This window comes from Periplaneta americana, chromosome 1, assembly GCF_040183065.1.
Source record: "Periplaneta americana isolate PAMFEO1 chromosome 1, P.americana_PAMFEO1_priV1, whole genome shotgun sequence".
Taxonomy (NCBI): Eukaryota; Metazoa; Arthropoda; class Insecta; order Blattodea; family Blattidae; genus Periplaneta; species Periplaneta americana.
Genome location: NC_091117.1, coordinates 46,867,554 through 46,996,749, shown reverse-complemented (window position 1 = coordinate 46,996,749; position 129,196 = coordinate 46,867,554). Strand labels below are relative to the sequence as shown.

General features: G+C 36.2%; 1 protein-coding gene across 1 annotated transcript; it reads right to left on the bottom strand.

Moving 5' to 3' along the window:
• Positions 1-14,698: 14,698 nt before the first annotated feature.
• LOC138695093 (uncharacterized) lies at positions 14,699-87,106 on the bottom strand. Its single transcript, XM_069819484.1, has 5 exons — positions 87,005-87,106; positions 84,092-84,211; positions 38,994-39,143; positions 20,280-20,393; positions 14,699-16,431 (listed from the first exon to the last, which is right to left on the bottom strand). The coding sequence occupies exons 1-5, from the start codon at positions 87,091-87,093 to the stop codon at positions 16,260-16,262; spliced, it is 645 nt and encodes a 214-aa protein (XP_069675585.1). The 5' UTR covers positions 87,094-87,106; the 3' UTR covers positions 14,699-16,259.
• Positions 87,107-129,196: the final 42,090 nt, after the last annotated feature.

The following is a 129,196-nucleotide window of genomic DNA, read 5'->3' as shown; positions in this document are numbered from 1 at the left end:
TGGTTGGGGGTGCAGATGGGGGTGCTAAAGCTGCATTTACACAGTTAAATTTTTCATCGTGTAAGCAACCAATCTGGGAAGAACATTGAAAGAATCGTTTAAAACGCGCGTTCAATTAAGATGCATGAAGATTTTGTGTCTACATGATTCGCTGTTTTTGAACGTCATCTTCACTAAGTAAATATATTAATTTATATTAAATTTAAATCCTGTATTCATTGCTTGAATGCTTAAAGTTGAAAGAAAAGTTGATCCATGTATACTGTTTTTTTTTAAGATGGGACATGACAGTTAAGCGGCCAGAGCTTGGAACTACAGTCACAGTCTAATACATACAGTCACGAAACTTCAACACTTTTTCTGCCAACATTCGCGACACTAGCGCCCAAGCGGCAGGCAAGGCACTGGTCATAGTCTCGTTCAGCCAGCACGTGCTTTAAACATAGACTTACTAAATAACCGCTAGACCGCTCACTGGCGCTAGTGTTATGTTCCCAAATTGAACAGTCTACGAGCGGCCATTTGCTTGGAAGAGCTGAATAAGTATGGTTCTTTCGTGTGCTGCTTTTAATTGCAGTAATGCGCACGGATGTAACGATAAAGAAGGAAGGAATGTTATATTACACTGGTTAGATAATCCTTAATTTCTACGACGATTTTTCTCCATATTATGTTACAGAAGACAAACTATTGTACTTGCCATGTGACTCTTTATACTTCAAGTTCCCTCTGAGTAAAGATTCCCTTAACCGAAAGTGGATAGGTGCAATCCGCAGAGAGAATTTCTACCCTACATTGAATCATTCAGTGTGTTCAACTCATTTTGAAGATAGTGATTACCTTTCAAACTACGTTATTATACACTGTTATTGTCCTTCACTCACTCTATATCATTCATTTTCTTCAGACAGCTGTTTCAGTGCATACATGAATAATAAAATTATTTACCGAACTCAAACATACAGAAACTGCATAAATTATATATATATATATATATATATATATATATATATATATATATATTTATATAACTGATTGAAAGTAATTCCTGTCTTAGTTACGGATTAACGAAACATTTTCTTATGCTATTGCTGCTGCTACTGCTATTAAGTTATTACTACTACTATTCCTGCTACTACTTTTTTGACTTCATACATCAGTTTAACCTACAGATTTAATTAAAAAGTTGACATATTAATTCTTTTATTAACCGTGGTTATGAATGTTCACATTCAGAGTTCCCATGAAAATGATGAAAGTCTGAACACAGTACCTATGTCTGACAGCCAGGGTTGTCGGGTATCCCAATTTAGGCGGGATTCTCCCAATTTCCTGGTTGAGTCCCGATTAAAGGGAGTCGGGATTGACAAAAATCCCGATTTTACAGATATTAGCCTTGAACATACTTAAACAAATTAGTCTGTATTTCCTATTATCCGATATTTTTATTTATATATTGACTCAAATGGTAACATTGTAAACACAGAGATAACCTGCGGATATTTAGTAAGTCTATGAGGTAGCCCAGCTGATTGCCGTAAGGCAACTAAATTAGCAAAATAATACTTCTTCTAGTTCTACCGCATTGTTGATTATTCCGTTCCGGTCCCTAATCGCTGTTCTCGCAATTTGTAAACACTGTGTATTTCAAGTGCGTTCACTGGCAAGAAAGATAGGATTTTGATATCGTACTTTACACTAATAACAGAAACATACAATTTCTGCGTTTTGTAGTTTAGTGAACTATGTTTAAACATGGATTCATCGTCAGATAGTGAAACTGTTGCAGCACCGGTTCCAAAATTAATTTAGTAGCAAATTGTTAAAACATAGGCTATTCGCGGTTAGTAAAAGAAAAAATTATTGTAGTGTTCACTGTACTGTGTGTCCTTCGTATTTTAGTGTTTCTCACGGAGGCGAATAAGCCTATTATATTAAAAAGCACGCGAACACTGCAGAAAACTGCTATAAATCTTATGATAGGCTAACCTGTTGACAAGTCTAATGTCTTAGGTTAGCTTCTGATATCCCGACTTCCCTCGCAGAAAACCTAGCAACTCTGCTGACAGTAGAGACACGGTATTAAAGGTATCGCAAAAAAAGTATTGTTCCTTTAAACAAAACCATTTAGCTTTCGGATACGCAATACGACACGTATTCAAATAGCTGTTTCGAAATCCCGCGCGTTTTCTACCTACAAATGGCGGCTTTCTGCTGCTTCAATTTGGGAACATATTTCTCAGTTCTCCGCTACGGCGTGGTAGGGGCTCGGCTTTAAAGGGATGAGAGATGTTATAATAACGTTTTAATCATGCATCGGAATAAAGGCAATGTGTGCAATGACGCAAATTGCAGTAACAACTTTAAATCTCCGAATTTGTCGTTCTTCAGATTCCCTGAAGACCAAGAGAAAATCATAACTCAGTCATAACCAATAATCCACGTTGTTACTGTGTTCTATAAAACATTTATTCGTTATCAGTTACCTATTTGTATGTCAGGAAGGAGAGTTTAAATAAAAACCTGTTACAGTATATTATTTTTTTTGCAGAAATCATATGTGTAACCATTCCGATTTTGGATAATGTATCTACAGTTTTTATGCAAGTAATTCCATAAGTTTTGTATTCGTGTTCTTTTCTTTATTTTTTTTTTTCAAAAGTTGAACGTTATATTGCATTCAAGTAGGGATCATGGTGTTAATTTTTCAAGAGTTCATGGAGTATTGTAATCCTTTGGCAAAATATTCACTTCTTGAATAAATCCAGACTGTGTCGATAGATTTCTGATGTGTTGGTGTAGATTCATGTGGCAGACGTATTAAGTTCTCAAGAGCCTTTTTAAATTTAATATAAAAGCAATCATTTCTGTAATAATTTGCATGACTGTTATTGGTGTTGATTTTACATTCCCAGTGATTATTTGAGCCGTTCAGAGCAGAAGTGTTGTAAGTCAAAATTAGGTAATTAGGTTTAAAGTAAATATTCTGTAAAATACAGCGCAAAGTAGCAATTAATTAATTAATTAATTAATTAATTCAAAGATAATACTTCAATTTTGTAAGCAGAATTATGTATTTTTAATCTCCTTTAATATGTTCATCCTCTGCAATACCATATTACATTGTTCTTACCTGTTTTCATGTTCAATTTTTCTTTTTGATTTTCAATTTATCTGTTTCCTTGTACCTCGATGTTTTTCTTCTCCAACTATAACACTAGAACTTTGCATCAGATGATCCATTGTTCTGATAGAGAAAAGTACAGAAACTTCCACCAAACAACGTTACTTTACAATGAGAATGAAAAATATCGCGACAACGCATACAAATGAAAATAAAAATTATTAATTAAAGTCAACACTAACATTGTTGTATGATTCCGTTGATTGTTTGAATTTAAATTCTAGTCTAACATGGTCGCCACATTATTTCGTGTCTGAAGGAAAACATTAGTTTAAGGAGAAATTGACAAAATTCTATTCGATGCATTCACACTAGAGGACAAAATGCTATTCGGTCTGTCCACTAATTTCGAAGCTCTATTACAAGGTGTTAAAATGCGTTTTGTTGAAATCTGAATGCAGGAGCGTGTAGGGCATGTTAAAAATTATACGATTTCATATCAAACTCAATTTTGTCCGTGGGTGGACATTATGCGTTTTGAAGAGTTGCTCCTCATATAGGGTTCTAATGATTCATAAATATATTTAGGAATGAATTTAATTAACCATCCACGTACGAAAAATTATATTATTTCAAACTATGATATGTGAACAGGGCCATGATTCAGTTGTAAGGAGCAGAAAGAATAGCGTTTATTCCCAGCTTCTGAAACTTGTAGATTAACTGCGTGTGAAATTCTTCTAGGATTCTAAAATAAAATTAATAAAAATCATATACACTTACTGTATAGCATAAAAATATAAAACAAATTACGCAAAACCCATTTTCTGATGTGTTATCATATGTCGTGTGCACACTTTTAACTTGCCTCCGCTAGAGGGCTACTGTCGCGCCAGTTGTCAAATGTTGGCATATTTTATACGTATGAGTTGCGTGACTGTAAGTATTAGACTGTGCTACAGTCTTACGTTACCAATTTGGATTACCATCACAGTCTACTATATAAAGTCGCGAAGCTTGAGGTGTTTTTTTTTTTTTTTTTTGCAAATCTCGTGATAAAGCGCTGCAAACGGTTAGCAACTAGAAACAATAGACTGTCCATGGTTGACTTTGGACTGTGTCGTATTTCGATCGAGTGCTAGCTCGTTGCGTATTTCACATTGATGCTTGTGAAATGTTCGTTATTGGTTATAATGAAAATGTTAATGGCTAAAATATAATAATTGGAATAATAATATTGGACAAGGAGGAGACGTTTGTAGTGCTATAAATTGTAGCAACAGTATGAGAAAGAGGCCAGCGTTATCCTTTTTCCGATTTCCGAAAGATTCAGAAAGGTTCCTGGGTTTCCACAAGAATGCTGTGCAGAAACAAAACTGTTAATTTGAAGTTCTTTGTGACTGTTAGAATACATTATATGCTTAAATTTCACAATGAAATATTTCAGTCTAACCGAAAGGACATTAGATACCGGTTAAAGTTCTGTCACTTAGGCTACTAAATTTCCAGAGAAATAAAGGTTAGGTCTACTTTTTTTCTTTTCAGGGGATATATTTTTAATTGTAGCTATTAATTTTGTTATTATTTTTATGTGTTATTTTACTAAAGACGTAGAAAAATTAAGTTTGTTTTAATGAAATTTATTGATCACGTTTTATTTTCAATTCTGGTGGGATTATTATTACTTAGGCCTACTTTTTTCTTCAAAGGAAATGTTTTTAATTATAGCTGTTAGTTTTGTTGTTATTTTTATTTGTTGCTTTACTAGAAACGTAGAAAAGTCTGTTACAATACAATTTATTGATCACGTTTTATTTCCAATTCTGGTGTGATTATTATTGCTTAACCTCATCCCACTTTGTTAACTACGTAAGCCTACACTGCAAGTACCGGTACACGTAAGTTACTCCAATAATTCATATTTCCATTATTATTGTTGTAAAGAGAAATGCAAATTAATATTTATTGGTTTCATAGTTAATTATCGCTATAATCTTGAATGAGTGAAGCTATTATAGTAAATTTCAGTTCGTTTTGCACAAACAAAAGTTATATTAACTTATTTCTTGCAGGTATCTTCGAGTTTATGGTGGAATTTAATATTCTTCATTAAAATAATAAATTAACTTTATGCATTTAATATTTCAATAATGGAAGGAAGGTGTTAATTTTTCCCAAAAGAACACGACAACGAAAGTGTAATATATGTTGTCGTCTGCTAGGAGAGAGATCTGCGATGATGAGGCGATAGTAGCGATCCTAGTGGTGAGCAACTACCCATTTTTGCATTTTTACTACATATTGGGCTTCGCGACTGTATATAGTAGACTGTGCTACCATGCTGCCAGAACTATAAAACGTCTTTGGCCACCTTTCACCGCACAGATCACAACGTATAAAACGTCTTTGGCTGCCAGCTGATGGAAGCTATATACTGTATACGGTGAAACGTTGTGATCTGTGCGGTGAAGGTGCTAGAACGGAATGTGCCTTTCTGCTCTTTCTCTCTTGCACAAAAGAGGGATTGGAAGGTTTGCACTGCAGCCCGAGGCTTTAAAATGTGCCTTAATATTCTACATTCTTGAATTGACAAACAAAACAATAAGCAGCACCTTTCAATATGGTACACTATAATGTAGTCAAGCATAAGATTGTAGGCCTACTACTAATCTGTCCGAAAACACCTCTTTTCGTTATCGTATTCTCCTTTGGGCAACACTTGTAAGATAGGCAGTCGAATTGCAACTCAAACATTGCCACAATGTCACAAGGAAATACTAAATCATGAACATTCGCCTTTTTAACATCACTTTCCGCCAAATCATTCTCGAATTCTAAAACACTTTCAGATCCAGAGACCTCAAGCGATTTTTCTTTTTGTAGTAGCAGTTCTCTCAAAGAAGTCTGAAATACTGCGTTTCCCGCCTGGGCCTAACATTTCAAACAAGATTATTAAAGACTACCATTCTTTGACTTTTACATTCCATCATTCCTACATTCGTATATTACTCCTTTCGTTCATTCGTCAATTTGTATATCCATTTATTCGCACAATTGTACATTTGTTCTTTCGTTCATTCTTACATTCATATAGACTAATCGCACATTCGTTCGATCGTTCATGAGTACATTGTACATTCGTGCAATCGTACATTTGTTCATTCGCTCATTCCTACATTCGTCCATTGGCACATTTCCACATGTGTTTATTCGTACACTCCTTCATTCGAACACCAGTTCATTTTTACATTAGTCCATTCATAAATTCGTACATTCGCAAATTCATTCATTCTTACATTAGTCCATTATTTCATTCGTACATTTGTTCATTCTTACATTATTTCATTTGTTTATTCGTATATTAGTTCATTGGTACATTCGTTCATTCTTACATTCGTATTTTTATTCCTAAATTCGTATACATACGTACATTCATTCTTACATTCGTAAGTTCGTTGATTCGTACAATTGTATATTCGTACGTTCGTACATTCGTATACACATTAACACTAGGAGGAACAGAGTTACTATCTACCTATAAAGACCGGACCCGCCATTTTGACGGGTGCAGGTCTAATAAACCTAATAAGGTTTTCTTTTCAAATATTTAACACGTTTGAATAGGAATGTTTGTTTATATAATTTTTAAACACTTGTACAGAATATGTATGATTTTTATCTAGGATATGATCTTTAAATTTTAATAATTATTGAGTTCCTCTTTAATTGTCACATGATAGAACATGCTATGAATTAACACAAACGGCTGTTCAGAAAAAAAGAATCGGGATGTGGGATTCGTGAAAAGTGTATAAACGCTCTCACAAATATCTAGAAACAAAGGGACAAAGTTTCTTCAAAGCAATGCACAAGATACATAAACTATTAATTACTAATGAGTATATTTCTGTAATATGTAAAAAGTACAGGATATTTAATACTTCTATGGCTGCCATAGCACGAGCTCTGGCTTCCACGTGAATAATCAAAGTTCAACTGGTAAAATACTGCCTACAGACTACAACAGCAGAAGCAGAAATGGATTATGAAACCTACCTTACAGTAGAATATTGCAAGTATCGTCCTTCCGCTTGTATACAAGCTTGATATCGAGAGACTGTTGTCACTTACTGGTTATGAAGCAACTAGGCCAAGAGACAATGGGGTAGGGCGGCCAGTTTCTTTCCCCCCTCTGTTGCATACATCGCCAACTAGCTACATATTACACTAGTCAGACTTCAGATGCATACACATATTTTTTCTGCCTCTGACACACACCAAGTGAAATGTACTGACTGATAAATTAGATGTACATATCAGCCAGAACCTCAATCAGAGGATAATTAAGCGAGTAGGTATTCTAATTTTGACTTATAAGGTGTAGTGATCAATGTTCGTCCCTTTGCCTAAATTCGTCCCCCTCAGTTTTTCCCTCTACAACGTATCGCACCATGAAGGTGGTGAGTAGCAACCATCCCTCTTGATGCAATAGTAAGCGTGCGTTCAGTTGGCGCAAGTATTATTATTATCTGTTTCGCTGTTATTTAATTTTTAATATCTGTGAAGTTGGAAAACTATTCTTCTTATATATTCTCAGTAGTGCTTCACAGTCTAAGGTATGTATTTCTGTAATATTTTTTTCTTTTATATATAGGTTAAAGTGTCTAGTGTAAGATTATACAGCCAGCAGACTGGATATTGCAGTGTAGTTAGGACAAAATGCCGCCATACGTTTGTGGTGAATATGCCTATACAGTATTTCGTCCCCTAGGGTCTGTCTAAATTTTGTCCCCTGCCGGAACGAATTCGAAACGCTATTCCCATCTCGTGGTATTTTAATAATAATAGAATAAATGCGCACAAGTCGTGCATAAGGTTGTTAAGCTACATAAGATACAGATTGAACTTAGCACTCTGTTGCTCACATTATTTGTTCTCAATGTTCTACCGAGGATTTCCCTCTAACTGTTCACCTTGTTAATTTTTCACAGAATTCTACCAGGAATTTCATTCGTTTCTTGCACTTGGTTACGTGGTATCGGTCACACGGTTGCTCGCACAGTTCACACACACAGTTGTTCCCGGGTTCGTGGAAGCACTTGGTCTTGCATATTTTGTGGTGGTATCCATGCACCGCTATTGAGCTCACTAGGTGTCGGAGATCTTGATTTGCGTCGGTCCAGGATCTGTTTGTCATGGCTTCTGTTGTATAAAAATCCAACCATATGTCCCTTCTCTTTTTCTCCCTTTCATGTAGAAGTTTCTTTGAGCTGTCGTAGATGGGAGCCTCATATGTAGGTCTTCTATGAAGAAGGGTTCCCTGGCGAGTTCGTATGCTAGCCTCGACTTTTTGTATTTGGAGATATCCAAGGTGGCTTTCAGAAATCGTGACTTCACTGCTTCCAGAGTCATTAAGTCTTTTAGGCTCAGCTTTTCCCAGATGAGGTCTATTCCGTAGGTTGCGATGGGAACTATTTTTGCGTTGAACAAGGCCATGGCGGTTTTGAGTGATATTCTGGATATCGCCTGGATGTCATACATGGCTTTTGTGGCTGCTGCTGCTCGGGATTTTATGCGTATTCTAAATGACCTGGCGGTGGTTTGCAGAGTTAGACCCAGGTATTTGAAGCTGTTAATTGTCCTGAGAGGTTCTGATCCTATATATATATATTCTGTCCGCCTTAGCTTCTTTGCCTCCGTTGCGGAATGTCATCTGTACCGTTTTCTCCTTGTTAATTTCCATTTTGTTTTCCCGTGCCCACTTCTCAAGTTGGTTAGTTGCTCTTTACAAGGTGTGTGTGGAGTTCGATCCGATGACCATGTCATCTGCGTATATGTCGATTTTGACTTCCTCCGTCTCTTGTTTAATCATCTGAACAACATCGTATGTGGCAATGTTAAAGAGTAGGGGGCTTAATGGGTCCCCCTGCAATACACCGTTGGTTTGCGTTATTGTTTTCGATGTGGTTACGTCGTCTGTGATCTGGATGACGTTGGCTGTCAGCATATTATGGATCAGCACTGTGAGTTTATCTTTTCCTTTTATTTGTTCCAGCTTCCGTGGAATTTTAAGAAGGTTGAATTATTTAATCTCGGTTTAAACTGTGTATTTTTTTTCAAAGTGTTTAAAAATATCATATGAAAGAGGTATTTTTTTTTGCGAAATGTCTTTAAAATAATTTTCAGAATTCTGTTTTACATATTTTCAATGATCATTAGTTATTAATAAAGATGCTTTTGTTCTATTTCTTTTAATTTCACTGTATTATTAAAATAATTTCCACTGAATGTGTTGAAAAGCATAGGGGACGAAATTTAGACTGCTTCATTGAAATCTTAAAAAATGCACAAATTCATTCATGTTTTATATTCCATTTATTTCCGTATTTATAAATTTCGAATTTTGTACAATGCAGTTAAATGTTGAAGGGCCATAACCACATAATTTTCAAGACTTCAACTTTAATGACCTGTGAATGGAAAGAAAAATCAAACGGGGGACGATAAATGAACACCATGGATGAATATACAATAGGATACGAAAATGCGGTCAGCACCATCTGACGGAAGGGGGTTCAAATAAGATGATCAGCGCCCAACGTGTTGGGTAGATTATCCAGAGTTCTCTATTTATCCCTTCGTTCAAGACGAACAGACGATGCTCGAGGAGACAAGATGGCAGCCGGAAACTTGCTAATGAGTGCACATAAAGTGATACTAAGTGTGTGTATAAGCAGTGTATGTTAAACAGTGATTTTTATGAACGTTGTAAAAATAGTGTTGTGGAATGTATTGTAAAGTAATGGTAATATAATAAATTGAACTATCAAGTAGCTTTTGCAGACTTTTCCATTGCGCTGTACACTAAATATCCAAAGAATATAATCCCAATTATCTAATCTTTTACTTTAATTTCTGTCTCTGTTTGGTTATATTTTAATTGGGTAGTGTAAAATAGATCGCCTCTTTTATCTTCCTGTTGGCTTCGGTAAGATGGTGTGAGAAATAAAAATGTGTTTTATTTCAAATTGAGTTAGTAGAGAATATCGAGGAGGGTGGGAGGGAAGGAATATTTTCTGCATAGTTCAACATTTTCGTCACCAGGTGCGCTGCTAAATGCAAGGAATAATTAGTTTTTGTTTTCGCTACTTGGTGCGCTGCTAGATGTAATAAGTTCTCCACCGTCCAACAGATGGCAGAAAGATCAGTTTCTACATTAGCGCCTCTAGCATGTGTTACGGGAAACTCAGTAAGTTTCATACCCTATTTTATATATTCATCCATGTGAGCACCTTTATACAGAATCTATTGGAATGGTGCATAAGTTCGAAGCGTAAATAAATACTTGGTTGCTATGGAAACATGGACAGCAGATAATGAAAGTAGGACAGAAAAACGCTACGAACTTATGCACCAATCCAATATTATCATTTTCTTATTGAATTGTATAATTCATGGACAGCGTAGTAGTACACTGGGATGCAAAAGAAATGCCGAGTCGAAGTCGCTATCGATTTGAAATATTATCGTGTTACTAGGACTTCGCTTAGGAAACAATACAATATGAAACGTAACTGGCTCTGTAACTGGCCGTATATATCGATTGTAACAATGACAGCATCCATGGATAAGGAAAGCTGTGGAATAGGCCTACCATATAAACTGCAGTTTCACTATTTTCGTGTAGTATTCTCAATAATGTTGTAAAATAAAACTATATGAATAATTTAAAATCAAGTCATATTAAATAAAAACGTGAATATGTTATAAAAGTCGTATTTACATTTTTCAAAAAAACTAATTTCAGGAAAATAGCTTTCCACCTCGCCATGTTTGCCAAAGTCATCGGAAAACGACATCATTTCGTATCGGCATTTCTTTTGCAGCCAAGTGTACACCACAGTCTAGTATAAACAGTCACGAAGCTTGAGGTGATGAGAGTACTACGAACAATAGACTGTGTCCGTACTATTTCGCATTGTCTGTGATGAGACGATAGTACCGATCCTAGTGGTTAACAACTATCTATGGATGCATGTTCCCTACGTATTGAGCTCGTGACTGTATATATACTAGAACTCAACGAGTTAGAAAGAGAAAGATTCTTCTCTATCTCGTTGCTAGAACTGACTGTGGTATTACCACAGTCTACTATATACAGTTGCGAAGCTTGAGGTGTTTTTTTGCAAATCTCGTGATAAAGCGCTCCAAGCGGTTAGCAACTAGAAACAATAGACTGTCCATGGTCGACTTTGGACTGTGTCGTATTTCGATCGAGTGCTAGCTCGTTGCGTATTTCACATTGATGCTTGTGAAATGTTCGTTATTGGTTGTAATGAAAATGTTAATGGCTAAAATATAATAATTGGAATAATAATATGGGACAAGGAGGAGACGTTTGTAGTGCTATAAATAGTAGCAACAGTAAGAGAAAGAGGCCAGAGTTATCCTTTTTCCGATTTCCGAAAGATTCAGAAAGGTTCCTGGGTTTCCACAAGAATGCTGTGCAGAAACAAAACTCTTAATTTTGAAGTTCTTTGTGACTGTAAGAATACATTATATCCTTAAATTTCACAATGAAATGTTTCAGTCTAACCGAAAGGACATTAGGTACCGGTTAAAGTTCTGTCACTTAGGCTGCTAAATTTCCAGAGAAATAAAGGTTAGGTCTACTTTTTTTTCAGAGGATATATTTTTAATTGTAGCTATTAATTTTGTTATTATTTTTATGTGTTATTTTACTAAAGACGTAGAAAAATTAAGTTTGTTTTAATGAAATTTATTGATCACGTTTTATTTTCAATTCTGGTGGGATTATTATTGCTTAGGCCTACTTTTTTTTTCAAAGCACATGTTTTTAATTATAGCTGTTAATTTTGTTGTTATTTTTATTTGTTGCTTTACTAGAAACGTAGAAAAAGTCTGTTACAATAAAATTTATTGATCACGTTTTATTTCCAATTCTGGTGTGATTATTATTGTTTAACCTCATCCCACTTTGTTAACTACGTAAGCCTACACTGCAAGTACCGGTACACGTAAGTTACTCCATTAATTCATATTTCCATTATTATTGTTGTAAAGGGAAATGCAAATTAATATTTATTGGTTTCATAGTTAATTATCGCTATAATCTTGAATGAGTGAAGCTATTATAGTAAATTTCAGTTCGTTTTGCACAAACAAAAATTATATTAACTTATTTCTTGGAGGTATCTTCGAGTTTATGGTGGAATTTAATATACTTCATTAAAATAATAAATTAACTTTATGCATTTAATATTGCAATAATGGAAGGAAGGTGTTAATTTTTCCCAAAAGAACACGACAACGAAAGTGTAACATATGTTGTCGTCTGCTAGGAGAGAGATCTGCGATATGAGGCGGTAGTAGCGATCCTAGTGGTGAGCAACTACCCATGTTTGCATTTTTACTACATATTGAGCTTCGCGACTCTATATAGTAGACTGTGATATTACCAACTCCGACACTTTTTTTTTTTTTGCCAACACTCTACAGCTAATGCGACGGTAGCGCTCCAGTGGCAGGCAAGTTAAATATGTGTAGAGTCCATACGATAACACAGCAGAGAAATGATACTGTGTAGTTTATTTGATATTTTTATGCCATACAATAACTGATTATGGTTCTTATTAATTTTATTTTAGAAACCTACAAAACTTTTACACTCATTTAATTTGAAAATAGTTATAAGTTCGAGAAATTGAGAATAAACTTAAATCCTTCTGCTTCTTACTTTCAAGTGAATCATAGTGTGAGATGTCGTTTCTAGGTAAAAGTGACCAAGTCACATTCCAAGGCTTCCAAGCATTATGAATATTTAAGACATAATTTAATATTAAAAACTAATAATATAGCACATTTATCTTCAAAATAACTTATTACTAATCTAAAGAAGTACAGTTATCTTTGGATGGGTCATTAAACCTTTAAATGCCTTTTCTCAACAATTTTGCATTTAGGACTTGGTCACTTTCACCAAGAAACCGACATAATATCATTTTTTGAACCTGGATGGCAAATTCAGTTTATTTCTAAATATATTTACTCATCATTTGAACTCTGTAAGTATTTCCTGTGGAAAAATCAATATTAGTAGCCTCAAAAACAAGGACGTCATTTCAGTCTTAGCGTGGGGGGGGGGGGTGGAGAATATTTTTTATGGCAGATCTTATCGAGTGGCGTACTTCACACTATTTCCTCAGAAATTAACTATTTTCCATGCCATAAATTGGGGTGAACACGACAGCTGATGTAAACTTGATAATACAAGAGGAGATTTAACCCATACGAGATGCAATGAATATATTTTGAAGTCCACATTTTTATTTTCTTAAGTACCGGCATTTTTTATTATTTTATCCGGTATGCATAGTTGCGCCCCGCGGTCAATTGGGAGGCCAAGGCATGGCATAGTTGCGCCCCGAAGAAATCAGGTAACAGAATGAACATGGCATAGTTGCGCCCCGATGAGCATAGTACACACGAAAGTGATTGTCATAAAATAGATTACTAAAAATTAATATAGTGGTAGCTGCACTGAAATCACGTAGCATATGATCAATTTCACTATTTAAAATAACACTTTTTTATCGATCATACACAATAAATGAACTGCATTTTTTGTTTGTACACCGATATCTTAATCCTACGGTACACGGTTTCGCAAATAGAAACTTAGAATCATAGTGAATTATTAACACTTTACCCTTTTCACTAAACTTAACATTCATTTTAAATTAACCTCACTATACGCCACAGACTGTGTGAAAATCACTAATAAAAGGTCAAGATTGCTAAGGCCCCATATTCCAACGACTCACTCATTTGAATATTTATGTCAGCTAATAAAGTACTGCCAACTTCATGGCGTTCATTTTAACGGTAACGATAATGAATATTAAATCGGGTAAGAAATCAATAAGATTGGTTGATTATGAGTCTTGAGTTTCCGTAATGTCTTTTTCTATACCTGTTTCATCGGGGCGCAACTATGCCATGCCCCTTTTCTCTACCTGATGGGATCGGGGCGCAACTATGCCCACAAAACAGGGACCCTTTTTATCTGCTGCATCTTACCTGACCGTGGGGCGTAACCATGCCCTGCCCATTTTATCACACATCAAACAAATGACGATCGTTTACGTGCTTAACGTATTGAAATCGTTTTGAATACAATACCCGTTTTCATGGAACAGAATCCGTATTGAATACGATCCGATCCCACTTTTTAGGTGTATCGACTCAAATCGTTTTGAATCTCCGTTTTCATCGAAGTTTCGATACGGTAAGCGCAGGGTGTGAATTAATGGGGGGGGATGGGGGATTTCCCCCTGTTGGAAAGTTATCCCCCTCTCATAAATTTATATCAACATTCCTAGCAAGGATAACTTCTATCCCCCCTCACAAAATGTAATTGTTTTAATAGGAGTAAACTTTATAATATTGATGTATTATCACCGGCAAGCTGACAGCAATAGATAACTTAGGAATTACACATCTTATCTCAAACATGCTCATGGATATAATAATAATTATTATTATAATCAAGATGCAAGACAAACTCTGTGCGACCAAGCATTGAGCCGTCTCGAATGAGGATAAGAGTAATTTTATGTGTGGTATTTTCTATCTAGGATTCTATCCCCCCTTTCATCAGAAATCTTAATTTGCGCCCTGGGTAAACGTATTCAAATCAATTTGAACACTCCATATTTGTTAACAGCCTTACGTTTCAATGATGTGTCCTCACAGCACAGAAGTTCGCAGAAAAGATTATTTTAATTCAATACTATCTCATTCACTTACACGGTTCTCTTACCTGTCTCAGATATACCATAAGTGATACTCGGTTTTAATTCTCTTTGGAAGGATGCTGCGATGTTCGGATCTCATTGAGAACATGGTAATCACTACAGCTGCGGGGACGGAAATTAATGGACTCACAAATTTTTACTGATTGCAGATACGAAGATAAATTGACACAGATGTACCGGACTCTCTTGCAATGTACCGAGTGTTAAGAGTGCTTTCAGGAATGTTTGTCCAAACATTTTCGTCCAAATTTCTATGACCAACACATTTAAGTCCAGTGGAATAAGTCCATAGCTTTTTTGTCCAAGAGTAAATTTCGTCCAGAAATTTTTTAGTCCACAAAAATTTAGTCCAATATACCTACATATTATCCAATCGTGATTGATTTTTGATATTCAGATACTAGAAGCACATTTTAAACAGACGCCAACAATATAATATAAAATAATGGAGAACTAAAAAATGGACAGGTGTTGTTAGGGAAATGCATGGATTAGTTTTACTTAAAATTATCAGGTATGGATCCCAAAGTAATAACTTCAAAAAGGAACAAACCACTGCTCAAAATAGATGGCTACTGTTATTAACACCACTCTTATGATATGGATCGAACCAGGATATATTGGCGATGTGAGAATCGGTCAACCTGTAATGAAATTACACAGCAACCCGCAGAACTTCGAAGATGAAAATTAAAGAAGGAAATTATACTTTCTAAGAAATAGCTGCAAAGAATGCATGATCTTATTCTTTTTTATGTTATTTTATTAGATTATTTTACGACGCTTTATCAACATCTCAGGTTATTTAGCGTCTGAATGATATGAAGGTGATAATGCCGGTGAAATGAGTCCGGGGTCCAATACCGAAAGTTACCCAGCATTTGCTCATATTAGGTTGAGGGAAAACCCCGGAAAAACATCAACCAGGTAACTTGCCCCGATCGAGAATCGAACCCGGGCCACCTGGTTTCGCGGCTAGATGCTCTAACCGTTACTCCACGGGTGTGGATTCTTAGTTCTTTGAAATAACTGAAAATAAATCTCATGTTTTATTTCAGTGATTATTTTTTTGTAATAAACACAGCTACGAAAATTTCAAGTAAATAAATTTGGACTAAATCATGTAAGGACAAATATATATATATATATAGGACGAAATTTCACATAATACTGAAATGACATGGACGAAACATTTGTGGACAACATTTAATGCAGGACAAACATATAACTGGCCAAACGTAAAATTAGGACCAAATTACGAATGGACGAAAACGTAATGGACTACATTCTGCTAACCGTTAGAGTTCACATCTGAAAAGAACACAAAGCGCTACAGCTAGCATAACCAGAACTATGCTGCATGCAGACATCTCCAGTATCTCATCTCCTGTCTCAAAGTGGTCCACAATCTTGAAGATGTTCAGCCACGCCCACTCCGACATTTCTGGGGCAGTCATCAGCTCCCAGAATCTGAAAGCACGAAATGTAAATAATTTACATTACATCGAGTGTTCTAACAATATTTTTTATATTAATTAAAGCTCCTTTCATAGTACTTATTTGTTTTAAGTAAAATTCCTCCTGCAAAACTTATTTGTACTGTACAGAAACATTACCGTAGGCGAGAAAATGGCGGGGGATTCGTGGTCCACTGCTAGCGTGGTTTCCGGCGAGCGCGTAAACATTTATCCGGCACTTCTACAATACATAACAGTACTAACAACAAAATTTTCAATAATTTGGACTTACCATGCTCACAGTCGTTGCTGAAAATTACCCCCATTTGCCGCCACACACAACTGACATCTTCTGATAAACGAATGAACAACGCACTGAAGTTCTACATTATTAACAGCCTCGATTTCTTCTCGTATATAATCTATTAGTTCATCTATAGAATGAGGATTTCTCCTATAAACCGTACCTTTTAGTGTTCCTCATAAATAAAAATCATGTGCTTAATTTGTAATCTTAAGTCATTTTTCTACCATTCCTTTACTGTAATGTTTACATTTATTTTTAAATCTTTTGTATTGCCAAGAATTTCGGTATTCGTTAGTTTTTTTTTAATTGGGTTATTTTACGACGCTGTATCAACATCTAGGTTATTTAGCGTCTGAATGAAATGAAGGTGATAATGCCGGTGAAATGAGTCCGGGGTCCAGCACCGAAAGTTACCCAGCATTTGCTCGTATTGGGTTGAGAGAAAACCCCGGAAAAAACCTCAACCAGGTAACTTGCCCCGACCGCGATTTGAACCCGGACCACCTGGTTTCGCGGCCAGACGCGCTGACCGTTACTCTATAGGTGTGGACTTCGTTAGTTGTAAGTCATTACTTGTGTTACTCGTATATTTTAATTATTGTAATTGTTCCTGAATCACGTATGTAACTTGTAACCGTAAATCTTTGCTTGTAATATCTCTTTATTACTCTTAACTGTTTCATTGTTCATGAATTAAATATTAAAGTGAAAGTGAAACTTTGTTTTATTAATTTACTATTGATTATCTTTTTAAGATTGTGATTTACTCTGAAGCGGGTAGACATTCTTGTATACCTTTTATATTGATTATTCCTCAAACATCTCATTAATCTTTAACAGGAGCCATTCTTTCACTAATGTGCATGCTTGTACATAATTCATGTCAATTGTAACTGTGACCACTATTTTATATTATCACTTTACTATTGTTTATTGGTTATAAAATATGTATTTTGATGCCAACTATAACCCTAATATACCTCAGGTTGAAATAGGGTTTATTAAATTGGATAATAAAAAAAATCACAGGATGTTAGGTATGTTTGGAAACTTTATTAGAAATTTACGTCTTGTCTTTGTACACGACCTTCTGCCTTTTATGTACGTATTGTACATATACACACGTTTACGCAATGAGAATTTGTTGGTAGGCATTATCTAAATACACAATAATCACTAAAATTTATATACCAACTTTGTACATTTGAAGAATCAAGACTTTTGTAACACGACTTGTGACTACAGCGAATGCCATATGGCGACTGAGGATCTCCTACACCTCACCTCTAACAGTCCGTGCATCGCAGACAGCACAGGGAGCGGGCCGTCAGTAACCCGCCGTTTTCTCGCCTCACGTCATAATAATGTCTCTGTATAAAGCAAAGTTTCTACAGTAGTACTTGTATTAATCAAGTTCTTTAAATAGAATAAAGTTCCTTCAACAGTATTTATTGTAGAGTGTCCACCACTATGGAGTAATAGTTAGTATGCCTGACCGTGAACGAGCGGGCACGGGTTCAAATCCTGGTTGGGACACGTTACCTGGTTAAGGTTTTTTTCCGGGGTTTTCCCTCAGCCCATTAAGAGCAAATGCAGGGTAATTTTCGGCGCTGGACTCTGGCTCATTTCGTTTGCATTATCACCTTCATTTCACTCAGACGCTAGATAGCCACAGCAGTTAATAAGGCGTCGTAAAATAACCAATTAAAATTATTGTAGTGACAGTCCATGAGAAAAGATACCTTAACTTCCCAGACTTAATTTTGCAGGAGAGACATTCATGTGGAAATTAGCTTATTACAATTATTCTAAAACCAGGTCTGGATTCAGCAAAATGTATCCTGCAGAATGGTACACTAGAAATGTACCCTGAAAGTAAGTAGTATCTGTACACTAAACTTTAACAGTTAAACTTTATATTTGTTTTTCTCAAAATGAGGATTTTCGAAATTTCTTCTTCTTCTTCTTCTTCTTCTTATTTTTGCAATGCCCGTTCTGCGACTACAAAATCTGATCTGTCCATCGGCGAAATGATCTTCCTATGTTTCGGGTTCCTTTTGGTTTATAATTTAATATTTTTCTAAGTAAGCAGTTAACAGGCATCCTCTGAACGTGATGACTCCATTTGGACTGGAATTTCTTTTATTTCTGTCACCATTTCTTCGACATACCATTTTTCTCTTATTTCCTTTACTTCTTAAAGTCACTCCACTTAACGAGAGTAGAAATCTCATCTGTGAAATTTTCGTAATTTAAAATTTAAAATTCTATAACTTTTACACCATTCTGAATTTTCAGAATAAGTAAAAATCCTTTAGTTCAGTATTTTCTCCTCTTTAAGTTGTTAACAACTCAATTTGGTCAAAGTGAAAGCAGAGATTCCAATTCCCATAGACTATCACAATTTGGTAATCATGAGATTTTTTCGAGAATAATTATTTTGTATTAAGTATTCTTTCAAAAATACTTAATTTTATTAAGTAAAACCGCGGGAGCTCAATGCGCACGCGCAAGCTATTCTTGGCTCTAACAATTCTTTTGTCTCTCGCTCTTAACAGTCGTCAGATATCTTGCTTAAGGGGAGAGGACGACATTTTTTTTGGTAAAAAAAAAGAGTAAAGTAAAAAAAAATCTTTAAAAGACCCTGTGGTATGTGTGGAATAGATTGCACAACATTTTGTGGGTATCTGTACCCTTATCGAATGTTGAGACAGCATTTTTATAGTTCCTGCGCTCTAGGTTTTTAAATCACACGCCCCTTTGATGTTTCCGGTAACTTCATTTTTTTGCTACACAGTCAGACAAAAATGGAAATAATTTCTGAACTATTAAATATACATGCATGAAATATAGAACACACATTCTCTAGACTATTACGAAACGTTTCTCTGTAACAGAATTTTGCTAATTGATTTCATTAAAAAAATTGTCTGTTTGTTTGCAAAAAAAAAAAAATGTGTTCTTCAATTTTAATTGTTTATTTTACAAATGTAGGGACTAATATCAAAATTATGTTACAGGCAGTTTGTAGAGCATGCGTTTACAAGTAAAATGTAAAAAGCTGTTTGAATTTATCTTAAAAATGCCTTAGATATATGGGATTTAGTTTTTTTTTAATTTTATTGGGTTATTTTACGACGCTGTATCAACATTTAGTTTATTTAGCGTCTGAATGAAATGAAGGTGATAATGCCGGTGAAATGAGTCCGGGGTCCAGCACCGAAAGTTACCCAGCATTTGCTCGTATTGGGTTGTGGGAAAAGCCCGGAAAAAACCTCAACCAGGTAACTTGCCCCGACCGGGATCCGACGCGCTGACCGTTACTCCACAGGTGTGGACTGGGATTTAGTAAAACCCTGCATTGGGTACATTTTTTTTTTCAAATCTGGGCCCCCAAATAATTTTTTTCGAAATATTTATATTTGGTTGAGTTGCTATAGCCATGAGCTCTCTACATACAAAAAAAAAAAAAATTAAAATTTTACACAAAATAGGAAAAAAGTTAAAGAAAAACCGTCCTCTCCCCTTAAAGTCTACGTAGCTAAGTTACTCACCTAGTTTTCGGTGCTTCATCTACCAATGGTACGCGGATGAAAGTGACCACAGAGAAGAGAAAGAAGACCTGAACCGGTGCAGAAACATCGGCAGTCCAGTTTTCGGCCTCCTGTCTGAAAAAAAAAAAATATATATATATAAGTTACATATAGGCAGTGTATCAAATTTTTATAGACAGACAGATGGATGGATGGATGGGTGGGTGGGTGGATGGATGGATGGATGGATCGGTGGGTGGGTGGGTGGGTGGGAGGGTGGGTGGGTGGGTGGGTGGGTGGGTGGATGGATGGATGGATGGATGGATGGATGGATAGATAGATAGATAGATAGATAGATAGATAGATAGATAGATAGATAGATAGATAGATAGATAGATAGATAGATAGATAGATAGATAGATAGATAGATAGATAGGTAAATAAATAAATAAATAAATAAATAAATAAATAAATAAATAAATAAATAAAGTCATTTTTATGTAATTTACAATTCTACAAAGTTTCCTATTTGATTTAAATTTAATTTTAAGTTTTGTATTTGTTATACAATTTTCTTCGAGGTTTTTCTTTACAATAATAAAATAATAACCCTCTTGTATACGCTGTGTGTACAGATAGTTGGTACGTCAAAAATTACCGAAAGCATTGTTTACAGTAGTTGTACTCAATTTATTTTTCCAACAGACTGTACCTGCATATAGGCTTACTGCATTATACAGAAAAGTACCTAGACGGACCGTCCCTTCTTTTTCACAGCCTTGGGCATATAGTCACTACTTACCTAACTTGTGTTAAATTTGACCAAATACTGGGCTCTACTAATAAATGATCAGCATATCATCTGACCACTGCATGTTAATAATTCAAATACGCAATAATAATAATAATAATAATAATAATAATAATAATAATAATAATAATAATAATGTGCAGATAGTGATTGGTATCAAAGCCAGTAATTCTCTTTAAGATCAATTCAGATCAAAAATAAGACCGAAGGTTACAACGTCACGCAGCTTGTGAATGGCTGTCAGGCTCCAGGCCGCTCCATAGGATTTGGCTGCATCGTTGTTTCTCATTATTTGGGCCATAAGCTCTCCTCGAGCTCGTACATACAGATCAGAGTGTCCCTTTAATCGGCACGTTCACCTGCTCTCTGGGCTTTATTAACTCTAATATGCTCAGACTTACTTAACGAGGATTTAGCACAAGATGTTATCCAGGGGCTTCGCTAATGCTCTGCGACTTAATGGCTGTATGCATACTTAACCTAGAATATGCAAGGAGGGACGAGGTCACTGACTTCTTAATGTTCATGTGAGTTCAGGGTGTGATGACAACGTTTGTGAAGTAAGTAACATACCACAGTAAATTTATCAATGAGATAACAATACAATAGCATGGACAATTCGAATGTTTGTAATGTAACACAAATACATACAATATAAAAAGCATCATACATTTAAGAATGCAGACAACATTTAAAACAATACAATATAGATTACACAAATAATATACTTACTTACAAATGACTTTTAAGGAACCCGAAGGTTCACTGCTGCCCTCACATAAGCCCGCCATCGGTCCCTATCCTGTGCAAGATTAATCCAGTCTCTATCATCATATCCCACCTCCCTCAAATCCATTTTAATATTATCCTCCCATCTACGTCTCGGCCTCCCCAAAGGTCTTTTTCCCTCCGGTCTCCCAACTAACACTCTATATGCATTTCTGGATTCGCCCATACGTGCTACATGCCCTGCCCATCTCAAACGTCTGGATTTAATGTTCCTAATTATGTCAGGTGAAGAATACAATGCGTGCAGTTCTGCGTTGTGTAACTTTCTCCATTCTCCTGTAACTTCATCCCCTTAGCCCCAAATATTTTCCTAAGCACCTTATCCTCAAACACCCTTAATCTATGTTCCTCTCTCAGAGTGAGAGTCTAAGTTTCACAACCATACAGAACAACCGATAATATAACTGTTTTATAAATTCTAACTTTCAGATTTTTTGACAGCAGATTAGATGATAAAAGTTTCTCAACCTAATAATAACACGCATTTCCCATATTTATTCAGCGTTTAATATCCTCCCGAGTGTCATTTAGATTTGTTACTGTTGCTCCAAGATATTTGAATTTTTCCACCCCTTCGAAGGATAAATCTCCAATTTTTATATTTCCATTTCGTACAATATTCTGGTCACGAGACATAATCATATACTTTGTCTTTTCGGGATTTACTTCCAAACCGATCGCTTTACTTGCTTCAAGTAAAATTTCCGTGTTTTCCCTAATCGTTTATGGATTTTCTCCTAACATATTCACGTCATACACAAATAATATACAGAATACAAATTACAAAACAATACAAGTGAAAATATAACACATAGGGTAAACTAGGGTCTGTTGGACAGTCGGGCATGTTGGACACTTTGTACTTTAACGTGTTACCTCGCCACTTGTGGGCACCACATTCTGCCAGAAGTCAATGACGGAAGTAGCCCCACACTTTCATTGGTAAAAAGTAGTATGATGTACAGCACGATTATTTAGTCCTGACAGTCGGCGGCAATGTGCGCCTGGGTCGGGGGAGTCCATTTAGTTACGCCAAGGGGTGTTTGGGTTAGTCAGTCGCTTGCCTTCAGAGTGATCAGATGTCATGCGTGCGGTAGAGCGGTATGTTTCCAGTACAGTTAAGCTGTACTGCATTCCTTTACCGACAGCTCGCCCTTATCTCTAGTCCGGAGCTCTCCATACTACTCCTATTACTTCCCATCTTTCTCGTCGTCGAGCTGTCAGGACTAAATAATCGGTCTGTAGTAAAAGTGTAATACAAATAAAAATCCAAGGCATAACCGAGATTCGAACCCGGACCGCCTGTGTGACAGGTTGAAGGCTGATCACTCAGCCACTGCAGGGGACATCGGGAGTATAATATTATTGCTTTTATGAGCAAAGGAAGTCAGATTGTCACTTGCAACTAATGAATAGGCACGGAAACTAGCGAAAGTGTGTTGTAGTTTGCAAAATCTCAAAGTGCAACGTCAGTTGAACATAGTTTAAACCATTAGTATAATGTTCGGAAAGCTTCGAATTACAATTCGATAAGGTTATGGTACCGCAAGTCTGAAGATGTGCTGTTAACATGCCAAACACTGGAGGCCATAGGCGTGTTCTGGAAACCGAAGCCGTTATTAGGGCTGGTATGATAGCACAACCCAAGAAAAGAGTCTTTTGACCACACATTGCGAAACTCCTTGGCCGTGGGGTCATCATGGCACAAGGTCACCGCTGAGACATCACAGGACAATCACAAGACAACAAACAAACATCCAATCCCGTGGACGGAAGATAAATCTTCTCCATTGTCCACACAGGGAATCGAACACGAACCGCTTGGACGAAAGCACATGTTTTATCCACAGAGCGAAGGCGGTGGACTTCAGGAACGTACAGTACATCACGCAGATATGATCGCACATTTCCTTCTCTGCCAGGCCAAGTGGAAATGAAACTCCGTTTGGTGTTTATTGCATAGTGTAAATATGCATGCGTGCAGCGAGAGAATTTAAATTGCGTAATATGTAAGCTACAAGGGCAGAAAATGGGTCAGACTCTGTTCCGTTTTGTTCAGTTACTCCGAAACACAAATAACTGAAGTATTGATTATAATCCGCTGAACCTTCTTCTTTTTTGTTAAATCGAGGATTATTATATTGGAGACGGCAGTAGGACACGCATCTGTCAGTCACAGAAATCCCACTCTAATTCCCAGATCCTAATAATTACCATTATGTAATATTTTTCTATAGATCAGATTTATAAAAGATCGCAATTTATTGGTTTCACCTCACTTAACTAAACTTAACGTTCTAAGTTTCCAATACCAAAAAAAGTGTACCTTATCTTTATAAGTTACAATAGGCCTGATAAGAGCAATTTACAATTCATTTTTAATAATCAGATAAACCGATCTTATTGTTACACAATATCAATACATTAAAGCTTTTTTTAATCTTTATGGCTTAACACATTAAACAAAACCAAGTTACATATCAATTCAGGAATCCGCCCCTGAGCACGAGTTCAGGCTGATTCACAATAAAGCGGAAACGAGAACCAGAACGAAAACGAGAACGGAAAAATTGTTAAAATGTATACATTTAAATGTGAGCATTCACAATTAACGAGAAGCTTGCCTGAGCCCGAGAATGGGAACGTGAGGTTGCCCAAGTTTCAACTCTGTCATACTCGTTTTCGATCACAGCCTCCTAGATTCATTCTGTTGCCATGATAAAGTTATTTGATCATCGGTATTTTATGGAGGCCTTGACAATTCCTTCTTCACTCGTTGTTTCTAAGTCGAAAATTCAGTAGAGAGAACGTCATTGGTCAATTAAACACACACACACACACACACACACACACACATATATATATATATATATATATATATATATATAATCAGATTGCGTAATATCGACTTTACATATCGTTATTGTCATACATATCGAGATGCATAGTCGTTTCTGTTCTTGGTTCATTGTGAATCAGAAATCTTGACTTTCACGTCCTCCGTTTCCAATTGTCGTTCCCGGTTTATTGTGAATCAGCCTTTCTACTCTTCCAGGGGCGAGCTAAAGTTTTCCTATTTATATTATATTTTGTTACAATTATTAGAAAAATAAATAAATAAATAAATAGATAAATAAATAAATAAGTAAATAAATAATCAAATAAATAAATAAGTAAATAAATAAAGAAATAAGTAAATAAGTAAATAAATAAGTAAATAAGTGCATAAATAAGTAAATAAATAAGTAAATAAGTAAATAAATAAGTAAATAAGTACATAAATAAATAAATAAATACATAAATAAATAAATAAATAAATAAATAAATAAATAAATAAATAAATAAATAAATAAGTAGGCCTAATCACTTTTTTTTGCATATTTACATTTGTACGAACGTTTTCACCCTACAAGGGGCATCACAAGGTAAAAATATATTAAAATATCATATGTCTAAAATCAAATAGAGGTGTATAAAAATGTGCAAGACTGTTTATCATGATACATAACATATTAAGAAAGTCTCATATTATAGTGTGCACAAATGAACATGTTAAAATGGACTTGAACAAATGTATATTAAAACGTACCGTGAAGAATCAATATTAACATGCCTGAATGACTGTATCTTGTACGTTATGTACGATATCAAGAAAATGCATTAGTTAATGCTTAATATACTTTGCGTACGTAGATTACATTGCTGCTAAGTAATACTAAATTGTTGCATATTTGTTAATATTTAATGTAAATGACATTGTCATAGAAGATTAATAAATGTCCCATTTAATGGGTACATGATGATAACGATAGAATGATACAGATTGTCAATATTCAGTTTTCAAACTTTTGTGAACTTTCTATTTCATAAGTACTAAACATGTAAGTTGCAAAATAATGATAGTTTGCTATATAATGTTTTGTGTACACGACGCAGAAGTATCACCAAATGTTGAATCAAGATTGTTCAACTGTGATCAAATGTTGTTCGATTTAACGATGGGTTGGATAAGTTGTTTTGCAACGGTCATATAATTACCATCGTATACTCTTTACTTAGTATAACATCAAATATTTGTTTTCAGATTACGATTTTGAGCATACGAAATGGTGTTAATAGTAATAGTGTTAACATTTGGGGGGGAGGAACTATTTTTTTCTAAGAAATATATTCATTTGGGACTAATATGGTATTAGAATTTTTTGTTGTAACTCTACCCAAGAAATAAGCTGTTAAAATCTTCAGTTATATTATTTCCACTTTTATAGCTAGGTAGGTACTTAGACAGCTAAGCACAAAGATAGGTAAGGCACGTAGATAAGTAGAGAGGTATAAAGGTTGGTAGATCACTGGATGGATAATTCTATAGATAGACAGACAGACAGACAGACAGGCAGGCAGATAGGCAGATAGGTAGATAGGCAGATAGGTAGATAGGCAGATAGGCAGATAGATAGATAGATAGATAGATAGATAGATAGATAGATAGATAGATAGATAGATAGATAGATAGATAGATAGATAGGTAGGTAGGTAGGTAGGTAGGTAGGTAGATAGATAGATAGATAGATAGATAGATAGATAGATAGATAGATAGATAGATAGATAGATAGATAGATAGATAGATAGATAGATAGATAGATAGATAGGTGGGTAGGTGCGTAGCTGGGTAGATGGCTGGACGGACTGATAGGAAACAGGTATAATGGAAACGACTTTATATCCGTAGAAATCTTAAACTCGATTTAGTGTATATCTTGTATTTAGAATAATGTATTATGCTCTGAAATATTACAGTATTCGTAATATGTTAACTTCATTCGATATGAAGACCTCTGATTAAAACAATTACACAATTTTGTGGTTTATTACAATTCGCTTTCAGAGAATTTATTCTGATTAATTTTACAATGTACATTATAATACCCTAAAGTTCCTAAAATCCTCTGATTGAGGTTCTGGCTGATATGTACATTTACTATAAGGCAGTACATCTCTCTTGACGATATGTGTCAGAGGAAGAACAATTGTTTGTATACATCTGAATTATGATTAATGTAATATGTAACTAATCGGCGATGTATGCAAAGGAGAGGGCAAAAGAAACTGGCCACCCTACCCCATTATCTCCTGGCCTAGTTGGTTCATAAGTGCTGCCTTGTCGGTATCACTTGTGGGGTTCAGACCTATCTTCGGACAGTTGACTGAACAACAATGTTTTTAAGATATCCGAGTTGCAACAGGCTTTCTTTCCGCACGATGTCTTAAACAAAAATATCTTAAAAAATATATATATATATATGCAGAACACATCACAAATGCTAACCACACTCACAGCGACATCAACACAGACTTGGAAATACTACACATCCAACCAAAAAGCCAAAAACTAAACACATTAGAACAATATGAAATAATACAGACACACGAAAACACACCACAACGAAATTCTCAACACACAACTCAATTTCAGAACACACACACTCTTTGACTCTACATTACACCACACGAACACACCCTCACAGGAAACAAAACAAGAGGCGCCAAGACCAACAACGACCAGTTCTGAGGATGACCCATAAAAGGTCGAAACATGTAAACAAGGTACGTTAGAATTTAACACAAGAAAATCTTATAATACATATTCCGAAGTGATAGAGTTTTAGAAGTTGTGTAAACAAGATGTATAAATATATTTGGGCTCAGAAAGATAGGCTACGCATGCATGATTTGCAATAATTAGTTTAAAGTTAGGCGTCTACGATATACGAGCCATATTTTTGTTACAAATCAAACCACTATAACGTCAAAGAGTGATTACACCGTTCTGCATGGATTCTGTTGTTTTGAAATAAATGAGCGTTTCTGAATCAAAATTTTTCACTGTTTGCAAAAATGAAATCCGTTTTCGCGTACCACGTCAGAATTTTTTACAATTAAAAATTTTATGTTTTCAATATTTTTCGTAATACAGTAATATTACCAGTGTGCTTGTCGTTTGTTAAAAAGGCACGACAGCTTATAATTTAAAATTTATTACTTAAAATGTATCATAATATATTTTATTATGTTTGTGTTTGATATTTATTAAAATCTATTAATTATATCCACCCTTTGGGGCTGTACAAAATTGTATCCTCCTCCTCAAAATGAACCGAGGTTAAGACAGCCGTTGTTTATTCTGAGAGATTTTTATCTGTCTGCACCCAATGTTATCTATAAACACGAAGTTGAAATGTTTAGTGTCTCAGGTCATAAAAAATTATGAAGGAAATATTTACTCTTAGAGATTACAAAAACCATCTATGGTCTATCTATGGAGATTTCAAGATTGTTGGACTATTAATTGGTCAACATACTGGTTTCACGAAATAGGTATAATTGTTTCTTATGTGAATGGGATAGCAGAGCTAGGTCAGAACATGGGAAAGGGAACAGTGGCCACGTAGGACTAATTTAACACCGGGTGAAAAAAAAATAAAATGTGAGCCTCTTATTGATCCCTCAAAAGTATTGTTGCCACCTCTCCATGTGAAATTCGGTTTAATGAAACAGTTTGTGAAAACTCTAGATAAAGACAGTGAGTGCTTTAAATACCTTTGTGTTACATTTCGTTCATTATCCTATGAAAAAATTAAAGCTGGTGTATTCGTTGGCCCACAAATTCGAAAATTGATAATGGACAGTCAGTGCGAGAATATGAGTCGAGATGTAGGGCCTAAAGGATGCCTGGAATGCTTTCAGAAATGTTGTTTTTATTTTCCTTGGAAATAAAAAAAGACCCAAATTATGTTAACATAGTGAAAGTGATGCTATAAAGTTTCAAACAGATTGGCTGCAACTTGAGTGTGAAAGTACATTTTCTTCAATCCCATCTAAATTATTTCCCTAATAACAACATGCGAGGAGGTCAAAGAGAAGAAAATTTGAAGTGCAATATTGAGGTAAGGTTATGAATGTGCTTATAATTATTAATTAATATTAATTAATGATTAATTGGTGGCAAATAGCAAATTGTGGCCTAGTTTTTCTCACAAAATTCTTGTTGAAAATAATTTTTATGACGTTTCACAAAGCTATAATTTCATTTCTAGTTATTCATGAATTGTCTGAAAACCTGACGTGATGGGGAAAAAATGGAGATTATTTTCGAATTCAGCACAAAAAATCCATTTAGAATCGCCTATCAGATTGAAAACAACAGAAAATAAGTTTTGAAATGCAGAACGGTGTTATTCATTTACTGCATATTATATGCATTGAGAAAGTATGTCATATGCACGAGACTGTTTATTTATTCGATGTCACTAAGGTGGCATGTGAAAGACTATTTCTTTCACTACATGTAGGAATGTACGGACGGATCCGTTTTTCCACATAGCCTAGCAGGTCTCTAAGGGGATGTGTTGATATGGAGTTATAGTGAAGTGTCACCAGTCTTCAATGTCAGTCTTACACAACAAAATTCTGAGACGACAAGTTTATTATTGTAAGGGAAGCTAGAGATCGAGATCAAGCCCCTAGGGGAGGTTATACTTTAGAGACAGATGTCACCCTTGACTGCTTTCAACCTCCCTGTTGTGGAAAGCAAATTGTAAGAGTCGCAACACCTTAAAAAATCCTTCTCGGAGGTCTAATCCTTGCCTCTGAGCCCTAGTGTTACAGGGTCAAACTCGACAGAAGATGGTGGATTTCTCGGACAAAGAAATAGGAAGTTTTATTTTCCTTCAGGAGAACGTTAAGTTGGAAGATTGTTACATCACACTAACTTAATCGTGTATAATAGTAATATGCGTTACAAGAGCGATATGTTGAAGTTTTCATGTTCGAGGAAAAGTTTGAAAAAGCGAAACGTAATTGAGCTTTTTTTAATTTCCGAGAATTGAAAGAAAACATACCGCTCGTGTATCGTACATTATTTTGTGCGAAGATCGTTTATTACATACCTGCAAGAGGAATTTCTAATTAGTTGCAATGAAATCTCCATCTTGGTTTCTGTTCAATGACGGCAAATTTGCAAAACAAAAATATCTATCTTCAACATTGTTGCTTTAAAATGTTTTCTGTGTTTACTATACTCCAGCAGGCCGTGATATACGTCTGTCTTTTTTTTCCCCCAGTCTATAAATGCGCACTTAAAACAAACGGTAAGGTTATGTAATGATTTATTTTTCATTTTAATATTTTAACAATATTATTTATATAACATATTGTAGCAATAACATCGGCAAGTTTAATTTTGCCGGTCAAGGAGATGTTTAGAAATGGAAAATATCTTTGACATCTAATTCTGCACATTGAAATTAATTGTTACATTTGTGCAGTTATTCAGAGTCACTGGAGCATCACTGCAGTAACTTCAGTGGAGTTGTAGAGTTTACTTAATTTTTGCAAATATTCAAAAACAATAATTAACAGTGCAATTTAGGTGAAATTACAGTGGTAAGTTTCCAATTTATAATTATTACTATATTGAACGTCTCTAAAAAATAATATGTTAAAAGCCTAAAGCAGTAAAATCAATATGTTACTTAAGCGGTAAGAAGAGGGAAATTGTTATGTGTGTTAGGTTGGGAATACTGAATGTGGAATTTTAGACTTTCCGCGGATTGGTTTTGTGCGGAAACCAAGCAAATACGCACGATCTCGCACAAAATAATTTTACGTTATTCAAAGCTTAATGTCAGAAATAAAATTATCATTAGTAATATCACGCATGAGTTTCATCTCATAATTTCAGAAGAGCGGAGCGAAAGCAAAGCTCGAGGGAAATTATCTGAAAAGATGAATTCACTATTCTCAAGCATAGTAGCGCTGAGGATCCCCTTTCCATAGACAGCTATTCTAATTGATCACAATTAATTTATTAAAAAATGCTTATCAGCAATGATAAAATACACATATTTGGTCAATAACACAGTGTTCATGAAGTCGATAAGATATATTAAAGGAGATATGTCACAGTTATATGAACACTTTACAAGCAAAGAGAGCAGATGGGGTACGTTATCAGTGGACACAAGTTTACTATACCGAGAGCTTTGATTACGTCACGAGGTGGGGGAAGGGGTCTTACCTACAAGGTACAGTCCTTGTACGCGCAGAGCTCTATGATGTTACACGTGCTGTCTTAGATAGTTTTCAATACCTGTGCATTTCCTGGCGTATTTGAATTTCCTGTTTTCTGCATATTCTACTTTATTGTTCCTTCTACACTATTCCCTGCATTCACTTTTTTCCTATCGCAGTCCTAATTAGTTCTATTTGTGTTTACCGTAAGTGCAAAGCATTTGTTTGCTTTTACATTACAACATAGTTTACGATATGCCGAAAGAAAAGAAGCCTCGCCATGTACAATTGCAACTATTTGTTGAAGAATTCGGATCGCAGCACTTTCCTACAGGTGGTGAAAAACTTACATGCATGGTATGTAAAATCGATCTATTGGGGAACAAGAGACACCATGTACAAAAACATTACAACTCTAAAAGACACAAGGAATGCTTTAAGTTGTTAAATTCGAAAAAAGTCGAAGCTATTCCCACGAGTTCAAATGTGGAATGTGATTTTTACCAAGACTTGTGCCACATGTTCGTTAGGGCAAATATTCAATTTAAAAAACTGGAACACCCATGTGTCAGATCATTTTTGCAAAAATATACAGGTAGAACACTATCCCAACAATCTACTCTGCGTACGGGTTACTTAGCAAAATGTTATGAAGATGTCTTATGTGAAATTAGAGAAACCTTAAAAGATGAAAAATTGTGGATATCTTCAGACGAAACGACAAATATTACAAATAGATCTTTTGCTAATGTTATTGTTGAGGCACTTCAAACTGAAGATGTGGTCAAAATGTTTCTATTGACATCCGAAGAGCTAGAAAAAGTAAATCATGTTACCATTGCAGCTCTGTTTGAAAAATCAACGCGATTATTGTGGTCTGACGAAATGAAAGCAGAAAATCTTAATGAAGTATGTATATTGTCGTGCACTGTAACAAATGCAGTCATGAAGAAGAGCAAAGTAGTACAAAGTAAAATACTATGTTTTCTATGTTGTTGTATTTATATACAATATGTTGTTCTTATGTAGCTACATTAATATCATGTAACACAGAACTATGTAGGCCTATGTTGTAATTAAATATACAATATAAACAATTGGTTATTTAATATTATAAAGTGAAATTACTGAATAGTAAAGATAATTTGCTGCAGGAACTGTACTCTAGTAGTCGTTATTGTAGCGACACGATGACATTCCCCCCCCCCCTCCCTTCCTTGCTCCCTAATACATTGCGATATAGTGCATGTAACAGTTAACTCAACGGTTTACGTACACCAAATGCTCTCTCTGTTTATAAGTTTATTGAAGATATTCAGACATGTTTCGGAGAATGCTTCTCCATCTTCAGTGATAAGTTACATCGACGAAGTGGTTCAGATGTTCGAACTGTGTTCTTGCTTGGCTTAAAGTAGCCAGGCCGTGTATCTTGAATTTAATGAAAATGCACATTTACGCTTATTTTCATTCGTTAAGGAAAGTGGTGATAGTCGTTCGTTTCGCTTTTTCCTCGTTTACGAAATATAATGACTTAAAAATCGATGCTACTTATGCCGCTTCTTGCGCGCACTCGGATCTTCATAGTTCCAGGTGAATAGAAAACCTATATAACGTTTTGTGATTAAATGCACGGTTAATTGAAAAATTAAGTTGGATGTTTCAGCAGTCTGGCAACATCGACGCTAACACACCCCTCTTAATTCTTTCTGTAATACAGATGTAAGAGATCAACGAACTGAGGTCTGTTTCCCTAGGTCAGGCATGTTAAAGTGAGACATAGATGGCATTTTCCACAGCCGTGATTCGTCCAAATGATTGACAGGTCAGCTGAGAGTAAAACAGAAAATATCACTGGTTAACTTTTGGTCATTATTTTAATTTTCATTGAAAAATGCTGTTATATCGACGGCCCAGTTCAAAAGGGAATTAGCCTAACTCAAAATTTAAAGTTTTGCGAAACCTGTATTTTAAAGCTTCATGTTGCTGTGAAAAATCAAAGGATAGTTGAAATTACTCCAAATTCTGTTAATGATGTTTTATATATACTGTAAGTTTCAAATTAGAGTGTGTTAATTGGATTTTTCACAGCAACATGAAGCTTTAAAATTCAGGTTTCTCAAAGCTTAAAATTGTGAGTTGTTTCCCCTTTGAACTGGACCGTCGATATTATTGTTATGCCCCAGGGCTAAGGAACGCCCTGTAGCATGATTTCCTGTGGAGTATTAAATTTGAAACAGGAACAGTGTCAGCGGAATACACGGTCTTACGATGTTTAGACAGCGTTATAGTCTTGTCGGGCGTGTGGTTAATCATTGCCTACAATGAAAGTATTCTTACGCCACAGATCATCGCTGGACTAATCGCATTGGTCCAGTAGAACAAAGCATGCATTTTAATTGGTTAAAATTATATCACGCATTGTTCGAACTCTTTTCTTGCGCGTAGTCTCATTATAGCGACTTACCACTATAATGCACTGAATCAAATTAAATGTAAGAGATGTTTGATTAAGACGACATCTGTATGTACGTGAAATCAAAAGTGCTTTTAAGCCCATCTCACCTGGTGGATGGCGTGGTACCCGGGCGGGAAACGGATAACGAAACATAAAAAGTGTTGGTGAGGAGATGCGGCAGTTAGTTGAGATTGACGAAGGGTGTTAATCCGATCTTTTGGTAAAGAAGAGACGGTAGCGTGATGACGTCGGCGGCAGCAAACGAAATATCTTGTAAGTAGCTTTGTTTGTACATTTTGTAAATATATAATAAATCAAGTATAGTTTACAATATTGCAATCATTTCAGACTAAGTTTAGTAATCATGTAGCTATCCTATAGTATCCTGAGAGCTCCAGCTCTTCCAGCAAGATTGTTTTCCATTGTTGAGTAAAATGGTGGTGTTAGAAATCCTGATAAGTAGGAGCAGAAGTCGAAGGCAGTAGCCATCCAGAATGCAAACAGTGCGACCTAAGTGACGGTCGCACAACATTATATTTCAAATGTTTAATAATAATTGCCACTCACACACAATCAAACTAATATTTATCACCAGTATGATCTCGTAACTTAAGTAATATTTGAATCTGTTTCTTGGAACGTTCGAAACTCAACTGAAAAACACGTCGGAGCAGGCATGGTCGCAGAAGAAAATTCAATGGAGATCTACACCGAGGCACGTAGACTGGACAACGAATGCTCGGTATTCCAAACAGAACTTCTAGGCATCCAAATGGCAGTAGACTGGATTCAACAGCAAAGTAAAGATAAAATCTCACATGCAATACATGTAGACTCGCAAGCAGCACTCTTTGGCATCGGTAACAAAACAACTACACAACCGATAGCAGTCTACATTAGAAAGAAAATTATCACTCTCAAGAAGTCAACTCATATCTCATTAAACTGGGTCAGAGGACATACAGGAATCAGAGGTAATGAACGAGCCGACTACCTAGCAAAGATAGCTGCCAGTTATAAAAGTACTATAGCCTACAACTCCATCCCTATGTCTCGAGCCAAGCAAATTCTGGAAAATTACTACACAAACATTTGGAATGCAACTTACATCAACTCCGAGCTAGCACATCACACCAAACAGTTCATCCCCTCTATCCACCACAGGCTCTCTCTATCCCTATGGCCTAATTACATTATCACCAAATTCCTGACCAACCACGGTTGTTTCCGTACATATCTTCACAGGATCAACAGGGCACCATCGCCCCTATGTAACTGCCCAGAAAAGTCACCTCAGACAGCAAGACACCTTCTGACAGAATGCTCCTTGTACTCAAGAGACCGGCCTCGTGTTCTAACAACCCAAACGCTGCCCCAGATACTGAAGTTCCACATCAACACTGTCGCTGTGACAAACTTCATCAACAACATCTTCCGCACACTTCAAGAATAGACTCTAAACAATCAAATTGTAGTCACTACTAATGTAAATATTTTGTGATATGCCTATGGCAAAACACAGGTTGTAAAATAGCACGTAAATAAAAAAAAAATCAGCCAGTTTCTTGTGACATTTTAGATAAAGGACCAATTAGAGAAAAAGTTTGGCTGAAAATTCTGGGATGTCGAGTAACTTCAAAGTGACTTCTGATATTTCTTTGTTAAGCACATTATCAAAAAAGAAAGGGCTTTCCTGTGTAAATATGAAGACTAGGGTTAAAACATAGAATATGACGAGAATCGCGATACTTATGTAAGTGGATGTGCCAACAAAGGTTAAGAAGGGAAAAGTCGTTTTTTAAGCCTTTTTGTTTCCTGTTATACATAATAACAATAACCATCACAAAAACCATGTTTTCTTTTAATTATTTTATTTTTTTTTATAGATTTTTACGTACTTCACTTTTATACGTATTTACGCGTAGATTACATGTCATGTAGAAAAAAATACACCTAAGTGCACAACTTCAATTATTGTCTTACTCATCTTTCTGACCGCGAATAGTCTGTAAATTAAGAGGGGGAGGTCTAACCCTTCTAATAATGCTGTCTCTAAGTTTATCTTATCATGAACTTCTAGTCACTAGTGTCACAATGTAGTTTTGCGTGAGTTTCCCGGCTCTATAGCAATCGTTACGCTTTGAGATCAAATGTGTTTCAATTCTGTTTGCCTGTAGGAAGAGCACAGCTATCGCAGTTTGGGCGATGTTCGGGTCGAAGAGCAAATTAGCCAGAGCTTAATAAGGTTTCGCAGTGTTGTTGTAAGACTTCTATGGTATTCTCAACAGCTTCTCTTTCTTGTTTGACGTTGTATCTCGTAACTAGAGCTCGGATGTGCATGCAAGAAATATACTGAAGCGTGCGTGTAAAAATATATCGTCTGTGATATAATGGTTGCCATATCTGGCATCAGATCCCATGTTTCCGGGTTCAAACACAGCGGAAGACGATAAAAATTACCAGGATGGCTGCTTTCGGAAGAAAATAAAGGCTGTGATATTAGTTCGTAGATTAAAAGAGCGCAATTTTTTTTAGTAGGTCATTTTACGACGCTTTATCAACAGCTTAGGTTATTTAGCGTCTGAATGAGATGAAGGTGATAATGCCGGTGAAATGAGTCCGGGGTCCAGCACCGAAAGTTACCCAGCATTTGCTCGTATTGGGTTGAGGGAAAACCCCGGAAAAAACCTCAACCAGGTAACTTGTCCCGACCGAGAATCGAACCCGGGCCACCTGATTTCGCGGCTAGACGTGCTAACAAAAGAGCGTAAAACAAGAAATCATAACGTAAAATGACCCCAGATAACATTCAACGTATATTTATCGTTCTAGTAAAAAAATCGACAATTATTATCTTTACGCATAACTACGTATGACAGCGATCACCTGACGAACAGCGTATTCCGAATCTCACCGGACCGGTGAACAACAATGACGTCACGCTGCAGCGAAATAGGAACAAAACTGCTGGAAGGTTCGATGGCTTTCATGGCGGCTGTACAAGTTGTTGTCTGTGCTACGTTAGCAAGATTTTGCGAAATTTCCGTACTGCCATCTCGTTCAAAGAAAAGAGAGCATAATCAATTTATTTCCTGAACTAGCAGTAATAACTGGTACGTTGACATGTTCGCTCATAAGTCATTAACATTTTGCTTTTATGTTGTGCTCATGACAAACAAGATAGCTGGAGACTGCCATCATCTCTGCAAGTTGATGGAACCGGTGCGACACAGGTGGAGCATCAGTCACGTCATCGTTGAAATTCGGAACACCGTGATGCCATCAGATTGCTCAACGCTGAGATTCGGAATAAGCTCGAAAGGCGCATAGCCTTACCACAGTCTAGTATATATAGTCACGAAGCTCAATACGTAGTAAATATGCATCCATAGATAGTTGCTAACCACTAGGATCGCTAATATCGCCTCATTACAGACAATGCAAAATAGTACCGGCACAGTCTATTGTTCCTAGCACCCTCACAACTCAAACTTCGTGACTGTATATTCTAAGACTGTGGCCTTACTATGCAATGTTTCTTTACATAAAAGTTCACTGGGTGGTGCAGAAATGAATCAGGAGGAATATAAGGATTATGGGAAGTCAATGAGAAGAAGAGAATGTAAGAAAACAAGGGGAAGTCATGAAGGACAAGGGGAACAAAGCGAAGATGAGGATAACAAGACGAAGACCAGAAGAGCAAGGGGCATGAATGAACACAAGGAGAACAAAGAGAAAAAAAAAGAAAAAGGGGAATACTTGAGAACAAGGGATATATAAAGGGAACAAGGGAAAAAGGAAAAGAGAAAACCAAGGAGAACAAGAGGAAGAAAGGAGAACAAAGGAAAGACGAAGAGAACAAGGAGATGTCAAGGAGAACAAGGGGAGGACATTGAAAACTAGGGAAATACAAGAAGAACAATGGGAATAGAAGAAGAACAAGAGAGGTTCAATGACGGAAAGGGGAAGACAGAGAATAAGGAGAAGAAAGGAAACGCAAGGAGAACAAGGCGAAGAAAAGGAGAACAAGCAGAAGACAATGAGAATAAGTGGAAGACGAGGATAACAGGGAGAAGACAAAGGAAACAACAGGAAAACAAGCATAACTAGTGAAATACAGAAAGTACAATGGGGATAGAAGGAGAACAAGTGGAATACAAGGAGACGACAAGCACAAGAGGAGAGATAAGGAAAACAAGGGAAACATAAACAGAATGAGGGGAATGCAAGGAAAACAAGGGAAATACAAGGGAAGAACAAGAGTAAAACAAGAATAACAAGGAAAATAGAAGGAAAAGAAGTGGAACACGAGAACAACGAGGAGAAGACAAAAAGAACAACGGGAAGACAAGAAGTACAATGGGGATAGGAGAACAACGGGAATACAAGGAGAACATGAGGAAGACAGGGAGAAGAGGAGAGATAAGGAGAACAAGGGAAACCTAAACAGAATGAGGAGAATGCAAGAAGAACAAGGGGAATAAAAGAACAAGGGTAAGACATGAACAAGAAGAATAGAAGGAGAACAAGGGGTTGCAATGACAAGGGGAAGATAAGGATAGCAAGGGGAATACAAGAAGAACTAGGAGTACACAAGGAGAACAAGGAGGATAGAAGGAGAAGTAGTATACGAGAAGAACAAGGAAATACAAGAAGAATAAGGGGAAGACAAAAATACAAGGAGAATAGAAGGAGCATTAGAGGGATACAAAGGAAACAAGGGAAAGTCATGAAGGACAAGGGCAAGGTAAAGATAACAATGGGAATAGGATAACAAGAGGGACACAAGGAGAACAAGAGGAATACATGTAGAACGAAGAGAATGCAAGGAGAAAAGGAAAGACAAGGAGAACACGGGGAATATAAGGAGAATAAGGAACTGCAAGAAGAAGGATGCAACGAGAACAATGAGATGTCATGGAGAACATAGGAAAGACAAGGAGGATAATGCAAAGAGAACAAGGGAAACACATGGAGAACAAGGGGGTGCAAGAGGAAAACAAAACAAGTAGAACCAGGAGAACAAGGGGACATAAAGAGAAGGAGACGAATACAAAGGAAACAAGAGGAATACAAGAGCGCGGGAAAGAAAAGAAGTACAAGGGAAATAGAAGGAGAACTAGGCTGACGCAAGAGGAACAAAGGAAAGTCATGGAGAACAAGAGGAAGACAAGGAGCAGAATGGAATTCAAGGAGATCATCAAGACCTTCATGTATCATCATCGAAAACCTGTTCTACCACAAAACTTCACTGCAACCTATTTTTAACTATTATAGATGATTAACGAAATGAGGAGAGGTAGAGTGTTGGTGGAATGGTAGAGGGAAACAGGAGTACTCAGAGAAAACTATCTGCAACGTCTGTTTTGCCCACCGCAAATTCCATCACTACCTGACCGAGAATCGAACTCGAGCCGGCCGGATGGAGACCAGGGCGCAAGCGCTAAGCTACAAACGCGGCTTGTAACCTGACTGATCTGTGAGTCCAGGTGTGAGCTACTTGAATAGGGCAGTAACGAATAAACAAACTACAGCTCTGTGTATTGAGCAGAAACACTGAACTCGGCATCTCTTTTCCTACGATGCTTGTTATTAGGGTAGCAATACTCACCGGACCCTAACGCCGACGATGCGATGTATAGGCCGTCCCCAGGGACCCGGGTCTGGCACCGTCGTGTAAAGAATGTCAACGAGATGTCTGGCCGGGATGTTGGTGCACCTTACCCCATCCTCCAGTTCGCTCTCATTGATGAAAGGCGTCCTGTAATAGAAGGAACACAAGTGCACTCAGCGGAGCCAATTCGCATAGCAGATACTAAGTAAACAGTGAAAAGACAGAGGAGGATTGTCAACGCCTCTACCGGCCCCAGACTACAAAGACTTAACTACCTGCGTGTTCACACGTGAAAATTACCTCTGTATTAACTGCCTTCTCAACTGTTATCTCTCATTGGTGTGTACAGTTCGCGGAGGCTAGCACTAAAATAATGTTCTACAGGGTGATTTTTAAACCGTCCAGCTGCTTATTTGGAATACAACGTTTTTGCGAGAATATAATTACGAATAATCATTTTAATCGTTTGAAGAGGAAACACAATGGCATTATGGTGCATCCCAGGAATTTCTGTGGAGAAGAAAGACAAAACAAGATCTCTGCGCAAGTGATATGTGGGACGGTTAGGGCCAATGACTGCTCTGGGGGAGGCACTGCTTGAACCCTAGATCATATATGTAACAGATAACTCCTCGCTACGTTAAAATCGGCAGCACTTTGAAGAGAACAACCGCCAGGATCGCCACCCGTCCGCCGTAAACGAACACGAGATGGTAGCACAGTCGCTAATGCAATTCAAATGGGAATTACGACGTGACTCCTTATGTAATAACTAGATGGCAACGTAGTAAACCTGACAAAAGTTGTTAACCTCAAAGCCTATAAGCCCGACATATCTGTTACATATATGATCTAGGCTTGAACGAAGCGAGCAATCGCTTGCAGGAGGGGATAATTCCAACGAGTTAGAAAGAGAAGACTATAGAGTGGCCATGTTGTCCTGTACAGCGCTCTTTGCGGTGCCACCGCGAAACACGGCAGATCTGAGCTAAGCGCCCACCTTTGTAAAAATTCGTCTGCTTACAATGTTGTATAACGGAGGTAAGAAGTACAAAAAAAACGAAGAAAAAACATGCCTGTTGTGTGTGCTGCATATAACTGCAATGTCAAAAGGAAAAAGACAACTGATATATCATATTTCATGTAAATTTTATGAAGTTAAGTCCATAGTTTTGTTAATTAGCAGCATTATTTTTTCATGCAGAAATGTGTAACAACGCCCGGCATAAACAAAATAAATGGTTCACTGGTAATGTACTTAAACTAAATACGGATAAAACCAATACAATTCCGTTTCAGACCCAGTGAAAAACAAATAGCAATACAATATTAAAACTGTATTTCGACACCGGCATCCTTTATTTCTGCTTCTTCCGTCCTTACTGCTTATACAAGAAGACGATGAGCTGTAGCTTATAAGAAGTAGGCCTATTTCGAAGACAAACGATTAATCAAATAAATGGTTCACTAGTAATAAAGTTAAACTAAATACGGATAAAACCGCTACAATTCCGTTTCAAACCTAGTAATAGCAATCAAATATTAAAACTGTATTTCGACACTCGCATCCAAAATAACGCAAAACTCTGGGGTAGGTCGTATTGTTGTTAGTATTTTGACTGGAAGGACATGAAAGAACATAATTGAGCACCCAGGTGCAATAATGGGGTAAGTATGAATATATTTCGTAACTACTTACCCCATTATTGTACGTGGGTGCTCAATTATACACTAATAATTATCTGTGGTGCCACAGCCCTTGAAAGGCTCAGACAGACCAGCCGGCTGTTGGCCTCACGTTCACATTTCGATAATAATTATACTTTACTGTAACAAAAAAAACTGAAAGCGTGTTTTGTCATGTTTCACCCACGTTACAAGCTTGGAGGTAAAGGTTGTTTACTACAGATAGGGCCTACTTTCATTCTATATCTTATGGGATAGTAAATAGTTTTGCAACGTGTAGAGACTGGGAAAACAATTTAATAAAATCATCCGAATCATACTCGTTCATTTTATAGGCAATCTTGCAGGTCGCATTTAAAAGAACCTAGGAATATTAACATTCTCTTCAGTATATTTGCTAGGACTTCTTGTCATACTACATGACAATTTTGCTTAGGTTATTCTTTTAAGCATTCCTACTAGGAATAGCTCAAGTGTTTTAAATTTACCGTACATAAGTTTAGATTAAGTTCCTAGCACGTATTTGACGAAATACTAGGTTTTTCCACTTCAGTTTAACTGATTTATGCAAACGAAATTAAGACAGCTGACGATTCTAATGTCAGTTATCACCACGCCCAATTTGTTTTGGGCGCATAAGTTCATTACCGACAGTCGTTCAATTTTCTTCAAACATGGCGGCGCAATGACCACTCTATATCTTTCTCTTTCTAACTCGTTGGATAATTCTATCTGAACTCTACTCTACCTTCTACCACGAGCATCTTACCCCTTAGCGGACTCGAGCCGATGCTGCCCGCAATACACTCCGGCACAGATAGACTCCGCCTCCATATGAGCGAAGTCTCCACAGATTCATGGGACGAACCATAGTTGTTTTTAATTTAGCGGAAGTTATCAAGGTCATTTTAAGGTCAACTTGTTAGTCTTTAATGGTGTCCCAAACGTTTTTCATCAGATTCTGATTTCATGGTAAAAAGAAGCAAACAATTTTGTCTGAGATTTTCTTAACAAACTTTTCTTTTTATAAAATACTCAATAAAAATTAAATTAATTAATAGATAGTAATACACAGTGTCCACAGAAACATGGTCATTAAACTAGGGATGGACAAAAATAACCGGTTATTTTCCTCAATAACCGAACGACCGGTTATTTTTTTAAAATAAACACTGAATCAAATATATTTTAAGCTTACCTGAAATTTAACATCAGTCGAACATCGTTTATTTTTACTATTCTGTACTCTTGTATGCAATATACTTTGCATAAAAATTGTCCCGTAGGCCATTCCTAGATAGGATGAGAGTTAATGCCTTACTTACTTCATCTGTCCATAGATGGCAAATTGAAATTCGCCTTCGATTTAATGTCAATAACCTATGCCTATCTTAATCGCCGATTTTATATTATTGGCTTATTATAATATCTGCGGGTATTGGAGCATTTGAAACTGCGATAAATTTTGACTTCAATATTTATTGGTTATACTCGTAGGAGAATAGATTGCCAGTCGGAATGAGTCTTAATCAATATTATTATTGTAACAATTATGTATTTATCTTACCTACGACACTAATGTGAGTGAAATAATTAACTAAATGCAATTTCATTAGCCTCTTATTATTATTATTATTATTATTTTTTTGTATTTTGTTTAAGGACTTCATTGATGATCTTGCACTTAATGATGTTCTTTCAACTACATTCTGGTTAGTTTACAGTTGATTGCTAATTGTTATATGATTTCTATTGTAAACAGGATCTCATTTTGTTTTCCAGACTAATTTGCTGACTTTAAAATGTTAAAAAAATAATAACAGGAAAATAACCGGTTATTTTTCCTTCAGGTTAAATTAATTTTAAAATAACCGGTTAACCGATAACCGGTTATATTCGAATAACCTCCCAGCCCTAGATTAAACTGCTATAAGTTTGTAACTATGCTTATTACGAAATTCATACCGGTGCTATTAGAAAGAACGGCTCAAAGAACTTCAGGGGATGTGTAATTATAATTGTTGGCGGAAAACAATAAATATTGAGGGGTTCACAACCAGAGTGGACCAAGTCCATCTGGAATAGTTCTGAGATAATGAGTCTTGTTGTGAGCCCCTCAATATGCATATAAAAACGACGCTGTTCCCGCTCTTTTTCTTTTTCTTGTTATTGTGGCATTGTTGGATAGATACAAACGTACGAATGAAACAGTTTAAAACGTTCTTACTGAAATAAAAAATGAGTGTGTAGTCTCTACGCTCTGAAGAATTTAAACTTTCTTTAAGACGTAAATGTGCAGGAATCCATTCTGGTTGAATGATCGTCCACCTCTGCTTCGACATGTGGGCGTGAGGCCAGCAGCCGGCTGGTCGATCTAGGCCCTTCACGGGCTGTAGCGCCACGGATTATTATTATTATTATTATATTAAATGTGCAGACATCTTTTTAAATGTTCGTGCAATGAGAGACGGTTTAAGGATAAATGTATCCTTTTTATATACCATACCGTTCAGAATTTAAAAAATGAAACGATTTATGACAATTAAAATTAGATGTGAAAACTCTACTCTATAATCGTTCCAAGTACCTGAAGAGCACTGTCACTTTCTTTTGAAGTCTTGATATGGCGACATAATCCTAAATCACTGACATTGACACCGGATGATTTAGGCTCGAACTCGTTATTGATTGTTGGCGATGTAGGAACATTCACTAAATCGTTGACATTTTGTAAGTGGACTGCAGCAGAAAATTCAGAAAATTTCTTTTCCCTGCCCTGCATTCTCGCACTCGTTCCGGTCTACTTTCTTTTTTTTCTTTCTTGGTACAAATTTCGTCGGTTCATTTGCACGCTTTCTTTCATGCCACGCTCTCGTTCGTTCAGCATCTTATTTCAGCATATTTTCCAGCAAGAAGCTTCTCAGCTTACTCACTGATTGCAACTGTATAACGTCACAACACTACAAAGAAGACGCACTGTCCGACAGCAGCCCCATTCCCACTTACTTACTTACTGGCTTTTAAGAAACTCGGAGGTTCATTGCCGCCCTCACATAAGCCCGCCATCGGTCCCTATCCTGAGCAAGATTAATCCAGTCTCTACCATCATATCCCACCTCCCTCAAATCCATTTTAATATTATCCTCCCATCTACGTCTCAACCTCTCCAAAGGTCTTTTCCCCTCTGGCCTCCCAACTAACACTCTATATGCATTTCTGGATTCGCCCATACGTGCTACATGCCCTGCCCATCTCAAACGTCTGGATTTAATGTTCCTAATTATGTCAGGTGAAGGATGCAATGCGTCCCATTCCCACTACTTACGTAAATTACAGTGGAAAACTGCAGTTATCAACAACTTACTTTTTTTTAAACGTACGTTACAGAATTTTGTTCCACAGCGTTCGACCAGTATCATGCCTAACGAAGTTACACTTGAAAAGGAGCAAATCTTTTATTTTTTCCTGCTTTACCTAGGATCAGGGTGCGAATTAACGGAGGGGATGGGAGGATTATCCCCCTCTCATAAATTCATATTAACATCCCTGCCAGAGATAACTTCTATCCCCCTCACAAAATATAATTGTTTTAATATGAGTATATTTTATAAAATATAAAGGAAGCAAATAAAATAATATTAATCTATTATTATCATCACCGGCAAGCTGACAACAATCAATAACTTAGGAATTACACATCTTATTTTAAGCTGCCCATGAATATGACCAAGATGCAAGACAAGTAACTCAGTGCGACCAAGCGTTGAGCCGTATCGAATGAGAATAATAATTTTATGTATGGTATTCTCTATTTAGGATTCTACCCCCCCCCCTCATCAAACAGACGCGATATGGAATGCGTTACGATAGCGTTACGATTTCGCGATAACGCAATATCGCACTATCGCGAAGAGGTACCCAAACTGGCGCGTCCGCGATATACGATATCGTAACGTCCCCAGCCAATCAGATTGCCATAGAGGGTGACACATCCGCGGATTGTTGTTTTCCAGCCACAGCCGCAGAGAACAGTTATCTTTAGCAGGCGTACATCACTTGTGCTTACAGATTGATTTCTTTTGCTTGAAAATGAACGTGGAACTTCTGATTGATTTCATAAAGGAAAATCCGTGCCTTTATGATTATCGGTATGCTGCTTCGTTATGTCTCCCCTTACTTTACCCAGAATCTCGTCAAAGCACTGAATTGTCATCCGGAAGTATATATAAAAACGTTTTTCATCTCTAATTAATTGTGGAATTAAGGTATAAAATTCGCCTTGTTCTTCCCTTGTGGTATTTATGTTGTGAATCCACAACCTCCTGCAATGAAATGAGCAAATTAGAAAAAAAAGTTTATAATGAACTAATTTTTTTCAAGTTCTTGGCAAAAAAAGCTCAAATCATCACTTTATACTTTTTATATCGTTTATCTTAACCATACATGACTACCATGGACTTACTGCGTCTGCCACGATTTTCTTCCTCGTCCTCAGCTAGCGCGACTAGAAGCAGAAGCTCCTCCTCCCCTGAAGATGAATCAATGACAGACACACTTCAACCCAGCATCAAAATAAACGCGTGGCGTTCGCGCGATCTACATCCCCGGGAGAATAGATCGCAAAATCGTCGCGTTCTACTTGCTGCGATAATAACGCATATTGCGATAATCGCGTGTGTGTGAACACAAACACTGAACGCAATGAAAACATTTATCGCAAAATCGTAACGCTGTCGTAACGCATTCCGTATCGCGTCTGTTTGGGGAGGCCTTAAATCTTAATTCGCACCCTGACTAGGACGTTAAATAACTTTAAAAAAGTTTATCTGTTCATTTATCGAATCAATAGATTAGAGTAGGTAGTAAACTAGTAATCATTGAATCATTTTTAAATTATCTAAACTCTTCAGGAAAATTTCAGTTTTGAATATGTGACTACGTCAGGAAAAGGGCGGCATGTGCATTATAGACCAGAGTAGTCAAAACTTCGAATTCACACCAGGCTGTATGCTTCTTTGTTACGTACCTGCTGTTATTGCTTGGACTGTCTGTTATCGAACAGCAGTTGCAATTAATTGTATGTTTCGTATATTATAAAACTGTGATAACATATCGTAAATTGTAAGGCTCTGACAGTACGTTTAAAATCAATTCTACTCCTATTAATAAACATTTCTTACAAAATATTGTATAATAATATGTATTAGAGCAGCGGTTTCCAATCTTTTTTGTCTTTCGTATCCCTTAACTAGGCTTCTATTGAAACTGTATCTTTAAGTCTGCCATTATACTGGTGGCAGACTACAGTACTAATCGCGATTAGCACTTATCGCGATCAGGTCCGATCGCGATTACCGAATATGTGGTGACACACTTGGTCCCGTCTGATCAACAGCTGAATTACCATAGAGGAAACAATTTTCTCTATGTACATACGTATATGTTTGTTTCCCTCCTGGACAACATCTAAGTTCATACTTTCTTTTGATGTTTGTTCATTGTTTTTTTTCCCCCTTTTTTGTTGTTTCTTGCAGCTTGATATGGGAATTTATTGGTTGAAATAATTATATGCTTTATAATGTAAACTGATACAATTTATATCATCACTATTTATATTATTTTGAAAAGAGATTTTATAACCCATAAAATTTATATCATCATGCCAAAAATTTATATTATTTTGTAATAAAACATATTTTAAAAATCAACCCTAACCTCAACGATAGCTTCGTAATGGAGACTGAAATTGAAAATCTGAAAAAGAAACCAGTTTCAGTTTGTAATCCATTATTTATTGAATGAAACAGCTTTCAGCAGCCTTCCATTGCTCTCTCTCTCTCTCTCTCTCTCTCTCTCTATATATATATATATATATATATATATATATATATATATATATATATATATATATGAAATATGAATAGTTCGTCTGTCATTTGTTAATATATTTCTTTTTACTTTTCTCACATCTGCATTCATTTTCTCCACTACTACGTCTAATAGTAGCCAATTTCATTTTTTAGCCATTCATTTTCGCTTCTATTTCATATAACACAATGGAAGCGGTAACAAAATTCCACAGCAGAAGTTATCACGACTTCTAAACAATATAAATCAAGGTGATTCAAAACCAAAGATTACTAAAATGTTACTTTCGTCCACTGGGCCGTGCCTCAGCGCGATTATCTTATTCTGGAAACAGGATTTAGCTCCTGATCGCGATCGGGACGGTGACACACTTCAAACCCGATCGCGATTAGGTCGATAATCGCGATTAGTGACTGTATACTTGTTTTTTTGAAAGATGGGACATGACAGGAGCGTTGCGATCGGAAAAACAACTGAATGTCACATAGCGTGGTAGGCCTGTTGCTATGGTAACAACGGTTGAGTTGCCAAACTCACTATTCTCATGTGGCGAGTGCTTAATAGCTCTCTTGGCGACATTTATTGTGCACACAATGTTAGCATTGGCACGTTTCGTCTTTGATTCTCTGTCGATTTTTGTATTGTTTTCTTACTTTCGCGTCAATTGTCAATGAATGTTTTAACGTCAGCCATCTTAACGACAATTGCTAGCTTCCATCAGCTGGCAGTGTGGTAGTCTATATTGGCAACATGGCACTGTAGTTCCAAGCTGGGCCGCTTAACTGCCATGTCCCATCTTTAAAAAAAAAAAACAAGTATAGTCTGTCACCAGTATTAGACCTCTACCAATTATCTTTGGCGTGCCCCTGAGTGACTAGAAGCGGGGTACACGGATTCCAGGTTGGTAACCAAGATTATTACATTCGGGTTGGTAACCACTGTATTAGAGAATGAAACCTCGAAGCATAAACGTTCGGCTTAGTAGTTCTCTTTCCTCACAACAGATGGCAGATGAATGATGTAAGGTTCCGCGACCCTTTGTAAATGTTGAAAAAGAGCGTCTTCTCTAGTTTCCGACGTACGAGGACAAGGCAGATGAAGGGACCATTCTTCATACTCAAGATAACTTCGATCATCGGGTTTATCGGTTGACGGGAGTTTTGTAAATGTTGATTCAGGGGAATCTCCGCGTTAAAATAATAAAAAAAAAAAAAAATTGTGACAAAATTATTGTTCATTCTAGGCTGCACGTACAGTAGGTGAAGCTTAAGGCGTATTCAGCGAGGGAATTTCTAGCTTTTAAACGAGGTGTAAGAGTGACGTAGAATGTCAGGATTGAATGCTGGCACGCGCTTAAAAGATATTCTACGTCAGTGTTGCACCTCGTTAGGCTAGAATTACCCGCGCCGAACATTCTTCCCGGTAGCTTAAGGGGGATCGAGCATACAAGCGGTGTTGCCGATTGTAAACTTTCACAAAATTTTAAATATCTTAGAGATAAATCAGTGGATTTTTCTCATTTTTTGTACACAAATAAGTGGTATTTGGGCCTCATTTGGCATCAACAAATTTATAATTATCAAATTAGTTTGTTATTTTTATTTGCACAATTTAAAGGAAATAATTTGCTGCTACATAAGAGGAAAAACTTAATATCTCCCCAACCACTTGTCAGATTCCAAGTTTTTTTTATTTATTTCTGACTCCAGAAATGCAGTATTAGAGGATGGGCTACAGGGATCTTCCTGAGTTATAGTATTTTTTTTTATTTTGTCATAAGGAAAAAAGTCATTTTTATTTTACATTTACCTACTTAAAATTTATAAAATTATGCTTATATCTCCATGAAAATAGTTCACCCTCTACAGTTTTGAATGGCTACAGATTTCCTGAAAGTTTGGAAGAATTTGGACAATTAGTTCTAGACATATCATGTTTTTAGTTTGAAAAATAGTAGCAAATTATTTCCTTTAAATTGTGAATATAAAAATAATAAACTAATATGACAATTATAAATTTGTTGATGCGAAATGAGACGCCCAAATATCACTTATTTGTGTACAAAAAATGAGAAAGATCCACTAAATTATCTCTGAGATATTTAAAATTTTGTAGAAGGTTTACAATTTGCAGCACGGCTACTGTATGATCTCCCTTAAGTAACAGGATAAATGGCTACAAACCAAAAATGTGTTGCACCGGTTGTAATCTTTTAATTTAATATTTTCTTTAGAAATCGGAGTAGTTAATCCATATTTGGTCCTTTGTAACATTTTAATGTGCAACATCTATATTCGACCTATTCTACACCAATAAAAAAATTGAAGGATTTTGTGGAACAGAAATTCGACTGAGTTTGCCATGGGTATCCCTATGTCATATTTGTTAAATGGCGATTATTATAAACCGTGAGGGTTATAATGTATTTTAAAGACTTAGGGTGACCAGATTCACATCGATAAAAAAGAGGACACAAAGCTTCAAAATGAAGGACATTGTTCGAAAAAAGAGGACAGAAAATATTGTAATTAGACTTAGGCTTAGGCCTATATTATACTTTAAATTACGTCAATATCTGTTTTCTTATAACATACAGGGACATCATTTTATTTTTACTAACATTTTTAATATTAACCTGTCTATACCTTTAGAGAACCGGAAACACCGCTTGCTCCCCCCCTCCAAGACTGGAGTTCGATGATACTGGCGTAAAACACAAATCACTCTACTAGGTATAGGAAGGAAGAAAAGTAGTTCATCCATTTACGTAAACTAGGAAATATCGCGATTTTGAGTTTGATAATTTTCATTAGGTTTTTCTTTAATCAAAGTACAGTACTGTATTAAGAATAAGTGTTTTTACTCACGAAGTGACTTATCCATGCGAACGTATTCATTATGCAGTGTATATTATATTGTCTACAGCACATTAGCGTACAATATAGAGAAAGAAGTTAAATTGAAAAATAATCATAATATGAATATTTAAACACAATTTTGAAAATGGTGGCCGTTCATTTCGATACAGGCTTCAGTTCTTTTGTGCATATTATCGCACTATAGACTATTGCATCTAATTCCAATTGCCAGTTTCGTCCTTCGTACTAGTAACTCATGTTGAAATAATTCTGTACCTACTCTATAAAAGAGTGCCTTACGTACTGTAAATTCAATCTCCACTTCTGCCCGATCCGAAAAGATAAAATTACTCAGACATGCTATCTACTGTCCGTCCAAGTGGTTATGCCGCAGGATTGTAGAAAGGGAGGAAATCACGTGACAGTTAATTACTTAACGAGGCCCTTTTATTTAAGTTAAATTAAACAGCTGTATAATATTACGTAAACTTCCAATTCCTAAGAGAAATTAATGTTTTCAGAAAAGAGCTAAGACAGCCCAGCTATTACAGAGGGGCGAGCAGAAGCAGTTGGGGGAAATCGGGATGCGACGTAGGCAAACGGACAGTACCTGTGCGAAAATATGATTCAATCTTGAAAGCTCTTTCGTCACTGGAAAACGCGAACATATTTCTGGAACGTACTATACTCAGTAACTCAGTACTGCTTACTATCTGCGGTCTTGGTTCTGTGTGGAGTTGGAACTTCCTTAGTAGAAGGGGTGGAAGTGAAGTACATTCAAAAACTCAGGTACAATAAAAATTGAAGTAAAAATAAAATGATGTCCCTGTATTTATTGTACAGAATTAGGCTTATATCATACTTAAAAGTACGGTATATGAATATATATTTTATTAGAAAATAATTATGAAAAATCTTAATAATAATGATTTTACAGTTAGCTACATATGAAAGTCAAGGGAACTATAATTATTAAAGAGGATAGAAAATATTTACATGGATGAATATATAATAGGATGCGAAACTTACTGAGTTTCCCGTAACATATACTAGAGGCGCTGTTGTGGAAATTGACCTTGCTGCCACCTGTTGGGGGGAGGGGCGTTATTACATCTAGCAGCGCACCAAGTAGCGAAAAGAGTAATTACTCCATGCATTTAGCAGCGCATCTGGTGACGAAAATGTTAAACTGTGCAGAAAATATTCCCTCCCACCCTCATCGATATTCAAAACTAACCCAATTTAAAATAAAACATTTACATTTTTATTCCTCACAGCATCTTCTACTGAAAATTCTTACCGGAGCCAACAGGAAGATAAAAGAGACGATCTATTTTACACTACCTGATTAAAATATAACCAGATAGAGACAAAAAATAAAGCAAAAGGTTAGATAATTGGGATTGTATTCTTTGGGTATTTATTGTACAGCGCAATGGAAAATTCTGCAAGAACTACTTAGATAGTTCAATTTATTATATTACTATTACTTTACAATACATTCAACAACACTATTTTTACAACGTCCATAAACATCACTATTTAACATACACTGCTTATACACACACGTATCACTTTATGTTCACTTATTAGCAAGTTTCTGTCTGCCATCTCGTCTCCTCGACTCTCGAGCAATATCCCGAACGGATAAATAGAGAACTCTGGGTAATGTACCCAACACGTAGTTCTAATGTTCACCACCTACGACGTTGGGCGCTGATCATCTTATTTCAGCCCCCCGCCGCCAGATGGTGATGACCGCAGTTTCGCATCCTTTTATATATTTATCCATGATATTTATTTAGATTTACATTCGCACCTCGATCTCTCGATTTAATAGCTACCTGTGAACAACGACCATAACAAGGAGGAGCAAAGAGAGTTATTATGATCGCTGGCAAGGAGTATATTCCGTCCATGCTGCTGCCATCTACAGGCAAGTTACATGAAAATGGCTTCAAATCAGTTAATTTCAAAATATCAGGCATACAAGTTACAAAAAGGAGGACATTTCTTGATTTTTTTTTTAAATCAGCCCGGACCCCGGACAAAGGCCTAGAAAGGAGGACATGTCCGGACAAAAGAGGACGTCTGGTCACCCTATGAATAATTATATTTAGTTGTGCTTTGATACGGACGCAAAACAGAAGCGTGTACGAATATGGATAACCATAGAAAGTTATCAAAAGGTTGGCAATACTCACATAGATGGATAAATAACTAGAAAAACCTTTACAGTGTACCAGCTAATTGTTAATTGTCTGTGGCACAAAAACAATTCCTTACTTGTCCTCTTTGTAGTACATTCTGTTTTAATGCAATACTATTATTTGGCGATTCACTGTTATTCACGTATTTTATTATTAATGAGGAGTTCGGGAGTGAAACATGGTGACGTTTCAGTGTTTTGAAGTTATTATACAGGTAAACATTTATACATGCAAGAGTTTGTGTAGTTACCAGGAAAGTAAAATCTGTATATTTCTGCCATCTGCTGAGATGTTGGGAAACTAACTACCCCATTAGACGTAGAATGTAAGATACCATATTATACGCTACATATCTCTTTTTTTTGGGTGTGGGGACAGAACGCTTCAAATCGCCCAACTTCAAATCAAGCGTGGAATGAGATCTCTGGCATTGGTTAAATAGCAATTATACTGCTCTCCTCCTCTGGCGGCAATGTTTACATCTCCTGTACGTTACGGAACGAAGTATAATAAAACATTTCACTCCCAGGGAGCGAATACAGTTAAATCCCAACAACCTGTTACGTCATACAGTTTTATAGAAAATATCCATAGACGAGACAGAAGTGTAAATGTTGTAGTTCACGTTGTGTTTGTCAAGTCAAAACGACACTTCGCAACGGTTGGGCACCAGATGTTCCAGTGAAGTGCAATACGTGGAAATATGTGTGAGTTTGTGCGTACCAATTTCTTGGTTTTGTAACTGGTAACGTCGTTTGTACTTTTCATTAATACAGAGACCCCCACCCAACTACACTGTAGAGAATTTAGAGAGGGTTGTCAAAGATGTGAAAAATAGTGCTATCGTGCTGAGGTACTGAGTTCCTATACCATCATATATCATAGGTTAAAGGGACCAAAATTGGAGTTGGAAGGAGTACAGCTCTTTCTTCTGAAACAGAACAAAAAAATGTTCAGTGCCTTATAGCCCGTGCGAAAATTGGTGTTTACAATTACCCCTCTCAAAGGGGTAAATGTAAACAGGTGGGGTAAATGTAAACTAGCAATTAAAAGAAGGAAAAAAGTCAACCTTATTATTTTAAACCCATTTTCAGAGAAAAGAAAGATCTAAAAGTAACACAATGTTTCTTTGTCATGCTTACCGTTGCTGAAGGTTGTGTAATGTTGAAATATATTTGAAATCAGTGAAAAATGTTTGCAATTACCTTGGTCTACCCTACCAGAATTTTTTTTGGCAGTTTATATCGTTTGTACCGCGTATATGTATTCGCATAAGCAAGTACTCTTACATGCGTTTCAGTACGTATGTCGTAAAAGTCTACATATTATATTTCTGTATCCAATTATGCCTACAAGCGTGCTTGTATAGAATTATGTCTGTAAGAAGGTACAGCACAGTAATATCCGTATATGCATGCCAGTGTAGCATTGAGAAAAGAAAGTGGATATCCTGTGGTTTCAATGCACTGAATGCTTTGTCATAAGTAAGAGGACTGAGTTAAAATTTACGAGTTGTTGTTACACAGGTTCTCCGGTCCATATTATCTGCGGATGTTAAATATTCTGAAGATGTGCATACAGAGGCTGCTCTTAATAATGCAGACTCTGCTCGCCCGTGAGAATGACGCACATTAAAAGTGTCTGAATTATAAATGAGCGCTTCGCGACCAATCTCCTTCTTCATTGAGTGCGTTACTCGGGGCTATTATGAAAGCGGGCACCAAATTCACACTGCAATTATATTAAGTGCGCTATTAAGTGGGAGCTTGTTCAACGCTTTAAGTAAAACAAGGTAACGCTTCAACACCTGATTTGAATTTTACAAACACTGATCATCACTACTAAGGATTAGTAGGCCTTATATGTTTCAAGGAATTTATGGCTGTGAAAATACGTATTACAGCTAATAATTTCAATACACTTAGTAGAGAGAGAAGGATGGTAAGGCGGAAGAAAGCAACTAAGTAACGAAAATATAGGTGAAAATGGAAGGAAAGATGTAAAGAAAGAAGGAAGGAACAAGGAACAAGACATGAAAGGAGGAAGAATAAAAAGAAAGGGGAAAAGAAGAAGAGAAAGAAAGAAGGAAAATGAAGAAGAGAAAGAAAGGAACAAGGGGATGAAAGAAGCAAAGAAGGAAGGGGAGAAAGAAAGGAAGAAGAGAAAGGGAAAGAAGAGAGAAAGAAAGTTGGAAGGAGAGAAGGGAAAGAGAGAAGGACAGGAGGAAGAAGGGAAGGAAGCAGAGATGAAAAGTAAAAAGAGAAGGGGAAGAAGAGAAGCAAAGGAGGAAGAAAAGAAAGAAGAAGAGAAAGCATGGGGAAGAAGAGCAGGAAAGGGAAAAAAGAAGGAAAGAGGAAAATAAAGAAAAGGAAAGAAGATAGAACATATTGCTGATTTGGAGTTGCGCTCGGGCACGGGTTCGATTCCCGCTTGGGCTCATTTTATCTGCTTGGGTATTTTTCGAGTTTTTCCCTAACCGTAAGGGAAAAGTCAGGTAATCTATGGTGAATCCTCGGCCTCATCTCGTCAAATATAATCTCGCTATCACCAATCCCATCGACGCTAAAATATAAGCTCGTAGTTGATACAGCGTCGTTAAATAACGAAGTAACAAAAAAAAGAAGGCATAAGAAAAGAAAAGAAGGAAGAAGGGAAGGAAAGAAGAAAGGAAAGAAGGAAATGAAGAAAAGGGAAGAAAGAAGAAGAGAAGGGGAAATTGAAAATGAAAGAAGAAAGAAGAGAAGTAAAGGTGAAAAAAGAAGAAAAATAGGAAGAAGAGTAAAGAGGGGAAAATGAAGAAAATGAAAGAAGGAAGAAGAGAAGAAAAAAGAAGAGAAGGAAAGGAAGAAGAGAAGAAAAGAAAAAGGAAGAGAAGGCAAGAAGGAAGACGAGAAGTAAAGGAGGAAAATGAAGAAAATGAAAGGAAGGAAAGAAGGAAGAGACGAAAAGGAAGAAGAGAAAAAAATAAGGAAGAAGGGGAGTAAAAGCGGGAAATGAAAGAAGAAAGAATAATAAAGGGGGAAAATGAAAAAAAATGAAAGAAGGAGGATGAGAAGGGAAGAAAAAAGAAGAGAAGAAAAGAAGGAAGATCGGAAGTAACGGAGGAAAATGAAGAAAATGAAAGAAGGAAAGAAAGAAGAGAAAGAAAGAAGAAGAGACGAAAAGAAGGAAGAAGAGAAGAAAAGAAGAGACGAAAATAAGGAAGAAGTGGAGTAAAAGGGGAAAATGAAAGAAGGAAAAAGAGAAGGAAAGAAGGAAGAAGAGAAGTAAAGGGCAAAATCAAGAATATGAAAGAAGGAAGAAGAGAAGGAAAGAAGGAAGAAGAGAAGTAGAGAGCAAAATGAAGAAAATGAAAGAAGGAAGAAGAGACGGAAAGAAGAAAGAAGAGAAGTAAAGGGCAAAATGAAAGAAGGAAGAAGAGAAGGAAAGAAGGAAGACGAGAAGTAGAGGAGGAAAAGGAAGAAAATGAAAGAAGGAAGGAGAGAAGGAAAGAATAAAGAAGAGAAGTGAAGGGCAAAATGAAGTAAATGAAAGAAGGAAGAAGAGACGGAAGGAAGGAAGACGAGAAGTAAAGGAGGAAAATGAAGAAAATGAAAGAAGGAAGAAGAGAAGTAAAGGGCAAAATGAAGAAAATGAAAGAAGGAAGAAGAGACGGAAAGAAGGAAAACGAGAAGTAAAGGAGGAAAATGAAGAAAATGAAAGAAGGAAGAAGAGAAGGAAAGAAGGAAGAAGAGAAGTAAAGGGCAAAATGAAGATAATGAAAGAAGGAAGAAGAGACGGAAAGAAGGAAGACGAGAAGTAAAGGAGGAAAAGGAGGAAAATGAAGAAAATGAGAGAAGGATGAAGAGAAGGAAAGAAGAAAGAAGAGAAGTAAAGGGCAAAATGAAGATAATGAAAGAAAGAAGAAGAGACGGAAAGAAGGAAGACGAGAAGTAAAGGAGGATAATGAAGAAAGTGAAAGAACGAAAGAAAGAAAAGGAAAAAAGGAAGAAGAGACGAAAAGAAGAAAGAAGAGAAGAAAATAAGGAAGAATGGGAGTAAAGGGGAAAATGAAGAAAATAAAAAAGGAAGAAGAGAAGTAAAGGACAAATTGAAGGAAATGAAAGAAGGAAGAAGAGAAGTAAAGAGGGAAAATGAATAATATGAAAGATGGAAGAGAAGGAAAGAAGATGAGAAGTAAAGAGAGAAAATGAAAAAGGAAGAAGAGAAGGAAAGAAGGAAGAAGAGAAATAAAGGGAAAAATGAAGAAAAGGAAAGAAGGAAGAAAAGAAGGAAAGAAAAGAGAAGGAAGGAAGAAGACAAGTATAGGGAGAAAATGAAAAAAATGATAGAAGGTAAGAAGGGAAGAAAGAAAAGGAGAAAAAAGGAACAGAAGTAAAGGGGAAAGATGGAGAAAATGAAAGAAGGAAGAAGAGGAGAGAAGAAGAAAAAAGAGAAGTAAAGGGAGAAAATGGAAATGAAACAAGGAAAGAAGGAATAAGAGAAGGAAGGAAAGATGGAAAAAAGTAAGAAGAGAAGTAAAGAGAGAGGAAAAAAAAGGAAGAAAGGGAGAAGAGAAGGAAAGGAGAGATGACAAGGAGAGAAATAAAGGAGGTAAATGAAGAGAAGGACAGAAGGAAGAAGATAAGGAAAGAAGGAAGAAGAGATGGAGAAAAGGAAGAGACGGAAAGAAGGAAAAAGGGAAGGAAAGAAGGAAGAAGAGAAGAACATAAGGAAGGAATGAGATTAATAAAAGGGGAAGAAGAAAAAGAAAAAGAAATAAGGATAGGAAAAAATAAGAAAGTAAAGGAAAGCTAAAGAAAAAAAGCGAGGAAGAAGGAAAGGAGAGAAAAAAAGAATGGCGGAGAGAGGAGAAATGAGAGAAGAAAAGAAAAGTAATAAAAGAAACGGAGGCAAAGACGAAATAAAATATTAAAAGGAAAAGAAAAGGAAACAGGGAAACAAGAGACCAGATGATAGAAGGGAGTAAGACGTAATATTAAGTTGGAAGAAAAGAAGGGAGAAGTTAGAGTTAGGAATAAAATTTGTCACGAAGGCAACACATACTTCCTTATACATTTTACGCTATTCGCAACAGTTCAGTTCCTTAACCAGTTTACTAATAATTAATAATATTGTTAGCAATATTTATTTTGTTCTGCTATTACATAAACAACGTACTCTTGCATTACAATATGCACCCTTACGCATACACGTATTTACATAAAAAATCATTAAAAGGGGGTGGGGGGGGGAAGGAATCAAAAGGGAAAAGCGAGGAAAAAATAAAGAAAGGACGTTAGTTGTGCTAACAGTGTGGCGAGATAAACATTGCGCGTTATAAATGTTTTATGAATTCCCGAACATGTTGATCACAAGATGCGATTCTGGATTATACAACGCAAGCTGTGAAGTTGTCGTCGTCTTGGGACTCAGCTGGATATGAGCTGCGGGATGTCAGTTCAGAGACGCGCGGCTGTTACGAGCTGAAGTTATGCTGGGTTGTTCCTGCAGGAAAGAATACAAATAATACGACCCTGCTACGTTATGAATCCCATATGAAACATTGAGTATGATTTATCGGGACCGTTACTTCTACAGCGTGTGTCATCGCATAAATATCGAGAGAACGAGCGGGAATGGTGTAGGGACGCCTGCCTCAATGGCACAGCTGTGTGGCAAGATTCTCGGGCCCTCCAACCTTGTTTACAGTACACTGACCCAGTTACATTGCGCAGATTAAACAATACAACTGATATAACATGGAAGGAAATTTAATAATAAAGCTTTAGGCCCGGTTGCAGAAACACAGATCAAAATATGATTGGCAATCAAGGAGGGTTTGATTGGCCATCAGTTCTATTTCTGTTGCAGAAAGAACAATCAGTGTTTGATCGGAGATCAGTCTTCCATCACATTTGATCAACAGATTTTTGCTGGTTAAGTCACTGATCATCGATCAAGTAGGCTATTTATGTTGTTCTCTTTATAGTGCAGTTACTGTAATTTATATAGTAAATAGTTATAGCGTAACAATATTGTTTTCGACATAATGGATTCTTCTAATGAAGAAATTTTAGAATGAAAAAAATATTATTAAGAAGAAGGCGTTTCCGTGATAGACATGAATTGTCTTTATGTATATTGACAGAGAATTTGAGCAAAGATTTAGGTTAAGTAAGGATTTGTGTGTTTTGTTACTTTAATAAATTGAAACAAATATATGCAGACAGACAAATCGAAACCTTCCACTTTCTCCTATGAACCAAGTTCTAATAATGCTGAGATTTATGCTGTTGGAATTTTTCAAGCGGTCTGGGTTATCTTGTTAGGGTCCACAAATCAACTATTTGCCGAGTAGTTAGGAATGTTACGTATGAAATTGCTTTGTTATGGCAGGGTCTCATAAATCCCCAAACTTCAAACAGAGAACGATTTGAAATCCAGAGAGAATTTTCAGACATGTCAGGATTTCCAAGAGTAGCCTAGTATTGGTTGTATAGACTGCTCACATCCCCATCCAGTCACCTGGTTGAAATGATGCCGAACTTTATCGAAATAGAAAAGGTTTCTTTTCTGTGAATATACAGGAAATATGTGGTCTACACCATCATTGAAATTCTGGAATGTTGTAGTCCGTTGGCAGGGTTCTACACATGACAACACAATATTTTTAATGAGTAGGTTACGAGCTCCATTTGTAAACAGAGAGATGGGAAATGGAATTATTTTGGGTTATGGAGGCTATGCATATTCCAGTTTCTTGTCGACTCCCCTAGCAAATCCCACAGCAGAAGCCCCCTCACGTTTTTTTTTTACTTCATTTTTTTCACTATATTGTAGTCTATATACAAATAGAATCCGCCTGTTTCTTTTCTACAAAAAGCAACAAAACAGCAAAACATTCACTTGAACATTCACTTGTTTTCCTAGTCACCGCTCACTTGATGCATTAGTTTCGCGACTTTTAAAGAGCATCAAATTGGCTGTGGTTGCTAAATAGCGCTGTTGTCAAATGTATTTCTTTCTCAAATCAGCAATTAGTAAATTGAGACAAGTTGATTGGAGATTCACGTTTGTGCAACGCAATGAACAATGAAATAAATCAGACATCAACTGATTGGCGATCAGGGACTGATTTGATTTGCGTTTCTGCAACCGGGCCTATAGTATATTATTTATGAGAAATCAGGCTGTCCACTCAAATCTGTTTTAAAAATTACCTTTCATTTCCCTGTTTTCAAAAGTTATTTTTCCCCTGACGTTATAATTTCCAAAATGAAGCTGCAAATAAAGTAGATATTAAACAAATATATTTTTTAAATTTAATATTAAAAATTATGACCAATTACATGATTATCACTAGGGATCATATTCTGTTCCAGGGCGTACGGAGATATATTCTAATGACAATACTAAGGAGAAGAGTTCGGCCGGCACTGTAGATAGAGTCTCGGCATAGCTCAGATGGTAAGAGCACTCAAAGCGTCAAGCTGAGGGTCCTGGGTTCGATGTTTTAATGTTATGTTTTATTTAACGACGCTCGCAACTGTAGAGGTTATATCAGCGTCGCCGGATGTGCCGGAATTTTGTCCCGCAGGAGTTCTTTTACATGCCAGTAAATCTACTGACATGAGCCTGTCGCATTTAACCACACTTAAATGCCATCGACCTGGCTCGGGATCGAACCCGCAACCTTGGACATAGAAGGCCAGCGCTATACCAACTCGCCAACCAGGTCGACCCTGGGTTCTATTCCCGGTGCCTTTTAATAAGGACCTAGTAATTAAATAAAGATTGGGGAACGGATTATTATACACTGAAAGGTAGAGATGATGTTTCAAATAGGTTATTTCATTGTTTATACATACAGGCCTATAACAGTTAGTAGATACAAGTTCAGTCTGGTATAAACAACTATGGCGATTCAAGGCTGCTTGACGTTCGAGAGTTGATCACTCCCGAAGTCCCGATGTCTTGAAACACTCACAAGCAGTCTTTACGTTAATGTCGCGACCTATGCAATATCGTCGTGCAGGTTTTCGGCTTTGCGGGCGCTGTTAGTCTTGCTTTCTCGATCGTGGTTCAACTCTAGATTTGACTGATGATTCCATTTCGTATCCTCAGAAGTAGTTTCGTTCTTTACCGATAGAGTGCAGTACCCGCCAGTTTCTTGGCCATCTGTTATTGGTAAGAGCATTGCTTTGTTTTTTGTGTCTCCATGGTGTCTCCACAAAAACAAATTCAGGTCAGAAAGTTTTAATTTATCAATTAGTCCACTGAATCTATGTCTATTTATTATTTAGCTGTTCTCAATCGTTATTTAAACTAAAATACAAGCGCTGCAAGTTAGAGAATACCAATGACGAAAAGTATTGTGTGTCCAACCCTAGTCGTGTTGTGCGTGATGCCTAAAACAATTTATGAACGACTTGAAGTACAATCACAGTCTACTATATACAGTCGCGAAGCTTGGGATGATTTTTTGCATTTCTCGCGATAGTTGCTAGCCGCTTGGAGCGCTGTGAGTACTAGGAACAATAGACTGTGTCACTGCCATAGTGAACTAATACAGGCCAAAAGGCAGACCATGTGACTCGCTTAATCCGATCACGAAGGGCGGCGTTTCAACCATATAAATAATTGGAATGCATAAAGAGTAACATATATTTCTATAAAATGTAGTGTAATTGCATTAATAAAATTTAAAACAATGATTAGGAGACACTTCAGACATGATTCCTTGCGAGTTAAGGTGTAATATTATTTTAGGTGTGAAAATTACGTTGCTCGTATGTATAATACCTGCCTTTATTTCGATTAAATATTGCGAAATTATTGTAGATTGATTTATGCACGATTCAATAATTTTCAGTTGCACCGCACGAATATTTAGATATGTTGAAATTATAGGTTATGTTTACTGTACCAGTTGCCCCTTTCTGTCTAATTTTAGTGGCCTACAATACCCTGCCACTACATATGTATATTATGTCATAAGGAAATTATAGGTTATGTTTACTATAATTAACTTACATTCCTATATTCGCAATTATACATTATAATTAAACATAATGTCATGTATGTCACCCGTCACATTCTATTTGTATGTATTTTAATACTACAATTGAGTACTGAATTATTGTATTTATCTATTACCTAAGAGACGAAGTAACACAATCGTACGTACACTAATTTCATAGGAGTGGTATGGTAAATTTTCTGTCTACAATTAAGGAAGGTAGATGTGCTAAATTAAAATCACAATATAAATTCGTTTTTATTGAGCCTCAAAATAGCTTCCATTCTAAACTTAAAATGTTGATGCGAACAGATTATGTTAACACGTAAAATTCTCTTCACATTAAAATAACACAGTTTTGTAATCATTTCTCCAACATATTATGCAACAAGAAATAAACGGAACTTTGGACACATTACACTAAATAATGATACGCAATAAAGTTATAATATAATATTTCACTGAGCTACATACACTGAAATAGAAAACCCGAACATACATTACGGCCTGGTCTAGATCGAAAAGGCATTGACTGTGCCGTATTTCGCTTTGTTGTGAAAAGTTGTGTAAACTGTGAAATGTTCGTTATCGGTTGTAATAACTGTAAATGGCTAAAATACAATAATTTGAATAATAATATGGGACAAGGAGACGTTTGTGGTAGTATAAATATTGTAAGAAAAAGAGATCCTTCTTCCGAAAGATGCAGGAAGGTGAGTTTATAATAGTACATTATGCAACGAGCCTATAATGATAGTAATTAAGAAGCGAGTATGGATGTTTATGAAACTCGCTTGCGCTCGTTTCATAAACATCCATACTCGCTTCTTAATTACCATTATAGGCGAGTTTCATACGACTTTTTATGCTCGACCATATTTCTAACTTGAAATTATTCAGATGTATACATTTTATGTGTATCTGACAAGATCGGAAGTGACCTTGTTCTAGGTCGTGAATTGTGAGATGTGCGCAGACGCGAAAGTATTGATTTTTTTTCCGAACAATAATGTCATTGACCTTGTGTAATCTAGTTAAACTTGGTATAACCTTGATTATTGAATTCGACATTGAAAAACGAGATGACAAATTGAATTTATTTGAATATTATTTACAATTAACGCTAATTATTATAGTAACAGAACATAACCTTCTGCGACAGTATTGGATTTCCAGCCTCCATGACGTTTCGCTAATTCTCTTTCGATTGCATATCCGAGAATAATCGATACTTGCGGTTTTATAACGGTACAAAGCTGACTTGTTATTGCTGAACACCTGTAAGCTGAGTTGTCATTGGCTGAAAACACCTGTACTTTAATGAGTCGGTGTACTTTAAAGACATGCATTAAAGGACTGCTACCAGGTGTATAATTACTACATTTCGGCATGGTCGAGCATAAAATATAATATATACTTTATGAAAATAATATATAAACCTTATGTATTTCATATTTCAGTAGTGGAAGGAAGGTGTTAATTTTTTCAAAAGAATACGATATCGAAAGTACAATACATTTTATCGTCTGCTAGGGAAAGGGTCTGTGATGAGGCGATAGTAGCTAGCAACTATCTATGGATGCATATTTCAACTGTCTATGTATGCATATTTAGTAAGTACTGAGCTTCGTGACTGTATATACTAGACTGTGGTACAATTTCAATGCTTATTAATCTGTGAAATAATTATAGTTAATACCTGTTGAATTTATTTGCACAAGCTGTTGAATAAACCATTTGAATATACAGGCTTAGAATTATGACAAACTGACGACTATCAACACCACAGAAGTGGAAAGTTTTTTATTAGCACAAGCGTAATCTACTCCATACTGACTTAAAAAAACCTTCAACATAAATTCGCATTACCATTTAGAAGATGACTGTAACCGAGCTGCTGTGAGCCCTTAAAATGTGGGCAATTTACATGATGGACGGGGTGGCTGCTCTATTTTCGGGCGCAAGGGATGAGCTTTAATCCATTAACTAATTTTCTCATGCACTGGAATAGGAACTGTTAATATAATGGAATGCAGAGTTGTCTGAAAATTGTGTGTACTAATAGCTCTGATATTACCCGCACATTGCAATTTGAAGCTTAACAGTAGCAGATCTCTCCCATGAGAACGAGAAGCCCGAAATTACACGACAAAACTGCCAGAGTATTGTACAAGAGAACAATTTTTATTTTCTACTGTAGCTACTTATAATATGAAGTGCAAAAAGAGGCTATTCTGAAGATGCAAAAACCAAATTAGAGATTTCAATGAACATAAAGGTTGGAAGTGAAATAATCCTGTAGATTGAAAGGGATGATAGGATACACTTAAATGAACAGGAAACCTATATTACATTTGTGATTAAATACACGGTTAGTTAGAACAATGATTCTTTATTACATTTTCTATCGATATGGACAAAAATCACGATCCTACTCGCAATAGTCACCGAATATTGTTTTTATTTCACTTATGATAGTATGAAGAGAAGGCCTCATAAACTTAACTCTACTAGAATAGACAGACAGACAGATAAATAGATATAAAATAAAAAAACAAATGAATAAAATAAATAAATAAATAAATGAATAAGTAAATAAATAAGTGAATAAATAAATAAATAAATAAATAAATAAATAAATAAATAAATAAGTGAATAAATAATTAAATAATTAATTAAATAAATAAATAGACAGGAAGGCCGGCAGGCAGGCAGGCAGATAGAAAGACAAATAAATAAATAAATAAATAAATATATATATATATATAAATCAATAAATGAATTAATAAATGAATAAATAAATAAATAATTAAATAAATAAATAAATAAAATAAATAAATAAATAAATAAATAAGAGGGTGTTAAACATCTAAAAAAATAACTATTTTTTTCTGAGAAAACTATGAAATTTCCAATAATATGGCATTGCACTTTTTTGTCACATAAAACTTAAGCTATTCGCTCTGAAAATCTGCAGTGTTATTTAATTACCACTCTGTATATTAGAGTGTTGGCGATTTTATGGTATGTACAACATTCTATAGGTGGCAACTGGAACTACAAAGCTGTGTCAATCACAAACAACTTAAAAGTAGAAATGTCCGTGTATGGTAAAGTTAAACATTTGGTATACTAGTTAAAAACCATGAATTTTCAGGCATTAAAATTTGTTTTTCTCGACAATTATGCTTTGTGACATTCCCTGTTTCCTCTCGACAGTCTTCTTATGTTAACTATATCCAGAATATTGAAGTATGGCTAAATGGTATGTAATTTGCGGTTGCGATTCATTGAGGTTAAGAAAATACGACTTGTTTGACAAAATAAATCTAGGGGAAAATACCAAGAAAAAGAAGATGTGATGGACAATGCATTGTAATTTACCGAAACAAAAACATAGAATGGCGTTTTATAATCCAAATTCCAAGAGTAGTCTCAAAGAATTGCAAGAAAAGAACGCCTCGCGTATAATCTATTAAGGCTATGGACCTGTGAAATATCTTACTTCTACATTTTTACACTAACTAATCTGAAACTTTTTACCATATTATATTTCTTACAATATGAACATTAAATATACAAATTTTCACTTTGATATTCCAAATAGTTTACTTATAATTAATCTTTGTTCTTTTTCTAATACTGAATTATTATTGTCCCAATTTTCAAAGTTTACACAAATTATCTTTAAATTTATATTCAATTTATTCCTGACAGATGTACGTAAAATATGACACATGCTTTTCATATTTTTCCAATTATTTCTTGAGAAAAAAATATTTACGGGTTTAGTTGTTAATTTTTCAATTTTTTTTTTTAAACATCACAATCTCAACACTTCCTGATTTGAATACTTTCAACCTCAGATGAAAACACATGAGTCAGCTTACTTCATTTGTTTTTGTCGATTTCTGTGCAAAATTTCAATGAGATTGGAGAAAAACTGCATTCATTAGAGCATTTTGAATGTTAAAAAATGTTGAACATTTGAAAATCGATGAAACGAGTATCAAAGTACAGCATGTAAATAATGTATACTATCCATATCCTTCCTTCCTAAACAGGTCTATCACAAACATTTTCCTGCTACATAAAAGCGCGAAATATGAACTGAATGAAAAATAAAATTAGTTAGAATGAAAAATAATGTCTGCCAGAATGGCAGCTGGGTGTCAGTTTAAAGGGCTGCAGCTCCACGCACGCACTTGTCTCTTTAATTTCGTTATGAGTGGCTTTAAATTGTCATAGGGCCAAAATTAATTAATTAATTAATTAATTTATTTATTTAACCTGGTAGAGATAAGGCCATCAGGCCTTCTCTTCCCCTCTACCAGGGGATTACAACTGCAATATTAAAAATACAATTACAATTATAATTAATTAATATTAAATTTACAAATACAATAAAAATCAAAGTACTAAAAGATTAACTGATTACTAAAAGCTAGACAGAATAAGCACATCTTTAGAAAACTGAGACATTACTTTATTTTTTAAAGTTGAAAACAAAATTGCCATTTTACAATGTTCCTTTTTCTCTATTTTCACCGATCCATAGCCTCAATATGATTCAATAATATTTAGAAGATGACAATTATTTGATATCATAAATCAGTGACACTTCATACCATCACAAATAACTACTCTGTTGGTTTAACTGACGAGGGAAAGAAAATGTAAATATGAAATGTTGTGTATTCCACACAAAAGCTATTAAATTTGAATGCACATCTTTATTAAACTTGGTACGTGGCTGTAGGGATGAGTGATCCCGCGACCGACCCGTTCCTCGTGCTCAGATATTATCACACAAAGTTATTTTCAGTGTGAATATTTCCGTCTTGAAGATAAAAATCATGACTAAGAATAGAGTAACCCGGTTCAGATTTCGGTGGTTTTAACCTTGGCATGAACGATTACATGCATAAATAGTTTTCTTCTAAAGTCTTCCTGTAAAAGGAATGAAAACTTCCCGCTGTAATTCAGTATTTTATATCCATATATAAAATTTTACGACGTCAGTAAAAGTGAAAATTCGTTCATTAATCATTTGGAACAATATAATCCTCATTTCGTTTATACATATAAAATGCCAAAATCATTTATTTTGTAAACAACAGGAAACATACTGGTATCTACATAATATTGCAATTGTAAATTTGTGATAGTAATTAATGTATCACAGTCTGGTGGATGCTGACTACCAGACTTTTTATATCAATTATTGTATAATTTTTATGCCTCTCGATAATGTAAGTTAAAACGCAAAATTTATTTATGTGTTTATTTATTATTTTGCTAATAATTGTAACATAAAGTATAATATATACAGAAAAACTTTAGCTCGCCCCTGAAAGAGTAGAACATGTGCTCAGGGGCGGATTCCTGAATTGAAATTAATAATTATACAATACAATTTGTCTTATGTCTATTGTGCAATTATAGTATATAAATTTAAATTTACAATTTTTCAATTTTTATAAAATCCATACATAACTTTTTAAATTTAATACTAGAACTATTAGAATTGACAAGATTAGGATATTTAAATATAAATTTGTTATATATTCTTGGGCCTAAATTACTACTATGATTAAATACTGTAACAGTGTTGCATTTTGGTTCAAACAATCTTAAAGGATTCATACCTTTTGTTTCATAACTATGAGAATACAATTCAAATTATTTTGATTTTTATGTATGAATTTTATTAATACAATATAATAAATTTGTTTTACGTTAAGTACATTAAAGTCTAGAAACAAATTTTGAGATGGAAAATCAATATAGGTCTATGAAGACATATTTTAATTATTTTCTTCTGTAATAAATAAAGTGGATTAAAATTGGATTTAAATGAGCTACCCCATCCTATAATTCCATACATAATTACCGATTGAAATAAAGTTAAATATATTGTACGTAATAAACTTATTGACAAGTAATTCCTCAATAAAAGAAAATAATATACTATTTACGTAATTTATTACAAAGGTAATTAATGTGTTGGTTCCACACACACTTAACTTCAGAGGACTCTTTAATAATCGGACATTTACACTGTATAAGACAACAATCAGAATTATGTAATTTAATACTTAATATAGATGTAGGAGGTTTGTTACATTTTTCAGATAATGAGAATGGAATAATTATGGTTTTATTTTCGTTGATAGAAAGATAATTTATGTCAAACCATTTTTTTATTAATTTAAGTCCATTATTTGAATTATTATATGCATCATACCAGGTTTTTCCACCAAAAAGTAAAACTGTGTCATCTGCATAAGAATAGTGAACACCATTGTATTGTTGTAAGTCAATTTTTAATAAATCATTAATATATATTAAAAATAGAATAGGGCCTAGAACTGTGCCTTGGGGAACACCTATATTAATAATTAAAGGTTCGCTTGAATAATTGTCAATTTTCGTTATTTGAATTCTGTCGTTAAGATACGATTTTATTAAGTTTAAAGTATTACCTTTGATTCCTAATAAGTCTAATTTCTCAATTAAGCTATCATGTTTCACTCTATCAAATGCTTTTCTTATGTCCAGGAAAATACCAATACATTTGTTACCTTGATCAAATTCTCTAACATTTTTTTTTAGTAACTTGATATATTGCATTATCTGTACTGAATTTTTTTCGAAAACCAAATTGATTATCACTTAATATATTATTTTTATCAAGATAAATACATAAAAATATATTTACTGTTTTGATAATTTTTCAGTGAAGTGAAGCATATGAAAAATAAAATTAATAACAGGAGTAACATCCGACGCCTTGTCTTACACTTTATTTTTGGACAGAAATGTACGCAGACTTCGAATTGAAATAAAAATCTCTCAAATATTTAATAGAAATTAATGATACGCACTTTTTCCGCATAATCTGCCGTAGTTCGGACATTCTTATTTGTCAAAAGCCTTTATGTAATCAATAAATAACAAATAATCGTCGCAGGTAAGATCTCTTCCACTGCTTTCATAAATATCTCTCTCGTTACACACAGCCATCTCTAGGGTGCCATATTCAATCCAGATCAATCATTGAACATTTACTCTATGATTCATGGTGTGTTCCAATTTGCGTTTTTCAAATTCTGATAGTCTGATCTGTCAAATTTGTTTTGATTTCAATCAACGATGGGACCATATTTCAAATCGCCACGACAAAATCCCGCCCACAAAGAGGGTGGTTTGTTTCTTTTTTATGTTGCTTTTGGGAACAACTTAGATTTAAAACCATTCTCTGCTTCCAGTAATAATATAACTGTATGATTATAGGCTACTATGTTAACAACGATTAAATTCTCTTAATTAAAAGTAAATTAGAGAACAAGTCTTTTGGAGGAATGAATGAAATATTTCTAAATTAGTTTCGAATTAAAGCGAGCAATTAAAAAAATCACCGTCATTTTATTGCAATAATTATTTTGATGTAGGTAAAAAACAGACACAGACCTAAAGATTGGTTTGATGAGGTCATTATAATTATGAAATTATGAACAGAGCAAACAAATATTAAAGGAATAATAATAAAAAAGAGAATTGACTTGGACGAAAAATCTCACAATTGATTAAATGACATTATATTCATAATATGCATTTATATATATATACACACACACACACACACACACTTAGATATTAAGATACTGAGGGAGAAGTCTGAAACCAGGCTTAATTGAATTTTAGATTTCACCCCCCCCCCACCCCAGCCACCCCCACTTTGAAATTTCAAATGGCACCCCTAATATTTTTATACTTAAATATGAAAGAGCATTCAATTGTTTATACACCTCATTCATTTTTTTTTCGAATCTTTTGTTTTCTATCGTCGCCTGGCAAATAGCCTCTGAAAATGGATACGAAAACCAACTAATTAACAACTTAATACAAAAGAGAAAAACAAAACTACATAAAAAAGAATTCACAACATTACAGCCTGAGAAAACACAAAACAAAAAACAATGGCATAGTCTAACATATTACGGCAAGATTTCAAACAAACTTAGCAACTTTTTTAAAAAACAAACTATTAACATAGCCCCTCGTACCAACAACAAACTAAACAATATAATTCCCAATAATACCAACCACAATGAACCCCTCCTAAACAGTGGCATATACCAGTTAAACTGCAAAAACTGCACCAAAACATATATAGGACAGACCCGGCGCAACTTTAAAATAAGATTTCGGGAACATACCTCTGATTTCGTTTATAATAGAAACAGATCTAAATTTGCACAACACCTTATAGATGAAAACCACGAACTCGCAAATATTAATGACACTCTGAAAATACTAAAAATCACAAACGACCCCACAATAGAAACGGCGGAACAATTTCATATTATAAAAGAACACAACTCAGGAAAACCCCTACTAAATGAACAAATAGCCAACATAAATAACCCACTTTTCAATTTATTCAAACTATTCCCGCCCAAACAATCACACACACAGATTTCACCGACACCCCCTCTACTTCCGGAAACAGACAATATAACTAACTAAAAAAATACTGTGAGCAAGTCCATCGCTCTAGTATCAGCCTAGCATCAAGCACGAGCAGATCAACACACGTTAAAACTGTAAGTTACTTTTCTTACATAATAGGCATTACCCAAGCAGTTAACCATACCAATACCAGTAAAAGGAATTTCCAATTTTAATTACAAACATTCCCAATTTCAAATTCATAAATTAATACTTAATCATATTGTTACAGACACGCCAGGCGATACTAAAGCCACGGACCTGACAACCTTCATTCTGTTATAATATTACATATGCCATCATCTTAACAGAAGTGTTTCAACATCACTTTTAGAAAACATAGCCATGTTACGATATTGCGTCCAGCTCAACGCTAAACAAGATCACCACAAGTGCCTCATTTAACTTCAAACCGGCAAACACCACACAATAAGTGATCACATACTTCACATAGTTAAAGTGATGTAAAAACTATGTGCTTTTAAATAGTTTTAAACAGTGTTTTTAAATAGTTTTTAAATAGTGTTTTTTAAATAACGACTGAAACATTCTAATTTAAGTCTGATAAAGTGTTGTACCAGCAAATAGTATATAAGAGTTAAGGTGATCATTTGTGTAATCATGACAACACTTCACCGACATCGCACAGCATGCACAAAAACACTGACCATTTAAGTCCAGATACATGCACCCACAGGCTTGGTTAATAATTAGCATCATATACAAACATCTGAAGATGGTACAATTTACGTACCGAAAACGTTAATGAGAAAATATGACTAATTAATTCATTCATATTGTTGATAAGCAAAGGCGGAATATATACACATAATTATAGTCAAAACAGCTTATTTTGTGTAATTTCCTAAATGTAATCAATAAGGAAGATTTATGTTCCTTCTTGAAGGGTAGACACCATTTTAAAACAATTTAATATACAAAAAGAACAATTACATGAAATGCTCAATAAGTTTTTGTAGCTTTATTCTCTTCAGCTCTAATCAACAATAACAACAATTCAGGCTTAAACCTTCCGCCATTTCTTTCTCCGTCCTGCAGTCAGCTTTTCGAGCGCACCCCCTCCCCCTCCCAAAATGGTACCTAAGAGTTACGTCCATTTTCGGCTTTTTCCTTTCAAAATTTTCTAGAGCTCCTTCAGTAGAACGGCGTAAACCAGAGTAAGACAAATGGCCAACAGGCTTGGAGCTCCCATACTCCGTTTCACTCAGTCCCGAACTCCCCCTTTGCAAGGACGCGTTTTCGCGTACCTTTTAAATTTTTCTTCCCATTTTCCCTCCCTTTCAATTCAATTCAATTCAATTCAATTCAATTCAATTCAGAATAGGAAAGCAATTGGATGGTAGGGGAAGATTATTTGTAGATAAATTTAAGGGTTCAGAGCCATAGTGGGCCAAGCGCCATATATTAAAAACGGAGAAAAGAAGCGTTAAAATCAAGTCAATACAATAATTCAATTAAACATATACCAAGTAATGTAAAGTATGCACATTGGAAATTATGTCAATCTTCATTAAATTATGGTATTCACTTAACTTTAACCCTTGCGGAAAAAACGTAATACGGCGAACGCAAAGCTCCGCCCACGTCCCCTTTCCACTTTTCCCCTACAAGCTCACCACACACCCTAGTGGGAAAGAGTGGAAATAGGGGTTTAGGGTGGGGTGACATCTAGTGTAGGAAAGTGGAACAAAAAGAGTAACGACATCTAGGAAGCAAAAGAGGAACTTCGTCCTGTCAGTCTCTCTCTCTCTCTCTCTCTCTCTCTCTCTCTCTCTCTCCAGCTCTCATTCTCTCTTCCTTCCTTCATGTCTCTCTCTTTTTTTTTTCTTACGACTTCGGAGGAGGGGAGATTCGATCCGAGAAAGTTCGTAACTAAACCTAAACGCACGCTTTTTGTTCACGCTTTAGACCTCTCGGCTACAGAGGCGAGTTGGGGGTAGAAGGGAAAATGAATCTATTTATGTTTAAGGGAACTGCCATAACGTATTGTACAGGGACATCATTTTATTTTTACTTCAATTTTTATTGTACCTGAGTTTTTGAATGTACTTCACTCCCACCCCTTCAACCGTCTTCCACACAGATCCAAGACCGCATATACTGTACACTCATAGTAGCCACAGTACGTTCCAAAATATGTTCGCATTTTCCAGTGACGAAAGAGCTTTCAATACTGAATCATTTTCGCACAAGTACTGTCGTCCATTTGCCTACGTCGTATCCCGTTTTCTCCAACCAGCTTTTATTCGCCAGCTAGTGGCTGGGCTGTCTTAGCTCTTTTCTGAGAACATTAATTTCTGTTAGGAATTGGACGTCTACGTAGGCCTAATATTATACAATAATATAAAATAACTTAAACAAAAGGGCCTCGTTAAGTAATTAACTGTCACGTGATTTCCCTCCTTTCTACGACCCTACGACATAACCACTTGGACGGACAGTAGATAGTATGTCTGAGTAATTTTATCTTTTCCTTTTCTGGCAGAAGTGAAGATTGAACTTATAGTACGTAAGGTACTCTTTTATAGAGTAGATAGAGAATTATTTCAACATGAGTTACTAGTACGAAAAACTGTTTTTTTTATTTTTTATTTGATTATTTAACGACGCTGTATCAACTACGAGGTTATTTAGCGTCGATGGAATTGGTGATAGCGAGATGATATTTGGCGAGATGAGGTCGAGGATTACGTAGAACTGGTGATTGGAATTAAGTACAATATGCTATAGTGCGATAATATGCACATTAGAACTGAAGCCTGTATCGAAATGTGTTTAAATATCCATATTGTGATTATTTTTCAATTTAACTTCATTCTCTATATTGTATGCTAATGTGCTGTAGACAGTACAATATACACTGCATAATGAATACGTCCACATGGATGGCTCAGTTCGTGAGTAAAAACACTCATTGTTAATACTGTACTGTATTTTGATTAAACAAAAATCTAATGAAAATGATTAAACTCAAAAGCGCAATATTTCCTAGTTTACGTAAATGGATGAACTACTTTTCTTCCCTCCTATACCTAGTAAAGTGATTTGTTTGTATATTACGTCAGAATCATCGAACTCCAGTCGTGGAAGGGGATAGCAAACGGCGTTGATCCAGAGGTATAGGCAAGTTAATATTAAAAATGTTAGTAAAAATAAAATGATGTCCCTGTAGAAGGGGACAATGACCGAATAGCGTGGGTAGATACTGGTGGGCTTGTGAATGTCGCTTGGTAGGGGTTGACTACGGGGGTGGCATACGTGTTAACGCGCGGAGCTTCATTGTGTCCGTGTCCAACTTCGTGTACAGAAGTAACCACGTGTAGTGATGATCCGTACCGAAGACGTGTACTTCTTCTTGAAAATGTCCAGGGAGAATTTGAAGGCGGATACGGTAAGGTACTGTGAGGAGCATAGACTACTTGCTAGTCATTACGAGTGTCCAACCTGTGGGGGGAAAAAAAAACTATTGTGTTACTTCGAGGATGTGCAAAGTTAACAGGTGAGTGTTGTATAATGAAAACCACATTACATTGTGTTGTGTCAGTACATGTTGTGGACAGTTGTCTAATGCGTATCGTCTAATGCGTATTGCATTGTGGTTGTGAACAGTTGTCTAATGCGTATTACAATGTGGTAGGCAAACCACATTACATTGTGTTGTGTCAGTACATGTTGTGGACAGTTGTCTAATGCGTATTGTCTAATGCGTATTGCATTGTGGTTGTGGACAGTTGTCTAATGCGTATTACAATGTGGTAGGCAAACCACATTACATTGTGTTGTGTCAGTACATGTTGTGGACAGTTGTCTAATGCGTATTGTCTAATGCGTATTGCATTGTGGTTGTGGACAGTTGTCTAATGCGTATTACAATGTGGTAGGCAAACCACATTACATTGTATTGTGTCAGTACATGTTGTGGACAGTTGTCTAATGCGTATTGTCTAATGCGTATTGCATTGTGGTTGTGGACAGTTGTCTAATGCGTATTGCATTGTGGTTGTGGACAGTTGTCTAATGCGTATTACAATGTGGTAGGCAAACCACATTACATTGTGTTGTGTCAGTACATGTTGTGGACAGTTGTCTAATGCGTATTGCATTGTGGTTGTGGACAGTTGTCTAATGCGTATTACAATGTGGTAGGCAAACCACATTACATTGTGTTGTGTCAGTACATGTTGTGGACAGTTGTCTAATGCGTATTGCATTGTGGTTGTGGACAGTTGTCTAATGCGTATTACATTGTGTTGTGTTGTGTTGTGTCAGTATATGTTGTGGACAGTTGTCTAATGCGTATTGCATTGTGGTTGTGGACAGTTGTCTAATGCGTATTGTCTAATGCGTATTACAATGTGGTAGGCAGTGATCCATCGAAGCGGGACGGATAGTAGAGAGAGACAGTAGAGAGAGAGAGAGAGAGCATGCGAGCGAGGTGCCAAGCGGCGCGGGTGGGGATAACTTCCCCTACTGGCGTTTGCCGTAATACGTTTTTGCCACCCTTGCTTTCTCCGTTTTTAATAAATGGCGCTTGGCCCACTATGGTTCTGAACCCTTCAATTAATGCTTTGCATTGAAAGTAAAGAAATTATAAATATAAAATTTTCCAATGGATTACGTGACGTACTTCGACTGTCTTCCCCAAAGGATTACAAAGCAAGATGAATCGCTTTAATATCATGATTATTTTAACATTTTAAAGACAAAGTTCGAATGATATAAGCGGATACAGCCTGCAAAGTATAATGGTCGTGTAGAATCAGCTGACTTTAACTGCATATATTAGTTGGCAGCATGTTTGAAATACGTCTTTTAAGGCGTGAAGATTGTCTTTTAAACACGCCCTCAGACCTGTCTGTGACTCAGCTACACCCAGGCAGCCCGGGTTTGTTACCCGGCCTGGTTGTGATGGAGTATGTGGTGTACAAAGCTAATGTTGCAGAGGGTTTCGTCGAGGTGCTCCTGGTTCCAACTTTAATTCCACCAACACATTCTACTTCCTCCTCATATCTTCTATATATACACAATAGTTTAAAATTGTCTGGGGTAAAGTATTGGAGATAGTACGAATCCCCGATGCTGATATAAGATCTAACCTAAGGGCTTGGGGTTCAATCCTCGCGCACGCCCAACAGGTCAAACGTTGCCGGAGACTCCCATGCATCGCAGAATGTAATATTATAGATTTCATACAATGTTAAAATTGAAATATACCGTCTATACTTATCTAGTATTATACGATTAATTATAACATAAACGTTTTCGGCACTAATGTGCCATTTTCAAATGTATGAAAGTTTGCCTAATTACATATTCAAATAGATGCACATGAACTGTGTGAATGAAACATATAATGTGTACCCTGGTGATCTCATGTCACATATAAAACAATCTGTTTGTAGATAATTAATGATTAAAAATTAGAAACACACACTTATTGCTAACATTTAAAAATATTTAAAATTTGTTTTACTGCTGCAATTATCCATCAATTTGTGGAACACTGGGGTTATCTTGACGTATTATGTGGTCAAATGCAGTTATTCATTTACTTGAAATGTTGTAACCTTACACTAAGATATTAACTATTAAAATATTAAAATTGATTCGTTATTATTGCACCAAGGTTCCTTGTTTTTTGTTCACTTTCACATATTGGAGCACTTTACCATGATCGTATGTGGTGCGTAATATAAGTTACATTGATACCTGGTTATTGTTTTCCTTTGGTTTGCTGTGGTTGGATTATTACATATTCATGGTTGTCACCGTCCGATTATCAGTCAAGCCTTTACAAATGGCTGGACATGTTGCGTGCTCGACGTTGGCCAGGCTATAGATTTCACCATATTTTAGGATGCTCTTTCGAATAGTGTATAAATCGTTTGGAAGTTTGCTTAACATTGAATGATGCTTCCATGTCAAAATAATCCAATTTCACCCTTAACATATTTAATATTCCTCCCTAATCAACTTGTATATGATATGTGTGTAGATGAATAATTATTATCATCTTATTGTGCCACATATAGCCGATTATTCAGATTTAAACTTCAACTACAGAGTCGCGTAACTAATTGGTTCGTAAAAACTTCAACATAGATTCCCCTGGGTTTAATTCCCATGGGGAAATGATACAGTGGAGTAATTCTCCGATATTACTACACCGGCAGTATGGAGAATTGCAAATTACGAGAAGATGGCAGAGTCCTGATAGGGGAAACATAAATTTGTTGAGAAAATGTGCTCAAACAAACTATTTATGCAGCACATATTTTCGTTTGTCCTAGGAATTTCTCCAGCACGAAAGCGATGCTCTACCCGTTAGTCTCACGGATGAGAATTACGACTCGGGTCACAATATGCAAGTTTTCAAGAGATCAATACGCACAGTGTGAGGGAAGTGAAGTTTTCTCCTGCTGATTACTTTACATGTCTCGAACAAACAATGCTTCAAAGTACGTAGCGCTATTTATATGCTAATTGGACTTGTAGATATGTATTGCGAAAATGCAACTTTGAATGTTCCAACGCTACGAAGTATGAATGTATGCAATGCGGAGTTGTGGAAATACCAACAACTCTGTTTACACTGCGGGACTACGCCGAGACGGCAGCACCACCTGCGATTAAAAACTGCATAAACGAGATCAAATACCATTAAGATTTAAAGGACAAGAAAATAACTTTTGAATATTTGCGACAATACCGAGATCAGAAAACATTCACAGTACATGCAGAATAGGAGACATTTGCACCCCAAAATCCAAATTAACTTGAAACTAATCCTCAACAAAGGTATCGGAAGAAAGAACTTGATTGAGAATATCTAGAGGCACGTCGAAACAGGCAGATGACCATAATTTGAATACTAAGAAAGAGACATGTCAAAGAAGAGAGGGAAAAGGGGATAAATGAGGCTGGGAGTGAAAGAGGAGAAGGTTAGAAGAATGAGACGGCGAAGGAAGGGAGGGAGATGAAACATGAGAAAGTAAAGGAGATGACGGAAGATGAGGAGAAAGTTAAAATGAAGGGGGAGGAGGAGAAAGTGAAGAAAGAGGAGAAAGTAAAGGAGAGGTTGAAGGAAGAGGGAAAAGAGAAGATGAAGGGGAGATTGACAACGTGAAGGAAACGGGAGAGAAAGTTAAGGGAGAGGTGGAGAAAGAGAATAAGACGAAGTGGAAAAGAAGAGAAATTAAAGGGAAAGATGAAGGGAGAGGAGAAAGTGAAGAAGATAAAGGGAGAGGGGAAAGTGAAGAAGATGAAGGGAGAGGAGAAAGTGAAGAAGATAAAGGGAGAGGAGAAAGTGAAGATGAAGGGAGAGGAGAAAGTGAAGAAGTTGAAGGGAGAGGAGAACGTGAGGAAAGTTAAGGGAGAGGAGAAAGTAAAGAAGATGAAGGGCGAGGAGTAGAAAGTGAAGAAGATGAAGGGAGAGGAGAAAGTGAAGAAGTTGAAGGGAGAGGAGAACGTGAAGAAGATAGAGGGACAAGAGATAAAAAAGAAGGAGAAGGGAGGAGGACGTGAGAAAGGTAAAGGGAGAGAAGGAAGTAAAGAAGGTAAAAGGAGAGGAGAAAGTAAATAAGATGAATGGAGAGGAGAACGTGAGGAAGGCGAAGGGAGAGGAGAACGTGAGGAAGGTGAAGGGAGAGGAGAAAGCAGAAGAGGAAATGTGAAGAAGATGAAGGGAAAGGAGAACGTGAGGAAGGTGAATCGAGAGGAGTAAGTGAAGGATAAGTTGAAGCCAGTGGTGGAGAGAGTGATGAAAATGGATGAGAAAGTGAGAAGAGAAAGATCAAGGAAGAGTAGGAGAAAGCAACAAAGACAAAGAGAAGGGAGGAAAATGTGAAGATGAAGGAAGAATTATGAAATCATTAGTCCAGTATAATGTACTAAGTGCAAACTATAGTAATCTTACAGTGCAACTTGGTTCAGGACGATGGTACTCCTGAAGAACCTCACAACCATATCAGTAGATGCGAAATTTCTTTTTCGGCATAATTTTATCGAAGAAACATAAAAAGTTGAGAACTCTAATTTTTAAAAGAAGCTAGTAATATGTTGTAGTTCGAATTATTGTAAACTTAAAGATGAAGTGTGGTTCTAGAACAAAAACATATTGTCTGTGCATTTCGAACTGGCGGATCAAGGTCACGTACAAACGTGCAAAAGTAAAAACCACGCACGAGTCACTGAATTGAAAACTGTAAACTGAAACGCTGGTAATTCCGGCTGTCTCAGCTGACTTTAGTTGAGGAGAATGGTCCAGGGATGGGGTAAGCACACGCGGCAAATGCAGTCCGTTGCTTGACCTTGAACCGCCAGTTCGAAATGCACAGATAACAGTTTTACATGCTGTGCTAACAGTTACAGCTACAACGCGAAGTAGAGGAGGCAAGACCTGTCCTGCGATCTTATCATGTATCGTGCCTATATCACAATTGAGTAGGAAGGGAAAAGATAGATTTCACTCTAAGATGAACTTCTGTATCGGTAGATTTGTGTAATGTTAACCACCATTAAACATTCTTATTCTTTCCCCTCTCGCACAGCTCAAATGCCAGGTCTCGCCTCCTCATCTTATATAACAACTACGTTTGCAAGAAAACTTATTATAAGAAAACATTTAGACATACCTTAATACAGACGTGGACAGATTATTAGACTAAATTAATTATACGTGCAACAAAGCTGTATTTATCGGCAGAAATAATGAACAAAAATGTATTTTGTACAGATATAATGAACAGAAAATTGAGTCTGGAGGTTACTAATATTTTGTGAACATTCCCTTATTCTTTATTAACACGTTGATTTTGTCAGGGATGCTGGAAACCAAAGATTGACACTTTCTTTGAATATCACCATCATTTGGCCAGATATCAGACAAAGCTTAAATGATCTTAGCATGCAGGCTTTCACGGCCGGTGTCTAGTTGAAACAGAGCTTCCGGGCTAAGATGCCGTGGTCTACTGGTGCTGACGTTACCAGACGTTTCGTCTACTTCTACGGCAGACATCTTCAGTGGTTAGGTATCCTCGGTCGAAGTCTTCTGCTCGGGATACCTGTAGCAACTGATGACCTGACTGGTTGCTCGTCCTTATTTATAGCGCCGAGACTTGGTGTTCCGTTGTCGCGGCGGTCCGCGCCCGTCAGATCGTGACCTTGGACTGGCCGTGGCGTTGATTGGTCGCGGCGGCTCGCACCTGCTCGGTCCCGGTGGCCTTGGGCTGGTCGTGGCGCACAGTTGTTGCGGCGGTCCGCGCTCGCTAGAATGCGGTGGCCTTGGGCTGGTTGTTGTGTTCCAATATCGTGGCGGACAGCACTCGCAGGATTTCGGTTTCCATCCGTCGTACCGTCGCTGTGCACAGGTTTTGTACGAGTCCGTTTCAGGACAGGATGCCAGCAGTTGTTAAGTTTCAGACCCTCTTCTTTACGGTTGAAATTGTTTGGATGTTTATGGATTTCAATCGCTTCCCTGAATAGGCGGGGGAAGTAATTGGACGTGTTGCTGAGGATGTCTGTTTCTCGGAACTGTATGTCGTGCCTCCCATCCTGAAACGCATGTTCCGCCACTGCAGATTTATCCAGCTGTCCCAATCTGCAGTTCCGTTCGTGTTCCACTAGTCTAGTTTTGACGCTACGTTGTGTAGTGCCTATGTATACGGCACCGCAGGAGCACGGAATCCTGTATACACCTGCGGCAACCAACTTGTCTCTCTTGTCCTTTACCGATCTCAGCATGTTACGGACTTGTTGGGTCGGCAGGAAAACCGTGTCTACATCGTGCCGTTTTAATATCTTGCCGATCCGGTCCGTGACATTCTGATGATACGGGAGGAAGACCGTGCCCTTCTTCTTCTGCTGGACTAGAGTGTGGCTTTGGGATGGCCCGTTCAGATCTCTCCTGGGATGCATGGCCCTCCTAATCTCCGGAGCTGAGTACCCGTTACTGCTTAGCGCAGCTCTTAAGTGAGCCATTTCTTGTCGGAGATGTTGTGGTTCTGAGATTTTCTGCGCTCGCTCAATCAGAGTCTTCATCATGGCTCGTTTTTGACCAGGATGATGGTTTGAGCTCTTGTGTAGGTATCTATCGGTGTGGGTGGGTTTCCGATAGACGCTGTGTCCTAGGGTACCGTCCGGTTTCCTGTGGACCAACACATCCAGGAACGGTAACCTTCCGTCTGATTCTAATTCCATCGTAAACTGGATCTGTTTGTGGACCCCATTTAGATGGTTGAGAAAATCCCTTAGTGCTGGTTCTCCATGTCTCCACACCACAAATGTGTCGTCCACGTATCTGAACCAGCATTCAGGTCTTCGTGTCGTGGCGTTGAGTGTAGTATCTTCAAAGGACTCCATGTAGAAGTTGGCAACCATCGGGCTAAGAGGGCTGCCCATGGCTACTCCGTCTGTCTGTTCATAGAAGTCCCCATTCCATTGAAAATACGTAGTAGTGAGCACCAGTTGGAATAGCGCTACAATGTCCTCTGGGAAGATGTTCTTCAATAGTTCTATGGTTTCTATAATTGGGACTCTGGTAAACAGAGACACCACATCAAAGCTGACCATAATGTCACCAGGTCGGGTTTTCAGCGTTTGAATCTTCTCAATGAAGTGGCTGGAATCTCTGATGTATGAGGATGTCTTGCCTACTAAGGGTTTCAGTAGATTGCTCAGGTATTTGGCTAATGCGTACGTTGGTGACCCGATAGCATTGACAATCGGCCTGAGCGGCACATCCTGTTTGTGTATCTTAGGTAGTCCATACAGTCTCGGCGGTAGTGCTTCCGACTTCTTAATCGTACGTTGTATTTCTGTTGGAATCGACGAATTCTTGATTAGAAGGTTGGTCTTCCTTAAGATGACTGAGGTTGGGTCCCGCGCCAGTTTTTTGTATGTAACTGGATCTAACAAGTCTCTTACTTTCTGCATATAATCCTCCGTGTTCAGGACTACCGTTGCATTTCCTTTGTCCGCAGCAAGGATTACGATGTTGTCTTTCTCGTTCAAGGTCTTTATAGCTTTCCTTTCTTCCCCGGACAGGTTGCTTTTCGGTGGTGCTACGTGTTGTAGTACCCTTGCCGTCTCACGTCGGATCTCTTCTGTAGCGTCAGAGCTCAGGTTTCTGATTCCCGACTCTATGTTCGCAATGATGTCTTCAATTGGAACCATCCGTGGCGTTACCGCGTCTGAGTAACAGCCTGAAAATAGAAGACTGGGTCGTTATAGACAGAATGACTTATGCTACAATGGAGTCCAATCTGCATAGAGTCTCCGAGCGTCTGAAGAAGAAATACAACAACCTCACTACAACCAAGGCGGGTAAAGATACCACGGACACCAGACGCACGGTAGTGAACCTATCAGACGAAACGCTTTCACCGGAGGAAATCACAGTCCTGGCGAAGGGAGGGAATTATGCGGTAACGCCACGGATGGTTCCAATTGAAGACATCATTGCGAACATAGAGTCGGGAATCAGAAACCTGAGCTCTGACGCTACAGAAGAGATCCGACGTGAGACGGCAAGGGTACTACAACACGTAGCACCACCGAAAAGCAACCTGTCCGGGGAAGAAAGGAAAGCTATAAAGACCTTGAACGAGAAAGACAACATCGTAATCCTTGCTGCGGACAAAGGAAATGCAACGGTAGTCCTGAACACGGAGGATTATATGCAGAAAGTAAGAGACTTGTTAGATCCAGTTACATACAAAAAACTGGCGCGGGACCCAACCTCAGTCATCTTAAGGAAGACCAACCTTCTAATCAAGAATTCGTCGATTCCAACAGAAATACAACGTACGATTAAGAAGTCGGAAGCACTACCGCCGAGACTGTATGGACTACCTAAGATACACAAACAGGATGTGCCGCTCAGGCCGATTGTCAATGCTATCGGGTCACCAACGTACGCATTAGCCAAATACCTGAGCAATCTACTGAAACCCTTAGTAGGCAAGACATCCTCATACATTAGAGATTCCAGCCACTTCATTGAGAAGATTCAAACGCTGAAAACCCGACCTGGTGACATTATGGTCAGCTTTGATGTGGTGTCTCTGTTTACCAGAGTCCCAATTATAGAAACCATAGAACTATTGAAGAACATCTTCCCAGAGGACATTGTAGCGCTATTCCAACTGGTGCTCACTACTACGTATTTTCAATGGAATGGGGACTTCTATGAACAGACAGACGGAGTAGCCATGGGCAGCCCTCTTAGCCCGATGGTTGCCAACTTCTACATGGAGTCCTTTGAAGATACTACACTCAACGCCACGACACGAAGACCTGAATGCTGGTTCAGATACGTGGACGACACATTTGTGGTGTGGAGACATGGAGAACCAGCACTAAGGGATTTTCTCAACCATCTAAATGGGGTCCACAAACAGATCCAGTTTACGATGGAATTAGAATCAGACGGAAGGTTACCGTTCCTGGATGTGTTGGTCCACAGGAAACCGGACGGTACCCTAGGACACAGCGTCTATCGGAAACCCACCCACACCGATAGATACCTACACAAGAGCTCAAACCATCATCCTGGTCAAAAACGAGCCATGATGAAGACTCTGATTGAGCGAGCGCAGAAAATCTCAGAACCACAACATCTCCGACAAGAAATGGCTCACTTAAGAGCTGCGCTAAGCAGTAACGGGTACTCAGCTCCGGAGATTAGGAGGGCCATGCATCCCAGGAGAGATCTGAACGGGCCATCCCAAAGCCACACTCTAGTCCAGCAGAAGAAGAAGGGCACGGTCTTCCTCCCGTATCATCAGAATGTCACGGACCGGATCGGCAAGATATTAAAACGGCACGATGTAGACACGGTTTTCCTGCCGACCCAACAAGTCCGTAACATGCTGAGATCGGTAAAGGACAAGAGAGACAAGTTGGTTGCCGCAGGTGTATACAGGATTCCGTGCTCCTGCGGTGCCGTATACATAGGCACTACACAACGTAGCGTCAAAACTAGACTAGTGGAACACGAACGGAACTGCAGATTGGGACAGCTGGATAAATCTGCAGTGGCGGAACATGCGTTTCAGGATGGGAGGCACGACATACAGTTCCGAGAAACAGACATCCTCAGCAACACGTCCAATTACTTCCCCCGCCTATTCAGGGAAGCGATTGAAATCCATAAACATCCAAACAATTTCAACCGTAAAGAAGAGGGTCTGAAACTTAACAACTGCTGGCATCCTGTCCTGAAACGGACTCGTACAAAACCTGTGCACAGCGACGGTACGACGGATGGAAACCGAAATCCTGCGAGTGCTGTCCGCCACGATATTGGAACACAACAACCAGCCCAAGGCCACCGCATTCTAGCGAGCGCGGACCGCCGCAACAACTGTGCGCCACGACCAGCCCAAGGCCACCGGGACCGAGCAGGTGCGAGCCGCCGCGACCAATCAACGCCACGGCCAGTCCAAGGTCACGATCTGACGGGCGCGGACCGCCGCGACAACGGAACACCAAGTCTCGGCGCTATAAATAAGGACGAGCAACCAGTCAAATGGGCCACGGACCTGCACTCATATCCCCATGAATCCCCCTAATTAACAATCACATCTCTCCCCCCTCTTCGCAATTGAGCCATCATATAGCCAAATGGCTGGTCTCGAAATTGAGACAAATCAACAAGGCTCATGACCTCCAACATAATAGCCAAATTGGCTAGTCTCTAATATGAGACAACTCATCCTGCCTAAGGTATTCCGTGGTTTTCCTCAGGCGTAAGACAAATGTGGGGATGAGCCCTATAAGAAATGGGCCACGGACCTATATGCCCTTCCCCATATATATTCCACCTTTCTTATAAATTATGTATGCCCTATTTCAGATAATATTAATAGTATATTAAACATACGAGGTCACTCAATAAGTCGCAAATTGAAAGGACAGGGACCTCTCAAATTGCAGTTTAGATTTCACGGCGCTTCTTCCGACGGCCTTCACCTGCTTTGTCATCGAACAACAGATGACGGCGTCTTGCCATCCTAACGGCACACACCAGCCAACTCCTCCTCGCCCCGTTCCGTGATCAATTGATCAGTCTCAGCCCCCCTCGCGTATGTGGTACCTAAGAGGTTACGTCCAATTTCGGCTTCCCCTTCAAAATTTTCTAGAGCTCCTTCAGGGGAGCAGCGTAACCCGGAGTGAGACTAGTGGCCAACAGGCTTGGAGCTCACATATTTAATTTTGTACAGCCCCCAACCCCTTGCAAGGACGCGTTTTGCGTACCTTTTAAATTTTCCTCCCAATTCTCCTTCGATTTTTCGATTTTTCGATTTTTCGAGTCAGGTCATCAGTTGCTACAGGTATCCCGAGCAGAAGACTTCGACCGAGGATACCTAACCACTGAAGATGTCTGCCGTAGAAGTAGACGAAACATCTGGTAACGTCAGCACCAGTAGACCACGGCATCTTAGCCCGGAAGCTCTGTTTCAACAAAGCTTAAATGAGTTCATGTTTTGTTGTAAGCCTCTTTTTGCTCACTTTTTTCTTCAGTATAGATCACAGACTTTCAATTTCGTTCATGTCCGGTCTTCTTGCAGGCCATGGGAGAATATATTCTGTAGTATATAATTAAAACACCAGTAGTACCAACATAGCCAGAAAAAATATACTTAACCATTGGAAAAATATACCAGAAGATGTAAACAATCATATTTACAACAATAGAGACTCTGTGAATTATACTGATAGTTTACATGACGAATTATATTATGTTTTCAAGAAAAATGTTTCAGTCTAATAATTTGTCCACGTCTGTACAAATTTTAAATTACTGATAATTTTGACAAATATAATATTTTCTCTCCTTCCAAGGAAATGAAAAAAAAAACCTAGAAGTAGGAAAGAAAAAGCTACATTGGCATTATTGGTCAAAAGAGGAACTGTGTTACAGATAGAATAACTCACCTCAGTATTGGAACTACTTCTCCCGAAGCACTGGCGTTCAACCCAGTCTTCCAGATGGCGCCCCCTCGACTGACGACGTCTCCTGTTACAAGACTCTCCTGAAGCTGAAGGACTTGGTTCCTGTAACAATCAATATAGGCTGCAATATGTTCTGTGCCTGATGGCAGACGATAACATTGAATACTGCTGCATGCGCTAGTGTGTTAAGTGGAATTTTGCATTCTGCATTGTGAATGTGGAACTTTTCAAGCAAAAATGTCATTTGTCCAAAGGATTTTTTTTGCTCTAATTATCCAAATATTATGCGTCATGTGTAAATAACATACTCCAGATAATCCAATCACTAAGAAGTGTGTTCATACAAATTACCAGCGTGAAATGCCAACAGACTAATATTGTTGATGCTGTGAAGTTTTTCAAAATTCCCACAAAAATATGATTTTGGACAACTGACGTTTTTGCTAAACACGTCTCATATATGGATCATATAAGGAGATAAAGAGGAAGATAGAAAATAGGAAGGATTGGAGAATGCTGGGTTTGCAGTGAAAAACCTGCTCTTGGGTAGAACACAAAATGAATGAATGAATTATATACTTATTATTTTTTCATGTTTATTACTTGGATTCGTGGATGGCCCTAGCTATAGCGAACGTCTTCATTTTCTAGTTAGAATTATTTTGAAGTGATAGTGTTTTGTTTCAAGCGAAGTAAACATGTACTTTAAAAAATGAACAAATGAAATAAATACAGCATTAACTGCCATGTAGGCTATGAGTAAAATATTGTAGGTTCAAGAGTAATTATTTGTACTTGTAAAACTGGCTTCTTGTTCTTTTTACTGCAGCAGGTGATGAGACTAAAACTCGTAATTACTTATATGAACATAATAATTACCACTTGATGCAATACCAATTCCCTTTTTGTGTTTTATTTCAAGGAAAGTGAATGTGTTCTCTGATAATTGAACAAATAAAAATACAGATACTGAATAAATAGTCTGCCATTAAACTAATTAATTCATGCATTGTTTAAACATAGTGAGTAAATCTAGATGAAATAAAAACTTTCAATTTGCATAAGCTATAAAATATCCTAATTATTAACAAATATTCCTGGGGTAAAAAATGACTCCAGATAAGTAGCATGAAATTTTAGAGCAGCTAAGTTGCGAAGGTTAATTGCAAAAAGTAATTTTGGCAGCCCATCCGATACATTTGATCTGAAACTATGATAATAAACAAACATTCATTTTAAAATTACAGGGTTGGAGGAATAAGTAAATTAACAACGCTGTGGCCTAGTAATCCGTCAAAAAATCAAATGAAATTGCAGAAAGATACTGCGTGGCGATAGTCTCTCCGCAGTGAACTCAGAGGCGCGTAAGAACGCTTAAGTTGGCAGCTTTAAGATAAGGCGAGGGAGCAGCGGTGCGACCTTGACCTAGAGCAGGTAGTAGCTGAATAGCATTCTATGTATGTATAGCTGAGTGTGGACGTTATGCTTGTAAGCGGAATTCGTTGCCAACGTATAACTGAGCGTGCTAGCGCATCGCCCTTGCTGCGGAGAGACTTATGCTACGCAGTGTACAATAGGGAGTTCTCCAAGTACCCAAAAATTCTGGTAATTCACGGCGAATATTCGGCGTCAAATCATCAAATACCATTTCGAAATGATCACTCCATTGACGCTAAATAACCTAGTTCACACAGCATCGTTAAATATTCAACTAAAAATGATGGTCCTTATAACAACACTAACAAGGGAAGGGTTTCGGCTAGAACAGGAATTTTTGGTTAAAAATTTGTACAGAGACTTACCTCGCAATGGTGATGAAGACCGTAAAAGCATTCATTTGTGTAACTCTCCGTTTGGTTGGTATTAGTCAATACACTTCTTTAAAAATGTACATGAGGATTCTCCATAAAATGCATGAAACAGCATGGAGCAGAGAAATAAGCACAACACGCAGAAGCAACACCTGAACAATCTTCTGAACCACACTCCAGTGCTGAAGAATCAAATGCCACCTGAATTACATTTTTGAAGCCCGAGACTTGTTCAGGATTCACGTAACAAGCTGCCAGGAATATTGAAGCATAGGGCGGTACACTGGAGCAGACAACTGGTTATGAATAACAGAGTGCATTTTCATTACAAACACTCGATTTCCCAAGTTAAGTTCTGGATTCTCAGCAAGAGTTCTTATGCAATCTGTTATCCTCCGAGCATAATATTGTCTAAGGAAATAGATATTCAGAGGCTGGATATATTTAGTTTTTTTAGGTGGCATGATCATACATTCCATGTCCTAGTCTTGGAATGATTCATTTATTAAGGTCGTGTTCTTGTGCGCATTCAATGGCTCACACAACAGTATACATTTTAGATTAGCTGCAATATTTTCGGATAGAACGTTGGAGAGAAATGTTCTTAAATGGGCTCTAGACACTTTACCACTCGCACTAGCTTCTACGCTAGGCTAGGGTTACGCGTAAAGTGTCCCATCCTCTTAACTTGTGCAGTGCTCTCTCCAGTCCTCAACTTGTCCAGTGCTCTAACAGACAAACAACACATTATACAAACGAATGCTTTTGGGAGCTTTACAGAGATGTAAAGATGGGCCCGTATACAAATTTTGGATACGAAATTCCTGTTCGAGCCGAAACCCTTCCCTTGTAAGACGCACACTCAGTTTCTCCTATAAAAAGGAGAAAATCTATCGCTGTTTTGCTGGAAACCGAACCCGGCTCCGCTAGGTGTTGAGCTAGAAACACAACGCGATGGAGATAGGATGTGGAATTTTAAATATTCAGAGACGGAGACAGCGTCATTGATCCGCCCACGCAAGTCTCTCCAGTGCTCCTATCACACGGTCCTTCCCTTTATTCAATAAAGCGTTTGCAGGCTTACCTTATACCGTCACAATCCTCAAAGTCTTCGGTTTCTATTTCCAGACTGCAAGTAGTTATGATGTCATATCCGAACTCTATGGGCTTCATCTCCTCACAAGTCGCATCTGAAAGATGGAGAAAAAGAAGTCGTAAATATAGGGAACATGCTGAAGGAAAGGAAAAATCAATGACTGAAAAGATGTAATATAATACGCAATACGAAAGCAATAATTCATACACTTAGAGGTAAGATCTATGGATCCAAAGTCAGGTAAAAAGATGGCGTGGTCTTTCAAAACGTAATTCTGGTACATATTTTCTTTTCGAGAAAAACACAAAGAACTGCTGCGTCTAAAGTATCAGAGCTAATCTGAAATTGTTTTCACTAAAAATTGGAGAAAAAAATAATTTAATCTATAGCCAAAATGAGAAAAATCGCATTTTGTAAATGTGGAAATTGTAGCGGGAAATGTAATGGACAAACTGCGTTTTGACTGGGAAAATAGGACAAACAGCATTTTGAATATCTATGTGGAAATAAATGTAATATTTTTATTTACCGTTTATTACTATCAATGTAATATTTATTATTATTACTTCACTCTGAAATATAAGTATAGGAAAGTGAAACTAAAGGACAAAAAATGATATTTTTATGAGTCTTTTCCATCTACACTTATCAACTGAAGCTCCGCTCGCGAGCACGAACGCTCCTGAGATTCCTTGTTCAAATCAAACTCTATTGTATGAGCAGAAACAAATAGTGTTCCCACATCTGGCAACTTGTCACCATTCTGGCGCCTTTTATGTTCCTTGTGGCGACGAAAATTTCCACTTGGCGACCAGGCCACTTTTCTGGCGTCTTTCATGTTAAAATTATAAAAATAATTTAATTAAAACATTTTTTTTCACAAGACTGACTGTGATCCCTTGTACGTAATATTCTTCAGAACGTAAATATTCGTCAGTTATTTTATTCCCCTTAATTTTCAAAAGATGGCAGACTAACGTTCAAGGTTGCGCAGAAAACTTCCCCAGGCAATAACACGGGGATCTGTGATTTACAACGATATCTTTAGTGACATAATTAAGTGGAATTGATGCTTATAAATATATTATATTATTGGATTAAATAAGCGGATTTTATTACCAATTAAACTTTTAGTTTAAAATACATGTAATCCATTTCTATGCCTTATTTCTAAACTTTGATAATTAATAGAAACAATGTTGAGCAGTAAGCCGTTAATTAATAATAGCGGGAAATCAGCGATTTACCAGACCTTTTAGCTGATTCTTTTACTTGATTGCGTTCTTTAACTGTGATAAAGTTTATGTAGAAGATGCCGGAATATAAGAGGTGCAGAAAATACAAGGAGTGGGAGAAGCGACCCTGGGTTAAAGATAATTGTAATTTAATTAAAATTATATATTCAAGCCTCAAAATTCGGTACCGGTATTTAGTCATAATTCAAAATCACTATCATTTAAAAAAATACACCATTAGACTATAGTCACACCTAATGCAGGAAATTAATACGTATTTTCAGGCTGGCTTCAAGAAGCTACAGATTTTAAGAAAAATTCGAATGATGCAATTTGTAAAGTATCTACGAGTAATACCTGTAAACAAACAGCAAAATGCAAGTATTATAGCTGAATAATGCCACTTAATGATTCTGAATCTTTGTATTAAATAATATTAACAATACAATTATTAAAAATTTATTAATGCATATGAATGGCTACCGTATGTTCATAATTACACCACAGTCTAGTATAATACAGTCACGAAGCTTGAGTTGTGAGGGTGCTAGGAACAACAGACTGCGCCGGTACTATTTCGCATTGTCTGTAATGAGGCGATATTAGCGATCCTAGTGGTTAGCAACTATCTATGGATGCATATTTACTACGTGTTGAGCTTCGTGACTACATATACTAGACTGTGATTACACTGTAGGTTTTTTTAAGTTTATTACTCCTATCACTATCAACTTAAGAGATAATTGGCTACTTTTTGGCGTCTTGTAGGTGTATAGTTGGCGACATTGGTCTGGAATCATCTGGCAACCCTGGTTCCCGTCCATCCATTATAATATCTTAGAGAGAACAAAGTATGCAGTTTCAAAGTACACCAGAGAACTTCGTTTTTATCAACAGTAATCTCACTAGAGGTTTTGATTTATCTAGAGAAAATCAAAACTCGAGTGGGATTTAATTGACTACTACACGATTAGAAGAAAGCATATAAAGATTAGAAGTAACGAAGTACTCCAATACAATAAAATATTAGTTGATTTACGAAAATACAAAACTGTCTTCAAATTTGTACCATCTCAACATTATAAATATTACGCTAGTAGATGGCAGTAGTGTGTTATGAATAGCTGTTTTCTTATCAGTTGTGCCAATTATGGAATCTTCATTGAACTCCGTGGACAGTTACTGGTCAAGAAGGCTTTGTTGATTCAGTTTCATTTTTATTAAAACAGTTGCATTCCACTTCAATTATCCCGATCCCAGTAATCAACGTCACTTGACAGATGATTTTCAATAAATCTTGGTATTAAACAATTTCTGATACGTGACTATTCATAATATCATATAGCAGAAGCTATAACATAACCTAAATAATATAAACGAGTGTTAGAAAAGTTTTAATTAGGGATGATGAAATAAACAAGAAACATTTTAATTAACAATGATGAAATAAAAAATAAACATGAATAATTTTAAAAGAAACAATTATTGAAAGTAGTGGTTGGTGGTTCAGTGATGTTATATTGGACGTGTGCGTAAAAGAAGTGAACTCGGTGATGTACATGGTGTATCCTTTAACTTATTCAGGATTTCCGAATGGTGCTCTTCATTTATTTGTAAATAGGGTTTCAGGGAAGATGCATAGCTATGACTAGTGATCTTTATTAATTCTTGTTCTTGAATGCCAATGCGAGTCATATTTGAAACTGCTGTGCATCGACTGGAGTGGTTTGTAATTGTCTGTTTTTTGCCGTCCAGACCAGTGCAGTTTGATATATTGGCAAAGAAACAAATGCTAGGGTAGTGATAAAAATAAACAAATGCTAGGGACGCGATAAAATTAAACAAATGCTAGAGACGCGATAAAATTGTGCGATAAGCAGCCATGATTGGTTGAAAGACGTCCTTTCGTACCGTTTTATTGGTCAAAAGTAGTGTGACGTAGTAAAAGTGTAATAGTCACTGATATACATCAATCTCAAACTTCTGAACAATTCGTTAGTATAAACATCTGTTATCCACTTATAACGTTTTTAAACCTGATCATCACGGCAGCTAGGTTCAGAAATCAGAAACAAACAATTGCCGGCTTAATTGAGCCTGCACACAACCACCGCAGTAAATTGAGTGGCACTGTTTGCTATCTGACATCTATTGTGTTTGTGTACACAACCTGAGGGCCAGCAAGAAGCAACAGTACACATAAGCAAACAGAAAATAACATTTTAAGCCTGTTAACCTATACGTACATCTTTGTTGCAATGGTTGGTGGAACGAAGAAACAACCGTATAAATGTGAAAAGATATGAATAATCTAAACATGTAACAGTTTCCGAAACCGTTTTTCTCAACAGTAATCTCACTAGAGGTTTTGATTTATCTAGACAAAATCAAAACTCGAGTGGAATTTAATTGACTATTACACGATTAGAAGGAAGTATATAAAGATTAGAAGTAACAAAGTACTCCAATACAATAAAATATTGACTTGAAAATACACCTGTCTTCAAATATATTATTGTACCATCTCAACATTACGCTAGATGACAGTAGTGTGTTATTTGTCTATGGTAGTGTGTTATGATTAGATGTTTTCTCGTTATCAGTTGTGCCAACTATGGAATCTTCATTGAACTCTGTGGACGGTTACTAGTCAAGAAGGCTTTGTTGATTCAGTTTCATTTTTATTAAAACATTTGCATTCCACTTCAATCATCCGGATCCCAGTAATCAACGTCACTTGACAGATGATTTTCAATAAATCTTAGTATTAAACAATCTCTGATACGTGACTATCCATAATATCATATAGCAAAAGCTATAACAAACATAACCTAAATAATATAAACGAGTGTTAGAAAAGTTTTAATTAGGGATGATGAAATAAACAAGAAACGTTTTAATTAACGATGATGAAATAAAAAATAAACATGAATAATAAAAAAACAATAATTATTGAAAGTACAATTTTCAAATTTGGATGTTTTAGTGGTTGGTGGTTCAGTTGATGTTATATTGGACGTGTGCGTAAAAGAAGTGAACTCGTTGATGTACATGGTGTATCCCTCAACTTATTCAGGATTTCCGAATGGTGCTCTTCATTTATTTGTAATTAGGGATTGAGAGAAGATGTATAGCTATGACCAGTGATCTTTATTAATTCTTGTTCTTGAATGCCAATGCGAGTCAGATTTGAAAGTGCTGTGCATCGACTGGAGTGGTTTGTAATTTTTTTTTTTTTTTTTTACGTCCAGATGAATGCAGTTTGAAATGTTGGCAAACAAAGAAACAAATGCTAGGGTAGTGATAAAAATAAACAAATGCTAGGGACGCGATAAAATTAAACAAATGCTAGGGACGCGATAAAATTAAACAAATGCTAGGGACGCGATAAAATTAAACAAATGCTAAGGACGCGATAAAATTGTGCAATAAGCAGCCATGACTGGTTGAAAGACGTCATTTCGTACCGTTTTATCAGTCAAAAGTAGTGTGACGTAGTAAAAGTGTAATAGTCAAGGTAACAAATGTTCATGAAAGCTTAGAAGCTAGTGCAGATCAGCAGTATTGCCCGCAATTAAAATCTTTCGATATATAGACATTTTCTGGGTAGGCTTACGTTTGTCGAAAAAGGAAGACATTTATCAAATACATAAGGAAATTTTACGTGTATTTTCAAGAGTCACAGATGACTTTCTCAGATTGTACAAGTATTACAAAAATTTGAGTAAGTATATTACTATGCAACAAAGAACTCTAAATGCTAATTTACGGACTTCAAAAAATAAGATACTTACAGGACCATAATTATTCCACTGCATATCGTGTTCGTTACATGCAAGTCTTCCATTTTAGTACATAAGTAGCTAGTTAGTTTCCGCGTTTAGCATGGATAGAATTTTAACATTAAATAACGATCATCAATAAGCCTGCGCCAGACAAAATGTAAGCCATGCTGACTTTTGAGATCATTAAATCCCAGTAAAGTTTGCTATAAACCTTAGATATGTTATGTTACATTCCATCTTTTTCGTATTAAACTTTCAATGTTATGATCCATTCCATCTTCTTCGTACCAAACTTTCAATATCTTACATCTCAGCTTACATCTCAGTCCAGCTTCTCATATCCAACTTTCAGCAGTGGCGACTCGTGATATTTTTGTTTGTAGGATATGAGATTGACGACTGATGACCAAGACAGAGCACGCGCAATTAATTTCTTGCTACAGTTAAATTCTTCTAAATGATCAAATACAACTTCAGATATTCTTTCGGCTGTTTTGTCATCTGAAAGTCCTGTTAATTCTTGTATTTATTAGGTCTATAGCTTATTTTATTTATTTATTTTATGTAATTTTGGTTTTTATTCATTTTATTTTTATATCATATCATTTTAAATTATTTATTATTTCGTTTATTCTATTCTTTTAAAATGACCAATGAACTGCATTTAAGGAGACTACAAGGATACTTGAAAATTCGTATTGTAGTCTCTGACAGGTTGAGAAGCTTTTGTCATCTAGTCTGCTGTCAAAAAATCTGAAAGTTAGAATTTATAAAACAGTTATATTACAGGTTGTTCTGTATGGTTGTGAAATTTGGACTCTTACTTTGAGAGAGGAACAGAGATTAAGGGTGTTAGAGAATAAGGTTCTTAGGAAAATATTTGGGGCTAAGAGGGATGAAGTTACAGGGGAATGGAGAAAGTTACACAACGCAGAACTTCACGCATTGTATTCTTCACCTGACATAATTAGGAACATTAAATCCAGACGTTTGAGATGGGCAGGGCATGTAGCACGTATGTGCGAATCCAGAAATGCATATAGAGTGTTAGTTGGGAGGCCGGAGGAAAAAAGATCTTTGGGGAGGCAGAGACATAGATGGGAGGATAATATTAAAATGGATTTGAGGGAGATGGGATATGATGATAGAGAGTGAATTAATCTTGCATAGGATAGGGACCTATGGAAGGGTAGTAGTATTAGGATATACGGTCATATCCTCAAGCAAGGTTTAAGTCAAGCCGTATCCCGCCCTCCGCACTCATCCCTGTCCGTAACTTCACTGCTAGAAAAAACCGTTTGCTGTAAGATATTTGGATGGTTCCTCGGAAAGTATTCCTAAGGTCTGAGATGTGTAGTGGCGACAACTCACGACAGAAAGTGGACGTTTGAAGAAAAGTATTACGACGGGACGTATTAAAAATAAAATCTGTAATTAAAATGTTTTCTATTCTCAGAGGCACGAAATTAAACTGTAGGATCATCCCCATATCCTTCATGGAGGAATCGTCACTGACTTTCAGTAGCTTACATCTCATTCCATCTCCCTTGTATCAAACTTAATATGTTACGTATCGATCCATCTTCTTCGTATCGAACTTTTAATATGTTATCTTTCATTTCATCTTCTTCATATCCAACTTTCAATATCTTACATCTCTTTCCATATTCTTCGTACTCAGCTTTCAAAATGTTATAATTCATTCCATCTTCCTCGTATCAAACTTTCAATATGTTACCTTCCATTCCATGGAATGGGATATTTGTTGTTGTTGTTTTCTAATGCCAGGCGTTTGACAATAAAGTCATTTGACCTCTTGCACTCCAATATTTTTCAAAGATATTATCATGGTCAGCCACTGAAGCACAGATTTTGAGGTGTTTCGAATCCATTTCTTGGCTTGAGTTGCACAATGGGCAGTTAGGGGACTGATATATTCTAATTCTATGCAGTTGTTTGACCAAACAATCACGGCCTGTTGCCAATCTAAATGCAGCTAAAGACGATTTTCGTGGTAAATCGGGAATTAACTGTGGATTATGATGCAGAGAGTTCCATTTTTTCCCTTGAGATTGTGTTATCAAATTATGTTTGTTGAAGTCTAAGTACGTAGATTTAATAAATCTTTTCACAGAGTAATACGTAGATTTAGTAACAGGTCTGTAAATAGCAGTGCTGCCCTTCTTTGGTAATGCATCCGCATTCTCGTTTCTCAGGATTCCACAATGGGAAGGTATCCATTGGAATACAATTCTTTTATTGAGTGATATTAATTGAGAGAGCATTTTTGTTATTTCTGCTGTTTGAGATGAAGGATATTTGAAAATACTACCATCGCACAGTGGTTCCAAACTCAAATCTGACTGGACAAAAGGTATAAAAGTTTGAACTTCAAAACAATATAAATACTGCAGTTCTATAATCCTAAATAGTCTTGTACCTATGATTCGTATTCAGTTTTCCATAAAAATTATTGTGCTCTGCGCAGGAACAGGTAGAAGTCAAGTGTTCAGCACAGACATTCTATTCTCGTTAGCATCGCCCGGCAAGTTACCTTCGGAACATCAATGTGTGAAGATATAATATATTGCCAATCCCCTTTGAGTTTCGATGAATAAAACTACAAGTATTTCCCTACATTTTTAGTGCATTTTCGAACTATAACATTGTGTTATTTAGTTATAATACTCATTAATACACAGAGAAGTGTTCCATGAAAATTTTTCAAATTGTATTTGCTGTAGTAGACCCGCAAAAGCAAAGGCCACAAAAGGCCACTGTCAAAGCTGGTTCAGCATTTACATTAGTCATTTAGGTATGTAATTATAAAGGTTTTGTATCCAACTTCAACCACCTTCTCCTTTTATTTATATTTTAGTGATGGTAGACGGAATTCCAAGAAGAGAACTAGTTGACATTTCGTGAAAAGACAGTAATATTTTAAGAAGATTAGCCTGTGTGTGTGAGTATGTATTAATGAAAATGGTTTAGGAGATTCTGAGGGACATGATCGTAAATTAGTGCAGAAAAAAGTGCTGAATTCTGAATGAAACAAAGAGCAATGGACTAATAGCCTCTACGTATTAAAAAAATTTCTTAAGGAAATACTAGGATTGGTTAAGTGTTAAAATAACTTTTTTTAAAAAATAGACTGTGTCTAGCAAAGAAAAAACAAAAATCGTCCACAAAAGCCGTTTCACGAATGTGCTGAGAAAAGTCAGAAGAGGAAGCTGAAGCCTTTGCTGGAAACACACTCGGTTGAAGAGATTGCTCTTGTCGCAGAAATGGATTTGAGATCAAGATACAGGCTTGATGCAGTACAAATGGTAAAGCAAGTGTTAAGATTTTACTCAGAAAGGGTCACGAAAATGAATGAAAGAAAAGAAAACAAGATCGCTTACGTAAAGAAATGGGACTTTATGTCGACATTCCCAAACCATAATTTAGTACGACTAATGTCGGGATTAGCGCGCGGAGGTTCTTTGAAGATCCAGGTTTGGCCTCAGAAACTACTGGCATAGATGATGACTTGATTCGGTGATTTGGAACCATCTTTAAAACCAGTGGTCGTCATTTCGTAACTCGCGAATATACAAGCAGGGGGGAGGGGTAAGGCATGATTTACATCTCCTTAGCCAACACTTGTTCATTCAACGTTAAGCAATCTGGATATCCTTCTCTCCTACATTCCCTTTTGCTGTGTATTACGGGCTGCATTTTATATGACGTAATCTTTGCCGACCACTGCTTAAAAGAATCGCCAGTGGGTACAGTATTAATATTGGAGAGTTTGAAAAAATACTGCTTGGGCACTGTAGAATTATACACCAGAAATATAAGTGGCATTACATGCGGCAAAGTGTGCATAAAATACTTACCCATAGTGCGCATTTGATAAAGGAAGCCGTACTTCAGTTGGGATGATGTCCGAGGAACCCCAAGAAGTCCGAAATAAAGATTACAAGAATTTCAGGGAACAAGCTTATCACGCGCGCAAATTTTGTAGAGCCGATACGACGATGGATTTGATGGAATTTCCTCTGGCCCGATGGTAAGCAGTCTTCGTATCTAACGCCAAAAGATTAGAAAAAGTGTATCTTCTGATGTACACCTATTGAGACTGCTCCAGGATCACGATGGTGATGATGATGATGATGATGATGATGATGATGATGACGATGATGATGATGATGATGACGATGATGATGATGATCATCAAGATGATGATGTTTGAAAATTAATAGAGTTACAACTCTCTCAAATATCTGTAAATATTTCAAATGTAGGTTTATTTAACCAGAGTTAGCGGTTTTGTTAAAAATGTATTAATATGTAGGCTCTTTTATTAAAAAAATTAAACGATATTTGACTCAGTATGTACAACTGTTGTGTATTTTTAGCATCTTTCACACATTAAAATCTAGTAGAAAGTATATAATGCATTTGTGATTTCGTTCCAATCCCTGCGAAAAGCAATTTTGTAAAATTATTATAATTTTTTTAAAATTCAACCCCTGTAAAAGGGTGGTTTATTTTATCCAATCGTAATCAGAGTTTACACGCAAATGCAAAATGCCATTTGTAACCTGTATACAAAATTTTATGAAAATCTGTTAGAAACGAGGAGAGTTATTAATTTTGTCCTGCTAGATTTGTATTTGGAACCACTGTGCATCGTCTTGGAAAATGGCTGTTTTCAGAAAGAAGAGTTTGGACTATGGTTGTTTTATGGAAACGACTGAAAAAAATGTTATGTTTTATTTAACGACGCTCGCAACTGCAGAGGTTGTATCAGCGTCGCCGGATGTGCCGGAATTTTGTCCGGAAGGAGTTCTTTTACATGCCAGTAAATCTATTGACATGATCCTGTCACATTTAAGCACACTTAAATGCCATCGACCTGACCCGGGGAAACCACCGAAAATTTACAGTCATATAACATAGGTCTATAGTGTTTTTTTTACCCGTAACAACTAATTCAGTAGATGATCGCTACAGTACTCTCACCATATGCTTAATATCTCAAATTTGAATTTTTTGGACTGTGGTTCTTTTTTTTTTTAAATCCTCCAATTAATAGAACTGTAAAGAGAAGCACTTCCCGAACACAGCAAAATCTTGAGTTCCGTCCAATGCAAACTTCAAGATAGAGAAGGGATCTGCCGTATAAACGTTGGAGTTACTGAAGCAAGCTGCGGAATTACAACACGTTATCGTTTCTTATCGACACGGTTTATGCTTTAATTCGGTTGGTTCCTCTACGACCTACGTGTACAGACGGAAGGAACCTCAATCTCGTAAAGTCTGCTGGCCTCTATAAAAGTCTCCTTACATTCGCAAGGTCTCTGGAATAGATGTCTGAAGTGAGAGGCGATCAGAATACGCAATGAGTAGTCGACTCTGTGTTTAAAATCTAACTTTTATTGCACCTGAAGTTATACTCTAGATACTTGCACACGTACAATTACATTGAGAGCTTCAGCCTGCTGGACTCTGCGAACTCAGTTCGCTAGAAACTCTTTGCTTGCAATATTTCGAACCTTATCAACATTTCAATTACTTGGCACAATAGTCTACATGACAACGATGTTATAATCCTTTCTACAGCACAAACCGCGGAGTGGTGTCTTGGCTTCGAATTTGGGAGTTATCAGATAAATTATCTTGGTCTACCTTTATGTTAGTTAACCATTTGTTACCAGTAGGAACAGTGTTAGGTAGTCTCATAGTTTAGTACACAAAAATCTATAGAAAACTCTTATATACAATTGAAATGCTTCTTGCAAAGAAGAGTTAGCTCCACTTTTACAAAGTTGTGGAAAACAACAAAAACATTTAAAAAATTCAATTTTTAACTGAGCTTCATTTCTTTTTCAGAGTCTGTACTAGGTACCTAGGAGTTTCATTTTATCACTCACTCATTTATTACAATCAGCAATTTAGGGGGAGGGGGTTAAAATAAAAGTCAAGATAGGGGAAGAAATGTCAGAAGGAAGTGAAATATAGAGAGGAGTACGTCAAGGATGCTCTTTATCATCTACCCTGTTCAACATCTACTTGGAGTATTTAGTAAAGAACTATTTTCAGGAGGAGTGACAGTAGGAGGAAGAATAAAGTGCATAAGATTGCTGATGATATGGCGTTGTGAGCAGAAGAGAAGATGATACTAAGGGATATACTACTGGAGCTAAATGACAGCTGTGAGCAGCGTGGGATGAAGATAAATGCAAATAAGACGAAGATCATGGTCATAGGAAGAAAAATGCAGAAGATAAACTTTTGGATTCTAAATGAGGCAGTAGAGCAAGTGGACAGCTTCAAATACTTGGGGTGTACTAATGTTATGACGAAATATGTAATCATATCATATCATATCATATCATATCATATCATATCATATCATATCATACCATATCATATATCATAATCATAATCATAATCATAATCATGTCATGTCATGTCATGTCATGTCATGTATATCATATCATATCATATCATATATCATAATCATAATCATAGTCATAGTCATAGTCATAGTCATAGTCATAGTCATAGTCATAGTCATAGTCATAGTCATAGTCATAGTCATAGTCATAGTCATAGTCATAGTCATAGTCATAGTCATGTCATGTCATGTCATGTCATGTCATGTCATATCATATCATATCATATATGATATGGGCAAGGGATTCTTGGGCAGACAGTTCAAGCGTTGGCAAGAGACCGTAACGGGCCACTAGGCCCAATACATTCAAGGATGATGATGATATATATTATATACCATATCATACCATACAGCATATCATATCATATATCATATCATATCATATCATATCATATCATATCATATCATATCATATCATATCATATCATATCATATCATAACATATCATATCATATCATATCATATCATATCATATCATATCATATCATATCATATCGTATCGTATAGCATCGTATCATATCATATCATATCATATCATATCATATCATATCATATCATATCATATCATATCGTATCATATCGTATCATATCATATATCGTATCATATCATATCATATCATATCATATATCGTATCATATCATTTCGCATCGTATCATATCATATCATATCGTATCGTATCGTATCATATCATATCATATCATATCATATCATATCATATCATATCATATCATATCATATCATATCATATCATATCATATCATATCATATCATATCATATCATATCATATCATATCATATCATATCATATCATATCATATCATATCATATCATATCATATCATATCATATCATATCATATCATATCATATCATATCATATCATATCATATCATATCATATCATATCATATCATATCATATCATATCATATCATATCATATCATATCATATCATATCATATCATATCATATCATATCATATCATATCATATCATATCATATCATATCATATCATATCATATCATATCATATCATATCATATCATATCATATCATATCATATCATATCATATCATATCATATCATATCATATCATATCATATCATATCATATCATATCATATCATATCATATCATATCATATCATATCATATCATATATCATATCATATCATATCATATCATATCATATCATATCATATCATATCATATCATATCATATCATATCATATCATATCATATCATATCATATCATATCATATCATATCATATCATATCATATCATATCATATCATATCATATCATATCATATCATATCATATCATATCATATCATATATCATATCATATATCATATCATATCATATCATATCATATCATATCATATCATATCATATCATATCATATCATATCGTATCGTATCGTATCATATCATATATCGTATTAATTGAATTTGTTGGTTGTAAACCGAAGTGTAAGAAATTATATTTCACCTGAAAAGAAATGCGTCATAATATAAAGAACAGCAGCGCACACAGAAACAGACAACTCTTACGTCTTTCTTTAAATTAGTCTGAAAATTCCAAAGGTAGTACTTCCTACATAGTTATTCACTTGGACTAAAAAACTTCAAATTCGTTTTTTTATTTATTTATGTTTCGTGTTCCATATGTTTGTATAAAAAAGAATGATTAAACACTAAGTTAGAAGTTAAATAACTATACAATATCATTATTTTTTCACTTGTCGAAATAATCCCGGATTTTACCCCAATTAGTCCGAATTAGTAAAGTTGTAGGCTATTGTATTGTCATATAGTGAGCAAAAAGTAAACATGAAGCAAACATACAGCAGTAACGAAGAACAATATCGCTGAATGGAAATGAAAATCCAGTTTTATTCATTCACTTGATATCGAATTATTTGTGGATCAAACGAACGAAATGAACTGAAATGAACCAGTGCTTTTAGTGAATCATTATAACTGAACAGATTTTTCCTAATGAATGAGACCCTACATCTCTAAACGAGATGTTTCATTTCCATCCCTGCAAAGGGAGCCATACACTCGACTGTATTTGAACCCGGAATCTTCAAAAGCGAAGACAAATACGGTAACCACTAGGCTGTCGATTGTTCATCCACCTGACAGAGCTACGTCTGGGCTATGAAATAAGGTAAAAGGCAATGACGAAATCTTTCACCTGATTAACGTAATAGTAATATGCGTTACAAGAGCGGTATGTCGATGTTTTCATGTTCGAGGAAAAGATTGAAAAAGCGAAACGTAGTTGAGCTTTTTTAATTTCCGAGAACATGAAAACAAACATACCGCTCGTGTATCGTACATTATTTTGTGCGAAGATCGTTTGTTACATACCTGAAAGAGGAATTTCTAATTAGTTGCAATGAAATCTCCATCTTGGTTTCTGTTCAATGACGGCAACTTTTAAAAACAAAAATATATCTCTTCAACATTGTTCCTATAAAATGTTTTCTGTGTTTACTATATTCCAGCAGGCCGTGATATACGTCTGTCTTTTTTTCCCTCCAGTCTATAAATGCGAACTTAAAACAAACGGTAAGGTTATGTAATGATTTATTTTTCATTTTAATATTTTAACAATATTATTTATATAACATATTGCAGTAATAACATCGGCATCTGGAATCTTGTTGATTTTTTCACGGCTTCCTTAATGTTACTTGCATTACAAATGCAGTAACTTTTGCGGTGCTGTAGAATTTACTTAATTTTTGCAAATATTTAAAAACAATAATTGACAGTGCAATTTAGGTGAAATTGCACTGGTAAGTTTCCAATTTATAAATATTACTATGTTAAACGTCTCTAAAAATAATATGTTAAAAGCCTAAAGCAGTAAAATGAATGTCGCGCTTAAGAGGTAACAGGAGGGAAATTGTTATGTGTGTTACGTTGAGAATACTGAATGTGGTATTTCACACTTACCGCGTATTGGTTCTGTGCGGAAAACAAGCAAATACGCACGATCTCGCACAAACGTTTTATGCATAGAATTTTATATAGGCTTAAAGGGAAGAACATATACGAAAGAAGCAGAGTGGCAGATAAAGTGGGATCGATAGATTCCTCTGTATATGGGAGCGAGTGTGTTATCAGCATCAAAGTGGAACAGAAAAGTTCACTTCCTGCAGATGATAAATGGTTGCGTGTAAGTCTGTGTTCAACATCTGTGACCCTATCAACCACGGACGGTTACTACCTGAAAAGAAAGAGAAAAAAGTTATCAGCGGGAAAAACCAGGAAGGAATTTTTAACGCCCTCAATAAAAACTCACGAGATGTGTTCAACACAGAAAGACACTGAACGTATTTGATGTGTAACTTAATTTAACAGCGTGGAGAAATTGAAAGCATTGTGCCATTGCTGATCAGTAGCGCTTTCAAAAATGCAACTACACTAGATCAGTGGTTTGACGGTATCTCCTCAAGAAGACTGGGGTTCGAGTTTATCAGGCTTTCTGACTTTATGATGTAAAACACAGGATTCTTCCCGCGTCACTTAAGGCTGGTTCACAATAAACCGGGAACGAGAACCAGAATGAAAACGAGAAGCAGAGGACATGAATATGAAAATTATTGATTCACAATAAACCGAGAACGTAGGCGACTATGCATATCGATATGTATGTCAATAACGATATGTAAAGTCGATATTACGCATTCGGATGTTATTTGTGTATAATTGACCAATTGCGTTCTCTCAGAGCACAAGGCAGCCAACATAAACACAGGTTAACCAACTTCGAAATTTCAACTGAAACATTTCATTAGGTACGGTACTATAAATATGCCCATGCATCTTTATTATCACAACCTATTTTAAGTCTACCATAACGTAAAATAATTAGAGAAGAAACATTTGTAATAGAACAAAAATTAACACAACAGTAGTTATTGAATTGACGCGTGAATATGTAGTGTGTAATACAACCAATACAGTAATAAAATATGATTCGCTTCCGATCGGTGTTCAAAGATGCAGCTATTGAAAGCCACGTATTCTCCTTCATTTTCTCTTCTTTATACGAGGAGCGCCGCTTATCGTAAATATGAGGATTTCAATATTAGAATCCCATCAAATAAAACTTGCTCCATGATGCACAGCACAGAACAAAATAATGCATAGGTTAAGTCACGGTCTTCCTGCTACAAAATATACGACGACAAAATAGCTTTTAGATGGCAATAGAATGAATCTAGTGAGCTGTGATCGGAAACGTGAACGCCAAAGTTGAAACTTGGCCAACTCTCCGTTCCCGATCCCGGGCTCCAGCAAGCTTTTCGTTAATTGTGAATGCTCACATTTAAATGTATACATTTTAACAATTTTACCGTTTTCGTTTTCGTTCCGATTCTCGTTTCCGGTTTATTGTGAACCAGCCTTTACACCTGACTCACACGGGATAGTTTACAGGAGTTAAGTGCTTGAAGCCTCTAAACTTGACACTTGACAACCATATTTGTGATCACACGGAGACGCTAAACTTGAAACCATGTTCCACTCGTAAAAAACGCGTTGAATGTTGTATGCTTGGAGGTACACTGTTTTTAAGTTTTTTTTTTTTACCTTTTTGCGAACCACTTCTACAAGAATATGCTGTCACGTATGTGTAGTACATAAAAATTCTTTGTGGTAATGTGTAATCGTGTCGAAACATTATGGAAAACTGCGCAAGCACTGATAACACTCGTAATGTAATTAGCACTTAAAACTCGTACATTTATACGCATGAAACAGGAACGAAACAGACAATGGCTTCATATACGCATGGAATAGGAACGAAACAACTAGACAATGACTTCATATACGCATGGAATAGGAACGAAACAACTAGACAATGGCTTCATATACGCATGGAATAGGAACGAAACAAATTAGACAATGACTTCATATACGCATAGAACAGGAACGAAACAAACTAGACAATGGCTTCATATACGCATGGAACAGGAACGAAACAAATTAGACAATGGCTTCATATACGCATGGAACAGGAACGAAACAAACTAGACAATGGCTTCATATACGCATGGAACAGGAACGAAACAAACTAGACAATGGCTTCATATACGCATGGAACAGGAACGAAACAAATTAGACAATGGCTTCATATACGCATGGAACAGGAACGAAACAAACTAGACAATGGCTTCATATACGCATGGAACAGGAACGAAACAAACTAGACAATGGCTTCATATACGCATGGAACAGGAACGAAACAAACTAGACAATGGCTTCATATACGCATGGAATAGGAACGAAACAACTAGACAATGGCTTCATATACGCATGGAATAGGAACGAAACAACTAGACAATGACTTCATATACGCATGGAATAGGAACGAAACAACTAGACAATGGCTTCATATACGCATGGAATAGGAACGAAACAAATTAGATAATGACTTCATATACGCATAGAACAGGAACGAAACAAACTAGACAATGGCTTCATATACGCATGGAACAGGAACGAAACAAATTAGACAATGGCTTCATATACGCATGGAACAGGAACGAAACAAACTAGACAATGGCTTCATATACGCATGGAACAGGAACGAAACAAACTAGACAATGGCTTCATATACGCATGGAACAGGAACGAAACAAACTAGACAATGGCTTCATATACGCATGGAACAGGAACGAAACAAACTAGACAATGGCTTCATATACGCATGGAACAGGAACGAAACAAACTAGACAATGACTTCATATACGCATGGAACAGGAACGAAACAAACTAGACAATGGCTTCATATCCGCATGGAGCAGGAACGAAACAAACTAGACAATGGCTTCATATACGCATGGAACAGGAACGAAACAAATTAGACAATGGCTTCATATACGCATGGAACAGGAACGAAACAAACTAGACAATGACTTCATATACGCATGGAACAGGAACGAAACAAACTAGACAATGGCTTCATATTCGCATGGAGCAGGAACGAAACAAACTAGACAATGGCTTCATATACGCATGGAACAGGAACGAAACAAATTAGACAATGACTTCATATACGCATGGAACAGGAACGAAACAAACTAGACAATGGCTTCATATACGCATGGAACAGGAACGAAACAAACTAGACAATGGCTTCATATACGCATGGAACAGGAACGAAACAAACTAGACAATGGCTTCATATACGCATGGAACAGGAACGAAACAAACTAGACAATGGCTTCATATAAGCATGGAACAGGAACGAAACAAACTAGACAATGGCTTCATATCCGCATGGAGCAGGAACGAAACAAACTAGACAATGGCTTCATATCCGCATGGAACAGGAACGAAACAAACTAGACAATGGCTTCATATACGCATGGAACAGGAACGAAACAAACTAGACAATGGCTTCATATCCGCATGGAGCAGGAACGAAACAAACTAGACAATGGCTTCATATCCGCATGGAACAGGAACGAAACAAACTAGACAATGGCTTCATATACGCATGGAACAGGAACGAAACAAACTAGACAATGGCTTCATATACGCATGGAACAGGAACGAAACAAATTAGACAATGGCTTCATATACGCATGGAACAGGAACGAAACAACTAGACAATGGCTTCATATACGCATGGAACAGGAACGAAACAAACTAGACAATGGCTTCATATCCGCATGGAGCAGGAACGAAACAAACTAGACAATGGCTTCATATCCGCATGGAACAGGAACGAAACAAACTAGACAATGGCTTCATATACGCATGGAACAGGAACGAAACAAACTAGACAATGGCTTCATATACGCATGGAACAGGAACGAAACAAACTAGACAATGGCTTCATATACGCATGGAACAGGAACGAAACAAATTAGACAATGGCTTCATATACGCATGGAACAGGAACGAAGCAACTAGACAATGGCTCCATATACGCATGGAACAGGAACGAAACAAACTAGACAATGGCTTCATATCCGCATGGAGCAGGAACGAAACAAACTAGACAATGGCTTCATATACGCATGGAGCAGGAACGAAACAAACTAGACAATGGCTTCATATACGCATGGAACAGGAACGAAACAAAGTAGACAATGGTTTCAGTGCGACTGCTGTTCACTCACGCAATCTGCTGTTGCCAGAAACATGCACTAATGTTATGCGTTGGCGGCGGGAGTCCCAACTGCGGGGATAATGTAACTGTTTCGGCGGAAGTCCGAGCCGCTGTGCGCTGGCCGCAGTGTGAAAGAAAAGCACTGTACAACGCCGAAGCGATCTCCTATTGGTTCTCGTCATATGCAGGAAATTTGCCGCTGAGAATAGATCCTATAATTTCCTTGCAAATCCTCATATCATAACTTCAAGAAAAAATTATATGTCGAAAACATGAGCTTAATCCTCGTTTTAGTTGGTGATTGATGGTCACAACGACGACTTAGGCCTTTCGCCCACGGAGCTACTCAAAGAGGACTTAAAAATGATGAGACTGAAACTGAAATTACCAACCAGTAGGCCTATATCTGCGTCATCGCTAATGTATTTCAAAAGGGAATTCGACGCTATTTGATGGTAATCGGTTTACTACGAGTTTGTGATTGGTCATTCGCGACCGCTGAGTCACGATTGCGCAAAAGCAGATTAAAACGACGCCTGCGAGTGAAATTTAGGCACAACAATACCTGTAAATACACGATTCGACAAAAAAGATCCTAGACTATGTTGCTGATGCAGGTCGTTTGTAGGCTATATTTTTGCAAAAGAATCATGCAGATATTTAATTAATTGTAGATTTTATTATGTAAATGCTTTACGGTTGAAAAAAGTTATGAAAATTTGATATTATTTTTACAAGTAAATAGTAGCTATTTTAATATTTTGAATATTGTTTTATAAAGTGTAATGTTTTGTTCACTTAGCTTACATAAAAAAAATGAATTTCGCTAAATTTATGCAGGTCAATGGTGCACCTCCCGCCTTAAGGAAGCTCCGAAAATATATAAATAAATAATATAATTTTCAATTGATCATCACAGTTCAGTTTGTAATCATTAACCTAATTTCGGAGTACATATCGCTTTAAAATAAATATTATAAAATATCTCTTTAAAAGTAAATAAGTGCATAAAGGTATGAAGTAAGTAAATCATAACGAAGCTACGTTTGAATAAATAAATTGACGATATAGTGAAATATAACGCAATTACAAGGATCTGTTTGAATTTTATTTAATTTCAGAGCAAAACCGAGGCTGTAGTGAACGACAACTTTATCCAAGACGCGGCGTTTTTTTTTCTTCCTCGCCCTCATCTCTTCATCTCCACAGGTTGTACTTTGACCCTTGTACGTCATTAGGGACCTGTTCTTCATGGAGTACGAAGCAGGCAGTCGTTCATAATTAATTGCTTCTCTCTCCACGATGTTTTATCTCTATCTCTTTCACCCTCTCCGTCCCTTCCGTAGGTTATGGATACGTATAGCTATGCTCAGAAGAAAAATAATTTGAAACCACTGCAGGACTGCTTCCTCTGAGACAGGTGAACATAATTTTGAAGTGCAGATTGAGAAACGGATCGATGTAGACCTATGTGCTACGCTGTATCCAGATACAGGGGGGCATGACAAGAAGCGTATGCTTTCCCGTCTGCATTTTTACTTGAAAGAAATATTTTCGAAATATTAAATAATACACTACCGGTAATTATTTCAATCGTATTTAAGTGATAGAACTATGATGAAGATGTCTGATGATTATATTTGTGAAAATGGAACTTTGATATTAAATATTATTACGATGTACCGAAGTACATATGATATTTCAGTGCAGAAATTCTGCATCACCATATGATGATGGACCTTATGTACTGGGTCATAGATGTATGACAGTGGCACAATGTCCACACATGTGCAGAGGTGCACTCGTTATGAGTGACTAAGTGGCCGGGATCCGACGGAATAAGCGCCGTCTTAAATCACTAAGTGATTATTTTTCGCATATCATATATTATTACTATGTACCGAAGTACATATGATATTTCAGTGCAGAAATTCTGCATCACCATATGATGATATTAAAATTCCATAAAGGATGATTGTAGCATCTATCATAACAAGTAACAATAAAGTAAAAAGTCCATAAAACAAAGACGTATTCCCTCCTCAATCGCGAGGTGCCACTCTTTTACATTTCACAATTAGCACAAGTAGATTTGTTATTTGTTGCTTACATTACATACGAAAGAGAACATGTGAATCACATGCGGAATGTTATTGTAAGATCGTGTTTCTTGCTGTATATACAGCTATTGTTGTTAGCCCTTGAAAGCTAGAATTTCCACACAGAAACTTGTTTCTAGGAAAACCATTCTTCATAACATGAAACTATACTGAAATAGATTCATTACAGTGCACTTATTGTTCCTTAATTACCATTAGGGCCTACAGTGCAGTTTTGCGAAGGCTTTGGAATAATATTACTCTAAATTTTCAGTGGAAAATATATTGCATTTGCAATTTTATTTTAAAAATATGATCGTGCAAGAAATGTTGTACAATACACGTTTTTGTGAAGTGCATTACAAAATCTCGGAGGCTGAAAAACGAGCAGAGCGAGTTTTTCAAACTTTCCCTCGGTTTTGTAAAAATCACTTCCCAACCTTGTATCGTAATAAATACTATTTACAGTCAACTAAGATTTGCCTGTCGGGATGAGTCCTACAAGAAATGGTTCACGGACCTACACCCCCTCCCAACAAAAAAATTTCGGCATTTTCCCAAATTAAAGCATACGAAATAGGAACCTTGGATTTCGCATTTGCCCTTTGGTATATGGGCGCATTTACTCGAAATTTACTATACGGATTATTATCAATAATAAAATAGTGATCCTTATTATCACAGGTTTAATTAAGTGCACGTGGATTCCTATTTAATGTCTGTTTCTTATGTAATGTCTTGTGAAAAGTCTCAGACCATATAACTTTGAACCAGCCTGTGTATTTTATGAATTTCACTCTTTTACTACTCAAAATTGTATATACAGCGCTCCCACAAAAGACTTGTCCGGTTGCGAACACATGTAATTTATGTTCTATGAATCTGAGGTGCATGAAAATAGTACCAAGGGAAAGAGAAACTCAAAAATTTCAGTTCGTTACCTTAAAAAGGTTCAATGTGTTCCCTTTTGGTAACATCAAGCCTATAGTCAAGTTCCACGTAGGTACGCGGATTTTCCGACTCCCAGATACTGAGGTTATGTCCGTTCACCTTACCAGAAAGATGAAAAGTGTCTTCGTCAGAAAACACCACGAAACAAATAAATTCATCATCGTTTTCAATTAAAGACTGCATACTTACGCAGAAATTTCTTCTTAGCACTTTGTCCTCTGGTTTTAGAGCTTGCAACAACTGTAATCGGTACGGATGAAATCGCAACCGCTTGCGAAGAATATTGCCTTAAAATCAGTGTACAATTTACGGATTGTAGGCCTACTGGGTGGATCTGCACCAAACTTTGTTCGGTAATGACGTTGCACATTAATAACCGACTGGTTTACATGAAAATCATTATTTTCTGTCCTCTATAGCAGCTATTTTGCCTCAACAATGATTAAATTTGTTTATATGCGCTATTAGCCTATGTAGCAGTGTTACCAGCTAGGAAAACAATGTTGCCACAACTAAACTTTTTTGAGTTTCTCTTTTCATTGGTACTATTTTCATGAATTTAGATTAATAGAACGTAAATAACGTGTGTTCGAAACCGGAAAGGTCTTTTGTAGCAGCCCTGTATAATGAATAGGAAGGTGACATTGTGATACATTTTTGAAGTCGTCTTAATGTGTGAAATCAATGTAACATGATTAAAGTATGTAGTGCTATTTGAAAAATTGATGACGTCACGTGTATCTTGTACCATAATGTAGTTACATGCATCAAATCTCCACACTCATGTTAGCCCCTCGTTCTAACATAACGCTCAGAAACAAAAATTCCAATACCTATCCAAACAAAAAAGTTATAATAGGTGCACAAGATAAATGGGACACCCTGTATAATTAATTATGCTTTCTTTCGTGAAAATTTGTCATAAAACTGAATTATCAAGCCTGCATAAAATCATGCCGGGAAAGGGTTATGTACTGCAGTGCTTTGGAATTCAACATTCACCAGCGATAAGACGAACTGTCATTCGGTTGAACATCTCTGTAAGGTTCTTGGACATGAAGCGGGTCTGACAATGAAGTATGCTGGATTTTTTCCAGTCTGTCGTATGAGAGTTTTCCAGAGCGTCCAGACCAGACAGGCGAATAATGGAGGTCAGCGCTGATGTTACAGATCGTAAGGAAGCCTGTCCGCTAGATTTACTCACCACATTGATCCCTGGAGACCGGAGTTATGTGTTCGGCAGGTTTTACTTCAGTTTCTTTCTGCTTTACGATGTATACATCTTCAACCAATGGCGAGAATACGCCCAAATTGGGAATGGTCTCCGGTACTCAATTTAAATTACGTTGAAGTCTTTTCGTTCAATTTATACGACTAGATAATATCTTATTTGTAGCATGGACTTGAACACAAATCATGTACTAAGAATTTTATAAAGCTACACCTGTACTTAGAGAACGTATTCCTGATGTCATTTTGAGAAGATACGTTCATAAGACAAATTTATTATACTGTATTAATAAAATTCATACATAAAAATCGAAATAATTTTGAATTGTATTCTCACAGTTTTGAAACAAAAGATATTAATTCTTTAAGATTGTTTGAACCAAAATGCAACACTGCTACAATATTTAATCATAGTAGTAATTTAGCCCCAAGAATATATAACAAATTCATATTTAAATATCCTAATCTTGTCAATTCTAATAGTTCCAGTATTAAATTTAAAAAGTTAGGTATGGATTTTATAAATAATGAAAAATTGTAAATTTAAATTTATATATTTTTATTGTGTACTAGACAGAAGACAAATTGTATTATATACTTTTTAATTTCAATTCAGAAAACCGCCCCTGAGCACGAGTTCTACTCTTTCAGGGGTGAACTGAAGTATTTTTTGTTTATATTATATTCTGTGTTATAATTATTATCAACAGTAATCTCAATAGAGGTTTTGATTTTATCGATAAATTTGCGAGTGGAACACGAGCAGATTTATCTAGAGAAAATGAAAACTCGAGTGGGATTTAATTGACTATTACACGATTAGAAGAAAGTAGTATATAAAGATTAGAAGTAACGAAGTACTCCAATACAATAAAATATTAATTGACTTACGAAAAATACAACTGTCTTCAAATGCATTATCGTACCATCTCAACATTACAAATAGCCTATTACGCTAGATGCATGCTAGATGGCAGTAGTGTGTTATGATTAGCTGTTACCTTGCTATCAGTTGTGCCAACTATGCAATCTTCATTGAACTCTGTAGATTACTAGCAATGCCTTCTCGATCTAGATCACGATGACAGTGTTACTAGTCAAGAAGGCTTTGTTGATTCAGTTTCATTTTTATTAAAACAGTTGCATTCCACTTCAATTATCCGAATCCTAGTAATCAACGTCACTTGATAGGTGATTTTCAATAAATCTTAATATTAAACAATCTCTGATACGTGACTATCCATAATATCATATAACAGAAGCTATAACATAACCTAAATAACATATACAAGTGTTAGAAAAGTTTTAATTAACGACGATGACATAAAAATAAACACGAATAATTTTAAAATGAATAATTATTGAATGTACAATTTTCAAATTTGAATGTTTTAGTGGTTGGCGGTTCAGTTGATATTAAAAGAAGTGGAACTCGTTGATGTAGGCCTACATGGTGTATTCCTCAACTTATTCAGGATTTCCGAATGGTGCTCTTCATTTATTTGTAAGTAGGATTTCAGGGAAGATGCATAGGTATGACCAGTGATCTTTATTAATTCTTGTTCTTGAATGCCAATGCGAGTCATATTTGAAACTGCTGTGCATCGACTGGAGAGGTTTGTAATTTTTTTTTTTTTGACGTCCAGATCAATGCAGTTTGAAATGTTGGCACACAAAGAAACAAATGCTAGTGTAGTGATAAAAATAAACAAATGCTAGGGACGCGATAAAATTGTGCGATAAGCAGCCATGATTGGTTGAAAGACGTCCTTTCGTACCGTTTTATTGGTCAAAAGTAGTATGACGTAGTAAAAGTGTAATAGTCAAAATAAATAAATAAAACAAATAAGTAAATGAGAAGATGTTTCCGAATTTCCATAAATATCATCCAAAACAACTGTACGGAACGTTATCAAATGAACCCCGTTCAAGACGAATTAAAATGTATTTATTAAAAAAAAATAAAAATAAGACAGATATAGAAAGGACAGTAATTGAGAGCTTTTGCCCAAAACGAATGAAGTCCACAAACATGAAAAAAATATGTTTCCTTGGTAAAGTCTGTCTCAAAATAAAATGTACCATATCAAAGACTTCATTGTAAATAAAAAGGCGTTGTAAAGGGACTTTCTGGATCGCATAAAATTTATTTTTGAATTGCAAAATGTCGCGACACATTCCCAGAGATGCGCGACACACTGGTGTCTTGGGAATCCCTGCGACAGTTCATGCTGTAGGCTATTTGTTTCATTTGCTTACTTTTCAAAGTATGTATTCACTTTGCTTACAACAAAACACTGTCACTGAAAAATAATTCTAACTAGAAAATAAAGATGTGTTCTATAGGTGAAACCATCCATGAATCCAAGCAATAAACATGAAAAAAATAATCAATATATAATTATGAAATAATAGTTTTAATTGTAAAGGAATCTAAAAGTATAAGAGTATATGGATGCAGATATTAACAATAAATTATTGTGCGAGGTCAGAAAAGACCCCAGGTAAGTGTCGAGGGTTAAAAAAGGTGAAATTATATATGATATGATATGATGTGATATGATATGATATGATATGATATGATATGATATGATATGATATGATATGATATGATATGATATATGATATGATATGATATGATATGATATGATGTGATATGATATGATATGATATGATATGATATGATATGATATGATATGATATGATATGATATATGATATGATATGATATGATATGATATGACATGATATGTGACATGACATGACATGACATGACATGATATGATATGATATGATATGATATGATATGATATGATATGATATGATGACATGACATGACATGACATGACATGACATGATATGATATGATATGATATGATATGATATGATATGATATGATATATTATGATATATATTTGATGTCAACATTTACATCCATGTAATGTGGATCTCACAATTTTTGTATCCGTGCCACAGTTACATTCGTTACAGATATACCTTCTGTAGACGCTCTTATAATTTGACTTTCGACCCCATTTAAATTGATCAGTATTCCCACCTTTAAAACCTAACAACTTAATTTAGATCATTCAAAATTGACACTTTCACGACTCTGTTCTTGATTTTCAGTACACTTATAACGAACACACATGTTTCTAATAATACTTGTTACTAAAACATACTACACCATTGTCCAATATGTTCGTTACTATGTCTGTTTCTTGTGTACATTTCATTTTCAGATCTCACTAATGTTCTACATATTATATTACGCTATCCTAGCTAGCCTCCCCCACCACACTCCTTACCTATTTTCATTACCGCCATCGTCTTATCTAATTACTATTTTACTTCCTATTACACTCCTCTAATTCATATATTAATTTATTTACTAAGTCCTTAGTCGTCTCTTCCTTAGCCGTCTCTGGACCAGACACATCCACTTCACCATTTTTTGTTATATAGGCTACTCATCATTATTCTTCACTTCACTTCTCACCATTTCAGCTTTTGCACTCACAGAAACACTTTCACTTCTCCTCTCGGCACTGACCTTCCTTCCCACTAATCTGGTTAAGGGGAGGCAGAGGTGAAATTTTCGAACAAAACTGAAGAAAAAATGAAAATTTGTTTTTTTTTTTTTTTTCCATTTTTATTATCTTTATTTTGATATTCCGATGTTAGTTTTTGATTATTTTGTCCTTAAAAGTATGAAATTAAAACCAAGATAACTGTATTACTATATTTTTCCCATAATAAACTAATACTTATCATTATTTATATACCTTCTCTGAACATATAAATAAAAAGAAATATTGAAAATACCTTACAATATGGTGCATGCAGCATTTTATATGAAACGATATAAAGTTTTATAAAATTATTAATATTTACAGAACTATTGTACTTAGAAAGTTTAAACTTGGTATGTCCATTACTAATAATATCTTAGTATCCATGATCAATTTCAAACAAATCGGATAAATGTTGTGGATTTTGAAATATTCACCTCTGCCTCCCCTTAAATCACTTGAATTTTTACTCGTGTCACTAAATTTCATTGCCATTGTGGTACTTAAGCCGCTCTTATCTGATTTCTTCACATATGTTTTCTTCTTCTGTATTCTTGACCTCAGCATTTCTTGGTTCTGTCTCGCTTCCTCCAGCGCGATAAAAAAAAGTGAAATAGTGATAGCTTATACAAGAGCCGTCAAAAATATATAATATAACGCGTTTCGAAGGTTTAATCTACTTTGATCTTCAGGTAAAACTCTTCTTCTTGTGGCCATTATAGATGGGTAAACTAAATCTACACATTTAAACTCTAGTTTATGTGTGTCGATAATTATTTCAAGAGTTTTGCATGCTTATGAAGTTGGTTATAACCGTTTTCAGATTAACCTTTTAACGAGGGAGGTGGCTGAAATGTGAACGAAGTTCATTGCATGTTGCGAAGTTGGTTAACTCGATAAACGCAAGTAGTAGTTGTACTGACTTTCGTGACGAAGCGTTGCAATGCTTCTTTTGTTGCAAGCCAACAGATTACGTGTGAAACTTGGTGCCGCGGTTCGAGATGTAACAATCAATGCAATCCTGTAGAAAGGACGAATTGCTACTGTAAGGTGTGGTTATACGACGTCATATTTCCAATACTTCCTTGTAACAGGCGATGCAGGAAATCATTATTACTTAATCCGAATAAAATGGATTAATATCATAGCTTACCTTGACATGTAGGTTAAAGGTGCAGAATATGGACTACCTTACAAAAATGCTATAAATCCAAGAGTTTTTAAAAATAAAATGTTATTAATTTATTTACTTTAGCATTCAATGTTCGAGTACAACATCCCACAGTTTCTTAAGGGAAAAGGATGGTATTTTTTGGTGAAAAATGAGTAAATTAAAAAAAATCGTTAAAATACTCTGTGATATGTGTGGAATGCATAGCATAACATTTTGTGGGTATTTGTGCCCTTATCGGATGTTGAGTCGCCATTTTTATACTTCCTGCGTTATGGATTTTTAAATCACTCGCCCACTTTTATTGTTGTTTCCGGTAAATTAAATTTTCAAAAACATTTTTTTTCTTCAAAATACCCTTTGATATGAGTGGAATGCATTGCATAACATTTTGTGGGTATTTGTGCCCTTATCGGATGTTGAGAAGTCATTTTAAAACTTCCTGCGCTATGGATTTTTAAATCACACGCCCGCTTTTATCGGTTTCCAGTAACTTCATTTTTTTGCTACATTGCCAGACAAAAATGGATATAATTTCTGAACTATTAAAGATACATGCATGAAATTTAGAACACACATTCTTTAGACTATTAGGAAATTTTTCTCTGTAACAGAATTTTGTTAATTGATTTTATTTAAAAAAATACGTCCGTTTGTTTGCAAGAAAGGAAATCAGAAAATTGTTATTAAATTTTAATTGTTTATTTTACAAACGTAGGGACTAATATCAAAATTCTGTTACAGACAGTTTGTAGAACATGCGTTTGCAAATACATTGCAGAAAACTGTTTGAATCTATCTTTAAAAACGGTTGAGATATATAAGTTTTAGTACAATCCTGCATTGGTTATATTTTTTTCAAATTTGGGCCCCCAAATGATTTTTTTTTTCAAAATATTTTTATTTGGTTGAGTTGCCACAGCTATGAGCTCTCTACATACAACAAATTAATATTTTACACCAAATAGGAAAAAAAGTTAAAAAAAATACCATCCCCTCCCCTTAACAGGAATACAGAAATAAAGCACTTATTATTACAGATTATGATACTATATTTACCTCTAAGGCTCTGGCTGATATGTAGTCTACATTTACAGTATCAGGCAGTACATCTCACATGACGATATGTGTCAGACGAATAACAATTGAAGAGTGTCATTCCAAATCGCGTTCAGTCCTCTTTTAATGGAAGGAATGGGCTAGTTTTTGTATCCAACGGCCTACGGACTGAGCGAGTTTTCGAGTAGCATGCATAATAACACAACCTTTGGCGTTGTTTTGGAAGAAAACATGCTTAAAATATTGACAGAGCGCTCAAACTTAATCACATATATACAGGGTGATTCACGAAGATTTACCGTCATTTACGGAGCTTATTTCCGAAGACATTCTGAGCAAAAAATGTCATATGAACATTTGTCCTAATCTCAATATTTTCAGAGCCACACTAATTTAAAATTGTTTGTAAAATACCATTATTCTTGAGTTTTAAGGATAAAAGAATATTACAGATAAAAAATGAGCTATTCAGGAGTATCATTTATTTAATTAGCTAGTATTCCGAAGCTAAAAATGTGTTGTGAATTCCATAGTTGCTGCGTACAGCAACAATTGTTACAAAACACGCCGCTCTTATAAATTCTTCAAGAGTGTACATTCGTAATTTAAATATGTATTGTATTGATTAAGGTTGTTTGAGTGGAAGAGAAGGCCTTATGGCGTTAACTGTGCCAGCGAAAATAAAACATTATTATTATTATTATTATTATTATTATTATTATTATTATATTAGGATGCATAATTAAACTGTAAAGACTTAAGTTCTTAAAGTCGTATGATTTGTAACAATTTTTGTGATAAGTGCGTAAGAATGATGTACTTTTTAGTTAAAAAATTGAAAAACAAAGCAATTAACAACAAATTTTTAGCTTCAGAACACTAGCCAATGAAATAAATGATATTTCTGAATAGTTCATTCTCTATTTGTAATATTTTTTACCCTTAAAACTAAAGAAAAAAGGTATTTACTAATAAATTAAAATTAGTGTAACTGAAAATATTGAGATTAGGACAAATGTTTATATGACATTTCTCGCTCAGAATGTCTTCAGAAATAAGCTCCGTAAGAGAAAATTCTCGTGAATCACCCTATATACCTCTTTTTACTTGGTTATTTAACGACGCTGTATCAACTACTAGGTTATTTAGCGTCGTTGAGATGGGTGATAGTGAGATGATATTTGGCGAGATGAGGCCGAGGATTAGCCATAGATTACCTGACATTTGCTTTACGGCTGGGGAAAACCTCGGAAAAAACCCAACCAGGTAATCAGCCCAAGAGGGAATCGAACCCGCGCCCGATCGGGAGGCAAGCGCCTTTGCCAAATGGATTGAATGAGTTTTGGGAACACACTCTTGAATTGATTGTATAAGCACAGTCTAGTATATACAGTCACGAAGCTTGAGTTTATGAGGGTACTATTTCGCATTGTCTGTAATGAGGCGATAGTAGCATCCTAGTGGTTAGCAACTATCTATAGATGCATATTTACTAAGTATTGAGCTTCGTGACTGTCTTTCTACGGAAGGATCTACACGGCATGCTGACATCATAATAATTGACCGAGATAAAAAAACTGGTCTCATTATTGACCCCACTGTAAGGTTCGAAATTAATGAAGAGCAACCAAAGCAGGTACATGAAGAAAAACGCGCTATTTACCTTCCATGCTGTGATGATCTCAGTCATAAATATAATATTCAAGATTGGAATGTATTGGACTTATGTTTGGTGCGTGAGGAATAATTCCCAAATTTACATTGGAGATTCTCAGAAAATTAAAGGTTCCTGAAAAGATTCTTCAGACAATTGCATCAACCATTTTAAAATCTTCATTGAACATCATCAATCACCATCTCTATTCATCTTTATAATATTCAATGTATATTATTTATTTTCAATAAATTTTTATCGTTTTGATAGCTATAGCTACCACATCCTGTCGCAGAATATTCTTTTTTAAAATTTCATTATGTATTTTTTTAACATTAATTTACATTTTCTTTTTTGTTCATTTGATTCTCATGAAATTTCGGCCAGTGTATGGGACCGGTGCCCACCCAGCATCGTGATGCACTTGGGGAGCTACGATAGGTAGCGAAATCCGGTTGCGAATACCAGCTATAACGGCTGGGGGGATCATCGTGCTAACCACACTGTACCTCCATTCTGGTTGGATGATCGTCCACTTCTGCTTCGGCATGTGGGCGTGAGGCCAGCAGCCGGTTGGTCGGTCTAGGCCCTTCACGGGCTGTAGCGCCACGGATTATTATTATTATTATTATTTTTGTTCATTTGAATTGATTAGGATGCCGATATTTTAAATCCAAGATTTGGACGGCTATCATTTCGATATGATTGATCACTAGACTGTGGTATAAGCCTATATCTTAAGTCTGATTAGTGGAATAAGTTACTAGTCAGTGATGTATGCAATGGAGGGGGAAAGAAGCTGGTAACCCTACCCCATTATCTCTTAGCTTAGTAGTCTCATGAGCGATGCCTTACTGGTGTCACTTATGAGGTTCAAACCTGCCTTCGGACAGTTAACTAAACAACGATAGTAGAATATCAAGAAACTAGTTCATAATATTATACTTTATTGCATGAGTCGCTCGTTTCCTAATTTTGAAAAACGCGTCACTGTATAACACTATAAACATGTTTCATACGCTATTTTTTGTTGTCAGCATTATAAAGCAATAAATTAATAAAGTAATAACATGTCAGATTTGTAATGATGGGCAGCTTCACATCACTGTCTATGAAGAAAGAGGTGGTTGCCCACGTTCAAAATTGCGCAACCTATCATGAGTCAATCAATTTGACAGAATGGACAGAGGACACGGGAACAGTTTTAGCTCGGTAGATTAACGATAGCTAATACAGATACCGTGGGTTTGATCTGTTCATGAAACTCCTATGTTCACAATCCTTTCCTTATGTTAATAGCAAAGTGGAGAGGAAGTTATCCTAATTGAAAATTTAATTGGAAAGAAAAAAAATAGAACAGTTCACATTAGTGTGGCTCGCTCATTAAAATCCTCCAGTTGGCAGATATTCATAAATAAGACATCAACAATGTCAATAGGGAATATAGCATCAGAATTCTATTCGTTAAGTCTGTTCACTGCTATTTAATATTTATACAGATATAATAAACTCGTATAACGAGGACGAGTAATCAAAGGAATAAAACTACTTTCATATTTCATTGTAGTTGGTATCGTATATATTGAGATTCCGTACAGAAACGTTGCCTCCCACAGTGCGCATGTCGTACTCGCCGAAGTAAAAGAGTATTTGTCGGGCGTTGCATGCGTGCAATTCACCTCAATCTATTGTGAGTTACTGACTCATTAATGTGTAATAAAGCGCAAGCTATTGTGTTTCTTATAACTAGGGCTAGGATTTTGATGACCTATAAATCATTAAAAATGTCCTAAAAACAATGCATTTATGACTTAAAAATCTTTCAAAAATGCCCTTAAAATGCCCTAAAAATTGATCTTACATAAGTAGCTTAGTAGGAAAAGAACTTTTGTACTACTTAATATTAAGACCAGTAATTAAATTAAATTCTAGTACTAACATTTAAGTTTATTTAATTGTACACAATTTTTTCTAAGTAGTACACTTTAATTAATTATCTACCTGATGTAGTTTCCATGTAGTCCACCACAAGGCCACTCTTATCCGGAACTAGCTGGCATAGAGGGGTCTATATTGAAGCGGTGGTTGGACTGATCCATTACATGGGGTGTAAAACGTTAAAATGACAATATTTGTGTAGAAAAACAATTAAAATATTATACAAAATAATGGGTATTAATGGACAAAATATACAGAGAAAATATCAAAGGAAATAAACATTTAAATTAATAATGGGGATTTATGGCCAAAATTAAATGACAATGCCTCAAAAATGACCGAATAAAGGAAAAAAATGCTCTTATGAGTTGAAGTTGAAATAGGCAAAAAATGCACAAAAATTTCCTAACATATGTGTCTTAAAACACTCAGTTTATCACATAACAAATAAATACTAAAGCAGCTATGTTTCTGGCTTACTAGAAAAAAGATGCAATTTCATCAAAGTCCTAGCCCCACTTATAACTCTTGGAGAACACTAATGGTCTTTCTAATAAACCGTGTAGAGTTTTTACACGAAGCTTATGCAGAGTTGGGACAGAAAACGTTACTAATAAACCATGCATAAGCGATGGATGTATAAACAGCTATACATGGGAATTGCTTTGCAGTAGTTATACACACGAAACCCTCTTCTTTAAGTGTTGTAGAGACAAACATTCACACATTATGCTATAATCATCAAGATTATCACTTGTTGCATAAATATAGTAATATAGTGTAAGCTATTGTGTTTCTTTCAAATTGTTAAGGGGTTAGGTACAGCTTACAGCAATAAAATTTTAGAAAATATTCAAGTAATTAAGACAAAGGTCTAAGTAAAAATTGTACAAGTAACCTATGTATGGTACAATACATAAAACTTTGAGAAATAGGACTAGAACGGATGGATGGGAGGAAGAGGACTGACAGAATGGCCAGCCTGCTCCCCTGATCTCACAACCTGTGATTATTGGTTGTGGGGTTATTTTGAAGGAGAAAGTTTATGGCCGGAAATCATAAGACGTCGATATGCTGAAAATAGATTCGAGGAAGAAATTCATGTTAATCGAATGGACATGTATCATAAATCAATGTATGACTTCCCAAAGTGTTGCCAATATTATTATCTTGGATGTGAATAATGAACAGTTTGAAGCAATAAGGTGACTTGATTAGTATTGTTGTTTACTTACTTACTGGCCTTTAAGGAACCCGGAGGTTCATTGCTGCCCTCACATAAGCCCGCCACTGATCCCTATCCTGAGCAAGATTAATCCAGTCTCTACCGTCATATCCCATCTCCCTCAAATCCATTTTAATATTATCTTCCCATCTACGTCTCGGCCTCCCCAAAGGTATTTTTCCCTCCGGCCTCCCAACTAATACTCTATACGCATTTCTAGATTCGCCCATACGTGCTACATGCCCTGCCCATCTCAAACGTCTGGATTTAATGTTCCTAATTATGTCAGACGAAGAATACAATGCGTGCAGTTCTGTGTTGTGTAACTTTCTCCATTCTCCTGTAACTTCATCCCTCTTAGCCCCAAATATTTTCCTAAGCACCTTATTCTCAAACACCCTTAACCTATGTTCCTCTCTCAAAGTGAGAGTCCAAGTTTCACAACCATAAAGAACAACCGGTAATATAACTGTTTTGTAAATTCTAACTTTCAGATTTTTTGACAGCAGACTGGATGATAAAAGCTTCTCAACCGCATAATGACAGACATTTTCCATATTTATTCTGTGTTTAATTTCCTCCCGAGTATAATTTATATTTACTGTTGGTCCAAGACTATTTGAATTTTTCCACCGTTTCAAAGGATAAATTTTCAATTTTTATATTTCCGTTTCGTACAATATTCTCATCACGAGACATGATCATATACTTTGTCTTTTCGGGATTTACTTCCAAACTTATCTCTTTACTGGCTTCCAGTAAAATTCCCGTATTTTCCCTAATCGTTTGTGGATTTTCTCCTAACATATTCACGTCATCCGCATAGACAAGCAGCTGATGTAATCCGTTCAATTCCAAACCCTCTCTGTTATCCTGGACTTTCCTAATGGCATATTCTACAACAAAGTTAAAAAGTAAAGGTGATAGTGCATCTCCTTGCTTTAGCCCACGGTGAATTGAAAACGCATCTGACAGAAACTGACCTATACGGACTCTGCTGTACGTTTCACTGAGACACATTTTGATTAATCGAACTAGTTTCTTGGGAATACCAAATTCAATAAGAAGTAATGTTGTTTAATTTGAAGAACTGCTTTTCCAGCAGTAATGTCATATTTCCTGTAACAATGATACAGTCATCATACGATGCAATCAAACGTATAGCCGTATTGCTGATACAGTATTTCCTGCACAATTTAATTGTAACTTAACTTATAGAATATTGTTCATTTTAGACTTGTTTGGTAACTGTAAGAACCAGCCTATGATAACTGAAGTAGCTTAGATAAAATAGTTCACACAAACAAAAGAATCAATACTTATAGCAAACATCATACAGTATTAAACAAGAATTATTCCTTTTAGTGCTAATTTTACACCAATGGATTATATAAGAAAGTGGCAATAGTCTACTGTTTGCATGTACCACGAGTAATGTCAGAGTTTACAGAAAAATATTTCATGTCAAAACGTTACAATTTTTGTTTCCTTGTAGGTCGAGTAGAGATGATTCACGTCGAAAAAACCGGATATAATGTTTCTGCATTCTTTCTTTATGTAAAGTTTTATGAATAATCCTCACGTGTAGATAAGAGTTCACATGAAGTTTTCGTATTAACTATGTGGCAATTAGTTAGAAAGAGAGAGAAGGATGCCACTAGACAATGGGTTCATAAAGACAGACGATCCATTACACTTCCCCAGGTAACAGTAAATCATCCCCTACCTTGGCAGTTTCATGGTCTGGAGCCACATTACTATCGAGTTCGCAGAAGAGGACAGACAGCCTCCTAGCCATAACACCTGCGAAATGCATCACCATTTGCCAACTTGACGATCCAAGCCGCACGACTAGATATGTGTCTTCATTTGCAAATCACATTGGCAATACGGTTTCCTGGAACTGTCGGGTCGTCTGCGACGAGACAGTTTGCAAATCTGTGCGCTATCTGCACTTCGAGAGGTACAGCCAGTGCAGTGGCAATATTCCAACTCGCATTGTAAAAATAATGATAATTTTTGTGTTATTTATGTAGGTCCCATTGAGCTCCAGAAATTATCCATTACATCTTATATTAATTTTAGTGAATTCGTGTGCGTAACGGAGATTCACTTATAGGTGACACTGGACAGTGGGCTTTGAATAAAAGTGACATATATAATAAATCCGCAATATATTTTCTATTTATGAAAGGAGAACATTCACTGTTATTGCCAATCTATTAACTTTTAAACGTAATACTAATAATAATAATAATAATAATAATAATAATAATAATAATAATAATAATAATAATAATAATAATAATCATACTTGCTGCTTGTCTATGCGGATGACGTGAATATGTTAGGAGAAAATCCACAAACGATTAGGGAAAACACGGGAATTTTACTGGACGCAAGTAAAGAGATAGGTTTGGAAGTAAATCACGAAAAGAAACGTATATGATTATGTCTCATGACGAGAATATTGTACGAAATGCAAATATAAAAATTAGAAACTTATCTTTTGAAGAGGTGGAATAATTCAAATACCTGGGAGCAACAGTAACAAATATAAATTATACTTGGGAGGAAATTAAACATAGAATAAATATGGCTTTTATCATCCAGTCTGCTGCCAAAAAATCTGAAAGTTAGAATTTATAAAACAGTTATATTACCAGTTGTTCTTTATGGTTGTGAAACTTGGACTCTCACTTTGAGAGAGGAACATAGGTTAAGGGTGTTTGAGAATAGAGTGCTTAGGAAAATATTTGGGACTAAGAGGGATGAAGTTACAGAAGATTGGAGAAAGTTACACAACACAGAACTGCACGCATTGTATTCTTCACTTGACATAATTAGGAACATTAAATCCAGACGTTTGAGATGGGCAGGGCATGTAGCACGTATGGGCGAATGCAGAAATGCATATAGAGTGCTAGTTGGGAGGCCGGAGGGAAACAGATCTTTAGGGATGCCGAGACGAAGATGGGAAAATAATATTAAAATGTATTTGAGGGAGGTGGGATATGATGATAGAGAATGGATTAATCTTGCTCAGGATAGGGACCAACGGCGGGCTTATGTGAGGGCAGCAATGAACCTCCGGGTTCCTTAAAAGCCAGTAAGTAAGTATAATACTTATTTACAACTGGCTTTTTCAGAACCCGGAGGTTCATTGCAGCCCTCACATAAGCCCGCCATCGGTCCCTATCCTGAGCAAGATTAATTCAGTTCCTAGCATCATATCCCACCCCCTCAAACTCATTCAATATAATCCTCCTATCTATGTCTCGGCCTTCCCAAAGGTCTTTTTCCCTCAGGTCTCCCAAATAACACATTATAAAATGCATTTCTGGATTCGCCGATACGTGCTACATGCCCGCCCATCTCAAACGTCTGGATTTAATGTACCTAAGTATGTTTGCTGAAGAGTACAATGGGTGCCGTTCTACGTTGTGTAACTTTCTCCGTTCTCCTGTAACTTCTTCCCTCTTAGCCCCAAATATTTTCCTAAGAACCTTATTCTCAAATACCCTTAGTCTCTGTTCCTCGCTCAATATAACTTTTTATAAATTCTAACTTTAAGTTTTTTTGAGAGCAGACTGGATGCTAAAAGCTTCTCAACCGAATAATAACAGGCATTTCCCACATTTATTCTGCGTTTAATTTCCTCCCCAGTGTCACTTATATTTGTTACTGTTGCTCCAGGATATTTGAATTTTTCCACCTCTTCAAAGGATAAATTTCCAATTTTTATATATCCATTTCGTACTAAGTTCTGGTCACGAGACATAATCATATACTTTTTTTATCGGGATTTAGCCTACTTCCAAACTTATCTCTTTACTTCCTTAATGTAAAATTGCATTGTTTTCCGTAATAGCTTGTGGATTTTCTCCTAACATATTCACGTCATCCACATAAACAAAGAGCTGATGTAACCCGTTCAATTCCAAACCTTCTCTGTTTTCGTGGACTTTCCTAATGGCATATTCTAGAGCAAAGTTAAAAAGTAAAGGCGATAGTACATCTCCTTGCTTTACCCCGCAGTGAATTGGAAAAGCATCAGACAGAAACTGGCCTATACAGACTCTGATGTACGTTTCACTGAGAATAATAATAGTAATAATAATAATAATAATAATAATAATAATAATTATTATTATTATTATTATTATTATAAATATATTAAAAGCATAAATTCCAAACTCAAATCGGAAACCGTTTATCGAGAGAATTTAATGCAATAAAGGAATTCTTACAAGGAAGTTGTACATTATAATTACTTTTTAAAATATATATTGATGTAAGTCTTAGGAACTGGTCCAGGAAGTGTAACACAATGAGAATTCCAATGAACCAAAAATATTTTTACATCAACCACTTTTAGTGGATTCCAAGTCATAATTACTCAAGACATTGAAAATGCATCGTTTTTATTTTATTTTATTGGGTTACTTTACGACGTTGTATCAACATCTAGGTTATTTAGCGTCTGAATGAAATGAAGGTGATAATGCCGGTGAAATGAGTCCGGGGTCCAGCACCGAAAGTAACCCAGCATTTGCTCGTATTGGGTTGAGGGAAAACCCCTGAAAAAACCTCAACCAGGTAACTTGCCCCTACCGCGATTCGAACCCGGGCCACCTGGTTTCGCGGCTAGACGCGCTGACCGTTACTCCACACGTGTGGAAGATGCATCGTATATGATGAAGAAACTTGTAGAAGAGTATTAAAAATGGGAGCTGAATATATAAGAATACAGAATATGTAACGTTGAACATGGAAGATTAAAAGCTGTAGATTGAAAAAGCAAACATTAAAATGGTCAATAAACTTAAACATTTGGAGTTATTATTTATGAATAGCTCTGTCCACTGTTGTGAATTAAAAACTTTTTCCATGACAACCAACAGATTAATTAAAATGGTCAATAAACTTAAACATTTGGAGTTAATTATTTATGAATAGCTCTGTACACTGTTGTGAATTAAAAACTTTTTCCATGACAACCAACAGATTAATTAAAATGGTCAATAAACTTAAACATTTGGAGTTAATTATTTATGAGTAGCTCTGTACACTGTTGTGAATTGAAAACTTTTTCCATGACAACCAACAGATTAATTAAAATGGTCAATAAACTTAAACATTTGGAGTTAATTATTTATGAATAGCTCTGTACACTGTTGTGAATTAAAAACTTTTTCCATGACAACCAACAGATTAATTAAAATGGTCAATAAACTTAAACATTTGGAGTTAATTATTTATGAATAGCTCTGTACACTGTTGTGAATTAAAAACTTTTTCCATGACAACCAACAGATTAATTAAAATGGTCAATAAACTTAAACATTTGGAGTTAATTATTTATGAGTAGCTCTGTACACTGTTGTGAATTAAAAACTTTTTCCATGACAACCAACAGATTAATTAAAATGGTCAATAAACTTAAACATTTGGAGTTAATTATTTATGAATAGCTCTGTACACTGTTGTGAATTAAAAACTTTTTCCATGACAACCAACAGATTAATTAAAATGGTCAATAAACTTAAACATTTGGAGTTAATTATTTATGAATAGCTCTGTACACTGTTGTGAATTAAAAACTTTTTCCATGACAACCAACAGATTAACAACCATAAAATCCATACATTCATACATTTATAACTTCACAAACAACATATTACAAAGAAAAGGCGTACAATTTAAAATTAAATTTAGATACCAGGAATGAAATTTATATCAATAATGGCTTCGCCTCGAGCACTAAACTTTGTACTCGCGCGTAAAATCTAATTTTACTTTCTTATACTATAAATTACTATGACAAATTTCCTCCACTTTTGCTTTTGCGAACCAGTTTTGAAAAATTATAGTGGAACAGAAACTGAAATGAAGAGTAGAAACTGCAAAGTGAAAAGTTGAAAAGTTCATTGATGGAATAGACCAGGTATCAATTTTTCGTCAGTGGACTCCAGAAATGTCTCCAGTATTGGGAAATCATCTTTAACTCGGGTTAACGTATAACGACAGTTTTTAATCAATACCTTAGTATTATCTCCAATGCAAAACATAGCCTATATTATTTCCTTGGAAACTTATGTTCGGAATGTGAAGTACTATTCAAATACCGTACATAATTACTCAAAATTTATATGACTTGGCACATGAAAATTTAAAATATTTAAGAAAAGTTAGTGCTTCGTCAAAGAATTTTTCTTGTGAATAGTGCTACAGACGCAGTGGATGGTTATGTGGAATCTCGAAGGTTCATAGTCCACCAGTTGGGAACCACTGACATAAAGTATTAGGAATCAATGGTCGCCACAGAACAAGACAGGGCGACCGACTTTGAATGGCATAAAAAAGGACCATTTAGCTTAATTTGTGGATAAGGAAAAAGAAAAACAAGACGATGAACATGTGACTATTGTCAATAGAAACAAGGGAAAGTGCAGAAAAATATATGCAAATAACGGCATTAAACAAATTCATATTTACGAATTCTTATTATCAGACTTTCTGGTTTCTCGATTTTTCAGAAAAATTCTCTCGTATATAATAAAGGACTCCTTTTATGTCAGCTAAGCACGACAAAATTACTCCACTTAAAACAAACATAAGATGGACAAACATTCATATCCAGTTAACACGCGAACTTACGATCTTGGCTACAACACAAAGCATGCATTCTCTGAAAATTATGTGTTTGCTGAATAATAATTTACATAGAGAGCTGTGCTAGACAACAAATCGGTGTTATGGGATGACGCACACTCTCTTACACTTTTATGCATATATCGCAACGTCTCTGTTTCTTAGCATGTCATTTTAAAAATAAATATTTGTACAGCGAAGGATCTCTACAGAAATCCGCTTAACGGAATGAATTAATTAATTTTCTTTCATTTTAGTAGGTTATTTTACGACGCTATATCAACAGCTTAGGTTATTTAGCGTCTGAATGAGATGAAGGTGATAATGCCAGTGAAATGAGTCCGGGGTCCAACACCGAAAGTTACTCAGCATTTGCTCATATTGGGTTGAGGGAAAACCCCGGAGAAAACCTCAACCAGGTAACTTGTCCCGACCGGGAATCGAACCCGGGCCACCTGGTTTCGCGGCTAGACGCGCTAACCGTTACTCCACAGGTGTGGACTGAATGAATGAATGAATGAATGAATGAATGAATGAGGGATAAAGGAGGAAGTGTAAGCTAAAATGTACACGATGTGTATCGCATCCTTGCAAGGACTTTTGGGCTCATTTTAACCACCAGTGATATAATTATATTGTTCTCGCCAAGCTCAGACGACGTCATCTGCAAAGGCTAATGTTTTTATTGTTAAATTTCCTAAGTTAATTCCCCCAGTTGTTATTTGTTTCCATGATCTTTCCATGTTTCGTCAAGATATATATTAAAAAGAGTGGTTGATAGTGGGCAACCTTGTCTAACTCCTATTGTTTTTATTGGTTCCCTTGATTTATTTTGTTTTTTTCATACATTTCTTTAATTAGTGCTATCAAATGTAGTGAAATTCCCTTTTCATTTAGTATGTTCCATAATTTTGTTCTAGACACTTTGTCAAAAGCCTTCTTATAATCTATAAAGAGGATATGAGTTTCTAGGTTGAATTCTATTCGCTTCTCTATTATTTGTTTTAAAGTGAATACGTTATCTGTGCAGCTTCTTCCTTTCCAAAAACCTGTATGTTCTTCTGATATTATTGCGTCTACTATGGTTGTTAATATAAATAATGTGTAAAATTATAAATTGTATATATGTTAGTTTTAATTATTATGTACAGTATATGTACTATTCTGTGACCTATTAATAATAAACCATAAATCATAAAAAATACAGCAAAAAACACGATCGTGCAAAATTGTCATTTACATGATACCGTTTAATAATATACTTCTGAATTCAGAGTGAATGAGATAGCCTGAGAACGACTCATACGAAAACTAATTTTTGATTATGTTATTTCAAGGAAGCTTATCAGTATTTCCAGTGCTGGAATAACAAAAGAATGCAATAACAATTTGCTCTCTTCATAATGGAAGAGCAAATGGGGTGAGGAACGTCTGCTGAATGAAAACTCCCCGTGGTGTTCGCTAAATGTCACTGTACGCGTTCAACACGATTTGGAAGATCGGGTATAATGAAAAGATTAAGTGTGACATTAGCCTAGTTTTAAAAGTATAATGACAGAAAAAATTAAGGCAGTTATTTCAGTTTATCACTGTAGTTATCCAAACACCAATAATGAAGATAAAGATAATAATTGTGATAAAAATAATTGAATAGCGGGATCCCAAAACTCGCTCAGTCCATTTGGCAATTTTTATAATTTATATATACAGTCATGTTAATGAAAACAAAACTAAATACATGATATCTGACAGTAGCTATTTTAATAGAACTGATGTAAACATAGGAGGATATACCTTTGAATTAGTACACCAGTTCACTTACTTGGGGTCCATAGTCCAAATGAACAATGATGTTACGCAAGAAATCAAACAACGGGTCAAGATGGCCAATAGATGTTATTTTGGTCTGATTCAACATACGAAGAGTAACATATTATCAAGATCTGTGAAAGTCTCGTTATATAAGACCCTCATAAGACCAGGACTACTGTATGCCTGTGAAACATGGACTATGAACAAAAATAATGA

Excerpts from the sequence above, each read along its gene's own strand:
- LOC138695093 (XM_069819484.1), bottom strand. The coding sequence starts at position 87,093 with ATGAAGCCCATAGAGTTCGGATATGACATCATAACTACTTGCAGTCTG. Across the intron at positions 84,212-87,004 it reads GAGGATTGTGACGGTATAAG|GAACCAAGTCCTTCAGCTTC; the intron begins GTAAGCCTGCAA and ends TGATTGTTACAG. Across the intron at positions 39,144-84,091 it reads GAAGTAGTTCCAATACTGAG|GACGCCTTTCATCAATGAGA; the intron begins GTGAGTTATTCT and ends CTTCTATTACAG.